Below are 108,331 nucleotides of genomic sequence, written 5' to 3' on the forward strand. Positions count from 1 at the left end.
GCCAGTACCCATCTTCTTCCCAGAATGCTTCTGCCCGCTTCATCTTGTTCCCTGCCCATCAGGCTTTCCCATCCAGATCTCCTTTATCCCACTCCTGACTCTGCTCACCATCTGACACCACCTCCTGACCAAGATCCTGAGGTGGGAGGGAGGGGAGTCCTCTGCTTTCCTCGTTCCGCGTGAGAAACAGCCGTGGCTCCGCAGTTCTCCACACGCTCTATCTTGTGTCTCCCCCCCCCCCCATGCCTTGGAGTGTGCTGTTTCCTCTGCTAGGGAATCCCTTTCTCCTCTCTTTACCGGGCTATTTCAAGAATCAGCTCAGACACAATGGAAGCCTTCCTTGATCTCTCACAGACCCTCTCCTTGGCGGTTTGCTGTTCCTCTGAGCTCTTTTCGTGTCCTGTTGACCTCTAACATGGCCCTTACCATAGGACATTTAAATTGCTGGGAGATGTGTTTGTTCCCTTAACCTGACCATGAGCTCTTCAAGGACAAGGCAGGGTCCAAGGTCAAGGGCCATGTCTCGGTCATCTTTGGATCCACTGCGTGCACAGCAGAGCCAGCCACACAGTGGACACTCAGTGTATACCACTTATTGAACTGCACTGAACACGAATGAAAAGAACACTGGTGGATTAATCAGCTCAGGCTGCCATAACAAAACACTACAGACTGAGTGGCTCAAACAACAGACATTTATTTTCTGGAGGCTGGAAGTCCAATATTAAGGTACCAACAAGGTTGGTTTCTATTGAGGCCTCTCTCGTTGGCTTGCAGATGGCCACCTTCTGGCTGTGTCCTCACATGGCCTTTTCTTCTGTGCTTGTGTGGAGAGAGAGATTTGGAATCTCATCCTCCTCTTATAAAAAGATGCCAGTCCTGGGTGCCTCGGTGGCTCAGTCGGTTGAGCATATGACTTCGACTCAGGTCACGATCTCACGGTTCGTCGGTTTGAGCCCCACATCAGGCTCTGTGCTGACCGCTCAGAGCCTGGATCCTGTTTCAGATTCTGTGTCTTCCTCTCTCTGTCCCTCCCCTGCTTGCGCTCTGTCTCTCTCCCTCTTTCAAAAATAAATAAGCATTTAGAAAAAAAAAGATGCTAGTCCTACTGGATTAGGGTCCTACCTTTATGGCCTCATTTAACCTTAATTAGCTTCTTAAAGGTTCTATCTACAAATATAGTCACATGGGGGGGGTGAGGGCTTCAACCTATGAATTTTGGGGACACACAGTTTAGTGCATAACAACTGGTGAACTTGAATTTAGAAGATAAGAGCTCAAGTACTAACTTTACCTGAACCCAGGTGAGAGCTTTTAGGCATTAAGTCCGTTATGTTCTAGGAACTTCAACTGCTATATCTGTGACCTGTGACCAATTTTACAGGGTTGTTGAGAGGCTGAAATGAGGCCATGGCTGGAAGACATTTTATGAACCATAAGTTCCTACACAATAATAATGACTTGCAGTTTACAATGTGATTCAAAATTCACCAATATCATTCAGCCTATGCTCAAGGAATCATTGTTACAGGCACACCTAAAAAGGAAGTTTGTTTACAATCCATACCCACTTCTTACAGAAGGGATTCAAGACAGTTTCTGAGGAAAACTCTCTCGCATGAAAGGGCATTTACCTATCACTTCTCACAGAGGCTGCAGAAAAGTCCCAAGAAGCTGTTGATGAAATGAATGACCACCAGGAGAATCTGGAGGAGGCTGACGCACAGAAGGGTGGAGAAGAAGGACACGTGCCAGATGACGGCTTTAGAAGGCTCCAGGCAGACAGAGTTCCAGAGTGAACGGTCATACAAATAATTCCTATCCCCAAAAATAAGGAGACCAGGGTTTGAGGAAAAAGAAATAAAAGCCAAATAAGCAGCCTCGATAGAAACCTGGTGCCTCCCCCAGCCAAGGTCAAAGGACTAGACTTTTGAGGGTAACTATTGTTGCTGCATCTGCAAAATTCTGAGCATCTTCCCAGAGAAAGGAGATGCTAGAATGTGTGACCAAAAGGAGTTTGTGTGTCTTTCTTGTCATCTTTCTCTGCCTCTGTGAAAAGACTCCATCCATTTACCTGTTATGCAAGTCTTTGAATGGGTAACCATATTTCCAAGCTTGCATCTGATTGAAGGATGAGGCATCGAACATGCATAAAGGGCCATCTTTCAGGGCTACACCAGAAGTGATAAAGCAAATCAAGGCTCCTAGAAAAGCCAGGCTACTGGACAGCAGAGCAGTGAGCATCTGTAGAGGGAGAGAAGAAGCCATAAGGTGAGACGGGGTCGTGACCAAGTGGTGGGGTGATGGGGACAAGTCTAACTTCTCTGGTGCTCAGGCTTCCCCCCATCATATCACATGGGGATAATTCTGCCCCTGGCACCTCCTTTAAAGGATAACCAAGGCAAAGGTGACTGATGTGGGGTCAGTGGCAGAGCCAGGAAGTGTGGGGGGTAGGGAGGGAGAGAAAGCACTGAGAAGGGGGAAGCAGTAGCACATGGACCTGGGTCTCCCTGACCCAGCAGGCTCTGCAGAGCTTCTCAGCAGGTTGGCATTAAAAGCTTTTATACTCAGACTGAAGCCATTCAGCCTCTGGGTTGAAGGGTTTGATTGTCATTTTGCATATGCCCACTTCTGACTCTTCTAAAGGAAAGCTGTGTTCTCAAAGGTTCCATACTCCCATCCCTGATTCCTCACTTTCTCAAATCAAGCAAGAAAGGAAGCAGGGGAGGAAAGAGGGAAGGAGGGGAGGAAAGAAAGGAGGGAGGGAAACAGAGACAGAGAGAAATGACAGTCAACTCTGAAGTGACTCCAGTGCTGTCACTGCACTTTTCTAGTCTTTGTACCACTCACTTCCCTCCTAAAAGATAACAATGAGTTGGCAGGATTCTAGCTTGCTTTTTTTTTCCCCCAATGTTTTTTTGTTTTTTTTTTTTTTGGGACAGAGAGAGACAGAGCATGAATGGGGGAGGGGCAGAGAGAGAGGGAGACACAGAATCGGAAACAGGCTCCAGGCTCCGAGCCATCAGCCCAGAGCCTGACGCGGGGCTCGAACTCACGGACCGCGAGATCGTGACCCGGCTGAAGTCGGACGCTTAACCGACTGCGCCACCCAGGCGCCCCTCTAGCTTGCTTTTAAATTGGCTTCTTTCTCGGGATACTAGGTCATTTTCTCCCTTGCAAAGAGTACATATTTTAAATTTTTAAATAAAAAAAATATATATGTATGCATATATATGTATATACATACATACATGTATATATACACATATATACATACATATGTATATACATATATGTACATACATATATGCAGATATATAGCTTTTATACAGAATCACAGAGTCATTTTATGTCAAGCCAGTTTGGAGCTTGGGAGGGGCCAGGGAAAGGCGCATGGTCAGTTTTGACTCTAAGTTAAAGATTCGAGGTGAACTAGTCTGATGGAAGCCTAGGACAGTGGTTCTCAAAATGTGATCCCTGTCCTGGCAGCATCACATCACCTGAAAACTTGTTAGAAATGCACAATTTCCCACTTCACCCCACTCTGAATCAGAAAATCTGGGGGTGAGGCCCAACAATCTTTTTTTTTTTAATTTTTTTAATGTTTATTTATTTTTAAGACAGAGACAGAGCATGAATGGGGGAGAGTAAGAGAGAAGGAGACACAGAATCTGAAACAGGCTCCGGGCTCTGAGCTATGAGCACGGAGCCCAACATGAGGCTCGAACTCACAAACCGTGAGATCATGACCTGAGCTGAAGTCGGGCGCTTAACCAACTGAGGCACCCAGATGCCCCCCTGGTTTTGGTTTTAACAAACCCTTCAGGGATTCTGATGCAGGCTTAAGTCTGAGAACTACCCACTCGCCTAGGGGAAAACCAGGAGAGACTGAGAACAGATTGTGAATGAAATGCGTGGGTGTTGATATTTAATTCTTTAGCATATAATTCTGAATCAGAGGAATTCCCAGTACATGGGCCGCAGATAGCACAGCAGGCTGTAGAGTTACTGTAAGGAGGCCACAAGTTCATGTGTCTGAGACTGAATCAGCAATATATCTTATACTATGTATGTACTGAGATTTTTCCGAAATGCCACTGTAATTAATAAGTGCAGATTTATTCTGGGCCTCAGTTTCATTATCTGTAAAATGGAGGGGTTAGACTAGAATCTAGTCATTAGATGATTTCTGGAAATTTTTCCAACTCTAAGAAAAGTTACACAAAATAGCCAGGAAATTTTCTATCAAAGACACATGATTGCAGTGCACTTAAATCGTGTCCATATTGTTCAATAGGCTAAAAATAATAGTAACAGTTCCTGCATGTTTATAGACATTTCTGGCTCATTAAACACCTACTCTGTTGACTTGATCCTGTTCACTCCCATTTTACAGAGGAGCACCTGAGTCTCAGAAAGGTTAAGGAAGTTGCCCGATAGCTTAGGATTATTAAGGGATACAGTAAGCACCTGACTTCAAGCCCCAAGACTGACATTGCCTCTTTACCACTCTGCCTGTAGAGCGACAGAATGTAGGGGTATTCTAGGTGTTAGAAGAGTAGAATCTGGTGCTTACACTTTGACAGGGCCCACTTTCACTGAAGCAGCCATATCTCCAGCCCATCAAGGAGATGAGGGTAGCTGCAATGAGTACCTGGGAGAGGAGAGAAGAAAGGTAGAAAGAGATTGGGTAATTGACATTTCTAGCTGCCACCTGTGGCTGTTGAAATAGATTGGCTGGGCACCTCACATGGACTTGATTATCCTATGTTTCCCAGAGGGTTTGGCTTTGACTATCAGGACCCAGTTGGGTGACTAGCCTGATCTGCCTCTCTGGCCGGCAACGTTTACCCCTGGCCTGCTAGTCCCGAGCCAAAGTTCAGCCACAAGACCTGACAAGTCTTCCTAGAGTCTCCTGTTCCTCGGAACTGATATACAACTGAGACCAGCTTGCTAGGTCAAGCATTCTTTTTTTTTTTCTTTAAGATTTTATTTTTGAGTAAATCACCCAACATGGGTCTCGAACTCACCCTGAGATCAAGATGGCACATGCTCTACCCGTTGAGACAGCCAGGCGCCCCCAAGATCAAGCATTCTTGCAAGGAACCAAAACATGACTACCCTACTACCTCCCTGTTCCACCCCGAGGCGTGTCTGGCAAAGTCACAGCTGGGGAACTCAGAACACTTACCATGAGGCCTCCTCCCCAGAGCCCAGAGCCCAGCATGGCTTGCTTGCCAATGAGGCCTCTCAACAGGTAGCTCACATCCCAGTTGGGAAAGAGGAGCACTGTGTTGGCTCCAGCAGCAAACAGGGCAGTGGTCCCGAGGCTCAGCCCCAGGATGCGGGAGCAGGTCCGTGAGCATGCCATCACACCAGGAGAGGACAGCATCCTGGAACCAATGGACGGAGGGTCATGGTGGCTCTGCTGCTGGGAGCATCAGGAAGGAGAACACTCATAGCAAGGGTGGGGTGGGGGAGACAGACTACAGATACTATGACCTCCCGGGGTACAGATCAAGAAGAGCCAAGAAACCTGCTTTGAAACGCTGCCTTTTATAAATATGCCCCAATGGGTAGGATTTAATTGCTCCATTTTCTGCCAACCCCCACTCACATGCACACACTCCTCATCCCCTCATGTTTTGCTGTACCTCTGTTATAGCTAGTGATTATTTCTATTTGATACAGAAAAAAATGTTTAAAGGTGTCACCCTCTCTCTTTAAAAAATGCCATTTTAAAGATGTCTACTCTTACCACTTCCATTCATTATTGTGCAGGAAGTGCTATCCAGTGCAATAAGAAAATAAAAAGAAGCAAAAGCCATACGGATAGGAAAGAAAGAAGTAAGGTAACATGATTATCTATGTAGAAAATCCAAAAGAATCGGGGAGCCTGGGTGGCTCAGTCAGTTGGGCGTCCGACTTCGGCTTGGGTCATGATCTCATCGTCTGTGGGTTCGAGCCCTGCATCTCCGCATCAGGCTCTGTGCGGACAGCTCGGAGCCTGGAGCCTGCTTCGGATTCTGTGTCTCCTCTCTCTCTCTCTGCCCCTCCCCCGTTCAAGCTGTGTCTCTGTCTCTCTCAAAAATAAATAAATATTTAAAAAAAGAAAAAAAAATAAAATCCAAAAGAATCTATCAAAAATTTACTAGAACTAGTAAGTGAGTTTAGCAAGTCACAGGATAAGAACTTAATACACAGGGGTGCCTGGGTCCCTCAGTCTGTTAAGCATCTGACTTTGGCTCAGGTCATGATCTCATGGTTTGTGAGTTCGAGCCCCCATCAGGGTCTCTGCTGTCAGCAAAGAGCCTGCTATGGAACCTCTGTCCCACTCTCTTCTGCCCCTCTCCCACTTGCACGGGCTGTCTCAAAAATAAACATTAAAAATTTTTTTTTAATTGAAAAAATTAATATACAAAGATTTTGTTGTATTTCTATACACAAGCAATGACAAATTGAAAAAATTTAAACAATATCATTTAAATAGCATAAAATAGGGGCACCTGGGGGCTCAGTCAGTTAAGCATCCAACTCGTGATTTTGGCTCAAGTCATGATCTCACGGTTTGTGAGTTCAAGCTCCACATCAGGCTCCATGCTGATAGTGCAGAGCCTGCTTGGGATTCTCTCTCCCCCTCTCTCTCTCTGCCCCTCCCTCCCTCCCTCTCTCTGTCTCCTGTCTCTCTCTCAAAAATAAATAAATAACTTTAAAAGATTAAAAATAAATAATGGCATAAAATAGAAAATACTTATGGATAAATTCAACAAAATATGTGCAAGATCTGTGCACTAAAAAGAACAAAAGATTCCTGAGAAAAATTAAAGACCTAAATAAATGGAGAGATATACAACATCCATGGGTCAAAAGACTCTCATTAACATGTCAATTATCTCTAAATTGATGTTTAGTAGAGGCATTTGGGTGGCTCAATCTGTTAAGCATTCGACTTCAGCTCATAATCTCCCAGTTCTTGGGGCTCTGTGCTGACAGCTCAGAGCCCGGAGCCTGCCTTGGATTCTGTGTCTCCCTCTCTCTCTGCTCCTCCCCTGCTCTCTCTCTCTCTCTCTGTCTTTCAAAAATAATGGATTTTTTAAATAAACATTAAAAATTTAAAAAAAAATTGATGTGTAGATTCAATGCAATCTCAGCCAAAATTCTAGCAACATTTTGTTGCAGAAATTAACGAACTGAATCTCAATTTAGATGGAAATGCCAAGGTCCTAGATTAGCCAAAATAATTTTGAAAAAGAACAAAGTTGGAGGACTTACACCATGTGATTTCAAGACATTATAAAGTTACAGTAAAGGTACAGAAAGTAAAGTGCTGGTGCATAAAGACATACAGACCACTAGAACAGACTAGAGAATTCAGAAATAGACATACACAGATATGAGCAAATGATTTTTTTTAATTTTTTTTTTCAATGTTTATTTATTTTTGGGACAGAGAGAGACAGAGCATGAACGGAGGAGGGGCAGAGAAAGGGAGACACAGAATCCGAAACAGGCTCCAGGCTCTGAGCTGTCAGCACAGAGCCCGACGTGGGGCTCAAACTCACGGACCGTGAGATCATGACCTGAGCCGAAGTCAGACGCTTAACCGACTGAGCCACCCAGACGCCCCGAGCAAATGATTTTTGAAAAAGATATTATTTCAGTGGGAAAAGGATAGTCTCGAACAGTGCCATGACAATCTATGTGCAAAACAATATATATATAATATTATATCATATATATATATGATATATATATACCATGACTATTACTGTAAACCATATTTAATAATTAGTTAGAAATGAACCATAGGCTTAAACTTACTAAAATTTTAGAAGAAAACAAAGGAGAAAACATTGGGACTTGAGTTAGAAAAAGACTTATTAGATAAAACACAAAAAGTACAACCCATAAAAATGAGAAGTTAAACTACTTCAAAATTAATTTGTTCTACAAAAGACACCATGAAGAAAATAAAGAAGCAAACCACGGACTGGCAGAAAATATTCACAACATAAATTTTGTAAATGTGTATGTGAATACGAGTGCATACACATCTGATAACACACTGTAACTAGATTATATGAAGAACTCTTACATCTCTATAATAATGAGACAGGTTGATTTAGAAAATGGCAAAAGGATTTAAACAGATATTTCATTCCATCTCACAGAAGAAGATATATGGATGATAGCTAAGAGCAAGAAAAGATGCTGAACATCATTAACATAAGGAAACACAAATTAAAACTAAAATAAGATCCTACTGCAGACCCAGCAGAATTGTTTCCATTAAAAGGTTGGACTACACCAAGTATTGGGGGGGGATGTAAAGCAACCAGAACATTCATATGTAGCTGGTGAGAATGCAAATAGTACAAACCACTTTGTATTTTTTTTTTTTTGGGGGGGGACAGAGAGAGAGCATGAACGGGGGAGGGGCAGAGAGAGAGGGATTTTTTTTTTTTTTTTTTGGGACAGAGAGAGACAGAGCATGAACGGGGGAGGGGCAGAGAGAGAGAGGGAGGGAGACACAGAATCGGAAACAGGCTCCAGGCCATCAGCCCAGAGCCTGACGCGGGGCTCGAACTCACGGACCGCGAGATCGTGACCTGGCTGAAGTCGGACGCTTAACCGACTGCGCCACCCAGGCGCCCCTTATTTTGTTTGTTTTTAAGCCTACTTATTTATATGAGAGAGAGAGACAGAAAGAGAGAGAGAAAACACACAAGTGGGGGAGGGGCAGAGATAGAGGGAGACAGAATACCAAACAGGTTCCGCACTGTCAGCATAGAGCCCGATAGGGCTCAAACTCAGAACCAAGAGATCATGACCTGAGCCAAAATCAAGAGTCAGTCACTTAACTGACTCAGCCACCCAGCGCCTCCCCCCCCGCCCCTGCCCCCCCCCCCGCCCCCCGCGCCAGACCACTTTGTAAATTAGCTTGGCAGTTTCTTATAAAGTTAAACATTGAACTTACCAAATGATCAAGTAATTCCACTTCTACATGTTTATCGAAGAGAAATGAAAGTACATGTCCACACAAAGATTAGGACTTGAATGTCCATAGCAGCTTTATTCATAACAACTACAAGTTAGAAAAATGGGAACAACTTAAGTGTCCACCAACAGATGAATGGATAAATAAAATGTGGCGTGTGCATACAATGGAATATTATACAGCCATGAAAAGGAAAGAAGTTCTGAAGCATGCTACAACATGGATGAAACTTGAAAACATTATGCTAAATGAAATAAGCCAGACACTGAAGGATAAATATTGTATTATTTCACTTACGTGAAATATCCAGAGTAGGCAAATTCAGAGAGACAGAAGTAGATTAGCGGCTACCAGAGACTGAGGGTGGAGGAATGCGGAGTTATTGTTTAATGGTTACAGAGTTTCTGTTTGGGGTGATGAAATAATTCTAGAAATAGATAGAGGTAATGGTTACCCAATATTTTGAATGCAATAGATGCCACTGCATTGTGCACTTTAAAGTGTTTAAAGTAATAAATGTTGTGATATATACATGTTACCATAATAAAAAAATTAACTGAAATTGAGAAATAACTCAAATGTTCATCAATAGGTGAATAAATAAATTGTGGTATATCCCTGCAACTGAGTACCTCTACCAGGCAATAAAATACGAGGTTATTGTTTTTTTAATTATGTAACAATGAACTTGAAAAATTACATGTCTCAACTAGATAAGGTGAAAAATGCCACCTCGGCACCTTTACTTATAGCCGTTTCTCCTTTTTACATTTTCACTGATACATGCGCTTCTTGTTGTTTTTCTAAATGTGAATTAGAATAAGGCTGGTGAGATTTGGTAGACTCCTGTCAATGCGGATCTGAAAAATATCAGTGCTTTGACATTCCGAAGAAGTTGCCTGTGCTGCTTTGCAATTTAGCTGAGTCCATCTCACCGTGAGGCTCTTGGCACTCCCCTCCTAACACATTACTTTGCACATAATCAGAAAATATGTGTGAATCAGGGACCCGCTTCTCTCTTTTACACACATACATACACATACATACATAATAAAATATCTCAGAGTTAAAAACATTAAACACAATGTATATACTTATAAGTTCTATGGAAAAACTAAGCAACATCCGTATAAATACAACCAGCTTACAAAACAGGTCGCTACCACTAATATTGAAGCCCTATGTGTGCCTATCGATCCTACCCTTTTTCTAGATTCCTTCCTAGGAAAGACTATCCTACATTTTTTATCATACCTTTTATTTATTTTTTTTTAATTTTTGTTTTCAACGTTTATTTATTTTTGGGACAGAGAGAGAGAGACAGAGCATGAATGGGCGAGGGGCAGAGAGAGAGGGAGACACAGAATCTGAAACAGGCGCCAGGCTCTGAGCCATCAGCCCAGAGCCCGACGCGGGGCTCGAACTCACGGACCGCGAGATCGTGACCTGGCTGAAGTCGGACGCTTAACCGACTGCGCCACCCAGGCGCCCCTTATCATACCTTTAAAAAAAAAAAATTTTTTTTTTAAGTTTATTTTGAAAGAGAGAGAGCACGCACGCAGGGTAGGGGCAGAGAGAGAGGGGAGAGAGAATCCCAAGCATCTGCACTGTCAGCACAGAGCCCAGTGTAGGGCTTGAACTCACAAACCATGGGATCGTGACCTGAGCCAAATCCAAGAGTCAGGCACTTAACCAGCTGAACGACCCAGGCACCCCTATCATACCTTTTCAAAAACAGCTTTGTGAAGGGCCTGGGTCACTCAGTCAGCTAAGCATTTGGACTTTGGCTCAGGTCATGATCTCACGGTTCGTGGGTTCAAGCCCGGCTCTGCACTGACAGCCTGGAGCCTGCTTTGGATTCTGTGTCTCCCTCTCTCTCCGCCCCTCTCCCACTTGTACTCTGTCTCTCTCTCAAAAATAAACATTAAAAGAACAAAGCAGTTTTACAACTTACAAAGTCAGTTCTTAAAAACAAAAACTTGATTGGCCCAGCATTTTGTATTTGTCCGGCTGCAGCTCATGGTAAAGAGATTGGTGCCAGACACAGCGCTGAGCAGGCCTTTGCGTTGGGGGTTATGCTCCTGTGCCCTTCCCATCATTCCCCAACCCCTGCAGCCCCTAGGGACCTTTGCTTCCCCTAATCTCAGAGCCCAAGCTTGCCTCTTGCAACTCTTCCCAAGGGAGAACTTCCAGCTGCAGGGGCTAGTGTTTAGGGTGGAGAGTTGTCTCATTGTGTGCCCTTGCCCCAGGGTATTTGCTCCTGAAGCCATTTTTCTCACAGTGAATAAAAGAACTTGCCCCTGGATGAAAGTAAGTTCAGGCCTCCAGGGAGAGGGAGTTGGAGGTAGGGTATGGGGGAACAGTGACCCTTAACCCAGGGATGGGAGGAAGCTGGAGGGAAGTGGGGACCAGGGATCAGGAGGGATGCTGTGGTTTCTTCCCCCTGCCCTCTCCCAGGGGGCCCACTGCAGGAGGCCTCTTTTCCTGAAGTACTTGCTGCAGCCTCGGGCCTTTAGGGCGATGAGCTGGCCCTGCTGTCGGGAGACAGGGCACCTGTAGGAAAACAGTTCTCCCCACAGTCTGCCCACCAACCTTCAGGATGTAAGTGCGTGTCTGCGCAGCCTCCCTCCCAGACTGTTCGGTCATTGAGTGCAGGGCTCTCAGTGTGTCCGTGTCGGCTCGAATTAACCCCTCGGGGTGTTAGCAAGTAACTTCAACCCGCACCCCCTCCCAGAGGACTGACATCTTGTCAAGGGCCCAAGTAAGGACCAGTGTGTGGTTGGACTTTCAAGCATGCGCTGTAGACCACGGGCCGGGAGGAGCTTTTGTTCAGGAATTCGTTGGGCCACCTTTGAATCCACCTGTGACTAAGGCCTGTCTAGACTTAGATAACCACCCCCCTCCCGCCCGGACGATCCCTTCTGTGGAAATATTTCTATCAGGAAAGAGGTTTATAAAGGAAACTAAAAAAAATATAAACACGCAGAGGGAAAATTAAGAAGTTGAGCACGGCCTTTGGGATGAGTGGAATTCAGAGAATCCTGGCCGTCCACTAATCTTCTAAAAAAGCATTTGCTGGGCTGCCTCAACTAATTCAGATTAGTTTCAATTTCACTCCTTCTCCCTGACTCTGTTCCCCAAGAAATCACAACATTCTGAGAAACATTTCCACAACTCTGAGCCAGAAATTAGCAAAGAGTTTGGCCAATTTGATCTCTGAAGAGAGAAGCAGGTTCATAAGGTGAAAGCTTAAAACCAGGCTTTCGGGCAGGCCCTGTTTTATTTTTATTTTTTTATTTTTTTAACGTTTATTTATTTTTGAGACAGAGAGAGACAGAGCATGAACGGGGGAGGGTCAGAGAGAGGGAGACACAGAATCTGAAACGGGCTCCAGGCTCTGAGCTGTCAGCACAGAGCCCGACGCGGGGCTCGAACTCACGGACCGCGAGATCATGACCTGAGCCGAAGTCGGCTGCTTAACCGACTGAGCCACCCGGGCGCCCCAGGCAGGCCCTGTTTTAACCTGTGATCCTGGCCGGGTAAACAAATCACTGGCCAGATGTCTAGGCAACAATAGAAGTGATCCGCTAAGTCATATGAAGGAAAAGACTGCATATTCTCTGTGTGTCTATCTACCTCACTCATCACCCCGACAGCCTTTCATTCCTTCAGCAGTCAATATTTATTAAGTGTAAATGACTGCTTTCTGGCAGTCACGATGCTAGGAGCTGGAGATACCACGGCGAATCAGAGACGGTCTCTTCTCTTGAGAAGCTTAAAGCCGAATGGGGACAATGACAGGGCAATAAACAGGTGCTGAGCAGAGGTGTCCAACCAAAGGTGTAATGGAAGCACACCAGGGACCGCCTAATCTTGTCCTGCAGAAGTGAGGTAACACCTTCTGGAGGAAGTGCTGACCAAGCTAAGAGTTCACAGACAACGAGGCATTAGGCAGGCAAAGTTGGCAAGGAAAAGTATTCTAAGCATGTGGAAAAGCCCAAAGTTGACAAACCGAGGCAAAGAGAAGTGACGTGAATTGCCTGAAGCCACACAGCTGCTCTGTGGCAGAGCCAGGTCTCATTCGAGTTGGAAGTTTGTGCCCTTAACTGTTAGGCCATACTGTTCCCTGGCTATCTCCTCACTGAGCCCTTTCATCTCTGCTTACCTGCGTCCAGTGGCAAGAATCAGGATGGGAGACAAAGAAGCTGGAGAAGGGCTCTGTCTTCAACGTAGGCCTGTGCTCCCACAGCCCCGGCTGGGACTGTGACTCCTGCAGGGCAGGCCAGAGGCTCCCGTGTCAGGACCCTCCAAGAGGGCAGGGTGGCTCTGTATATATGGGGAGGTCACCCAGGCAAGCGAGCCTGTGAGTGTGCATGCGCCCCCACACCACCGCCCACAGGCCTCCATTGAAGGAATTTTCTCTTCTTGGTGAGCCCTCTCCTGATGACCCACCCTCTGCTCACTCTCATGTGACCTTAAGGAAGGAACCAGGAGCCATGGCCTCGTGAGCTAAAGTGTCTCAATGAGTCAGACAAGAACCCGTGAGAAATACCTTATCCTCCCGTCTTTCTCAAGCAGCAATACTTTTTCACATACTAGCAGCCCGTATCTTTCACTCATTGCAGAATTGGGGCTCTTTGGAAAACCAGCACTGGACAGAGCAGCCACCATGTTTTCCTTATCACCCTCCTTACTTTGCTGACTGGATTTGTTGCATGGTTCCTTTACTAGCCTCCTAACGTTCTTGTTCAAGCCCCAGGCCACCATCATCTTGTAGCAGTCACACGAGAGTGCTGAGCATTTTGTGGTGCTCTCTGCATGGGAGATCTCTCACCCCTTTCTGACACTCTCCTATTCAAGATTCAGTTCAATCATCCCCAGGGAAGTCTTCCCCGATTTCTTCACTCAGAGTTAGGCACTTCTTTCTCTATGTTCTCACTGTACTTTCTTATTTTTTAAACTGAGGTGTTCTATACACACAATAAAATATGCCACACTTTTATTTTTTTAAAGATCTTTTTAAAATAATCTCTACACCCAATCTGGGGGCTCAGACTTACACCCCCAAGATCAAGAGTCACATGTTCCACCAACTGAGCCGGCCAGGCACTCCCACAAATCTTAATTATAAAACTTAATGAATTTGTATATGTGTACCCAGGGTAACTGGGTCATTACAAATCAAGATACGGGACATCGCCAGAATCTCCAGAAGATTCTAGTATGTCCCCTCTCTTCATTATCCCTATCCCCAGTGTATTTATTTTGGCTTTTATCACCAATTAGCTTTTGGCTATCTTTGAATTTCATATAAATGGAATCATATAGTGTGCACTTTTTTGTGTCCGGTTTTCTTCACACAATGTTGTATATATAAGATTCATCTTTCATATGATTCATTCTTTTTTATTATTCCATTATATGGAATTATATTACAATTTATTCTACTTGTTGATGGACATTTAAATTATTTCCAATTTTTACCTATTATAGATAATGCCACTATAAATATTCTTATACATGTCTTTTGGAAAACCTATGCACTAATTTTTCTAGGGAATATACCTAGGCGGGGGATTGCTGGGTCATAGGGTAGGTGGATATTTAATTCTAGTAAATGATATTGTTAGTAGCCCAAAGTGGTCCTGCCAGTTTGCACCTCCCAGCAACAGTGTGTGAGTTCCAGTTACTTCCCATTCTCACCAACATTTTTAATTTTAGGCATTCCAGTGGTTTAGTAGTTTCTCATTGTGGTTTCAATTTGAATTTTCTTGATGAGTAAGCACTTTTTGTACACTTACCCGGCCATTTGGAATTCCTTTTTTGAGAAGTGCCTGCTCAAGTCATTTGCTCAGTTTTTATTGGTTCTTTCTTACTGATTTGTGGGAGTTCTTTATAACTCCAGACATGACACCTTGGTCAGATGTATGTATTATGAATGTTTCCTCTCGTCTGTGCTTTGCTTTTCTGCTGCTGCTGATACCTTTTGATGAAGAGAAGTTCTTGATTTTGATTAAGTCCCATTTATCAATCTTTTCCTTTACGGTCACTGCTTTTTGTTGCCCACTTCCAACGGCATTTGATTTACCTGTGCTGTTTTTATGCCTCTTCTCCCACAACTGTGAGATCCCTGAGGGCAGAGGCTGTATCTTACTCTGTTCTGTATACCCAGAACCTACCATAGAGCCTAGAACTTGGTAGGAGTTCAGGAATCACTTGGTTAATGAATTAATTCATCCACCAGACCAAGTAACACGCATAGTCTCTGTGCACAGATTTTACTTCTAATGATGCAAACAAATAATCCTGAGAAAACCGTTGATGCATGTATATGAGAAGGGATAATTGTAACAGACTATTACGTTTTTTAAAAACTACATACGAGGGGCGCCTGGGTGGCGCAGTCGGTTAAGCGTCCGGCTTCAGCCAGGTCACGATCTCGCGGTCCGGGAGTTCGAGCCCCGCGTCAGGCTCTGGGCTGATGGCTCGGAGCCTGGAGCCTGTTTCCGATTCTGTGTCTCCCTCTCTCTCTGCCCCTCCCCCGTTCATGCTCTGTCTCTCTCTGTCCCAAAAATAAATAAAAAAACGTTGAAGAAAAAAAAATTTTTTTAAAAACTACATACGAGCTGCTTTCTATGTATGCAGGTGTACATGTGCCTGAAGACAAGCTGGTAAATAACCATTGGAAAGTTCATTAAATAGAACCAGTTTTCATTTTCACTGCAAAAGGGAACCATTTAGAACCTAAATGAATTCTTGTGTCTTTCCAGAGAACTGAATTTTGATAAAAGATACTAGGCTGGGTATTCACAAAGCTTTATAGTAAGAAGAGACATTTATTCACCTTATACAACACATGTACAAACTATCTCATTAGATCTTTACAACAGACTTACAGCAAATAAAATACACGTTAGGTTAGCTTTATTATGCAGATGAAGAGATTCTAGAGCAGAGGAATTTGACTTGCTCAGAGTTAACAGTGAATGAGATTGGGGAAATGATCCTGTTATCTGACTGTATGCTCTACACAATTCCACACCCTTCATGCTTGAGTTTTTTGTTGTGTTTTTTTTTTTTTTTTGCCCCCAACCCAGATTCCAACCATTTTAAAGTATTTCTTCTTAGAGGCGGTACTGTGGTGCTTGGGCACCTAAGGGACCTGGGTCTCAATTCCTGTCACAAATACCTATTAGCTATGTGAACTTGAGTGGTTTACAGAGCCCCAGTAATAATCTGGGCCTCAGTTTTTCATTTATGAAACGATGCCTACCTTGTAAGTTTATTTTGAACATTAAATAAAATGTGAGATGCCTAGAATTAGTCCCCTCCCGCTGTTCTTGGATCTCAGCTTAGCGAAAGGATTTTATATGCATTATCTGTTAGAAACCTGTTACTTGGGCCATTAGAGGGATCTGATGGCTAACTGCCAGATCTCGCTCAGATTTTTAGAAGGGGTCTCTGTTCCCAACTCAATGGCTTATCTAACAGCTGACACTCTCATATGGGTATCATTCAAATGGTGCTTGTGGAGCAAAGGGAAGTGATGGAATTTGGCTTTAACCCCTGAAAGAAAGTACCAGACTTCTTTGGGGCTTATGATAGCAGCTGTAGGTTTTTGTTCCTTAGGGTAAATGTGTCACACTTCAATGATTAGTCTTACCAATAAGATACTTCTTTTAGAAACGGCATACTTGCAACAGTTTTACTTGGTAAGGCCAGCTTTAGTTCAATTCTTCACGTCCCTGTAGGAAGCCTCTATGGTAACGGAGGCCTGGACACGGCCACAAAAGAACTCCAGCATTACCTTTTTACCGATGTGTTAATAATCTTAGAATTTGGCTCCACTGGAGACACACCTACTAGTTACCACTTTGGTGGTGACATTTCTAGGGAGAAGCAGATGGGAGTCTAGGAAAGGCACACATTAAGAACGGGGCTTGGGTGGGAAAATAATTTGCCTAATGCCATAAACCAAGACTGAAAGGCTTAGGAGAACAGGAGAGACAGATGTTCCATTCTAAGGGCTACTGGGGGGTCTGGAGGTGGGGTCTGAGCAAGGAATAGAGGAAGCCGAGAGCATGGAATTCACTGGCAGAGGGAAGGGAAAAAGATGATGACCATCAGGCCAGTCTTCCCCAAATAAAAGTGACAGACTGTCAGCTTCCTTGTGGGTGGGCTCCGACCTCAACTGACAGCTGACTAAACAGGAGAGCACATTCCCTTAATTGGAGGGAGAAAAAAAGGAAGATAGATGTTGAAAGGATTGCCATTCATACCAGTCCACTGAAGAGGAAGTATTGTTTTTCTTTTTATTTCATTAGTATACAAATATTACAAACGTCAACGCACTCCAATTAGGCTTCCGTTTCCAACACCACACTGAGATTGTTCTTGGTCTCCTCAATGACTTTTTGCATCTAATAAACACTTCCCTGTCCTTTTTACTTGAGCCTGAGACAGAATTAGACCTAGTTGGCCTCTAGAGCCTTTTTGAAATTCTTGCTCTTCACTCCTTTGACACCTCACTCTGGTGTTTCTCTTCTCTCACTGGCTGCATCCCCTCAACTCTTTCTGTTGGGTGATCTCCAGACCCGGATTCTGGACCCTCTGCTTCAACTTTGTCCCTAGGTGACCTCACTCTTTCTCATGGGACTAATAAGCTCTGTAATGCTGATGGTTTTTCAGATCTCTAATTCCAGTCCAGCTCTCCTCCAAGCTTCGCGCTCACATGTCCAACTTCCTGTACTACACCTACCCTTGGAAGTATCACAGTGAACAGGTCCAAAATGATCTCTCCCTCGACCTAACCTGCCTGATCACATCTTCCTGCCTCAGTGACGACACCGCTACCTACTCCCTGCCGGAAACTCATGATTGATTTCGCTTTCCTTCGTTCCTCCACATCTAATCCGACAGGAAGTCTTTCCATTTCTACTTTCATGATGCATCTCTAATCTATACACTACTTCCCAGTTCCACTCTCACTCTTTGGTCCAGGCGACCTCTGTTTTGCTGTTTGATCACTGCGACAGTCTCTGTTCTTGCTCTCTTCCAACTCACTGTCCACATGATAAGGTCTTCTCATTACACCTGGAACATGATCTGGGCTCCTTACCAGGGCCTACTAAGGCCTTATATGACCTGGCTCCTGCGCGTTTTAGGCCACTCCCTTTGCTCACTACACACCAGACCCATTTGCCTTCTCTCGATACCTCAAGTACATCCTGTCCCCCAGCTCTTCAAGTTGTTGTTCTGCTTGGAGGTCCCGCTCCTACTCTTGGCATGGCCACTTTCGCCGCATCCTTTGGGTCCTAGCCTAAATGTTAACTCCCCAACATCTTATTTAAAGCAGAATTCTCTATCTGCTTTTCTAGTTTTTTCACAGTATTTGAATCAAACCTTTGTCTTTAAATTTGTGTATTGTCTGTATTCATTGAAAATACGTTCCTTGAGGACAGGGCTGTGCTTGTTGTGCTCATCCCCATATTTCTATTATTTGGCACATAGTGAGGTCAGTTAAGAATAAGTATCCTGTGGCTGGAGGAATGGGAGAGACCCCCTCTCAGTCCAATTTAGTATTTAGGTCCAACCCTTGGCTGACCCATGTGGCCAGGGAGACCTAGTCTTGGAAGAAGATGGCAAGTCCCATCAGGACAGGTTGCTGAAGTGTGGGGATGAGGAATAGTTCCTTAAGAGCAAGAGGCAGGGGCGCCTGGGTGGCTCAGTTGGTTAAGCGACTCACTTCAGCTCAGGTCATGATCTTGCAGTTGGTGAGTTCGAGCCCCGCGTCAGGCTGTGTGCTGCCAGCTCAGAGCCCGGAGCCTACTTCAGATTCTGTGTCTCCCTCTCTCTCTGCCCCTCCCCTGCTCACGCTCTATGTCTGTCTGTCAATAATAAATGTTAAAGAAAAAAAAAAAAGCAAGAGGCATAGCACAAACTGGTTTCTGGGGTTACCATGAGCTAGGCAGTGACCTCAATTTCTATGATACAATACAATCGTATCTCCTGGCTTTTCTCCCATTAATTTAGTAATTCTGTTTTTCCTTTACTTGTTTAAACTGAGTCCTTAATCACTATTCCTGCTCTGAAAGATTACATGCTTGAATTGCCCAAATATCGAGTTATAGGATCCCACTTTCCTAAAAGGCTAGCTCACCCAAAGATTTCATGACAATTTCACTAACATTTATACAGCACTTACCATAAAGTTTCGACATACTATTAAAAGAGAAGCTGGCAAACATTATCCTTGACAATGCGACTACGAACTAACCTCTGTCAATAAATACTTCAGGATCCTAAACATGAGAATATGAGGGCAAGCTTTTGAATCCTGAATGATATTAATTAAATCTAGAGAGAGTCGTCTCTCACAAAAACAGTAACAAAAAACTAATACTGAAAAGTTTTTGATTTTATTTCCAAGATCAAATATTACAACAGGACATTTACATGTATTTATAAAAAAATGCAGCAGTTGAATTTATAGATCAGAGGTTTCCTTGAGTTTGGTCCCTCTCTCAGCACAGTGAGCTGATGTCTTCAAAAGACTGATCGTCCCACTCCCCTCCCGCCCCCACCCCAAATGTCCCACCCCACCCGCCCCGTTCAAGTTGCAGTACCAATATAAAGCAACTGGGTACAACACAGCAATATTCACAATTTGGTACAGCCAAAACCAGAGGATCACCAACTGAAAGACCCCCATTTTGGAAATTATTTACCTATAGACTATGTGTATCTATAGATACATCACACCCAGTTATCTAAGATTTCCCTGGTTTTAGAGCAAGTGGAAGTTCCATGGAGTCTTAGCCAGCAGTCACAGCTCTGCTTTATCTAATGGCATGTTTTTTTTCCTCCTCCAAGTTTAGATTTGCTATCGCCTCCATGTGTCTTCAAATTTAAGGCTTTCCCTAGCACCTTAATTATCACTTGCTAGATGTACAGGAGGGTCTCTAATGTGTCGTGAACAAAACAATTTAGTGGATGATCCAGTTGCCCCCTTGCTCACTGGTCCCGAACCCTTCTTCCCACTTTTGAGAAGAGCTGCAGAAACAAATATCTCCTAGCACCATGGGATTAAAAACCCAGAACACAGAGAACTCTATGTGCCTTTTAAGGAGCACTTGCCAGAAACGCTACAATAGGAGCACTGTCTCTGTCCGTTATCTTCTTGGATTCAATAACAAAGTTACACTACAGATTAAATTTAGAGCCTGTCCTGCATTAAAAATGCAAATCTCACTAAGACCACCACTTTGTCCAGAATAAGGATTCCCAGGGAATCTCTAAATACTCTTAGGAACTGCTTGAGAAACACTTTAAAGCAAACACCCCAAGCTGACCTCACTCAAGTCCCCAACCCACCCCCATCCCTATTCCCCAAACAAATTTCAGTCCTTGATTAACCTCTCTGAATAAGATGGGAAGTGAGGTTTGGGAAATGATGTGAAAAATGTTTAAAAAACACAATTAGTGAAGACATGCCAGAATTGGGACATCCCAGATGATTCAAAACGCATTATTCAAACCGAACTCATACAAAGCATGCACAGAGCCTACAAACACTCCTGAGAGTATTCATGGAACAATCAATACCTACTCGAAAAAGGACTTTTCTTAAAGGGTTAAAAAAAAAAAAAAAGAAAGAAAGAAAGAAAGAAAGAAAAGAAAGAAGACACCAGATGCTTAGAAGTTGTTAACAATCAAAAGGAAAACCATTCTAGAAAAGATTTTTAAGGGAGTGAAAAAACTGTATATAAAAGATTCATGCCAAAGCTTGGATGAAAGCCCCTCAAAGTCTAAGTATCATGTTAGCATCAACTGGTACTCATTTGTCTATATCTAAGACTAGAGGATTATATCATAGCTTTACCGTCTGTTTCCCAGCAAGAGTTTTAAACAGGCTTTCCAAAATTGAAGGGATAAACGTAAAAAGTAACAAGGCCCAAGGCCCAAGTCCCAAAATGGGTAAGATAAACAGCCCCTACTACAAGCTGGCTACACTCCTTAACTAAAAAGTGGAGGTCACATACTACTTTCATTCTAATTAGCAGGTAAAAGGGGATCTTCTGGTGGCAATGGTAACTTCATGTGAGGTTTAATTTACAGGGCAATAAATCATCAAAAAGTTATTAAGAACATATGATTAGGGTAAAAAACCTATTTATATTTTGAATCACATAATTTATTGATATTTTCCATTATTAAGAACACAGAAGCTCCAAGAAAAACATACTATAAAACCATTTTGTTGAAAACATTCAGATACCCAGTTGAGCATCAGCATTCCAAAGTTATTAACTTGAAATAGAACCTGGTAACATGTACTCTTCTAAAGCTAGCAAGCTTGACAAAAGGGGAAAAAAAAGCAGAATGGCAGCGAACAGTTCCAGATCAAGAATCTATCCCTTATTAGTTAAGATGCTCATACTGAGTCTATGAAAAAAGCAAATAAAAGATTTTAAGAAGGGGAGAATTCAATTCCAGGTCAGAATTTATCCAATGATTTGAAATGTCTCCCATTTTATTTATTTACATCTAATAAATGAATGATTCGTGGTAGCCCAGTTAGATTAATAACTTTTTTTGATGCAGATAAAATTTTTCACGTTCAGTCCAGCATAGTTTGACTATTCTTCCTATTTGAAGACTCAAGTGACCCTGTAAAAGAGAAAATCTCAGGGCATTTCGGTCCATATATAGGAAATACCAGACAACAAAAACTTGCTATTTGTTGCCACAGAATTAAGTATAAGAAGGCAACTTCTCGTATTAAGACATTAATGTGGGATTGTTTAGGCAACACACTACCATTGGTATTTGTATCTCTAATCCAAGTAAATCTGGTCATCTCTTGAAAATACTTTTCAGAAATGCTAAATTGTTTTACTGAAGTAGTTCATATTGGATTGCCCACCTCTGCTTTGAGATCATATGGTAAATAAAGGCTTGAACCAAAAATTAACATGTTTATGAGAATGACGGAGATTCTAAGCAGTACAGAACATTCTGTAGGACAAAGAAGGGAGGAAGGGTATCATGGAGCTAGCCGTTCTATATACGGAATAAGAGAATTCTCAGGTGCAGAGAGAAAATGAGCTATAAAACCATTTGCTTCAAATTCTTCCCTTACATATTAATTTATGAAAAATTAAAAATGTTATACATTCAAACTTAGAAATGGAACTTCTTAAACATAGCTAATTTCATTAAAAGTCATGACTAATTTTCAGAAAATGGAATCCAAAAAATTGAGAATAGAGAATGGAAAAGTAAAAGAGAAGGTAGGATAAAAAGACTTTCTAATTCACGGCCTCATAGTCACATCCAATAATTTAGTCACAAGTTCACTTCATGGGAAAACGATCAAAATCATCATAATCTCTATAAAAAAATATTCTTGATTCTAAACTGTCTCTCTAGCAGAACTGAGACACGGTTGAGTCAAAGACCAAAATAACCAGCACTGAAATACCAAATGTCTACATAACAAGAGAAATCAAGATAGTGCCTTGGTATTCTCTGTTGGTTATTTTCTGTACTAAACATTCTTGCCACTAATCTAAACTGTGCACAATGCAATACTAAGTGTCAAGGCAAGACAATAATTGATATGCTATGCAAGGCAAATCAATGAAGTTGAATATTCATAGGACACAGCTGTCTTCAAGTAGCCTTTTCATCAAGGCTTGTATTACTGGGAAACTGCCATGTTCATCAGTAGGGTTGGTTCTTCCTATCTCATTTAATTTTACACAAGCCATCACTTACTCGGCAACCTGCATCCCATGATTTACTATTGAGTAGTTAAGTGAAAGAGGGCCAGACTGACAGAGAGAGAGAGAGAGAGAGAGAGAGAGAGAGAGAGAGAGAGAGAGAGAAAATATGAACAACATAACAGAGATGCACTCTTGTGGGATAAGAAATATTTTTAAAAGTTGGTCTAATTAGATCTTGAAAAAGTTGTTTCTGCTAAAACCAAGTGTAAATTTTACAACTTAGTCAAATCAATTTCCTAACAATTGCTCATCCAGTAAAGTGCTTTAAGCACACAGGTAAAATAAAATTTAATTCTGGTGTCAGTGAAATATTTGGTTCTCATTAATTACATTTTAGTCCTACTTAACACTGATTCAAAACACAGCATGAAGTTTTTAAAATTGATGAATTGTGTTTAAAAGATCATTACTAGGTCTAGAACTATGATACTCTCCTTTTTGGAGATTTTGGTCACACAGTGAGGTGAGATGAAGTTACTGGGAAATCTGGACACAGAAAAAAGCGAAAGAACTGATTAACAAGTAAACTTTTAATTAGCCTAGGGATAATATGTAATAAAGAGGAGAAACTAGAAGCATAAAAGTTTAGAGTGGAAAGGACTTCAGAGATAATCTCATTCGGTGGTCTACAATCTGTGGGTTCCTAGAGTTTTTGCAAAGGGTCTGCAATTTCATATGCACATTTTCTCCAGCTATGGTCTTAATGTTATTAACATGTAAACCCCACAATTCCCCACCCCTGCCAAACTTGAATAAGTCCTTTAACGTGAAAAAACAGAACTACTGATCCAGTCCAATTCTCTATTAGTATAGCAGAGCTGTTACCCGAGTGCACTCATGCCTACATACAGTGCCCCTCTATATATTTCATTCGTACTTGGGTACAGAAATTAAATCTTTCCTTCACTTTCCAGCTGCTAGTGGCTCCCTCTGGTATTTTCCTAAGTGTCCAAGTGAGATCCTTGCTAGCTAAAATCTTTAGTCCTAGGATCAATAATCCTTTCCTACTTGGGTGCTGGATATACACTACCAATAAATGTGCCCTAAGTCTAGCAGTTACAAAAGGTGGAGCTAAAGAATACAGGTGAGTCAAAAACTCTGAGCTACAGAGTTTGCCACTTTTCAGTTTTAGTTTTCTGTGGCCTTTCCTAACGAAAGCCTACACAAGTCTTTCCCTTTTCTAAAGTTTTATTGTAATTATAGTTCAGCCCCAGAAAGGTAAACATTTGCACCTTCTTCAATTATCTCATGTGTAGTGTGTTTTTCCAACTGGATAAAACAGGAAGAAACTAGGTATTAGACTTCAAGCCATTTCCAACTTTGATTAAGGACTCAATAAATATTTGTTGACTTCTAGAGTCAAGGAAGTAGAATTTTATCGAAGATTTAAAAATATACACATAGCTCAATTTAGGTATGGATGGGACAAAGAAAACTGTATTTTTCCAAAAAATGGTTTAAAAAAGATAAAATTATTTTTTAGCCTTTCCATCTATTCTTGGCAAATAATGCCACATATTTTTCTTTCACATTTTTATCAGTGCATCGTTTTTAAAAAGGAATAATCAGTCCCTCAAAACAGTGGTGTAAATAAGAATTTACAGGCATAGTGCAAATCCCACAAGCTTTAAAAGGAAACAAACCAAACGATAATTTACAGAGCCAAACACAGGAAGAGAACCTTTTGGGTAAATTGATTCCCCTGTTGTGGGCGACTACAGCAAGGGAGTAAAAAAAGCATGGACTCTGGATGCCTATTTTGATTCTGCCAATTACTAGCTGCGACATCCTGAGCGGGTTCTATGAACTTCACTTTCTTCCTGCCTACAAAATGGGGAAAGTGTGTATTTTGTAGAATTCTTAAGAAGATTAAAGGAGAAAATGCACATAAAGTACCTAGCACATGCTAGTTACTCAGAATTAGTTCTGCATTCTTCCCTCTGTTCTTTCTTTGGCTGTTCTTTCTCTTCTCTGGTTCCTTTCTAAATCAAATTCAAAAGATGTTTCCTGTCACTTTCTTCCCCACTAATTTTCATTCCATCTCCCCATCTTTGTTTCTTGTCCCTCTCAAAGTCTATCTTGTCCTTTTCCTCCCCATCTTTTCTTTTGAGCTGTTTCCAATACCTATAAGGAATGACTATTTTTAACTAATCTTACTAGCCTCATTTAATCTATTCAGTAAAATCTTTCCTCCAAAGAGCAAAGGAATTTGCAGAGCAAAGAAGACAAACTGGAGGAAGCATACTCCTTTAGTGAATTGAGTTCATGAGCGAAGCAGTACTCCTTTTTATACTTACTCTTCCCATGTATAATCCATAATCCCTCCCCCATGGGCTTCTATATCAAGCCCAGGATAATTACACTTCTGCCTCAAAATAAAATAAAATCCTCTACATCTTGTACTCTAAAAACACCAACTGTATCTAAGTTGGATCAGTATCTCATGCCCTAAGTCTTTGATATGCTTACTTAAATCACTTTATATTTACTCGGTCATCTCACAGTTATCCAAGTTGAAAAAGTCACTTTGGTTTCTCACAAATGGATATGCCACGGCTGACCTCATCAAAAAGAACTACATCCTATCATTAATGAGCATGTCTCGGATTCTTGAGATACGTTTTATAGAGAAGTTAGTAGGTAAAAGAATGAAACAGAGTCCCACAGGGAAAATTCTTGACTTCACATTTTTGACAGATTTGGACTTTAGCTGTGACTTTGCTGAGAGTGGAGATGGGTGCCAACACAGCACCAAAGCTGGGCATACCCTCAGTTCTTACCCTGTGCCTCCCTGAATTTTTAATTTCTGACTTTGTCTACTACCAACAATTTTTAAACCTTCTACTGCACCTTTGCTAGTATATAGCTCTATTCCTCAGATAGCAAGTATATTATCCAAGTTCAGAGATACAATTGAGGAATTAACATGAAAACCATGTTTCCTCAATAAATGAGAAGCTGCTAGTTAGCCTCGAGAGCCTATGAGAAAAACACCGAAATGGTATTACTCAGTCACCAATCTAAAGAGAGAACTTTGACTCAAGGTATAAATGAAATTGTAATTATATAAATATATTTATAAATATTTATACAATTATATACTTATACATAAGCACTTACACAGACTTAGAAAAAAATGTAAGAACATTAATTCAAAAGGACTCACTGAAGAATAAACAGAATTTTCCATGATTTCCTTGAGGAGATACATACTCATTCTTTAGGAAGGGTCCCTCAAAATCCAACCATTAGAAACCATATTCTCTAATTGTGTACTAGCAACACAATAAGCATCTTTTTTTTAATCCCCACGTTGCCGAAAGAGTGATCTTAAAGTAGATGGAAACCTAAAGGTCTCTGAGCAATAGCAATTTATGTTCCTCAAGTAGAAGAATCAATCAATCCAAATCCCCAACTGACAAAATAGGTCCATTCTATAGAACAAGTTAAAGTTCTGATTTTGCCACCAGAATCACTACTACCCCTTCAGAGGACTCTATTTAAAGCTCAAAGTAAGAATTGAGCATATGGTGAAGGTGATAAGTCAGACAGTATTACATAGATTCAAGATGGCCTCTTCTAAATAATACTGAAAAAAGCTTTCACCAGCTAAGTCTGAATGTGGCTTTTGTCGGCAGAAGAACTCCACATCTGAAGATTACCGGTAACCTTCTCCACCTCCCTTACTAAATGTGGTCTTATAAACTGAATTTAAAGGTCTTTGCCTTAGAGAGGCTTTCAGTTTTGATACCTTTTGCAAGAAAACGGTAGAGGAATTAAGCTCATTCAGTCATCAGAACCTTTTAGGAATTCTTCCAACCAGGGGTAAAAAATGAATCATTCTTTCTAACCGTAGGAACATGGTTAGCAACTCTCAGCTGCATCTTTTTCTTCCCCCCCACCCCCCCGGGACATACATAAGTATGCCTTAAAGCACATAGGACAATCAATTACCATAGTGGTTACAACCACAAGCCACTGTACTGCATGATTAATTGAACACTTGCTCTCCTACAGATCACTTGTGGACCCAAACAATGGAAGGGCCAAAGGAACTAATATGCTGTACTGGCAAAAACAGCAAGCATCTTCCTATCCGAGTCACCAAAATCGCCTCACTAAACGTCCGTTCCAGGACTAGCAGGATCAATACAATTTATAAAGTAATAATGAAGAAAGCTGTTTCAGGCTAGGATACTGAAAGCCACTCCATGCTACTCACCCTATATTTAACACTCAATCTGCCAATAACACATATCATGGAAAATAATTTTAGGTGGGAACATGGGAATCCTTTGAAAAAAATTTTAAATATAATGAACAATAATTATAAGGGATGCTTTTTCCATGTAAACAAAAGCCTGAATATTTTGTTATGTGATATTTCTTACATGAACAAAGTGTTATAGAATTTCTTTTCTCTACCAAAAATGGGGCTTACAAAAAAAAGGAGGTTGTTCTTATTCTGAATCTAGCCATTCTTTTACCAAAGGAGCCTGAGGAGTAACATTATCACTTGATCCCAAAAAAGTGCTGTGCAAAAGACCACTTATTGGAACATACATTTCCTGCAGCCAGTACTAGGAGGTCTAATTCTTTCACTTCCATTTGGTCACCAGATTAAGTAAGAAAGAAAGAATAGTAGGAAAAAGAAGAAAACAGAAGAGGAGTGAAAAAGGGGGTTGGGGGAAGAGACTGAATATAGGAGAGAGCAAGAAATAAAACAGAAGGCAGGTGACTTGCTTGCCCGACTTTGGCTCTATGGTCCTATGAGCCAAAATGCATACTTAGTGACATGGTATCTCACAGGAAAAGGGATAAAAGGGGTAAGCTGAGAGAGGTCAGGCCATGATGTTAATTTCTTTCCTGTACAAAGACAGTCTCTTGAGGACAAAGGCCTGCCTCTTGTAATGTAATGTCATAGTCCAGATGAGAGAGTTTCCTTCGAGGGAAGTTGGTGAGAAGTTCAAAACGTTCATTTGGATATCCTTTAGACTGGACATGCTTCACCAAAGCCTATGAAAAACAAGAGAAAAGACAAAGCTGTTAGATGGAAATAAAAAGAAAGAATATATTAAGGTATTAAATATCCTATGTTCATTTTTATCATGTCAGATGAGATATCTGAAGTTTAAGTTATTCTTTCACATAGCCAAAGCTTACCCTTGTGGAAGGGCCAATATAACTCTTTCGATGGGGAGATAATAAACCTGTATCCAATAATTTAGGACCATTAACTGATACTGAAATACACAGGATTATGTTTGTTTCTCCAATAAACCCAATTTCTATTTGTAAAATTATTGTCCTCTTTTTAAAGATTTTATCAATTTCTTTTCTTTTCATCAGAGAAGATATGTCCTTCAGTCTACCTACAATCTTGCCTCCAGTACACTGAATCCCTTCTTGCCTTCTTAGAAACTGTGCCACTACAGAATATTCCTTTGTAAGTATCTTCAACATCTCCCTCTCTACAGATGCTTCCCATCAGGCTTCCGCATGTTCAGTCTTTCCTTCAATCATTTTTTCCCCTCTGGTTATTGCCCATTCTCCCACTAGCTTCAAAACCAAACCTCTCAAAACAGTGATCTATACTTGCTCTGTTCATTGTCTCATCTCCCATTCCCTTCCAAATGCTAGACCAGGGAGATAGCTCTGGGTATCAGCACCAGTGGCCACAGCCTACTTGTACTCATAGTCTTGAAGAATCAGATTAACTATCTCCTGCCACAGCAAGCAGCTAGGTATGGACACTTGATCTAAGGGGGATTCACTCATACACTAGGCTAAGCCAGTCAGACCCATTCTCTTTTCCAGGGGTTAGAAAACACAGAGGAAAGGCCCATTAGCTGTGGACTTCAGAGGAAAAGGCCCTCAAGCATCACTATGATGAACCATGTACAAGCTGAGAGGTAAATAAAAACCACCAGTATAGAGAGAAGAATGGTGTGAAGCAGAAAATCACAAGAGGGAAACAAAACAAGCCCCATGAGAGAGACATAGGAAAACAATCTTGGTTCTTAACCAACCCCTTTGCAGTTTCAGCTACTAGGAAACCCAAGAGCCCCACTATAATGTTCAAAATAACCACCCCTTTGCTAGGTAATAACTTCAGCTGGGTTTCTATCCCATGCAGCCACGAACAGAAAATCCTTGACTGGACAGACCCTATGTAACTTGCCTAAGATAATTCAAGAAGGTAACAAAATACTTAGAATTAAGATTCACTACAGTAAGTTTTCAGTTAGGGGCCAAACTAAATACCATCTATTTCAAAGGCTCATAAAGCCAATTATGCCAATTAATTAGTTTCTCTGCTTCAAGTAAACACTTCCAATTAGATATACTTACCAGCAGTTTAGCTTGCTCTGGAAGAGTGATCTGTTCCCTTTTTCCATCTGGATACCGCAACATCAACTGTGCTTTTGGTCCTAAAGAAAGGGTTTAAAAAAAAAAGATACAACAGCTTAAGACAGAAGACTAATGTAAACAAATATATAAACCCCTCCAGTAACATTCAAGTTTTAAGTAAAGCAGGTCTAGAATGTAACTCACCATTTACATCTATGCCCTCCACTATTCCATCTGATTTTTCAGGTGACATCTCTAGTATTTCTGAATCCACGGCTGGCAATCCTTGGTGGTTTGTGGCTGTTCCAGGCTCAGTTCTGGCTGGGGGCTCAGTCAGTGGCCTTCTATTCTCCTCTTTTCTATGCCCCAAATCTTTATGGGGAGATTTTCTGGATTTGGCAAGATTCTCTATCTCCTCTTCTTCATCAGAGCCACAAACGGATATGAACTCCTCACTGCCAGAAAAAAGTTCAGATTCAGATTCTTCATCTGAGCGGCTATCCTGTTTTGTCTGTGTTGAATCAAAGTGTGTCTCTTGCAAGGAGGCTCTGATGGCAGCTTCTAGCTGGCTGTCTTCACTTGCATCTATAAGGCTCTCCTGCAAGTTGCAGTCATAAAACATGGGTGGAAAGAAAAAGAAAACAGTTAAACCCAAAAACAGATAAAGTCAAACAGGACATGAGAAATATAACAGCTTGCCAATATTATTTCCTGCTGAATGTTTCTCTTTACTAAATTTTAAGCTATTTAAGTGCAACAACTTTGTCTTACACAGCCAAGATGGAATGTATATTTTAAAAACAAAAATAAAACTGTGCTACGACCTGCCACAACGGTGCTGCAAGCACAAGTTTTCTTTACACCAAAATTAATAAAATCAAGAAAACGGTTTATTCCTGGCCCAGAAAAATACAAGAATTAAGGTTTTAAATATAAAGCCAAACACTAGTTTTTAAAATAGTCAATACAGAAAAGGATGTCTACCTTGCTCCTTATTATATTCTTCAACTAGTACTGCTCTGACACAGAGAGGATAACAACAACTCGGTAATCATCATTTTGCAAAAAATCTAACAGATCTGTAACATTCAAACCAAAATAAAACAGCATATAATAAATAAGGAAAAACAACAATTATATTTTCCCAAGCTTAATTACAATGAAGGTTTTCATTGTGATCATGAGAAAAGCAAATTCCAACAGTTTTCCACTAAGTAAAGTTCTGTCACAAGTATCACTAAACTGATTAAGTTACAAAATATGGGTTTTTTGAATGGAACTTATTTAGATCCTAACTCAAATCATTAAAAAAAATTTTATAAGTTAACAAAATTTTGTAAATTTTGTAAGCTGAACAGTAGACATCTCCTGATATTCAAGAATTGCTGTTAATTAAGGACGTGTTACTGGCATTGTGATTGTGTTTCAAAAAAATAAAGAGCCTTTATTTTTTTTGTGGTTTTTTCTTTCTTTTTTTGTTTTTTAAGAGTCTTTATCTTTTAAAGATACATGCCAAAGCATTAATGAATAAAAAATGAATTCTTAGATTTATTTCAAAATAATGTGAATAGGATGGAATATAAATGAAACAAGACTGGCCACATGCAATAATTACTGAAATTAGTTAATGGATACATACAGGCTCAATAAACTCCTACTTATGAATATGCTTAAAATTTTCCACAATAAAAAGGCAAAAAATATATGGGTCAATAACAAAAAACTAAAGGAACCTCATTTTGGCTTTTGTATAACAAAAAAAATTAAATCATATAGCAAAAAAAAAAAAATAAGGAAAAAATGTTGAATAAACTTAAGGCTAAGCTACCACCAAAAAAAGGGTAAGTATGTGACCTGCAATGGCTTTGAAGTGGATTGCAGGTTCATAATAATGACGGTGCACAGCATGCCGTTTGATTTTAAAGACTGTCTAACATGGCAGACACTACAGACTTCCTATCCAATATCCATTCTCCTTTCTTTCTTTACTTACAGAATCCTAATCATGTCTAAAAAAGAAAGCACACCCAGCTAAAAAATTCCATTTATCAATTTCCCTTTCAGCTAGAAAAAAATTGTGATATGGAGCTAGAGAAGAACTTACAGAGAAATTACAGAACTCAACACACATAATAGAAAAGTCTGAAATTAATGACTAAGTTTTCATCTTAAATTAAAAAAGTACCCACACAGAAAATGAAATTAAATCCAAACAGCAGAGAAGGAAAGAGAAAGAACAAAAATCAACAACCTAGAAAAAAGAAAAATTATTAAAACCAAAAGCTGGTTGTTTAAAATCAGTAAAACTGATAAGCCTCTAATCAGATTGTCAGGAAAAAGAAACCACAAATCACCAGTAACAGGGGATTAATAACAATCACTATAGATGCTACAGGCATTAAAGAGAATAACAAGGAAATATAATGGACAGCTTTATGTCAATATATTCAACACCTCAGATAAAACGGACAAAGCCCTGGAAAGACAAAACCTACTAAAAAGCTCATTAAAGAAGTAGTAGATACTTGAGTAGTCCTATATCTATTAATAAGTTGAATCTGTAGTTTAAAACTTCCCACAAAGACTCCAGACCCAGGTGGCTTTATTGGTGAATGTCATCAAACAATAAGGAAGAAATAAAATCAATTTTACACAAATTCTTCCTGAAAACAGAAGCAGGAAAAAACACTTCCCAATTCATCAAAAGGCCAGCATTAACCTAATACCAAAACCAAAAGAAGGCATTACAAGGAAGACAAAACAAATGACAAAGAAACTATAAACCAATATTCCTCGTGAACATATAGACCCAAGAATTCTTGACAGAATTTTAGCAAATCAACTGTATCCATAAGAAACATATAGCTAACATCAAAGTTAATGGTAAAAGAGTGAATACTTTCACCCCTACACCAGAAGCAAGTTAAGGATGTCTAATCTCACTACTTCTATCTATCTTTGTATTGGAGGTCCTAGTTAAGAAAAAGAAAAGGCATAGAGACTGGAAAGGAGGAAGTAAAATAAGTCTATTTGTTGACGACATGACCATCTCTCTATATATATATATAAAAAATTCTAGGGGCGCCTGGGTGGCTCAGTCAGTTGAGTGTCCGACTTCGGCTCAGGTCATGATCTCGCAGTTCACGTCGGGCTCTGTGCTGACAGCTCAGAGCCTGGAGCCTGCTTCAGATTCTGTGTCCTCCTCTCTCTCCGCCCCACCCCTGCTTGTGCTCTGTCTGTCTCTGTCTTTCAAAAACGAATAAACATTAAAAAAAAATTCTAAGGGATCTACAAAAAAGCTACTAGAACTAGTAAGTAAATTTAGGAAGGCTGCAGCCTACAAGGTCAATATACAAAAACTGTAAAATATTGTTCAGAGAAATTTAAGACTTAAATAAATGGAGAGATACATGTTCATGGACCTGAATACTCAATATTGTCAAGATGTCAATTCTCTCCAAAATGATCCATAAAGCAATGCAAATCCAATCAAAATCCCAGCAGCTTCCCTTGCTAAAAGGCAACCAATAGAATGGGAGAAGATATTGCAAATGACATACTGGATAAAGGGTATTCAAAGTCTATAAAGAACTTAACAAACTCAACACCCAAAAAAACAAATAATCTAGTGAAGAAATGGGCAGAGGACATGAAATAGACACTCTTCCAAAGAAGACATCTGGATGGCTAACAGACACATGAGAAGATGCTCAACATCACTCATCATCAGGGAAATATAAATCAAAATCACAATGAGATACAACCTTATACCTGTCAGAGTGGCTAAAATTAACAACTCAGGGAACAACAGAAATTGGTGAGGATGCGGAGAAAGGGGAACACTTTTACACTGTTGGTGGGAATGCAAACTGGTGCAGCCCACTCTGGAATAGTATGGAGGGTCCTCAAAAAGTTTAAAAAAAGAAAGTGACAAACTGATTCTAAAACTTATGTGGGAACACGAAGGATCTGAAATAACCAAACAACTATAAAGAAGAATAAAGTTGGAGAACTTACACCATGCAATTTCGAAATTTACCAAGCTACTATCACTAAGACAGAGAAAAGTGGTGTAGAGAAAGACATAACATAATCACTGGAAGGAAGAGTCCATAAACCCACACATATATATGACCATTTTTTGACAAAGGTGCAAAGGGCAATTCAATGGAGAAAGGATAATATTTTCAACAAATGGTGCTGGAACAAGTGTACAGCCATATGCAGACAGACAAAAAGCCCCAACTCAACCCTATCCTGACACCATATACAAAAATTCATTCAAAATGGATCACTGACTTAAGAGCTAAAAATAAAAAAAACATGGGATAAAATCTTGGGTTAGGCTAAGATTTCTTAGATAAGAGACAAAAAGCACAAAGTATAAACACTGATAAACTGGATTTCATGAAAAATTTAAAATTTGCTCTTCAAGGGGCGCCTGGGTGGCTCAGTCGGTTAAGCATCTGACTTCGGCTCTGGTTATGATGTCGCAGTTCATGGATTTGAGACCCACACTGGGCTCTGTGCTGACAGCTCAGAGCCTGGAGTCTGCTTCAGGTTCTGGGTCTCCCTCTCTCTCTGCCCCTCCCCCACTCATGCTCTGTCTCTCTCCCTCAAAAATAAATAAAAACATTAAAAATTTTTTTTTAAAAGCTGTAACTTTTTTTATACCTGGCTGGCTCAGTTGGTAGAGCATGCGACTCTTGATCTCAGGGCTGAGAGTTTGAGCCCCACATTTGGTATAGAGATTAAAAATAAAATCTTTTTTTTTTTTTAAATAGCTATAACTTTTCAAAAATAAAATAAAGGCTAACTTATTACAAACATAAAAGCAAATAGATATGCCCACATGACATGCATGGCTTTGACTGCAGATAATAACACTCTGTACCATGTATGTTGATTTTAAAGAATGGCACTATATCAGACACTACTAGTTTCCTATCTCATATCCAGTCTTCTTTGCTTTCTTAACAGGACCTTAATTGTATTTGTGCAAGAAAATATGTCCAGCTAAAATGAGCAGAACTCTTATCTGTATCTGTTTACTTTTGTACAGAGGCACTACCCTCATCTTCCTTGTCCATGCTTGGATATAATGCCTGGGAGCAGAGCATCTATATTGTGATTGTACGAACAAGCCAACAGTAAGGATGGGGGGATGGGAGGGAGGAAGAGGAGAAATCTGGTTTCTTGACATCCACAGAAGTCACATTCTAGACTGCCTGCCTTGACTTCTTGTTGAACAAAGTAGATGTCTTCTTTATGTCATTATCTGTTGGTGTTTCTCTTGCACACAGTTGATCAATATTTGTAACATTCATCGAATTGTATCAGAAGTGGGGTCTGAGGTACTGGTCACCCAAATCATCCCTATGTATTTGTCCAATGTTATGGTCCCATTCTTTCCCACTAAACGTCTTACTTTTCATAAGAGACCTGGTGAAGTTGTTAACTTAATTTATGTTGTTGTAATTCAGCAACTCACAAGCTCAGGCTCTGGTTTTTGAAAATATCAGCCTTAGGTATGACTGCAAAAGATAAGAAACTCTCTCAGGGCAATTATAAAGACTCTTTGGGGTTTTTTTTTGCCTTAAAAAAGAATTCTACCTAAGCAAAACTTCTCAGAATAATGAAAAAAACAAACAAAAAAGTTGAAACAATGTTTTAGTTTTGTACTACTGTATCTACCTCAATAAAAATTCTCTAGGTGGGGGGGAGGGGGGGGAAGAAGAATTCTATACCACCCCTTGGCAAGCATGCATACCATTCTGTGCCTGTGTGCTTTATTCTAGGTGATAAACTTAAGGAACAGTTTCATAACTGCATTATATGGACTGCTAAAGTCATATCCTCTAAAACTAATTTTATTCTCACTGCCATCAAACCCAAATAGCTCCTACCACCAAATGAGAGTCCCATTATCTCTGAAGGTCTCTTACTCACCATCAATTCTGACTTCAATTATCAAACAGGTCTGCCTCATAATAGCGTATTATAGAAATTAAGTACAGAAATAATCTCTGGGTGGGCCAGGGAGCCAGACCCCAAAGCTATATAACCAGTACTAATGTCTAGCTACACTATGAAAGCTGTCCAGGAAAAATACCATTTCTACTGCTGCTTAGACTTGGATACCAAAAGGCCTGACATGCTACCGCTGAAGAAGTGGATAGCTTGCCGTTATCAGTTCTCCTACCTACCGGTACACATTCACACTGTTTATTTCTAAATCCAGGTCTCTGGTCACATGCCCTTACCCTAACTGCAAAGGAGACTAGAAATATGAATCTTATAATCTCACTGAGAAGATAGGACACTTATGTGGGAAATTATCAAAATATAAGGAGGGTGTCTAAGATGTGCAGCCACAAACTTTAACTTTTACATTATTACCTTTACTCAAACATTTTACACAAGATATTTATATGCAATTACACTTAATTGCCCATCACCACTTCTCAGTCATACTTACTGAACGGGCACATTTTTTGGGGGGACTGCTAGAAAGTCCATCCAGTTGCCCATGTTCACCCAGAAATCCTGTCACTTGGTCCAAGAAAGAAGATACATCTAACTGGTGCCACTCTACTAGCTTCTGACCTAAAAATTAAAAACCAGGGTATATAATAAAATCAATACTCTTTCTGAATATTCTCATTAAATATTTCTTTTGGTTTATGCATAATTAAATTACTGGGAACACACTCCACCCCTCACCAGCCTAAGTTACATAGTATGTTCATAAACTAGAGGATACATTAATTATAATCAACCTAAGCGATTCCTGGCCATCATGACAGAGCAGCTACTTTACCTGCTGATATCATTAACTGCCATTTAGGAAGAGGTTCAGACAAAGCAGTATCCGTATGAAACTCAAATTAATAATAAAACTAACTCTACCCTCTGCTTCTCTGATGGGATTACAACAGCCACTGAACAATCTTAATATTTTAATGATAGAAAACCAAAGGAGATTCCTTATAAAATAACAAGAAAGAAAAAGTTATTCTTTCAAAGGACAAAACTATACAAAAATATAAAAATACTACCATCTCCCAAAGTTACCAGAAACAGACTCCTAAGTATATACTTCATAGATATTTAAATATTTCTCACGGACATGAACAAAAACCCTTCATCTAAAGTATTACAAATAATTCTCAGGATGCGTGGGTGGCTCAGTCGGTTAAGCATTGACTCCTGATTTTGGCTCAGGCCACGATCTCACAGTCCAGGGATAGAGCCCTGTGTAGAGCTCTGCACTACAGTGCAGAGCCCACTTGGGATTCTCTCTCTCTCTGCCCCTCCCCTGCTCATGCTCTCTCTCTCTCTCTCTCACTCTCAAAATAAATAAATAAACATAAAAAAAACAAATAATTCTGAAACTGGATCCAAGTCAAATATTAAAGGTCAATTATTTAGATACGTGAAAGAGAAATAAGTTAAAGGCTGTAAGCTGACATAAATCTTACCTGTCCGTGGATCCAAGATAGAAACATAGGGGAAATCCCCTAGCTTATAAAACTGTATGTATCTCTGACCTTCTTCACTGTCGTGATAAACCTGTTAAGTCATTGATATTAAAAAAAAGTGTCAACTATATCTTTGTTAAATATACCAACAGCAATTAATTATCCAAATACACCTTTGGTATATGTTAGATTTTCACTCCTGTCTTAGATAATTAAAGCCATCTGATGTGAACTCCCTCAACTTCCTGCCTTCAATGCCTCTGGAAACTTGTATAAACATATCACTCTGTTCTTTCTCTCTTCCCAGTTCAGAAGAGGTATTGCCCTTCCTGTTGTTATCTGTCCATCTATGTCATTCCTGACTTTCAACCATATACATCTTAATAAATCACAATGTACTATATATTATATGGTTCAAGTGCCTGGCATAATGCTAGGCAAAGAGATAATCAACAGGTGCTGAATAAACGGTTACCATTCAGAAAAATCATGTTGAATTTAGGGGCCTATAACACACGAGAACAGGCAAATCAATAGCATATCTTGCAGGGAAAAGAATTAAGTTCATTCAGAAGTTTTTATTTTCAATTTATTTTCCATAAAATAAAAAACCAGAGCAAGATCATCTAACCTTAGCTTGGATCATTTATATAAAAAGAAACTAGAACCAGTAAGACCCTAAGTGATAAATGTAAGGACACACAGATGGGAGTATCAAACTCAAGCTAAAATCTAGGCCTTAGTCAAATGTTTTTCCATTACTTCAAGAACTTCTATATCAGTACTGTCAATTATAGTAGCCACTAGAACATGTGGTATTGAAGCACTTGAAATGTGCTAGTCAGATACTGGTTAAACATAAAATACACACCAGATCTTAAAGACTTAACACCAAAAAACAAACAAACAACACCACTTCATATTTTAATATTAGTTTTATATGAGAGAATGTGACTTTATAAAAATATATTAAAATTAATTCCACTTATTTCTTTTGACCTTTTTAAATGTGGCTACTGGAAAAATTACTTATGTAGCTCACATTATATTTCTGTTGAACAGTACAGTTGTACATTCTATTGAAATATATCAACTCTTCTGAGATATAAATACTACATGGCTTACATGGGTTGGTTCTTTTTCCTCCTTCCCTTAGGAATTCTTCATTGCTGACCTTATTTTCACTTGTCCTTACTACTTCAGCCATTATGGGTAGTTTTACTTTTTCATATATCACAATTTAACTGTGAATTTTTTTCCCATTTTATAACCTACTGCCTCCTCCCCAACATCTCATACTACAATAGTAAAATACTACAAAAATTTTGATTAATTCTCCTCACCTGCCAGAAAATGAAATGTTCCCGGATAATATTCTTCACAGCTTCATTGCTCCACACATCACGGTTGAGGCACTGGCATGCAAAGTCTTGTACATTTTGAATGTTTATCATTAGCCACTTATTTTGCATCTGGCCGCACTCTTTGGCCTGTAGAGTAAAGTTATATAACATTTGTCAGAAACACTTTCTATTTGGTAACTGATATGTTTCCGAATTCAGAAGCTGTCCTCATATAAATACAAAATTTTTTCTCAAATATGACATCTAGAGTTTTCAGTATCTATACATTAATTTGAGTATATGTATGTAATTACAAGGTTCATTTTCAAGCATTTTTCAAATTTAAATGAACTGCTTTTCATTTATACACTGTTATTATTCTAATGGCTAGATTTTTTTGTACATTAAACATCTTTACCTAAAAAAGATTCCACAAACTAGGTCAAAAAATCATGTAATCCTATCATATCGTCTCTTCCAATCCCTATCCACAAATATCTCTCCTTTTAAACAAATGTAAGCAGTATGTGTCTATTGCTATTTTATAGAACTACCCTAGACATTTCAGTAAAAGCTGTTGAGGGTTTCTTCTCTTGGGGTTATTATTCCTAAGAATGGGTTTCAAAAATGAGATCACAGGATCACAGACTATTTCAGAATGATCTCCAAGACTCCCCAATGTATAATACAAATATCAATTATGAGTATGTACTTTTTGCCTCACAGTTCCTCATTATCACAAAGACCTAAGAAATGTTGATGAACAGGAAAAGAATGGCACAAAAGCAAATGAGCAAATGCTACCTCAAACCTCTGCACAGGAAGTGAAATGAAAGCCATAGTTTTGAATAATTTTGTCCTGGAACAATATTCTTTTCCTAATCAATTTGACATGGGAAAATCTTAAGAATCAATTAACTCAGATTAATAACAATTGAAAAACATAACATTTTGAAAGTATCATAAAATGCAAAACTAAGAATATCTTCTGTTTTAAGGTTTATGCAATCTTGAAAATACTATTATCCTATTGTTTTGTATGAATCCCCCAGAGAAAATCATTTTCTAATATTCACTACTGATTCCACAAGTGAAAACCCAAGTTCTAAAAAGAATTATCCATGTATTTGAGTCAGGAAGCTGTATTCAAAGGCTTAAAGTATTTAAATATAATAACTCCTTGCTCCTAGGATGTAGTAGTGCCCCACTTACTTCCTTACCTATAGCATGCATACAGATTTCATAAATGAGTAGTAAGTAATTATACTGTTTTAATGGAAGAAAAACTATTTGAGAATAAAGAAAAAATTAACACACAAGGTAAATTTACATCTGCCTTGACTACAGCACTTGACAAGGAAAAAAATGTGTAACATCAAAAATAATAAAAGTCCAGGGGAGCCTGGGTGGCTCAGTCGGTTAAGCATCCGATCTCAGGTCAGGTCATCACAGCATGGTTCATGGGTTTGAGCCCACGTCAGGCTCTCTGCTGTCAGTGCAGAGCCTGCTTTGGATCCTCTGCCTCCCTCTCTCTGTCTCTGTCCCTCCCCAGCTCGTGTGCTCTCTCTCAAAAATAAATTTTAAAAAGCTCAGAGTTTAAAAATGATGCATTCATTTGATTTCTATTTTTTAAAAATTCATTCATTCACATTCATGCTTTCATTAGTTCAGATTCATTCATTCACCAAGTATTTGAGTATCTACTATGTTTCAGGTACAGTTATGGATGGTGGGTTATAGTAGTTACCAAAACACAAAAACCCCTGCCTTCTTGAAGCTTACATGGGGCAAAACCTTATACCAGCAAAAACATCTGAAGATCTATTAAGAAACTACTGCTAGAAGGAAGGAACCACAGAAGATACAAATTTCATGCAAAGCAACATCTGGACTAACTATAAGAGAGTCTTAACACAATCTCACTTAGTATACAAATTATATGAGTCAAGGGCTAGAGGTGTAAGTGGACCATGGGACAATGATGAATCTTCCCTCTTGGAATCTATTAGGCTGTTCTGAGTCAATATTTAAAAGCCATTACAGGGAGACGCAAGGGTAAATATGGCTACACCAAATAGGTATGTGATGGGATTTATCATGACAAGGGGGAAACAGTAAAGACTAACCTCTCTCTCAGTCCCAGACAGATCAGGAAAGTATGAAAAACAAGGATATAGAGGAAATATATATATATATAACACTAAGAAGGAATATACACAGTACTTTTTTATGGAAATGTTAATTATTTTTATTCACATTTACAGCAAGTACTTTTGAAATTACTCTTAGTAATTAGGACTAGGTGCATGTGTAACTGAATGGCAACTTTAACAAATATGCATTAAGGAATATGAGGGAAATTGTTCTGACTCTTTCTGTACGATGTACTCCAGATTATGCCATTCAATCATTTGACACAGGTTTAATGAGGGCCAACCATGTACCAGAAACTCTCCCAGGCACTGTGGAACAGTAAATAAAACAAAGTCCCTGTGTTCATGGAACTTATGGGCTAGTGGAGAAATAAGAAAACCTAAGAAATGTTCTGTTGCCCAGGTCAGATCATTCATCCTAAGTGCTATGCTCACTCAGTTCCAGCTACACGGGTTTTCTTGGCTATATCAGAAATAGGCCTAGATATTTCCAATATCAGTACCTTTGCACTTAAACTATTTTGTCTGCTCTTCCCTTGGACATTCCTATGATTCATAGTCCTTCACTCTATTCAGACTTCTACCAAATCTCATCCTTTCATAATCTTCCCTGATCTTACTATCTACAATAGTTCTGTTCTATCACAATTATACACATATGTGAAACTTATGAAATCAACCTTGCTTTTAATTTCCATTAACAACACTTGTACCTTTAAAAAAAAAAAAGTTTATTTATTTGGGGAGAGAGAGAGACAGAGACAGAGAGAGAGAGAGAGAGAGAGAGAGAGAGAGAGAATGAGAATCCCGAGCAGGCTCCGCATGCATGGTCAGAGCAGAGCCCAATGCAGGGCTTGATCCCATGAACTGTCAGATCAGGGCCTGAGCCAAAATCAGGAGTTAAGACACTTAATCAATTGAGCCACCCAGGCACTGACAGTGCAGAGCCTGCTCGGGATTCTCTCTCCCTGCCCCTCTCTTGCTTGTATGCACACATGCATGCGTGCTCCCTCAAAAATAAACATTAAAAAAAAAAAATAGCCCTTTCTCCTTCCCTTATTCTATTTTTCTTTCTCCCAGCAACTATTATAACCTGAAATTTTTCTTCCTCTCTCCCTCCCTTTCTGCCTCTCTCTCTATATATATACATACATACCAAACATACATATAAAATATATATACACTAAATATGTTATATATTATGTTTTTTATTTGCTTATAGTCTGTTTCTCCCCCTAGATTATAAACTCTTTGATGGCAAGAACTCTGTAGAGCTTGTTTATCACTATCTCCCTATGGCAGAAACTGCGTATAGGTACCAAATACCCATTTTCCCCTTCTCCCTCTTAGTAACAGAGGCTCCAATTTTTGCTAAGCATCTGGATTTCCTAGTGTCTCTTATAGCTATGTGTGGCTATGTTGCTGAGTTCTGCTTAATGGGATGTGAACAGAAGTGATATGTACAACTTTTAGGTTGTGCCTTTCAAGGGAAAAAGTGCGCCCCTTCCCCCCCTTCATGCTGGCTGGAAAGCAAACAAGGTGGTGAGCCATCTTGAATCATATGAACAGAAGCAAGCAAGACCTAGGAAACAACAGTGAAATACAGAAAAAAACTCCACTCCTAGTAACTTTATATAGCAGAACCACTAACAATCTGGACTTCTATCTTGTTTTAAGCTGTTTTTTTTCTTCCTGGTCTCTCTCATATGCCGTCAAATCTTTATCCCAACAAATATAATCCCCATTACCTAGAACAAGACCTTCTAATAGAAGGCTTTGATAAATAGTTACTGAGTAAACAAGTGAATTAATCAGTTTCTCATTTGGTTAGCATGAACCAGAACACCTGAACATACTCTACCTCTAGTTACACTAAGAAAGTCCAGTTTCTAAACCTGTAAAACTGTAGCTCAAATCTACATCTAAAATGGTGCCCAAACCTATGGCTTTTGCCTGAGCAGCAAGAGTGTCCCTCTAATTTTTAACATTCACCTCCTTAATCTTCAGTGACTTAATTTTGTATATTACCTCCCTAATTTTTATAAAACTAATGGATTTACCACTTAGCCATAATTAAATGCCTACCTTTTGTGGGAGTGTTTATGTCATTTAAAGACTTGTAAACAATAAAGCTTAATATTATCAGTAAATAAAAGATAGACTGCTGCAAATAATATAGGTCATGAAATACAAAGAAAAACAGGTCATATAATAACTTAAAGTGAATCAAACTTCAGAGGACAAGATCAAACAAGATTCACATTTTCCCTCAACGAACAAGCATCAAAGTAACTGCTTTTATCAGCCCAAAGGGATCAAACGAAATCAAACTCAGAGTTATTTCATTCAGCCCTGAGCAACTCAGAAGCTGCTAAAAATGGGAAACATGGCAAAACAAACTCAAGTCCTTTTTGCCTTTTATATTGCTGCTATTCTCTCAATGGCTGAATTATCACCAGAACAGTAGAGAGGATACACAGCTACCATATTAAGATCACAAGGCAAAGAAAGAAAACATCTTTGAGCTGACTAATGAACACCAAAAACTCCCTCAATCAACTCTAGTCTTCTTTACATGACAAAAAGAAATGCTTGTTTAGTCAAATCACCATCATTTGGATTTTCTGTTACTTGCAGCCAAACACTCTGAGATTTTACAATTCAGAAAATTAAAACTGAAGAATGGGCTTACAGTTAAATTTTTAATCCTGAGTATTTCATTTAGGCCACTATATGAATATGTCAAAGTACAAAATCTTTTTAAAAAATCAAGCATAACTAACTTCCAAATATGTAGCTACAAACTTCATTTTTGTGATTATTGTTTGACCCGCTTTATCCTAACAGATAAGACTTACCTAAAATTTAAGTGATTTACATCTATGGAAATGCTATTCTGATTCAAAAGAGCATTAACATGCTAGTCAACACACAAAAGCAGCTGTTTGAACACTTCAAGAGAAGGATATTTAAAATCCTAACTAAACTCATTTGTTTAACAAATACTATGTTTCTATAAAATACCATAAACTGGGTCTCAATGATTACCAAAATAAAAAGAAACACGTTACCCCTGCCCTCATTAAGCTTATAATTTAGCAGACAATCAAATAAACCTGCTCTGGAAAGTTTTTCTTTGGCGTTAGCCAAATTAAAACCAAGAACTGAGGGAGAATATATTCTGCAACTACACAGAGACTCTTTTAAAATACAGTAAGATTCCCATAGAAATATGGGCAAAAGACCTCAAATTCACAAATGGCCAATAAACACAGGCACACTAGTCTCAGTACTAATCAAAGATACACACAAACTAAAACACATTAAGATTTTTTTCAAAAGCTACCAAAATGGCAAAGATTCTAAATGGCAAGGGTAATAAAAGGATTTTTATCAAATCATCTCATTTACTGCTGGCATAAATATAACTCATGTAAACTTTTAGGTATCTCACACTTGTGTCATACTTATTAAGATGCCGATTCTCTATATGCTGGAAACTTTTTTGTTCTTAGAAAGAAAAAAATGGCATTGAAAATGCAAAAGGATTCATACCTAAGGCTTAAAATTTCCAACAACTTACTGTTTCAAAGCTGCCTTTATGCATCAAATCAATGGGTGGCCGGAAAAGATCTGCAAGGGTAGTCAGTTTCTTATCTATTGCTCCTCCATTTCTTAATTCCTGTTCTTGCCGAACTGCAGCACAGGAGGATAAGGAAATTTCAGTTAGCCAGAAAATAAAAGCCGTGCATCTAGAAATGTAAAAAACATGCATCAACTGCAAGGATTACTGAACAACATGCCTGACCCCAAATGCAAATGCAAATATCTAATGCTGATTCTAAAAACAAACAAACCCCAAAACAAAGCAAGGTGGGGAGGGAGTCTTAAGACTTAGCTGGTGCCCTCAATCCAAATGTAAGGAAGGATAAAAGCTGAAAATTATAGTAGAGTCACACAATGAAAATATTTCCTTTTCATATTCCAAACCAACTTTAGCAGAGGAGAAAACTCCATCTCCATTTATCCAGTTCAATGATCCTAATGTATCTGCCATTTCTAGCTACATTCCCAATCTTCAAAGATTCTGACAGTAAGAGAACACCACCACCTGTTGTCACCTTCTCCTCGAAGTGCACAGGCTTCCCTGAATGACCAGAGTTAGTCTGGGTTCCCTTTCAACTCTTTCCAAAGTTACAAGGCCTATTTGTGCTTCAGTGAGCTCATTACAAATCAACTACAAAATCAAGCATGGTCTAATAGTTTTTCACATATTTTCTAAACAACTTTCCTTTTAAGATTCCATTGCTAAATCAGTACTAAATCCTCTAAAAGAGTAAGGCCAAGAATCTCATTCTGACTTAACTCCACAGAAAGATATAAACCTATTCCAAAAAAATTATAGCCAAAATGTTAATAGTGGCTGCTTTGGGTGGTGTGGCTTTTTCCTGTTCTGTTTTTCAATACACTACAATAATCCATTTTCATTATGGTCATTCCTTTAAACTGACAGCTATCGGGATTTTTTTTTTTTTGGCCAATTATTCAATTATTGTTTTAAGTTGAAATATAGTTGACACATAATATTCTTTTACTTTAAGGTGTGTAACACAGTGATTCAACAAGTATATACATTACAAAATGCTTACCACTGTAAGTGTAGTTACCTTTGTCACCATACAAATTATTACAGTATTAACTGACTATATTCTCAATGTTGTAGTTTTCATCACCATGACTTTTCTTTTTCTGAGAGAGAGTGAACAAGCGAGAGAGCACACTCACATGCATGAATGCAAGCAGTGGGTTGGGGAGGAAGGGAGAAGATGGAGATCGAGAATCTTAAGTAGGCTCCACGCCCAGCATAGCCTGACATAAGGCTTGATCTTACGACCCTGGGATCATGGCCTGAGCCGAAATCAAGAGTCAGACACTTAATGGACTAATCCACCCAGGCGCCCCTGTATCTCTTAATCCTCTTCATTTATTTCACCTATCCTCTCACTCCCCTTTGGCAACTACCAATTTATTCTCTGCATGCAGGAGTCTCTTTTTGCTTGTTTGTTCATGTTTTTTTTTTAGATTCCACACCTAAGTGAAATCATATGGTATTTGTCTTTCTTTGACTTATTTCACTTAGCATAATATCCTCAAGGTCCATACATGTTGCTATGAATGGCAAGGTTTCTTTTTTTTTTTAATGTTCATTTATTTTTGAAGGAGAGAGAGAGGAGCATGAGTGGGGGAGGGGCAGAGAGAGAGGGAGACACAGAATCTGAAGCAGGCTCCAGGCTCCGAGCTGTCAGCACAGAGCCCACCACAGGGCTGCAACTCACAAACCGTGAGATCATGATCTGAGTCGAAGTTGGATGCCCAACTGAGCCACCCAGGTGCTCCAGTTTCATTCTTTTTTGTGCCTAATATTCCATTGTGTAATACCGTATCTTCTCTACCCATTCATCTATTGATGGGCACTTAGGTTGCTTCCATATCTTGGCTACTGAAAATAATGTTGCAATAAACACAAGGGTGCATATTTCTTGTTTTCTTAGGATAAATACCAAGAATTGTAATTACTGAGTCATATGGTATTGCTATTTTTAATTTTTTGAGAACCTCCATATTGTTTTCCATATGCTGCACCAATCTACAATCCGATCAACAGTGCACAAGGGTTCCCTATTCTCCACATCTTTGCCAACCCTTCTTATTTCTTGCCTATTTGGTACTATCCATTATGACTGATGTGAGGTGAGATATCAAGACCTTGGGGGAAACCACCTTTTTCTTTTATTATAGTCAACATTTAAGTGCTCGTTCAAAAGCTGATTAACTTTGTAAATTACCAGATTTCTTACATTTCTCCATCACTCTTATTATTCTATCATCAGTTAGGTTAGCATTTGGAACAATTCAGCTCAAGGGGAAGTTAGTAACAATCACAGACTGAACTCACAATTTCCTTTTAAAATAAGGTATTTCAGGGGCGCCTGGGTGGCTCAGTCAGTTGGGCGTCCGACTCCCGATTTTGTCTCAGGTCATGTTCTCACAGTTTGTGAGTTCAAGCCCCATGTTGGGCTCTGTGCTGCCAGCACAGAGCCTGCTTGGAATTCTGTCTCTTGCTTTCTCTGCCCCTCCCCTACTTGCTATCTCTCTCTCAAAATAAATAAAAAATAAACATAATAAATACATATATAATAAATAAAACTGAAATGAAATAATAAAATAAAATAAAATAAAATAAAATAAAATAAAATAAAATAAAATAAAATAAAATAAAATAAAATAAGGTGATTCCTGGGATATGTGGGTGGCTTAGTCAGTTGAGCATCCAACTCTTGACTTCAGCTCAGGTCAGGATCTCACAGTCATGAAATTGAGCCCCAAGTCAGGCTCTGTGCTCAATGCAAAACATGCTTGGGATGCTCTCCTTCTCTGCCCCTCCCATGCTCTCTCTCTCTAAAATAGTAATAATAAAAAAATAAATAAAAATAAATAAAATAAAATAGTAATAGTAAGATAAAGTAAAAATATTTTTTAAAAATTTAAGGTGATTCGTGGGGTGCCTGGGTGGCTCAGTCAGTTAAGTGTCCAGCTCTTGATTTCAGCTCAGGTCATGATCCAGGGTCATGAGATCAAGGCCCATGTTGGGCTTTGTGCTAAGCATGGAGGCTGCTTAAGATATTCTCTCTCCCCCTCTCCCTCCCTCCCTCTCTCTCTCTCTCTGCCCCCCCCCACCCCCTCCCCAATTCACACACACTCTCTCTAAAATAATTTTAAAAATAAATAATAAGGTGACTCCTTAGATTAATCTTTTTCCTAAAAAAAACAAAAAAACAAAAAACCTATATAAAACAAACCAAACCAGGATCTTGACTTGTAGCAGAGTGTATGGGTGCTTTTCCAACTTGTGGTTTTCTATGTGGGAGAGTGAGGGGAGAGGACAGAAGAGAGAAGAAGGAGGAAGAGAGAGATAATAAACTGGCCCAAGATACCTACTAGTTTCAGTTTGAAAATCTCGGAAACCATCAAATATTGAACGTGCAGGCCGTCGTCTTTTAGGAGCTTTAGGGGAAAAAAATAGAATTGATACAGAAATTTAAACCTTAATTTTGAAACAACTCTAAAAACTTCCTTATCTGCACATCTTGCTTTAAAACACTCATAGATTTATAAAGGTGTCCTCTTCAAAAACTAAAATATTTTAAAACCTTTAAGTCATTCATATACAAAAACTCAACCATCTTCAGCCCAACCATTTTGTTTTACAAATAAGAAAATTAAGGCCCAGTTAAGAGACTTAACCAAACTTATGTAAAAGACAGGAAGAAAGATTTTGAGGAGGACTCCCCCTGGTGATGAAGCTATATACGTGCTGCAAATATCTAATTTAGGTTAGCCTAAGGAATCGGACTACCCTTTAGTTGACACTTAAGTACCTAACTTCTAATCCCTAATATTATATATTCTTAGTGAGTGGATTCACAGAATTATAAACACCAAAAACATTTTTAATTTTGGAAAAAGTTTTTTTCCAGTTACACAATGGTTTAATGAGAGGAAAGTGAACAGAACCAAGGTCTTCTGATACTCAGTCTAGTGTCTATTACCCAATCCTTAAGTATTTTATAGATGAAGTTTAGAAAGCAGTAATAAAAATGTTATCTTCCTATATGCATACGTTCAAATCATTTGCCAGATCATGTATGTGCATTACAATAAACCAGATCATTTATATAAAGTAAACAAGGACACTTAACAATTCTTAAAATATGGGTAACAATTATTAAATTGGCTTATGGCATGCTTGGCCAGCATGTAAACAGAACAATGCTTTGCGTTAATAAATGATAAATTGAGCAGTAAGGTTAGATACAAAGTATAAAAGTCCTCCACCCATGTCAAAGCATCTTCCCCAAAAGTCTGTGTATGTCACTATATAATTCTTTCTAAGAGCAATGGAATAAAAAAGCAAAATGCAGAACCATATATTTTAAAAACTCATTTTTGTTTAAAGTATTATTTGTCTGTATATAATTTATGTACTTTTGTGTATTTATGTTAAAGAATCACAAATTATTTCTAGGAAAAGAGATGTGATTAAGAAAAGGAGAAAGAAACTTCCATGTTTTAGTTCTGTATTGGATTTTATTTATATTGAATTTGTTTTAACCGAAAATTTTAAAATTTAAATACTGCAGTATTTTCTCCTCCCTTCAAGCAGCAAGGAATGTTACTCTTTTCAATCCTGGAACTATTTTTAATCAAGAGTTCCTATTTCAAATGTATGTTTCTGGCAAGAATAATATGGCCTGTCAAATAATGCCTTCTCAAAACTCATTATCAGATACTTTTTAACCATAAATTAAGAAAGTAAGGGTATCAAAGGATAAGGCATAGAATGGCTGCCTAAAAAGAGCATATTATGATTGGGGAGGTAGCATATAAAAGATAGTTTTCTTCTACTTTTAAAACTGCCAAAGGCAGGCCACCCAATATTCTACACTATTTCACACACACATACCCACTCTCTTCCCATTTTAGCCCTTTTCTATTAGGCACCTGATGTCTCCTACTTCCTCTTTTGCTAGCCTTGAACCCAACCCCTTTGATTTCTTGTGCTCATTATCTGCTCCTATTTGTTTCCTCCTCATTTATGCTAAGTCTAACCTAGAATCTATCCCCAGAAAAAAAAATAAAAGGGGCGCCTGGGTGGCTCAGTCAGTTAAGTGTCAAATTCTTGGTTTCGGCTCAAGTCATGATCTCAATGTTACGAGATTGAGCCCTGCATTGGGCTCTGCACTGAACGTGGTGCCTAGTTACGATTCTCTCTCTCCTCCCCCTCCTGCCCTCTCCTCTGGTCACCCTCTCTCTCTCTAAAAAACAAAAACAAAACCCAAAAACCAAAGAACCTCTCCTCAGTCCACACACGACACACATCTAGTACTAGGATCATTATTATAGGCATACCTCAGAGATAATGTAAGTTTGGTTTCAGACTACCACAATAAAGCAAATATCACATTAAAACGAGTCAAATGAATTTTTGAGTTTCCCAGTATATACAAAATTTATGTTTACACTAAAGTGGACCATAGAATAATACAGAATTGAACTGCAAGGCTCTTCTTATATGCGGATATTTTTCAACAAATAAAGTTTTTCTCTTATGATTTTTTAATAACATTTTTTCTCCAGCTTACTTTTTTGTTAAGAATACAGTATATGATATATATAACATACAAAATATGTGTTAATCAACTGTTTATGTTATTGGTAAGGCTTCTGGTCAACCGCAGGCTATTAGTGAAGTTTTGGGGAGAATCAACAGTTATATGCATATTTTCAACTGCTTGGGAGTCTGCTCCCTTAACCCTCGAGCTGTTCAAGGAACAACTGTATATTGTAGTCCATTACGTGTGCAATAGCACTATGTCTTTAAAAATGTACACATTAATTTAAAACATTTTTCTTGTTGGGGCACCTGGGTGACTCAGTCAGTTGGGTGTTCAACTCTTGATTTCAGCTCAGGTCACGGTCCCAGGGCCATAGGATCTAGCCCTACATTGGGCTCTGTGCTAGGCATGGAGACTGCTTAGGATTCTCTCTCTTTCCCTCTGCCCCTCTACCCCAATGGCACCCTCTCTAAAATAAAATTTTAAAAAATGTATTGCTAAAAACTGTTAACCATTGTTGGAGCTTACAGCAAGTTGTAATTTTTTTTTGCTAGTGAAGGGTCTTGAATCTATGTTGATGGCTGTGAGTGATTACAGTGGTTGCTGAAGTTGGGGTGGCTGTGGCAACTTCTTAAGATAATAAAGTCTGCTGCATAAATTGACTCTTATTTTCACAAATGATTTCTCTGCAGCATACAATTTTGTTTGACAACATTTGAGATGAACTTCTTTCAAAATTGGGACTCAATCAAGGGCGCCTGGCTGGCTCAGTCAGTATAGTGTGCAACTCTTGATCCTGATTGAGGTTGTGCGTTTCAACTCCACATTGGGTGCAGAGATTCTTTAAATAAATAAATAAATTTTTAAGAACTGGAGTCAATCCTCTCAAACCCTGCTACTGCTTTATCAACTAAGTTTATGTAATATCCTAAATCCTTTGTTATCATCAACAATCTTCACAGCATCTTCACCAGGAGTAGCTTCCATCTCAAGAAACCATTTCCTTTGCTTATCCCTAAGAAGCAACTCCTCATCCATTCAAGTTTTATCAAGAGATTGCAGCAATTCAGTTACATCTTCAGGCTCTACTTCTAATTCTAGTTCTCTTGCTATTTCTACCGCATCCGCAGTTACTTCCTCCACTCAAGTCTTGAAGTCCCAAAGTCATCCACGAGGGGTTGGAATTACTGCTTCCAAATTCTTGTTAATGTTATTGTGACCACTTTCTATGAATCATGAATGTTCTTAATGGCATCTAGAATGGTAAATCCTTCCTACGAGGTTTTCAATTTACATTGCCCAGATCTATCAGAAGAATCACTGTCTATGGCCTTATGGGATTCATTTTTTTAATAGTAAGACTTGAAAGTAAAAATCACTCCTTAATCCATGGGCCGCAGAATGGATGTGTGCTAGCAAGCAAGAAGACAACATTAATCTTGTTGGACATTACCATCAGAGCTCTTAGATGACCAGGTGTGTTGTCACTGAGCAGTCATATTTTGAAAAGAATCTTTTCTTCTGAGCAGGTCTCAACAGTGCGGTTAAATATTTGGTAAACCACGTTGCAAACAGATGTGCTGTCATCTAGGCTTTGTTGTTCCATTTACAGAGCTCAGGCAGAGCAGATTTAGCATAATGCTTAAGGGCCTTAGGATTTTCAGAATGGTAAAGGAGCACTGGTTTCAACAAGTCACCAGCTACAATAGCCCCAAACAACAGAGCCAGACTCTCCTTTGAAGATCTGAAGCACTGACTTCTCCTCTCTAGCTATGGAAGCCCTAGATAGCATCTTCTTCCAACAGAAGGCTGTTTTGTCAACACTGAAAACCTGTTGCTTAGTGTAGCCACCTTCACTAATTATCCAAACTAGATCTTCTGGATAACTTGCTATAGCTTCAACATCAGCACTTGCTGTTTCCCTTTGCATTTTTATGTTATGGAGATGGCTTTTTCCCTTAAACGTCATGAACCAACCTCCGCTAGCTTCATATTTTTCTTCTGTAGCTTCTTCACCTCTCGGCCTTCATAGAACTGTAGAGTTAGGGCTTGCTCTGGATTCCACTTTGGCTTAAGGGAATGTTGTAGCTCATCTGATCTTTGATCCTGACACTAAAACTTTCTCCATATCAGCAATAAGTTATTTCCCTTTTGTATAATTTGTGTGTTCAATGGAGTAGCACTTCTCATTTCTTTCAAAATTTTTTCCATTGCAGGGTGCCTGGATGGCTCACTTGGTTAAGATTCTGACTCTTGATTTCAGCTCAGGTCATGATCTGTTTGTAAGTTTGAGCCCTGCATCTGGCTCTGAATTGACAGCATGGAGCCTCTTGGGATTCTCTCTCTCCCTCTCTCTCTGCCCCCTGCCCCACCACCCCCCACACACGCTCTCTCTCAAAAGAAATAAACAAACTTAAAAAAAATTTTTTTCCTTTCCATTCGCAACTAGGCTAACTGGAACAGGAGGCCTAGCTTTCAGCCTATCTCAGCTTTCAATATGCCTTCCTCACACAGCTTAATCATTTCTGACTTCTGATTTAAAATAAGAGATATATGACTTTTCCTTTCACTTGAACACTTAGAGGACATTGTAGGGTTATTAGTTGGCCTAATTCCAATATTGCTGTGTTTCAGGGAATAGAAAGGCCCAAGGGAATGGCTGGTTGGTGAATCATTGTATCAACCAAGTCCACCAACTCATAAGGGTATGGTTTGTGGTGCCCCAAAACAATTACAATAGTACAAAGATCACCATGACAAATATAACAATGAAAATGTTTGAAATATTGCAAGAATTACCAATATATAACACAGACACACGAAGTGAGCAAATGCTATTGGTAAAATGGCACTGATAGACTTGTTCAACACAGGGTTACCACAAACCATTCATTTATTTAAAAAAAAAAAAAAAAAAGACAGTATCTGCAAAGCACAATAAAAAAGGCATGCCCATACTCCCACTTGCCTCTTCCATATGTGGTTTCCTGACTCTTCCAAACCATCTGCTATACAGCAAACATCAGTCCTTTGTATTCTCACTCTACTGCCCACATACCAGGAGTGCTGGTCACTGAGGTCAAAGAGGCTAAGCTATAAAAAGCTAATAAAAGATTCAAGAAGAGCTTCATAGAATAGGGGAGTGGGACAGGTAGAGAATAAATATTTAGTAAGAAGAGTGGCACTGCACACATTTCACAAATCCTTATTAATAACTGACTTAAGCGAAGATATCTGGATTTTCAGATCCACTTCTGCATTCTATCTGTTGTTATTTTCAAAGTTCAAATAAATGAAAAAAATTAAAATTCAACCTAACACAGATACATAGTTGTAAGGGGAGGAGTATTTTAATAGTGTTTTAAGATCATTGTGAATATTCTCCTTTGATACTCAACTAGTGGTAGCTTCTTAAAGGTTAGTTGCAGCATGGAATCTAAAATCTTATCAATGAACTTTTCATTATCTGTTCCAATAAAATCCACTGGTCTATGTGGTAAGCAGTCTCTAGGATGGCCCCCAATTTTCCCAATCTTTGATATTCATAACCTGTGTGTGAATATCTTGAATATGGGCAGGATGAAATAGAATGTGAAAGAGGTGACGTGATGGGAGGTCACTTCTAAGATTAGATTACAAAAAGATGGTGGCTTCTATAATGGGCTGCCTTTTATTGCTCTCTCATTTGCTCTGTGGTAAGGAACTGATGTCTCCAGCCAACCAACAGCCACATGAGTAAGCTTAGGAGATCCTCCTCTATTCAAGCTTTGAGATGATTATAGCTCTGGCTGACACCTTGATTACACCCTGTGAGAAAGTCTAACCAAAGACACCCAGCTAAGTCACTTTTGGATTCCTGGACCATAGAAACTGTGAGATAACAAATGTTTGTTGTTTCAGGAAGCTAAATTTTGGAGCAATTTGTTATACATCAATAGATAACTTTTATGCAATCCATCTTACTGTCTGAATAGATCTTTTACCCATGCACAATTTTGTAATATGGTATACTGGTCATTTGAATATATTCGTCACAGCTCTTTCTGCCCATGGGTCCTGTCCCTGTGCTTTATTAAAACCATCCTTTTTGCACCAAAAAAAGAAAAAGAAAAAGAAAAAGAAAATATTTGTTTACTGAGTTATGCAAACATTCCAAACACCAAACATTTCATTATACAATAATAATTTAAAAATCACCATCTGTTAAGGCCACCACTAATCTTATCAGAAAGCTTTTAAGTATTGGGAAGCTATCAAGCTCATAATTATGGATATCAACTTGCTAAAATCCTAATTTCTGCCTGAAAGCTCTTTTTTTTCAAATAACTGGTAACAAATAATGTCAGTTGTTTGTCTTAAAGCAGTAATAGGCTTTTATTCACATTCAAGAAAATGTCTGCCAAATGTCGAAGTCTAAATCACCATAGTTTGTCAGGAATTTTTCAAGTAAAAATAATGTTCCATCACAGAAGCAGCTAGTTTAGCTCACAACTCAAACAACTGTACAAGTGCTTTTCCTTAAAGTAATCACAGTACTTTTCAGTATGCAGAAGTGCTTTATGCATACCCTATTTCATAAAACAGAATGGTTTAAAAAATGTATACTCAGGGGTCAAGATTTAATGAAATTAATTTATACTGCTTCATCAAGCAGTACTGCTTTATTATTATTAAATAAAATAGGAGTTCTTTTTAATTTTTATTGTGAGCGTATAGCAGTGAAGACTTTACAGTTTGGTGCCACTGTCCTGTTTCAATTAAGATACAGCAGTTTGATTCATCATTACTTTTGAACCATCAGTCCAAATGTCAATAATGTAAAAAAGGCAAATAACTTATGAAAATAATTTTGACCTCACATACACCCAGACCACACTTGAAATCAATACCGTCATAAGAAGAAAACAGTACTCCAAAGACCTTTATCAAGTTAATAAGGTCTAATATGAAAGTTAGGACTAACTTCCTAACTATATAGTCATTCTCATCCCCCTGTTTGCTGTGTATCAAACCTGAGGGAAAAGAAGGAAATGGTTCCAAATGGGAACTCTCTGGCCTCTCTACAATGGTAAAACAGCACAGAAATTTATTTCCTGTAGTCTACCCCACTCAGAAATCCTGCCTTATTCCTGGCAATAAAGAAACGATAAAGCTTCCAAGGGCATCACCCCCTCAATTCCAAAATCCATTCATAACATTTATATGAAAAAAATCATGAACAATATTTTATTACTTCTGGTATATTAACAGCACAATGACTGGCTGAATCAAAGTCCAGAAAGCCCATATTATACTTCAATATTCAGTTCTTACAGTTTTCTTCCTCCCATCTTTATTTCTGAATCTAGACAGTACATTCTGTTATTTCTTACTACAGTAAAGTCCAAAGCTGCCAAGTCAAAGATTGCTTTAAAAAAAACTCCAACTAAGGTGTTTTTTCAAATCAAAACATATGGTTTATATCATTTTGTTCATCCTTTTCTTATTTATTTCTTCTCCTTTATTCTAGTTTACCTACAAAACTTTATATAGGTCTATTTCTCTGCATCACTGTTCTCAATATGTACAATATACATTTCTATGACTTTGCCTGCCCAGATTATAACTTTGTTTCCTACTTTTTAATATACCTATTAATGCCTAAAATATTTGGCATGCAAAAGGTAAGTCTTTATTAATCTAAAACTATAAATTTTCTTTAATTCTAATTAAATGTACCATTTTCTATAGTCTCTTTATGCACCCAGATTGATATCACAATTTTTTGCATGGATAAGGTATTACTTTCTCCTTTCAAAACAGGAAAAGCGCTTCTGGAAATTAAGAAAGAGTAAAGATGGATATGGCAGTCAAGTAAGTGCCCCCCAAAACAAAAAATACTCGGAGTCTTTAAATGATAGATTTGTTCCATTACAAGGTAGTAGTTCTTTTTGCTAATTTTCCTATTTTTGGCCTTCCACAACAAATATCAACTTTTTAATCTGGTTCTCTCCTTGGAGACAACTATGCAATTTTCCTGGAGGGAGTACAGAATTATAAGATAAGAATTGACTCTACACTCGAAGTAATCATCTCTGAGTAAGCCTTCATATCTTTTGATAGCTTTATTAAAACTCTAAAGATAACAACAGAGTCCAACAAAACTAAGGAAAAAAAGGTGAACTTACCACCAAACAAAGGTTCTGGTTCCACCAATATTTCCTGTTTTTGAGGAATTGGGGCACGAACTTCTTCTCTATTAAAAGAAGTAGGAAAATATCAAAAGGAAAACTGTTTTCTGCTACATGTTCTCTCTATAACTATTGTGAATACATTCAAATTAACAAGTAACATGAACATCAAACTTAGTGACTTTTAGGAACCATGGTGTTAAATGACTGCTAGATGGTTTCCATACACAGGTCAACTAGAATAAAGTACCTGGCATAGATGGCTCAAATGATTTCTAAAAAAAGAGAACAAGGGTGTCCGGGTGGCTCAGTCAGTTAAGTGTCTGACTCTTGATTTTGGCTCAGGTCACGATCTCACGATTTGTGAGTTAGAGCCCCGCATCGGGCTCTGTGCTGTCAGCGCAGGGCCTACTCCGGATTCTCTCTCTCCCTCTCTCTCTGCCCCCTCTCTCGGTCATGCGCCCTCTCTCTCTCCCTCCCCCCCCTCAAAAATAAATAATAAACTTAAAAAATAAATGTAAAAATAAAAAAGAAGAGAACAGAAAAAAAAATTTTCCCCTTTCCTCCCAAGGTCTTTACCCTAGATTCTTTTCACACACAAAAAAAGGGAGTTTACCAAAAACAAAACAGAAAATCAGACAAAAAAATTAATGGAGGGGCACCTGGGTGGCTGAGCTGATTAAGCATACAACTCTTGATTTCAGCTCAGGTAATGATCTCATGGTTCATGACACCAAGCCCACACTGGGCTCTGCACTGACAGTATAGAGCCTGCTTGGGATTCTTTCTCCCCTCCTCTCTCTGCCCTTCCCCTGCCCAATTGAACACACATGCTCTCAAAATAAATAAACATTTTTTTTAAACTAATGGAAAAATATAGGCATAATAAAAGCAGTATTACATTACTACTGCATCAAACAATACATCACACAGATATATTAAAATAAGCTATATAAACAAGCAGTGAATTTTATGCTAGCTATAAAGATGGTTAACATAGGTATTACCTTGGATTATTTATTAAGTAGACTCCAATACATAGAGCACAGAAAAATTATTAATCTTTTAAAGGCCTATAAACTCTTCAACGTTTATCTCCAAAGAGTTTACTAATGACCTATCTCTTCCAGTAAAAACTACTCATTTAGAAATACTGTAAAAATGGTGTATACTCCTTTAAATATATTTAACTATTTTATAGTTTAAACTCAAATTTTTTTAATTTTTTTTAATGTTTATTTATTCTTGACAGAGAGAGAGAGAGAGAGAGAGAGAGAGAGACAGAGAGAGACAGAGAGCCAGCATGAATGGGTGAAGGGCAGAGAGAGAGGGAGACACAGAATCTGAAACAGGCTCCAGGCTCTGAGCTGTCAGCACAGAGCCCAACGTGGGGCTCGAACTCACAGTGAGATCGTGACCTGAGCCGAAGTCAGATGCTTAACTGACTGAGCCACCCAGGCGCCCCTAAACTCAAATATTAATGTCTACTTATTATTTTCACAGCAAGGAAAAGTGAATTCCCAATTTATTATTGTCCTGTTTACGATGTTAATTTAAGTTAGGCCTATGTTTTTCATTCAGGTGTTTCTAATAGAAGTAACTGAGCTTAAGGCCCTACTTTTGATATCAAAGAACTGGAACTCTAAAACATACTTTATGAAATAAACTATGAATACTCATTTGTCAACAAAAACATCCAACAACAACAAAAAGAACAACTGGCTGGACAAATACAATAAGCCAAATGATGGATAAAGGGCAATTCAAAATTATGTTACGTGTATCAGTCACTGCTCACACAAAAAATTTAAATCATCTGAAGTAATAGACAATGCATCTATAAGAGGAAGAGGAAGCTCTATTAACCCTCTTTCATCAAAGAGAATTAATCTATTATCTTAAGAAAATTAAGAATTTAGAAGACCTCTTTTACCTAAATAAATCTTTCCATGATTGCTATCATTTTACAGCATAAATAAAATTATCTCAATCTAAGAGAGAAAACAATTAATTACTCAGAAAACAAACCTTAAATCTGATGAAATACATCAATTAGGGGATGGATTAAGTAGTAGTCCCTATACAAGAAAACTTGGTTACTACATGTTTGAGGGTATCTGTTCCAAGATTGTTAGCTACCTAACAAAATGAAAGAATGGAACAGAAAAAGGTAAACTGTAAAGAGTGAAAATTATAGTTTAGGAATTAGAAGCCATTATCAAGTGTTAATCAATTATCAATACAAATAATCTAAGTCAAATTATAATGTAATTCAGTAGGAAAAGACATTCATCTATCAAAACTAGTTTTATTTTTATTTTTAATTAATAAATTAATTTTTTTTTAGGTAGGCTCCATGCCCACTGTGGGGCTTGAACTCATGGCCTTGAGATCAAGAGCTGCATGCTCTATTGACTGAGCCAGCCAAGTGCCCCATATCAAAACTATTTTTAAACACATTTAAGAAAACATGTTTTGTATAATGAGAAGTTATATTTCCCCAAATGAGCTGTGAATACCTGTTACTCAAGTTTCTGAAAACTAATCATGTTTTCATATTGATTTCCATGAAAATTTGAGCTATGCTGGGGAGAATGGGATATCAACATCTGAAATACATGGCCAACACTGCTAGGAAAAAACTTTATTAAGTGTTAATAATGATCCCTAAAGTTCACTCTTCATGTGGAAACAATTATTACTCTAGAATCTGGAGCTAGAGGCAACTCTGTCTTGAATGTTATTTAGATTTTTAAATCTATCTCTAATTTAAAAATAATATCCATCCATGTCTTTAGTCTATTCCCTTGGGAATTCCCTCTAGGAATCCCTAGAGGATTCCTCTTGTCTAGTATCTCGTGTCGTAAACACCAAGAGTTATAAAGAAATCTAAGTATTAAAGTCTTAAGGATCTGCATAATTTTGTTTCAAAAATCAATGGTTTTCCTTGAGTAGCATTCATCCCTAGTATCTTCCAAAGACTTGGAATTTTGCCTATAAGGTATTCATTTCAAATGCTCATTGGTATCAAATGTAAAGGGCAAAAAACATCCAAATCTGTTCACCATTAATTCTCAGTCTCTACAGACTACAGTTCCATATGTTAAAGGTGCTTCTAATTTGGGGCGCCTGGGTGGCTCAGTCGGTTAAGCGTCTGACTTCGACTCAGGTCACGATCTCGCAGTCCATGAGTTCGAGCCCCGCGTCACGCTCTGGGCTGATGGCTCGGAGCCTGGAGCCTGCTTCCGATTCTGTGTCTCCCTCTCTCTCTGCCCCTCCCCCGTTCATGCTCTGTCTCTGTCTCAAAAATAAACGTTAAAAAAAAAAAAAAGGTGCTTCTAATGATTAACTACATGTAACTATCTTTAAGGTATAAAGGATTGTAATTATTTTTCAAAAAATTTTCATGGCAATGCAAAACTCTCCTGGAACGATGTAAGTAAATGTAGAATTGGGAAATCTGAGCTGTAGTGGGCTTTAGTTCCATCCATATCTGCGAAGTAATTACTGTGTAGCTTAGGAAATTGGCTATGCCTCTGCTTTCTCATCTGTAAAATGTGGATAGTAATGTCATCCTATAGGCTTCTTTTGAAGATTATGGGGGTGCCTGGGTGGCTCAGCTGGTTGAGCGTCCAACTTCGGCTCAGGTCATCATCCCCCGGTCTGTGGGTTTGGGCCCGCATCGGGCTCTGTACTGAGAGCTCAGATCCTGGAGCCTGCTTCAGATTCTGTGTCTGCCTCTCTCTCTGCCCCTCCCCCACTCTTGCTCTGTCTCTCTCTGTCTCTCAAAGTTGAATAAATGTTAAAAAATAAATAAATAAATAAATAATGACATCCTATAGGGTTATTTTGAACATTAAATAATAGACATGACTGTGCTCTAGAGAATTTAAGGTATATAAGTATAAAAATTTCCACATGACACTTTTTCAGATGCTTTCAACTTTTAATTTTTTCAAAACCACAGAATTAACCTAACTGATAAAAATGCAACTGCGCAATTTAGGCAAGGGGTAGCTCCTAACAATAAATAATAAATTCATACTCTGTGTGAGGTCTGACTGTGGAGACACTTGCTGAACTGGTACTGGGCTCTTCAGCAATTCCTCCACCATCCAAAAACATAGTAACTGCCATCTCCAGATTATTGTTGCAGGCTTCGAGCATATGTTTCCCTACACTTTCACTTGCACCTGAAATAGCAAAAAGAGAGGGAAAAAGTTAAAAAAAGACACCTTCTTATTATATTCAGTTCATGTTAGAATACAGAATTCCCAAGCAAACTAACAGTACTTTTTCCCTTTTAGAATGAATGACTTAAAAAAAAACAAATAAACAAACAAAAAACCCCACCTTGTTTACTTTTACAATGTTGGCTGATTAGTAAATATACAAAGCTAGAAAAGAAACTAACAGCATTAAAATAGTGGTCTTCCTTTACAATAAAACCACACTAAATAAAGCATGTCTTTAAATGGACCAACTACATATTTATTAATAAACTGAAAAAAAAAAAGAAAAATGAAAGACTACATTCTAGAAAATGAGAAACATTTTGTCAGAATGCATTTCAGGCAGTTAGCATTTCTGTTTCCATTAAAAAGAAAGCATTTTTTTAGTAACAACGGAGAGAAGTGAGATGGGACATTTTTGTCAATAATATAACCAAGTCAAAATCTGGTAAGAAATGTCAATCTTCATCATTTAAAACTGGCCCTATCACACATTTATTTATTGGTAAAAGTAAAGCCAGCATAGTCTCTTAGATGCGATATAAACTGGTAAAGCCCTTTACAAAAATTTTTACACAATTTTACAACATGTATCAAAAAGTACTCCTTCCTTCTGACCCAGTAATTTGGGCTTTCTAGTAAAAAAAATACCTATTCTTTTATTTATTCCACATCAAATACTACATGTATAAACACGTCCATATACATGTCTAGTATTGTTTCAGTATTGAAAACTTGGAAACATAAATATACAATAGTACTAGAGTCTAAATTGTAGAATTTATTGCTGGAACATTTCGTGACCATTAAAAAGCATCTCAGGGGGTAACTAGGTTTCTCAGTTGGTTAAGCGTCTGACTCTTGATTTCGGCTCAGGTCCTTATCTCACAGTTCATGAGATCAAGCCCTGCATTGTGCTGTGGGCTGACAGCATGTTGCCTGCTTAGGATTCTCCCTCTCTGTCTCTGCACCTCCTCTGTTCTCTCTCTCTCTCAAATTAAATAAACATTAAAAAAAAGAAAAGGCATCTCACGTTTTCCATCTGGGATGACTTTCCTTCTACCAGAATCATGTCCCTTATAATTTCCTTCTGGGGGGTGTGTATGTGTGTGTTGGGTCTGAAAACATCTTTATTATGCTGTCATTCCTAAAAGACAGTTCTATTTGGATATTCTATTTTCAGGCTGATAGCTATTTTCTCTCAGTAAAGACAGCATTCCAATGTCCTCCGGCTTCTGTTGTTGCTGCTGGGAAATCAGTTGCTAGACCAGAGAAAATCATTTTTATGGCAATCTGTTGTTCCTCTCTAGTTGCTTTTAAGATTTTTTTCTGTCTTTGGTTTTCTGCAGTTTCATTCTGGTCTGTCATGGCTGATTTTGTTTTTCTCCTTGGGATTCACTGCACTTCTACCATGTAAGGAATGTTATCTTTGATCAATTCTGAAAAATTCTCAGCTATTTCTATTTAACAATTACCATACTCCTTCAGTCACACTTATTTCTTTCTGAAACTCCAATAAGATACATGTTAGAACTCTTCACTCTATGGTGTGCGAGTCTGGTTGTTGTTTTTTTTTTTTTTTTAATTTCAGTTACTTTTTTATGATTAGAGTTCTGTTTTTGTTTTTTTCCTAATATGCCTTACCATGTTTCAGAGACCCTTCATATTCACATTTCAATCTTTTTATTTCTTCAAACATATTGATCAAACTTATTGGAATTACTAAGAAAAAACAAACTTTCTGCAGTCTACAGAGGTCATCATCTCATTTCGGCTGGTTCTTGTTTGTTTCTGGTGGTTCTTGTCTTGTGCCATGGTTTTTGTGCATTCTGTGGTTTTTTTCCCTGTGATCTCTTGTGCCTTGGATTTTTAAAGTAGTAGTTGAAGATAAATTCCTCCTAAGAGGATGTGATTTGATACTGAGTTTTTTTGTTTTGTTTTGTTTTTTTATTGTCAAGTTAGTTAACATACAGTGTAGTCTTGGCTTCAGAAGTAGAGTCCCATGATTCATCACTTACATACACACCCAATGCTCATCCCAACAAGTGCGCTCAATGCCCATCACCCATTTTCCCCACCCCCATCAACCCTCAGTTTGTTCTCTATATTTAAGAGCCTCTTAAGGTTTGCTTCCCTCTCTGTATCTTATTTTTCCTTCCCTTCCTCTATAGTCATCTGTTAAGTTTCTCAAATTCCACATGTGAGTGAAATCATGTAACTTTCTCCGACTGACTTATTTCACTTAGTGTAATACTCTCCAGTTTCATCCACGTTGCTACAAATGGCAAGATTTCATTCTTTTTCATTGCTGAGTAATATTCCATGGTGTGTGTGTGTGTGTGTGTGTGTGTGTGTGTGTGTGTGTGTGTGTATCACATCTTCTTTATCCATTCATCAGTTGATGGACATCTGGGCTCTTTCCATACTTTGGCTATTGTTGATAGTGCTGCTATAAACATTGGGGTGTATTGCCCCTTTAACTACATTCTTTTTATTTTTTGTTAATGTTTATTATTTTTGAGAGCGAGACAGCATGAGCGGGGAGGGCCAGAGAGAGAGGGAGATACAGAAACAGAAGCAGGCTTCAGGTTCTGAGCTGTCAGCACAGAGCCTGACATGGGGCTTGAACCCACAAATGGTGAGATCATGACCTGAGCTGAAATCAGATGTTTGACTGAGCCACCCGGGTGCCCCTAAACATATTCTTAAGTTGGGTAAGACCACATGGAAAATGTGACCCTATAAAAGACCCTTATTATAAATTCTCAGTGACAATATCTCCTGCCACTCTCCAACTGCCAAGGTTGAAACAAAGTCTCAGCTTCATTAAGGGGAAGGGTCTCCTTTCAGACTCCTTTCCTTAGGAAGGTCACAGGCTTTGTTTCCCATTTCCTGTGGCCTATGAGGCTATCAAGAGAAGTTTAAAGCCATTCAATTTGGGCAGATTCCACTAGGGTGAAGGCTTGCTTTAAATCTAGCTAACATCTGCATTCCCAATTTCATTTCATTTGTAGCCTCAGAGTATTCCTCATTTTCTCACCAACCCAATGACGTATTTTGAAAAAAAATTTTAAATACTCATTTAGGATTTTTCCTAGCAAGAGGGTTATTCATGTTATCTCTCTAGTTTACCCCTACTGCCCGGCAATAGAAGTACTGACTCTACTTAGTATCTTTCATTTGTTTTCTCTTCTCCACTCTTCTTTCTAAGGCTTTAAATCAAGCCCATAACATTTGTTACCTGGATTACTACAATAGACTCCTAATTGATCATCATCTTATCTTCTACCTTGCTGCTGAGGTTATGCTCCAAAATACAAGTCTGATTCTTATTCTTCCTCTCCCCCTCCCTCATCCCCCACCTCCCCTCTTTCTCTCACACACACACCCATTTAAAACTCTTTAATGGCTCTCTGACACCACAGTATACAGTATAAATTCCAAAGCCCTCATGATCTGGAAAGTCCATTCTGATCAAACCTCAGCTCATCTCTCTGGTTTTGCCTCTCCTCTTTCCTATCCTACACAATTCAGTACAGTCATACTGAATTACATGCTTGGAATGTCCTTATCTTCCTCATCTCACCTTCATCTAGTTCATCCATGTTCAAGAATTACCCTAAATGCTACTTTGCCAATTTGTGTGCTAAGCATTCTTTACACTACCTCCCCACTCCCATCTCTATGACACTCTTCTATTATGTATGTACATGAATATACTACTAAGCCTCAGAGTATTCCTTTACTGGTTTACTTTCTGGCTCCTCAGAAAGAGTAGAAGCTTCTTCCACACAGGGACTGGCTTCTCTCTTGGTATCCCCAGCACTTAGCATTGTGTTTGCTTCCATAAGATCAATGTCTAATAAACTGACTTAGAACTATCTCACAGTACTTCAGCTCACCAGTTAATACACCAGAGAAAGGTCAGGCTTCAGCCAAAACAATGCTTCCATATCCTCTGAATTTTATACTGTGTGCATATGTTTATGCTTTAACTTTCATTTATAAAGCAATATGGTTACACTGTGCAAATCACAAAGAGCAAATGGGTACTTAAGATATGTGTTAAGATTAAATTTCCGGTGAGAGAATTACATACAAATTTTAAAAGTGCTCAAACTCAAACAATGTAAGGTGAAAATCACACGTTCCAAAAATCTGCCAGATGATACAGCAGATATAACTTTGTCAGATAGCTGACAAAGACACATACCTAGGATGCCAGTGAAAAATTATTTCATGAAGGGTTCATGGGTGGCTCAATAGGTAGAGCATGTGACTCTTGAACTCAGGGTCATGAGTTCAAGCCCCAGGATGGGGGTTGAGTTTACTTAAAAAAAAAAAAAAAAGTAATAGTAAGACATGAAAAAAAAATTTCATGAAATACAAGTGAAAAAAACATGAATACATAATATTAGGATTTAATGTTAAATCAGTAAAAAAAAATTACAAAAAACATCTGATCATTTCACTTAGATCCCAAAAATTTACATATTTATGTCAGCAACAAATCTCTCTTGAAATTAGACAAATAGAGGATAGCCTTTCATTTGGGGTTTGCCACATATCTGGGTATATGTATATGGTCATTTTAGTTACACAGAGGCAGGGAGGCTTTTTCCTTTAAAAAGGCTTCATATATTATTCAAACTTAAGAAACTTCCAACCCTTCTCTCTCCTTCAGCTGCAAACATCCCATCAGTCAACCGAAAACCCCTACAGGTTCCATATAATTGATACCACTCCTAACCATCCTGTTCACTCTATGTCCATTGCTATAATCTTAGTTCAAGCCTTCACCTCTTACATGAACTAGTACATCTCTCTGCTCTTTGTCATGCTCCCTCTGATACACCTTCTACACTGCAAAATAATGTAAATTTGATTGTCTTCCTCTGTATCAACAGTTCTGCACTGCTGACTGGAAGTTTTCATCTCTCTCAAGCTGCCATTAAGATCTGGTCCTCGTTGGGATGCCTGGGTGGCTCAGTCGGTTAAGTGTCCGACTCCTGGTTTTGGCTCAGGTCATGATCTCATGGTTCATGATTTTCAGCCCTGCATCAGGCTCTGCACTGACAATGTGGAGCCTGCTTGGGATTCTCTGTCTCCCTCTCTCTCTGCCTCTCCCCTGCTCATGCTCTCTCAAAATAAATAAACTAAAAAAAAAAAAAAAAAAAAAAAAAAGATTTGGCACTTATTTATTACTGCTTTCAAATGATACCCCTCCACTCTCTCTCACCCTATACTATTCCCTCCAGCCACACAGGTGGTATATCCTATCTAGCAGAGCCCTTGGTGGTAATTTTCTTTGCATAATATGGATAGTGATATCATCAAATGAGTCCCTTCATTTTTCTTAGAAACACACCAAATAATGACCTTTCTGATAAGTTTTGGACCCTCCCACCCCTCCTCACCCTGAAGTAGATACAAATAGACACTTTTCCATTCAGTCTCAATCTCTATCCTTGTCTCTGCTAGCTTTCCTACCTTGCAAACTTTAAAAACTCACTGAACTTGCCCAGTTCTCACTTTCTCATACCAGTTATCTCTCCCTAAGTTCCCAATCAAGCTGAACTAAAAATTCTCCAGTTCTAGTATGTACAAATTTACCTTCTCACCAATTAATAAGAACACTTTTAAAAAATGAAATTTCAAAACACAAACAAATGCAACTTTTTGAGGGGAAGGAGGAGTTCAAATATCCCAATAGCCAACCTTACATTAGCTAATCTCAGGGCAAACCCAGCACAAATCTGATGAACAATTTCAAGACTCATGTGCTTCCATATTTCTCATAAAACCTAAGGCTTTGTTTTAGTGCCTTCCTTATATTTTTCCATTATGTCCAGTTACAGTGTGTTGTATTAGTTATACTTCTTATATGCTAGCCTATAAGTTCAGTGTCTATTGTACTCCATTTTAATTTACTTACCTACGCAGCAACTTCTAAAAGTTAAAAGGTTCCTACAAGTAGACTCCTCTGGCTGCTTATTCTAGCAAAGAGATGCATGAACTGTTACATTATCTACTAATCTTTTCCTTTTCAGAGAACGAAATGGCTGAGTTCATATCATTTTTGGCTCTTGTCTTTCTAGGTGCTCACAACAAACTAAAGCACCATAAAAAGCACAAAGAACTTGTTGGTGGGGGAGTGAAACTCCCTCTACCATAATCCAACCGATGCTCGCTGCTTTCACCCCCTCTGAAATGTGTTCATAAGGAAATTCAACTTAAAAATGACCACTGCATACAAATAGTTGCCATCCTCTCCACCACCCTCCAGCTATCGCAACTTCAACACCAATGACATGGGAATCCTTTGGAGAATTTGTGGGCTCTGAAGTAAAATAAAAGATGCTGTTAAAATTGGGAACTTGTAAAGCCAATCCTCAAGTAAGCTAGCCTGTCAACAATATGGTCTGCCTATCCTAAAAGTCTTTTCATAGGTGCCTAAATTTTTCTTTTACTTTATTATGCTGCCTAAAATGCAACCACCTAAGTAAGAGATTACAAACATGCTTTTTAAAATGATAAACACCTACTGAACAATTAAGGATGTATCGATTATTTTACAATGTGAATTAATTCAATCATATTGCTTCTCCCTAAAACTCACTAAGAGATGAAGGTTAAGACACCTTCAGGAAGCTGGGTCAAGAAAAAAGAGATATAAGTAGCTTTAGCATCCCAGGTACCTTTTGGAGGAGAGCTAAGAAAGGTCTACATGAAGTGCCACATAGGGATGGGAATAAGATACTCGGTACCTGGAGACAGAGACACCAAACAGCTGTAATAAAGTTACCAAAATTTTTCCTCTGGCCAGTCCTAGAGAATAACATTTTTTTTTTTAAGTTTATTTGCTTATCGAGAGAGAGAGAGAGAGAGAGAGAGAGAGAGAGAGAGAGAGAGAGAGAGAAAACACGCACATACACATACCCAAACAGGGGAAGGGCAGAGAGAGAGAGAATCCTAAGCAGGCTCTGTGCTGCCAGCATGAAGCCCGATAAAGGGCTTGATCCCACAAATCACGAGATCGTGACCTGAGCCAAAATCAAGAGTTGGCCACCCAACCAACCGAGCCACCCAGGCACCCTGAGAATAACATTTTTCATATTCCCTTTAGTTCTCAGGCTAGGGAGTATAATATAGATATTAAGAGCCTAGATACTACTCAGATAAACCTGAATTTGACTTCTAGTTCTTTCATTCACTAGTTATATGACTTTGATCTAGTTACTAATTTCTCTAGCTCTCAGTTTCCTCAGTTATAAAATGAAGATATTATCAACTTCATGAAATACTTGTGTAGATTAAGAAAATTCACAGAAGGGCACCTGGGTGGTTCAGTCGGTTGAGTATGTGATTTTACCTCAGGTCACGATCTCACGGTTCATGAGTTCGAGCCCCAGGTGGGCTTGCTGCTGTCAGCCTGTCAGTGCAAAGCCTGGTTCACATCCTCTGTCCCCCTCTCTCTTTGCCCCTCCTCCGCTTCTGCTCTCTTTCTCTCTCAAAAAATAAATAAAAACATTAAAAAAAAAAAAGAAAATTCACATTAAAGAACTTGGCACAGTTCTTTATTGGCAAACAGGCAGGCAGAGTACGAAATCTCACAGTTTTCTTTCCTTCATTCATCTGATGTATGAACATGTACTTCACTCATGTTAAACACTCATTTTTTTTAAAGCAGGAGTAAAATAAGAACTATCACTCTAGAAAAAGTGAATGTTATAAAGAATGAAACAATACCAAAAGAGATCTGCTTTAAAGAAATTTATAACATGGGGCGCCTGGATGGCTCAGTTGGTTAAGCGCCTGACTTTGGCTCAGGTCATGATCTCACGGCCCGTGGGTTCGAGCCTCACATTGGGCTCTATGCTGACAGCTTGGGAGCCTGGAGTCTGCAGCCTGCTTCGGAGTCTGTGTCTCCCTCTCTCTCTGCCCCTCCCCCGCCCCCACGCTCTGTCTCTCAAAAGTAAATAAAAACATTAAAAAAAAAAAAAGAAATTTATAACTATGCAGCATTCCAGTATGACTGAGAAGCATCAGGAGCTGATATAGAAACAACAGAAAACTTAATAAAAGTATAGGTAAGTATTCCAAAATCTCCTAGGTCTGTAGGTTTATTGAACTTTATGAAAAGGGCTTCTAAAGGGAATTCTTTAAAGTCATTCTTAAAGGGAGTGACTTTAAGACACAAAAATAAAGCCCTAATAAAGGAAATATAACTGTGATATTTTAGGGGCAGATGGTATCAACACTTGAGGCCTAGAATTGCCATCCTATTTATAATCCTTACTTAACCATTTGATGCCAGAATCTAAGCTGTAGGCAGCATATCCCAGAGATGGCCCTATCATATCTCTGCTGACAATCTGACAGGACAACCTGCATCACTGGAGCTTGTCAGGATAGTGACCTGTAAGAGTGTTTCAAAAAAAAAAAAAAAGAGGGGCCTCTACCCATGAATATTTATTTTTTAAAGGAAGTACATGCTAAATCCTGGCAAGACTGAAGAAGGTAGTATTAGAGAGGGACCAAAGAAACAAAGTACACCATTCACTTTCTGAAATAAAGCCAAATTATCTGAGTCATCTTGCTCCTATAATCATTCTTGGTGTATCACTTGTATCATTTAGTGTATCATTTTAGAAACAGAGGACAACAGAGACATAATTAAAGGTTCCAGTGGTTCTTTATGTTGGGAAGTAGTAGAAGTATTTAGTAATGTGAGAGACCATTTTTGGTGTTTCATGACTGGAGGCTGGGGGTGCACTACTGGCATTTAGTGGAAAGAAGCCAAGGATGTTATAGCATATTGAAAAATGCCTCCCCTTCCCCAAAGACTGCTCACACCTTCATTTCAGACTTACACCTCCAGAACTGTAAGAGAATAAATGTGTGTTAAGCCATGCAGTTTGTGGTAATTTGTTATAGCAGCCACTGGAAACGAATACAAATGCCAAATCTTCTGCAACAGATGGAACAATCCTATACAATAAAAAATTGTCCCAGCCAAAATGCCAGTAACACTCCCACTGAATTAAACAGAAGAATATGAAGAAGTGAAGGTTAACTGAGAAGGCAGAGGAAAAGTATGGAGGACTAAATGATACATAGGGGAAAGAAACAGTAGTCAACAAGTTTAATCAAGTTGCAAGTTTTACCCATATATTCAGAGATAATAACTATTTTTGATGGGTCAGCTATAAAAAATGTGAAGCTTATTACATTCAGAATAAAAACATACCTTTTTTAAAGAGAAGGGGAACTAATAACGCAAGTTTGCAGATTTTTTTTTTTTAAGTTTATTGAGAGAGAGAGAGAGAGAGAGAGAGAGAGAATATGAATCCCAAGCAGGCTCTGTGCTGTCAGCGCAGAGCCCAACACAGGGTTCAACTTCACAAACCATGAGATCATGACCTGAGCCAAAATCAAAGAGTCAGACATTTAACTGACTGAGCCACCCAGGCACCCCACAAGTTTGCAGATTTAAATTATCTGTGTAATTGTTTAAATAGGCTTATTTTGAAGTCTCAGTATTATAGGTAGCAACAGGATAGCTTAATCTAACCTTGCATCTTAGTGTGTTTGGGTTGCTGTAACAAAAATACCATTGACTGGGTGGCTTAAACAACATTTATGTCTCACAGTTCTGGAGGCTGGGAAGTCCAAGATGAAGGTCCCAGAAGATTTGGTGTGGGGTACAGGCCCGCTTCCTGGTTCAAAGACAGCTACCTTGGGGTACCCAGCTGAGTTGGTAGAGCATGCAACTCTTGATCTGAGGGTTGTGAGTTTGAGCCCCATGCTGGGTGTAAAGATAACTTTAAAAAATAAAAGAAACTGGGGGCACTCGAGTGGCTTAGTTGGTTAAGCATCTGACTCCTGATTTCAGCTTGGGTCATGATCTCAGTTTGTGGAATTGAGCCCTGTGTCGGGCTCTGTGCTGATGGCACAGAGCCTGCTTGGGATCTCTCTCTCCCCCTCTCTTTGCCCCTCCCTGACTCACACACTCGCTTGCTCTTGTTCTCTCTCTCTCTCAAAATAAATAAACTTTAAAATACATAAATTTTTAGAAAACATATATAAAAAAACAAAAACAAAAACTGTTGTCTCCCTACTATGTCCTCACAGTAGGGGCAAGAAGGCTTCCTGAGGTCTCTCTTTTTTTAAATGTTTATTTATTTTGAGAGAAAGAGACAGATCATAAGCGAGGGAGGGACAGAGAGAGAGGGAGACAGAGACTCTGAAGCAGGCTCCAGACTCTGAGCTGTCAGCACAGAGCCCGATGCAGAGGTTCAAACCCACGAACCATGAGATCGTGACCTGAGCCGAAGTCAGACACTTAACCAACTGAGCCACCCAGGCACCCCTCCTGGGGTATCTTTTTTAAGGATACTAGTCCTCCTCATGAGAGCTCCATCCTCATGACCTAATCACTTTCCAAAGGCCCCGCCCTCCTGATACCATCACACTGGGGGTTTAGGATATCAACATATGAAATGTTGGGGGGCGGAGGGAACACAAAAATTCATCAATGGCAGGAGCCCCACTCTACTGTTTCTCACTACATACACTTTTTTTATTATACCCCTATCTTTTCTTCCTTCTATCTATTTTAAGCTTACTAATGGCACCAAAGTACATTGTTTAACCCATCCTATGGTACACAATTTACCAGTCCCCATTTCTTTGCTGTGGCCTCTTAGTTCACACTCTCTCCATTACTGTTATGATATGGGAAATAGCCCTAACGCAGTCCACATCTCCACTACAGCTGGAAGAGTCAAGAGATTCTTCACACTATAGTAGTCCCTTATGCCTTTTTTCTACATTACTTTCCAGTGCCAAAAAAATGACAGTCTCTCCACTACTATCAAGGAGCCAAAGTATAGCAGTCACAGAGACAGAGACAGATAAAAAGAAAGAAAAGAAAGAATCCCTCTATAGAGCCCTTCTTACCCCAGAAGGATAGAGAAGAGAAATGACAGAGACACAAAGAGACTCCTTTTTGGTCCTACAGTCCCCCAGAAATAATAACAAAATAAGCTAGACTGTCCACCTAGGAAACAGGAGTCGGTGATAGTTGCAAGAAATACGGTGTCTCATCAGTATCCCATCCTGAAGTTTTTAAGCATTCAGGAATAGAAAGCATTACAAAAACCTTTATACCCAGAAAACTAAATTTACTAAGTATAAGACGAATGAAATGATTAGGTTCGGGGACAGATAAACAAAGATAATTTTTGTTGGATCAACAAAAAGGAAACTAGAGTGAGGTAGTAGTAGTGATATGGTGAAAAATGCATGGGCCTAGGAGTAAAGACACCAGAATTCTAGTCCTTGTTCTGCCATTATCTAAGACCAGTGCTACTCAAAGTGTGGGCTTCACACCAGCTATCTCTAGTCCGTGACAAGATTAAAACAGAAATTCCAGTGCAAGCATTTAGAAATTTTTATGACAATTTGATAGAGTAATTTTATGTCTGTGGAATTAAAAGTTCAGGCTTGAAAAATTTATGGATGGCAAATTATCATATGAAAAAATGCCCAGTATCATTAGTCACTAGGGAAATTCAAATTAAAACCACAATACTATACTATTATACACCTATTAAAATGACTACAAAAAATTAAAACTACCAAATGGGTAACTGAACTCTCATATATTACTGATGGGAATGCAGAATTGTAATCATGACCTTGGAAAACTGGCAATTTCTTAAAGTTATACACCTATCACATAATCCAATAATCCCACTCTAGGTATTTATCCAAGAGAAACAAAAACTTACATTCACACATTGTACACTAATGTTTTTAGCAGCTTTATTTATAATCTCCCAAACTGGAAACAACACAATTACCCATTTACTTAATGAATGGATAAACAAATTGTAGTACATTCATTCAATGGTATACTATTCACCAAAAAAAAAGGGGCAGGAACTACGCATACCACAATGATATGAATGAATTTCAAATGCTAAGTGAAAAGAAGCCAGACTCAAAAGGCTACATACTGTGATTCCATTTATATTACATTCTAGAAAAGAAAAACAACAGACAAAAAGATTAGGCTACAGGTGGGGGGAAGGGTTGACTACAAAGGGGCAGGAGAAATTTTCTGAGGATGACAGAATTGTTTTGCATCTTCACTGTGGTTACAGAAATGTACACACTTATCAAAACTTATAACCACACACTAAAAAGGGCAAATTGTACTGCATGCAAATTGTACCTTAATTTTGAAAAGAATTTGGGCTTATATTTTGTATGTGTTTTTATTTTTATTTCATTTTCGAAGTCATTAATTTTTATTGTATTTTATAAAAGTGCTGGTACACAAAGATTGGAAATTTTTTTAAAAAGGTCCTTTCACCAAGTAAGTTTGAGGAGCACTGACCTAGACATATAACCCCAAGTCACTTTATTTTCATTTGATAAAATCAAAAATGCGTCAAGATGGTTTTTAATGTATCTTCCAGCCCTGACCCCCACCCCCAAAAAACAACAAAAACAAAAACTATGAATGTTAAATGATTTCTGGTTTCCTCAAATGCCTACATAATACGAGTTACTTCCATACTCCTAATGTTGGAAGCACCATCACATTCTCCTGGTTTTCCTCCTATACCTTTGGTTTCGTTGGAGTCTTCTCTGTACTTTTTCCTTTGCAGTGCGTCAGAGTAAATGTTCCTTCAACTTTGGGTCCTGGAGCCTACGGTTTCCTCACAGTACACTCTCCCCTGCAAGAAGCTATCTACTTTTAATAGCTTCAACCGCCATCACTATGACTCCTCAGATGTCTCTTCTCTTTCCAGACCAATACTCATTTGCTTATTGAACAGCTCTACTTGGAAGTCTATCTAAAACCGAACTAATCATCTTCTCCCCAAACCTCTCCTACTATCCTGTAACATTCACAAATAGCACCTTTATATACCTAGATGTCTGAAACAGAATCCTAAGCTTCATTCTGACTCCTGTGACTTTTTCCCATCTTTCTTCCCTTATCTTCCACTTCTCTGCCACAACCTTATTTCAAGACACCAGCATCTTCCTTGGATTAATGCAACAGTCTTCTACTCATCTCTATGCCTACCCCTTCTCCACTATAGGCAAGTAGCTCTTTCTAAAAAAAAAAACAAAATCTGGTTATGTCACTCCTCCAATTAAATTTTTCATTGACTCCCCCTACACTTGGGATACAGTCAGATTTCTTAACATGGGTTACAGGCCTTTCCTAATCTGGCACCTGCCCTCTTACCTCTTCAGCTCAATTTACTGCATCTCCCACTAGCTATGCCCTATTCATTTGGAATTATCAATTCCCTAAACCTATTGTCTCTCCTTTCTTGTCTCTGTATATGTATATATCTGTCCCCCTCTCTCTCTGCCCTTCCTCCTTCAGGCCTTTGTACATGTTCCTCCTGCCAGAAACATCTCTCCTCTAGGTTTAGCTAAAAACTTATTTCTTCTAGGAAGCCTTTCTTTACCTCCATGTTTTGTGCTCCCATAATAGCTCCCTACCATTCTCCAACTGTATTGTAACACCTATTTGTGTCTGTATTCTCATTAACTTTTATGCTTTTTGAGCATAGACACCTTGTCTTGCTCACAGTAGTATCCCCCAGATCTGAACCATGCCTGGCACACAGCAGTCTATCATATTAAGTTTATTAGTAAGATTCCATTCACAACTCAAAAAAAATTTTTTTTTCTAATGTTTTATTTATGTTTGAGAGACAGAGAAACAGAGTGTGAGCAGTGGAGGGGCAGGGGGAGAGGGACACAGAATCCAAAGCAAGCTCCAGGCACTGAGCTGTCAGCATGGAGCCTGACACGGGGCTCAAACTCCCGAACTGTGAGACCATGACCTGAGCCGAAGTCTGACGCTCAACCGACTGAGCCACCCAGGTGCCCAAAGACACTACTACTTCTTTTTTTTTTTTTTTTAATGTTTATTCATTTTTGAGAGAGAGAGAGAAAATGTGAGTGGGGGAGGCAAAGAGAGAGAGGGAGACGCATAATCCAAAGCAGGCTCCAGGCTCTGAGCTGTCAGCACAGAGCCTTACATGGGACTTGAACTCACAAACCACAAGATCATAACCTGAGCCAAAGTCAGACACTTAACCAACTGAGCCACCCAGGTGCCCCCACAACTCAAAATGTATTGCCTCTCTAACTTCTGCTCAAACATAATCACCTTCTGAAATAGTTTTTAAAATTCCAAGAGTTGTCTCTTGATATCTAGAACACTTACAACCACCATTCCTGACAGAGAAACACATTTTAATGTTAACCAAAGAGAAATAAATTGTAGAAAAGAGTATGTAAAAGAAATTAACCACAAAGCCAAATACTACACACATCAGTTTTCTACTTTCTGTAACTAATATGCGTTCATTCAACAATTTTAGAGAGAGATTAAACTAAGGTCTCTTCTATAACTGAGATTCTATAGTTTCATTAAATGGAGCACAAGGGTGGCTCAGCCGGTTGAGCATCCAACTCTTGATTTCAGCTCAGGCCATGATCTCAGAGTTGTGAGACAGAGCCCCCCACACCTCCCCCCACCCCATGCCCCCGTCAGTCTCTGTGCTGAGCATGGAGCCTGCTTAAGATTCTCTCTCTCTCTCTCTCTCTCTCTGCTCTTCTCCCCCACTTGCACGCTCTCTCTCTCTCTAAAATAAAAAAGTATATAAATTTAATTTAAAGTATGTGAATGCCTACTATGCACAAAACTTTACAGAATTCTATCCTAACAACCTTTTGTACTCTCTCAGCCTCCACTTTCTACTCCCTCACAGTTTGTCCTTACCTTCTATTGCCTGTTTATTTCTTCACCAATTCTATAGCATCTATGTATCTTTCATCTAATGAAATTATTCTGATTACATCTGTGCATTTTGTCTATGTGTGCCTGAATGTTAGCCTAAGCTGGTGTTAATGGGATACTGCCATGGTTCAAAACATTTTTTTTAATATTTATTTATTTATTTATTTATTTATTTATTTATTTATTTAAATTTTAGTCCTTTTTAAAAAAAGTTTTAATTTATTCATTTAAGTAATTTCTATACCCAACATGGGGCTCAAACTCATGATCCTGCGATCAAGAGTCACACACACTTATGACTAAGCCAGCCAGGCGCCCCGGTTCAAAACATTTTTAAAAGTTGTTCTTTTGGAGGGCGGGGGCCATGTTGGGTATAGAAATTACTTAAATAATTTTTTTATTGTTCTTTTAGATTTACCTTCAGATCTAGCAGCACATTCCTTCTTCATGTTTTGAGGACTAATGTGACTTTTGAAAGCAGTCAGCAGTCATTCAAACCCAAGTATGATGAATACCAAGAGAGATCAAACTGAATAATACTGCAAAATGTAGTAGACTATAAAGTAACAGGACTGGTTTTCTATGCAGCTTCAAATGATTCCAACATCATCAATGGTAAAGGTATATAGTTTCTCAATGCTGATTATTTTCAAAGACTATCACTTCCCTTGGCTACTTGGTTATCAGAGTTTGATCACAGAAAAAATGTTTATGATGTAATATTAATTGAAAATCTTACAATTCTAAATTATGTATACTATGATCTACAATATAAAAATAAGAAAAAGTAAAAATAAAAGTATGCAAACAAGATTTGGAAGATAATATGTAAATAAATAATGCTGCTGTGAGAGATTAGCTTAAACTTCTTTCAAAATCATTTCATGTTGTGATTTTTTGTGTGTGTGTGATTTTGAATTTTTTTTAGTGTTTATTTTTGAGAGAGAGAGACAGAGCATGAGTGGGGGAGGGGCAGAGAGAGAGAGAGAGAGAGAGAGAGGAAGATGCAGAATCTGAAGCAGGTTCCAGACTCCATGCTGTCAGCACAGAGCCCAACGTGGGGCTCGACCTGAGCTGAAGTCGGACACTTAACCAACTAAGCCACCCAGGCACCCTGTGTGTATGATTTTTTTAAATAATTTTTTGTTTTAAAAATCAGAGTCAGGGTGCCTGGCAGGCTCAGTTGGTAAAGCATGTGACCCTTAATCTCAGGGTCACGAGTTCAAGCCCCAAGTTGGGTATGGAGCCTATTTAAAAATAAATACAAATTTTAAAAATAAAACAAAATACTAAAAACAGAACAAACTGAGGGCTGATGGGGGGTGGGAGGGAGGGGAGGGTGGGTGATGGGTATTGAAGAGGGCTTCTTTTGGGATGAGCACTGGGTGTTGTATGGAAACCAATTTGACAATAAATTTCATATATTTAAAAAATAAAATAAAATAAAATAAAATAAAATAAAATAAAATAAAATAAAAACCAGAGTCATTACACCCGACGCTAATATAACGTGTGTCAACTAAACTCAGAGAAAAAAAAATTCAGACCCATTATTTCATACCCATATATCATATACATTTGTTCTTCTTAGTAAGAAATAAGACTTAAAATTCTTTCAGTTTTCTATTTCTAAATGCCACAGGAAAGGTAAGGCTCACATTTTTGAAAATATATTGCTTTAACCAGAATGTTGAGCGTCCAGATAAGTAAAATCTTTCTGAAATCAGAGCATAAGCTCTTAAGGTCAGATTAATTCATTCAGCAATGAAAAAATATCAAATACCCTTTTGTCATAAATACTACAATTTAAAATATATGTGAACAGAACCCCAAACTATCTTTTTAAAATATATCGAAAAGGCGGCGCCTGGTTGGCTCAGTCAATAGAGCTTGATCTGAGGGTCATGAGTTTGAGCCCCACATTAAGGGCAGAGCTCACTAAAATAAAATAAAATAAAATAAAATAAAATAAAATAAAGTAAAGTAAAGTAAAATAGAAATGTGAAAAAGACTAAAGGGGTCAATCATGTGTTTCTAACAGTTAATTACTCTCTTGTAAAAAAAAAAAAAAACCCAAAATTATTAATAGAGATTCATAATACATCAAGGACAATCTAAGATATTTTCCCTTCTGCAGACTTCCAGATACACTGTTTACTAAGGATCTCCAACATAATTCAGGAATAGAAAGGCCTGTGACCAAGAAATAAGCCATGTGGGCTAGCAAACAGAAACAGATTTAAAGCAAATAAGTGAGCCATTTTATCTCATCACACTTTGGGTTTTGTCCCAAAAAGTTCCATTAGAAGTAATAACATGAGGTTCTGAGTTCCTGAAGGGGTGGTTGTTACTATAAAAACAGTCTGAGTTCCTGAAGTGATGGTAATTAGCATAAAAAACTGAAATTAAATAGGTGGCATCTTAAATCAACTCCATAAAAATCTAAAGATTAATAATAATTACTTCCATATCTGACTCACTACGAAGATTTTTCTATGAAAACATAATGCTGCAACATTAACTTATATACACAATAATTTTCTCATTTTCCCAATAACTGTGATCTGCTTAGACATTGGGAAGTGTATTACATCTTTAACAGTCCAATCACAAAAGTTTTAAAACATTAAGAAAAGATGATCATTCCATTCCTCATCCCAATTTTATTACAAATCTTACTTTACCGATTTTGATGTAAACGTTTCATGCCCACCAGCTAGATAATGTATGAAACATCTAGTTGTCATTGCAGAGCAAAAGATAAAACTAGCTTTAAACTGTAAAACGGCAACTTGCATACAATCCGTCTGGTTAGAACAATGTAAAATTTTACTTAACCAGATCTCATACGTCAAACTCTAGGTGCATTAACAGTAGAAACATTGTCTGCACCTAACAAATAACCAGATAAAGTATAGATCTGCTCAGGGAGGGAACTAACATTCTAACCTCCTTCCAAAATGACAAACTAGAACGGCAAAATTACACTCAGGCACATGGAGTACTCTTCTCTCAAATCACTCCACAGAGAACTTCATCATTTGCTCCGCCCTCTAATAACTCATGCAAAAAAAGTTCAGCACCATCAGAGGGAAACAAGGCATAGAGAATTCATAGAATGGCTTAGGGCCTTTCCTCCAGGCGGTAAGAGGATCTGTGTGTGCCCTTCGCAGGGGTCCAAAGAAAAAGAATAACTGGGGGCTTGGGGAATACTGACACCCAGAAACTGACTTTCTCTCCAAGAAGTTTCTGCCGCCATCCCTATTTTATCAGCAGGAGGATCCGGCGCCATCGTCCCAGTCTTTATGATTTTATTATGGGGAGGTGGGAAACGCCACCCAGGATTCCTCCAGGCCTTCCCTCTTAAGGTTGGAGGGGGGGGGGGGGCTCCCCCTCATTCTTTTTCTTTAAACCTCTGTCTTGAAGGTACTCCTCAGCACCCCTCTTTACAGCGGCCTATCCCCCAGGATCGGTAAAGGCGCTGTCGAAGCCACCATCCTCGCCGTTAAGGCGGGAGGGCCCGAGCACGCCAGGGCCACGGCGATGGCTCTGAGGGGCCCAGAAAGGGGAAGGGCAGGCCAGGGACTAAGGGAGAATGACCTGACTAAGGAAGAATGGAAAAAGGAGGTGAGAAGATGCACTGCACCCCAGGGCTGCACAGAGAAGAGATGATGAAGAAGGAGGAGGGCGGTGGCCCGGGTGCGGCCCCCCACCTCTCCCGCCCCCAGGTCCCCGGACCGGCGGGGGCGGATGGGATCGGCCCATTCCCCGGGTCTTAGCTGACAAGGGGGGGTGGTAGGGGGGTGGGGGTGTCTCCCTCCACACTGCGAAGAGACCGAGAACAAGGCATGGGGTACGCGGGGGGGCTGTCTCCCGCCTGAACCCGGAGACCCGACGCCGTCGTCGCCTCTTCCTCAGAAGGGAGGACGGGAGCTATGGGTAAAGCCCGAGGGAGAAATGCATGAAGGTAAGGGGAAGCCCAGGGCGGAACGGCGGTCCGCTCCAGACCCCACTCTCCACCTTCCGGTAACCGCGTCTCTTACCGGTGATGGCGGTGAACTGCTGAATTAACCCCTTCAGCGCCGAGGACGCCGCGGAGCCCCCGTGGGCAGCCATCTTACCGCCGCCGCCGCTGCCGCCGAACAACAACACAGACACACACGGACCTCCCTCCCCCACCTCGCCGCGCGGTTTGCGCAGGCTCATTGACCGCCCCCAAACTCCGCCCCTCCCGCCCCGCCCCCTCCGCGGCGGTCAGCGCAGGCGCACTTCCAAGCCCGTCCGGGAGCGCTCTCTGCTCTCCGGGTTGGCTGCCCGGTTGCTGCCTGCTGGCTGCATCCTTCCTTGCAACCTCTGGTGCCTTCCTCTCCAAGCTCTAAGGCCGGTGTCACAGATGCGATATCTGTTCCTGGTTTCCGAAATAAGCTGAGGGCTCGGCAGGTAGTAGGCTCTTCGCGTTTCAGTTTCACAAGGTTTATTGACAGACCCAACTGCCGTTGACAGTTTTTCCTTCTTTTTTTTTGCAGCTCTACAGCCCTCTGCTAGGTTTCCTGCAGCTCCTGTCAAAATACAAATCCTACCTCATCGCATTGAAGCGACTTTCGCACCTGCTCGCCAACCTTTAAACTAATTGTTTGGCTAACCTGGTGCGACGATCTATCCAACAGAAGTAAAATCCCAGAACCCTTCTGTGCCAATAAAGCACTGGACGCAACAGTCTGACATATAGTAGATTTAAATAAATGATTGTCCAGTCCACTTTCCTTCAATACATTCGTCAATCCATGCCTCCCCTCAAGATTTCACTTAGTTTCCTGGCCTATAAAACGAAGAGGTGTCATTTATGTAAAAAGAAAACGTGTATATGTATATACACTATATGTGTATATGTATAGAAAGGGCACTGGAAAGTTGTACACAAAACGTTACTGGTTACCCCTAGAGAAGGGAGCAATGGGGGGGATGGCAAAAAGAGACTTTGAGGGCTTTTTATCCTTTGTTTTCAAACAAAGATAATATTAGTATATTTTTAAAACAATTATAGGGATGCACGCAAATCTGATTATCCTTCCCTTTATTTATGAGAATAAAATTAAGGAAACTTACTTTTAGGTTCTAACCTCCCACCCACATACTTTGCAGCTACATAGGAAAATGGCCCTGTAAAAGATGAGTCGTCTGGAGAATTGACCCACCCTGAGTCTAAATGTGCTATTGGGGTGAATTAAGAAATAACCACGTCTAGGGCGCCTGGGTTGGCTCGGTCGCTAAGTGTCTAACTCTTGATCTTGGCTCAGGTCATGCTCTCACCCTCATGAGAGTGAGCCCCATGTTGGGCTCAGCGCTGAGTATGGGGCCTACTTAGGATTCTCTCTCTACCCCTCTCCCACTCGTTCTCTCTCTCACAAATAAACATTTAGAAAAGGTTTTTTTTTTAAAGGTTTTTTTAAATGTTTATTTGTGAGAGAGAGACAGAAAACACGGGTGAGGGACAGAAAGAGAGAGGGAGACACAGAATCTGAAGCAGGCTCCAGGCTCTGAGCTGTCAGCACAGAGCCTGATGCAGGGCTCGAACCTACCATTGGTGAGATCATGACCTGAGCTTAAGTAAGATGCTTAACCAACTGAGCCACCCAGGTGTCCCAAAATAAATAAACATTAAAAAAAGAAATAAGCAAGTCAAATCAAGATAACTATAGAGTTATAGCTGCAGGAAATATGACTGATATGATTGAAGCTATGACTGCTATGATATCAGGAAACAGGCTCCTGAAGTGCCTGGGTGGCTCAGTCAGTTAAACATCTGACTCTTGATTTTGTCTCCGGTCATTATCATCCGGTTCATGAGATCGAGCCCTGAATCAGGCTCTGTGTTGACAGTGGAGAGGCTACCAAGATCTGTAGATTTATTTCCAAGGTCTTAGAATTCAGTGATGTGATTTTTAGGTTAATCTTGAGAAAGTGGTAAAGATTATGCTATCCACAATTCTAGAAAATATTTTGTAGAGATTAAAAAAATAAAAGATAATGAGGCAGGAAGTTAATAATACAACTTTGAAAAGCCTTTTTCAGGGTACGTGGGTGGCTCAGTCAGTTAAGTGATTAAGCATCTGAATCTTGATTTTGGCTCAGGTCACCATCTCACAGTCGTTGTGTAACTGAGCCCCAAGCTGGGCTCTGCACTGAGCATGAAGTCTGGTTGGGATGCTGTCTCTCCCTCTCACACTGACCCTCCTGCACTTGCACTCTCTTTCTCAAAACAAATACACTATATTTAAAAAGCCATTTTGAACTAACATATGAAAGATCTTTAGAATCATAAGAAAATATCTTGAAATACATCCCTCAAATCATGAAAATATGTTTTAAAAAAATGGGCTATCCTCAGAAAATAAACTGCAAAAATATTATATATTGAATAATGAAGAACTAAAATTTTAGATAACAAAGTAAATATCCCAAAGCTAAACATCAATTACTATTTGAATTATTTCACCAAATTACACTAGGATTTGTTTTTAATTTTAGGTCTGGGTTTAAGACTTCCTGTCCCTTGGGGCGCCTGGGTGGCGCAGTCGGTTAAGCATCCGACTTCAGCCAGGTCACGATCTCGCGCTCCGTGAGTTCGAGCCCCGCATCAGGCTCTGGGCTGATGGCTCCGAGCCTGGAGCCTGTTTCCGATTCTGTGTCTCCCTCTCTCTCTGCCCCTCCCCCGTTCATGCTCTGTCTCTCTCTGTCCCAAAAATAAAAATTAAAAAAAAAAACGTTGAAAAAAAAAAAAAGACTTCCTGTCCCAAAACAATCTGTAACATGTTACTGTAATTTAATGAAACTGGACAGAGTAAATGAGCTAGAAGTTACAGTCAAAATAATCTGATTCAACACTTGTCTTTTATCATGACCCTCCTGAGATTCAGAGTTTGAGTTGTTCAAGGTTATAAAATGGTAGGGTGGATCCTAGAATCCAAATCTCTTGAATCCTAGACAAATGTACTATACTTTGACTTTAAATGGCAATATTTCTTTTGTTAATTATAGGGGCATCTGGGTGGCTTAGTCAGTTCAGCATCCAACTTCAGCTCAGGTCATGATCTCACAGTTCATGGGTTGGAGCCCTGCATTGGGCTCTGTGCTGACAGCTCAGAGCCTGGATCCTACTTTGGATTCTGTCTCCCTCTCTCTCTGCCCCCTGCCCCCCCCCTCCCGCCACCGCATGCTTTCTCTCTCTCTCTTAGTAAACATTACAAAAAAATATATTTTTAAACCAGATAATTATATTAGATAGCTTTTAAAAATTCAACTGTTGACACAAGGCATAGCTAAAACATAAGGATAAATGTTGAAGGGAAATGTAGAAAAGACATTCAGAAGTAGTATTAAGGAAATGAAAGCCAGAGTAGATTTTAAAGCAAAATGTATCATTAGAGATAAAGAGGATCACTACATAATGACAAAAAGAACAACCAGAAAGATAAAATAATTCTAAACCTGTATGCACCTAATGACATGATCTCAAGGGCGTACAAATAAAGTTAATGTTTAAAGAAGAAATTTGACAAATATGCAATTATACAACCCCTTTCTCTCAGGCAAAAATAGTAAAGATACAGAAAATACTTTTTCTAGTCAAGCATATGTGGCACAAAATAAAAATTGACCACAAAGTCTCAACAAATGTCAAAGAACCATTATAATATAGAACATGCTCTTTAAATACATATCAATTAAAAAATAATAAATAAATAAATAAATAAATATCAGTTAAATTAGAAATTAGTTTTAAAAAGAGCACCTGGCCAGCTCAGTCAGTAGAGCATGTGGCTCCTGATCTCAGGGTTGTGAGTTCGAGCCCCACATTGGGTGTAGAGATTACTTAAATAAATAAACTTGAAAAATTAGTTTTGAAAGAATAACTTAAGCTCATATACTTGGAAAGTTAAAAAGAAACTTCTAAATAATTTGTGAACCAAAGACAAAATAAAAATGGTGTATCATCCAGAGTACCAACAGATAACAGATTAAAGGAACAAATTATGAAGGTGTGGGTGGGATATGCTGGAATCAAGGCACAGTGGAGGATCTGCAACTTGCAACAGCAGGATAGTCACAACCTCTGGGTCCAAAGGGATGAGAGAGGACTTCCTGGAATCCCAAAGGACAGAGAATCATATTTGTAAAGTAGGTCACCTTTTATGAAGCAGTGACCTGTCAAGGGTTGCAACCAGCTTGAGGCAATCTCATGGAAGAGACCAAGGGAATAAATACCCTGACCTTGCTCTCCTCCTTTCTCATCTCCTGCCAGGAATCCTGACTGGCAGAACCCAACAAGAAAACAAGAGGGCACAGCAGCCCACTGATGTCTATGCAGACAGTCTGTGTGCCAGAGAGCAGGGTAGAGAAAGGAGGAAGTGGGTCTGGAGGGGCAAGAGGAAGTCAGTCGGTAGGCACAAATAGAAAGTGGAAAATATTTAAAATGGAATGATCTTGGAAATATATATCAAAATTTGCGGGATGCATTTTTCACAGTACCTTAAGGAAAAAAATGTAACCTTAAATGTTTACATTAGAGAAGATTAGAAAATGAGTAACTCAACATCCCTAAACCTAGGGAAATTTGAAGGGGGAAATGTAGGGGAGCTCAGTGGGTTAAGCGTCCGACTCCAGCTCAAGTTACGGTTTGTGAGTTCCAGCTCTGCATCGGGCTCTGTGCTGACAGCTTAGAGCCTGGAGCCTGCCTCGGTTTCTGTGTCTCCCTCTCTCTGTCCCTCCCCCACTCATGCTCTATCAAAAATGAGTAAACATTAAAAAAAAATTTTGGAGCCTGGGTGGCTCAGTTGGTTAAGCATCCGAATTTGGCTCAAGTCATGATCTCATGGTTCATGGGTTCGAGCCCTGCATCGGGCTCTGTGCTGACAGCTTAGAGCCTGGAGTCTGCTTCCAATTCCGTCTTCCTCTCACTCTGCCTGTCCCCCATTTGCACTGTCTCTCTCTCTCTCTCTTGAAAATAAATAAAACATTATAAAAAAACAAATATAAAAAAATAAAATTAAAATTAAAAAATTTAAATAAAAGAATATTATGAGCAATTTTATGCCAATGAATTAGGAATAGATAGATGGCAGTTTCCTGGAAAGATATGATTTACCAAAACTGATTCAACTATGAGTAGACTTATGACAATTAATGAAATTGAATCCACCATACCAATAAACAATCAGGCCCAGATGATTTTACAGGTGATTTCTGTCAAAAGAATTAAGAAACAGATAATCCCATATGTAATTATTATGCATATATAATATGCAAATTATTCCAGAAAGAGAAACAAATGGGACACACAGCTCCTTCTCTGAAGCTAAGAGAACCTTAATATCAAAACCAAACAAAACAGCAAATGAAAGCTCAGCCTCACTTAAGGTTACAAAAATTAAAATATTAAAACCAAAATTTAGGAAGCCAGTTATACATGCACATGTACATGCATATATGTATACATTTTTAAAAATATAATTTATTGTCAAATTGGCTAACCTACAGTGTGTAAAGTGTGCTCTTGGCTTTGGGGGTAGATTCCCGTGGTTCATCGCTTACATACAACACCCAGTGCTCATCCCAACACGTGCCCTCCTCAATGCTCATCACCCATTTTCCCCTCTCCCCCATTCCCCCTATTTTTTAATTGGATTTATCTCAGGAATGCAAGCATAATTTTACCGTAAAAAGCTCTTTCAATGTAATTCATGATGGTAGAACAAATAAGGGAAACTATTTGATCCATTTGATCAGATACAGAAAAATCAATGATATAAAACAATATCGCTTCGCAAAACAATAGCAAAAAATACGTAATAATTTAGGTAGAGAAAGAAGCTTCTTCAACCTAATGAAGTGTATTTACCAAAAGCACAGAGTAAACAGCACTATACTTAATAATAAAATATTTATTTGAAGTATGCACTCTATCACTATTTTTATTCAACCAGTATGCTGGAAATTCTAGCCTTAGCAGTAAGATAAGAAAGAATATGTAAAAGAATTTTAAAAGAAATTAAAGAGTATTATTATAAACTATATGATTGCATAGAAAATCCAAGAAAACAGGGGCGCCTGGGTGGCGCAGTTGGTTAAGCGTCGGACTTCAGCCAGGTCACGATCTTGCGCTCCGTGAGTTCGAGCCCCGCATCAGGTTCTGGGCTGATGGCTCAGAGCCTGGAGCCTGTTTCCGATTCTGTGTCTCCCTCTCTCTCTGCCCCTCCCCCGTTCATGCTCTGTCTCTCTCTGTCCCAAAAATAAATAAACAATGAAAAAAAATTAAATAAAAAAAAAATAAGAAAATCCAAGAAAACCAACAATCTTTAGGACCAACAAAAGAGTTCAGGTATATTTCTGGATATGAAACCAATATACACATTTTAAAACTATATTCCTAAACATGAGCAGCGAACAGTTTGAAGCTGCAATTTTAAAAAACCCACTCATGGGGTGCCTGGGTGGCTCAGTCAGTTAGGTGTCTGACTTCAGCTTAGGTCATGATCTCATGGTTCGTGAATTCGAGCCCCACATCAGGCTCTCTGCTGTCAGCACAGAGCCCCCTTGGGATCCTGGTCTCCCTCTCTCTCTGCCCCTTCTGTGTTAGCTCTCTCTCTCTCTGAAAAATAAATAAACATCAAAAATAAATAAAAATAAAATAAAAAAACCCATTCATAATAGCAACAAAAAATGTTTACATGAGGTATATACCTAAGCATAGATTTAACAAAAATGCAAACTTTTATGAAGAAAATGATAAAAGTTTATTGATAGGCATTAAATAAATTCTATACTCATGTCTGGGAAGACTCAGCATTATAAAGTTGTCAATTTTGTATATATTAATCAATAAATTCAATGTAATTCCAATTAAAATCCCACAGAGTTTCTCAAGTATTTTAATAAGGTTATTTTAAAATTCAAGAACAGGGGCACCTGGGTAAACATCCAACTTTGGCTCAGGTCATGATCTTGCGGTTCACGAGTTCGAGCTCTGTGTTCGGCTCTGTGCTGACAGCTCAGAGCCCGGAGCCTGCTTCAGATTCTGTGTCTTTCTCTCTCTATCCCTCCCATGCTCCTGCTCTGTCTGTCTGTCTCTCTCTCTCAAAGGTAAACAAAAACATTAAAAAATGTTTTTTTATTTCAAGAATAAAGGATTAACAATAGGACACTTTTGAAGTAGAACAAGAAGGAAGTTTTACTCTACTAGATACCAAGAATTATTACAAATGTATAGTAACTAAGTCTGTGAGGGATTGGTGGAAAAGACAAATAGAGTACAAACAGAGAGTTCAGAGGTAGATGCAAACATATATGAACACTGTACAGAAGTGACTACAAATCAGTGAAGGAAAAGATGGACTAAAGGATGGCCATCAGTGGCCGTGGGACGAAATAAAATTGGTTCCCAGCTCCATGTAAGATACAAAACTAAACTATAGATTGATTAAATATTTAATTAAGAAGAGCAAAACTTGACACTTTCAGAAGAGAATACAGGGGCCTATCCTAATGATTTTAAAAGTAGGACTGCTTTGCACCCGTTAAGGAAGGGATGCCACGCACTTTGTACACCAGGGGGCGCCATTCACGTGAAACACAAGGTGATTGGAGGAAAGCCTTCAAGCGGATCATAAAAGTCCTGATCCAGGAAGGGAAAGATTTCTTAAAGAAGATATAAAAATCACAAACCATAAAGGGAAAAAGTCATACATTTGACAATATTAAAATTATAAATGTCCGTAACATCAGGGGTAAGACTGGAATTTAGACCCAAACAGAAATGAACTGACAGAAATGCTAAGCAGTGGTGTGCACAGCAATTATAAAAAGAAAATCCAAAGAATGAAAATATTTCAGTTTTTTTTTTCAGCGTCTTTCAGGTGAGCCCAGTATTACTGCCATGAACAAGGTATATTATTGTGACCCAGGCATTAAGTCATTTAGGATAGTATGTATTATATCAGGAAACCCTAACTCAGCCTACTAAATAATAAGGAAACTTAGGGCGGGGTCTATATCCCAGGACCACAGGGCTTCAGCTCTGCTTCTGTTTTGACTTCCCTTCATCTGTCTGAGCTTTGCCCTATGCTGGTAGCAAGATAGAAACAGCAGTTCCAAAGGGCGCCTGGGTGGCGCAGTCGGTTAAGCGTCCGACTTCAGCCAGGTCACGATCTCGCGCTCCGTGAGTTTGAGCCCCGCGTCGGGCTCTGGGCTGATGGCTCAGAGCCTGGAGCCTGTTTCCGATTCTGTGTCTCCCTCTCTCTCTGCCCCTCCCCCGTTCATGCTCTGTCTCTCTCTGTCCCAAAAATAAATAAACAATGAAAAAAAAAATTAAAAAAAAAAAAAGAAAGAAAGAAACAGCAGTTCCAAGCATCACATTCAGATACATACAATGACATCCAGGGGAATAACTACTTGCCTTATGTCTCTTAACAGGTCTTTTTTTTTTTTTTTTTTTTTTTTTTTTTTTTGAGAATTGTTTTCTAGAAGTCCCTTGGGAGACTTCCCTTCAAAATTTATCAGTCTGAATTGAGTCAGAATTTTGTTCCGAAAGCCATCCCTGCCAAGGGATGTGAGATAAACATAACTGGTTTAGTAAAGCATATGGTGTTGTGGAGGAAGGTGGATGCCTCCTTAAAGTCTGATGCTTTTACGGAGAGAGAAGGAGGGGAATAGAATCTGCTCCATTCATAAAGCTTCACCCTGAGCACGATGAAATATTCCTCCACTTCCCTTTTTTCTGATTCTACCTTTACCTAGAACCTTTTTTTTTTTTTTTAAGTTGATTCATTTATTTTGAGAGAGAAAGAGAGATCAGGGGAAGGGGCAGAGAGAGAGAGCGAGAAGGAGAGACAATCCCACGCAGGTTTTGCACTGTCAGCACAGAACCTGAGGTGGGGCTCAAACCCACAAACTGTGAGATCATGACCTGAGCTGAAACCGACTCGGATGTTCAACTGACTGAGCCACCCAGGCGCCCCTCACAGCTATTTTTAAATCCATGTCTGATAATTCCAGTATGTATTCATTCTGTCTATTGTTTACACTGTTTTTTATACGTAGTGCCTAGGTTTCTGTGGGTGTGCTTAGTTTTTTATTGTTTTTACATGACGTGATTAGTTTTTGCAAAAGTATTTATGGCAATTCTTCGAGGTCTTAGGTGGAGGCACATTTCTCTAGAGGGGATTTACCTTTGTTCCTGCCAACCATTTAGGGGCACTACCATACTGGGACCAATCTAAACTAGATACAATTTTGATGCTTTCTGAACCATACAAGTGATATGAATTTGGACTACAAATTGACATGTGGGAGCTGGTCTGGGGCTACATGTTGTCACAGACAACCCCCACTCTCCATGACCCATCCCCAAGGCAAGTTTCCATACAGCCCCACGGTGACAGGAGGTAGAAGGGTTATTTACTTCTGGTTCTCTCTCTTACCGGAGGGGTCTTAGTGTTACAGGGAATGTTTCATATTGTACTCTTTTTATGGGCTGAATTGTGTCCACCTTCCTGCTAAATTCCTATGTTGAAGTTCTGACCCTTAGTACCTCAGAAAGTGACTGCATTTGGAGATAGGGCCTTTAAGGGGGTGATTAAATTAATTGAGGCTGTTAGCATGGGTCATAATCCAATCTGACGGCTTTTCTATATGAAGAGGAAACGTGGAAACAAAAGGAAAGACCAGGGGTGACTATGCACAGAGGAAGGGCCATGTGAAGGCACAGGGAAAAGGCAACCATTTGCAAGCCAAGGAGAGAGGCCTCACAATTAAACCAAACCTGCCAACAGCTTGACCTTTGATTTCCAGGCTCCAGGGACTGTGAGGCAATAAATAAATGGTTTAAGCCACCAAGTCCGGGGTATTTTGTCATGGTAGTCCTGGCAAACTAATAGAACTCCCCACTTTGCATGGCTCTGGCCTTTGACTTCTTTATTCTACACCCCAAGTCACTGTGAAAATCATAGTTCAAATGCTCCAGATTTGGTATATGCCCTCAAAGAAAGGAGATTTCAGTGTTCCTTTTCCTTTCTGAGATTCTACACTCTCTTTGACTTTGGCCCAACGATTCCTTATTATCTTTTGTCAGTTCTTCAGTGGTTTTAAGAAGTTGTGTTTTAAAACAGAATCCAGCATTTTTAGTTGGTTTCTCTAACACAGCGTATCCAAATACCTCTCTACTCGGATCAGCTCTGCTGGAGCTACAGCTCCATCATGGTGAGGAGTTAATGTAGTTAATGTAAAGACACCCACAGTCCCAATACTGGAAGACTTCAAGAAGGGAAGAGGAAGGGAGGTGGAGGGGAAAGGGAGGAAGGGATAGAGGGAGGCAGGTGTAGAAAGAAGGAGGGTAGAGAGTAGGAAAGAGGGAGAAGGAGAGGGAGAGAGAGAGAGCGCGAGGAGAGAAAGAAAAAAGAAGAGTCAAGAAATAGCACATCAGACATAAGATATAAATAAAAGAGAAAAGTGAAGGACAACCTCAAATCTTCAAGCAGAGGAGAAGAAAGAATGATGGTTTCCATCAAGAAAGTTGGAAGAAAAATGAATCTTCAGAGAAAATGACCACGAGTACTGTTTAGAGTGATAGTAAGACATCAAAGGATAAAACAGGAATAACAGGGGTGCCTGGGTGGCTCAGTCGGTTGAGCGTCTGACTTCAGCTCAGGTCACGATCTCGAGGTCTGCGAGTTTGAGCCCCGAGTCGGGCTCTGGGCTGATGGCTCGGAGCCTGGAGCCTGCTTCCGATTCTGTGTCTCCCTCTCTCTCTGCCCCTCCCCCGTTCATGCTATGTCTCTCTCTGTCTCAAAAATAAATAAATGTTAAAAAATAAAATAAAAAAAAAAACAGGAATAACATCTTCAGTCAAATGAGAGCTACCATATAGTAAGTATAAATCTTAGCTCACTAACTCACGTAACAAAAAATGTAATTTTATTTTTCCATAACTCCATTTACTTTTTATTATTTCCAGACCAGGGGGTCTTCAGGTATTCCAGAGGTAGAGTAACCTGGTTACTAATCATCAGTTAATCTCCTAGATCTATACTCCATGCTGTGCGGGTTTTCTTGTTTTTGTTTTTGTTTGCCACCCTGAGGCCTAGGTTTTAAGATTCAGAAGCCAAGGATGGACTCAATTTCTTTTTCCTGCTTTCTACCATGCCACTGGCATTAATTAGGAATGGTTTTGGCTGTCCGTAACAGAAAGCTTGAATACCATTGGCTTGAGTAATAGAGTGCTGTTTTCCTTACATAACAAGATATCCAGAAACAGGCAGGCTGGTACTGATTCAGTAGAGACAGGGCTGATAACATTGGGCCTTTTTCTCATACTTGGGAGATAGCTTTTGTAGCTCCAGACATCACACCTATGTGTGGGCAGGAGGAAAAGGAAAGGCAAAGCAAAACTTGCCCAGGAGCCTCCAGCAGATTCTTGTATTTTTCTCATTGGCCATGATTGTGTTATAAGGCATAATCACTAAAAAAAAAAAAAAAAAAAGAAGACTTCTTATCCAAAAGTCCCTGACCTTCATGATGAGGGGACTTGGGTGTTTATCCCAAATTAAATTCCACAACATAGAAACTCCCTCGTACAAAGCAGCTCAGGGCTGTGTTCGTGATACTACCTGTGGTGATTTTTTAAAATATCTAAAAACTCTTTGACATACCTCCCTTCAGAAAATGGCAACTAATTACTCTCCTCTTTAGTGTGGGCCAGATTAATTAATTAATTAATTTATTTATTTATTTATTTAGTGTGGGCCAGATTTAATGACTTGTTTCTAATGACGGCAGTGGCACTACAAGATTTCCAAGCCAAGGTCATAAAAGGTACTGCGGCCTCTACCTGGCTCCCTCTTGGATCACTTGCTTGGGGAAAACCAGCCGCCACATCATGAGAACACTCAAACAGCTCTGTGGAGAGACTCGTGTGGCCAAGAACTGAGGCCTCCTGCCAGCAGCCAGCACCGATGTGCCAGCCTCGGTCAAGTCTTCGGATGATCGCAGCCTCAGATCTTGACTATAACTATAGCATTGAGCCCTAGACAGAACCACCCAGCTAAGTCACTCCAGAATTTCTGACCCACAGAAACTAGGTGGGACGATAAATGCTTATTGTCATTTTAAGTCACTAAGTTTCAGAGTAATTTGTTATTGGTTGCTAGTGTTTCAGCTATGCCATCTGCCATCTTCCTTCTCACGCTACGTAGGCCAACATCAGGGCCTAAGCTATCTACCTAAGAGCAAAAATGGGCACTAACCAAATTAAGTATCTTGGAGACTCCCGGATTATTTTCTAGCTTCTGAGACAGTGTCTTCCCCAAGGCATGATTTAGCTTCTGCATTCATAGCTGAGTTCTGCTTGTGAATTGTCCATTTTAACAATTCCTAAAATGTTAGTAGTAGAAGTAGAGGGAAAGAGAGAGAGGTGTTTGCACTTCCCTAAACTCTTAACAGCAATCTTTTTTTTTTTAATATTTTTTAATGTTTATTTATTCTTGAGAGAGAGAGAGCGACAGAGCATGAACAGGGGAGGGGCAGAGAGAGAGGGAGACACGGAATCCAACACAGGCTCCAGGCTCTGAGCTGTCAGCACAGAGCCTGATGCGGAGCCCAAACCCACGAATGGTGAGATCATGACCTGAGCTGAAGTCAGACACCCAACCGACTGAGCCACCCAGGTGCCCCTTAGAAGCAATCTTAAGGTTCTAAATAATTCCTCATAATTCCACTCCTGGGTGCTGGGAGCTAGACAGTGCTGTAGAGACTAGCCTCATCCTCCAAAACTCAGGCCACCATTTTTACAGCAGATTAAAAGGTGTGCCAGTTTTGAAAGGTTTCTTTTGGGGTGGGGTCTTCTCTCCTTTGGCAGCTGGGGTAGATGCCATTGAAATTACTCTTACTTTCTTAACAAAAGGTTCCATATTTTAGAAATTTACCCTGAGACAAGGGTTGCATAGTGACTGTATTAGATTCCTAGAGCTGCTGCAACAAAATACCACAAGCTGGGTAGCTTTAAACACAGAAGTTTATTCTCTCACAGTTCTGGAGAATGAGTAGTCCAAAATTAAAGTGTCAGCAGGATTATACTTTCTTAAAGTTTCCAGGGAAGAATGTATGCCATGTCTTGCTCTTAGCTTCTAGTGTTTACTGCCAGTCGTTGGCATTTCTTGGCTTACAGCTATATAACTCCAATCTCTACCTCTGTCATTACATGGCATTCCTGATGGGTGTCTCTGTGTATTCACATGGCCATCTTCTTATAAAGACATCAATCATATTAGACTAGGGGCCCATCATAATCCAATCTGACCTCATATTAACTAATTACATCTGCGACGACCCAATTTCCACATATGGTCACATTCTCAGGTACTAGGGGGTTAAAACTTGAACATATCCTTTTGTAAGGGAGATTCAGTGCAATCGATAATAATGACCTTACTCATTTATGATTTAGGAAATTTAATCATGAGCCCAAACTCTAACGGGTGCCTTCACCCTCCTTTATCAATCATCTTACGTACATCTAGGGAATCTAATCATTCTGTAGGACTCTTCATGCTTGCTCTTTATTCATTTTATTTTACTTTATTTTATTTTATTTATTTTATTTTATTTTATTTTATTTTATTGATTTATTTTGAGAGACAGCGAACAGGGGAGGGGCAGAGAGGAGAGAGAGAATCCCAAGAGGACCATGCTGTCAGTGCAGAGCCCAGTGCAGGGTTTGAACCTACAAACCTCATAACTTGAGGTGAAATCAAGAGTCAGACACTTAATCCACTGAAACACCCAGGCGCCACATTTCATGTTCGTTCTTATCACTCTCCACTGGTATTTCTGAATCAGCAAAGATTGCTGAAGGGGCACATTAGCTCTACACAACACATTTCCAACCAGATCACAGACTTTGTCTCAAAATGACTTGGCTCTAATCCTGATCTAGGGTTAGTATTCAGTCTTCAAGCAGATATAGGCTACCCCAGAATTCTGACACCCTGGATGAGCCCCACAAATAGCCAATACTTATCATGAACAAGAGGTAGTTGTGCTATAGTTTTGCTCTTCTATAATTCAATTTAATTCCTATTGTGAGCCCCTGTCATTTGGGGCGGCAAAATTTATTTTCACTTAAGTTGTTAAGTTGGTTTCCTCACGCTCTACCTAAATTGTGCCTAAGTCTTGCATTAAGCCCCCTGGGGGATGTATATGGTCCTTGCTTGTCATCTCTCTACACCAGCATCTCTGAGATATTGGCACAGCCTTGCTTAGTGTTCCCTCAGGCACCATGGGGTTCTCCCTTGTTCCCACTTGCAGGATTTCTTTGGGCCCAAAGACCATCTGGGCTACATGTCTGCGTCACTTTTGAAAATACAGGAAATGTTTTACTGCTCCCATCCCACAAAGGGGGCAAAGGAAGCTCTAAGGTTGCCTTTTATGTTTCCATGTTGTTTTGAAACATGTTTCTAAGACATGTAGGGGTCTGGGGTATCTCTCTTCCTAGGAACACATATTATACCTGCACTTGTAATACTTCTCCCTCTCTACCAGCCCAGAGATTCTTTAATCTGAGAACAGTGAATCCTGTCTTACACATGTAGGGGAAGAAAGAAATTTTTCCCTCTATCCTCTTAGTTCATATACTTGGGCCATGTAAAGTAAACTAAGATGGCTACCTGGGTGGCTCAGTCAGTTGAGTGTCCAACTCTTGATTTCAGCGCAGGTCATGATCTCATGGTTCCTGAGTTTGAGACCTGTAAGATTCTCTCTCTGTCTCTCTCTCTGCCCTTCCCCCCTCAAAATAAATAAACATTTAGAAAAAAAATAAAATAAACTGACAAAAGACAGATTAATGAGACAAAAAAAGAGCTTATTTACACGGGTAACACACATACATGCTAGAGAATTCAGTGATGAGTAACAACTCATAGGAGGGGTTAGAATTTAGGGCTTCTATACCATCTTTTTTTTTTTTTTTCAACGTTTATTTATTTATTTTTTGGGGGGACAGAGAGAGACAGAGCATGAACAGGGGAGGGGCAGAGAGAGAGGGAGACACAGAATCGGAAACAGGCTCCAGGCTCCGAGCCATCAGCCCAGAGCCTGATGCGGGGCTCGAACTCACGGAGTGCGAGATCGTGACCTGGCTGAAGTCGGATGCTTAACCGACTGCGCCACCCAGGCGCCCCTCAAAAAATTTTTTAATGTTTATTTGTTATTTTTGAGAGACAGAGACAGAGTGTGAACAGGGGAGGGACAGAGAGAGAGAGAGAGACACAGAATCCAAAGCAGGCTCCAGGCTCTGAGCTGTCAGCCCGGAGCCCGACACAGGGCTCGAACCCACAAACTGTGAGAACATGACCTAAGCCGAAGTCAGACGCTTAACCGACTGAGCCACCCAGCCGCCCCTATACCATCTTAATAGGTAAAGAAGACTGGGAAGAAAAGCACCTACAGGAAGATAAATGACTTTTTAGAAAGATAAAAAATGTTTGGGTTTTCAGGAGATAAGAAAGTTGTAATAATGCTTGTCTATACACTTACGAGTGGTCTTTCTGTCTTTTTCAGAGCCATAAAATTTCCCTGGAGAAGGAATTTGGGGTAAACTTTATTCTTGTTCTCTCTTCTGGGAGTAGATCTTCCCTGAAGAGGTATTTATGGCAGCCTTATTTCCTAGACGTTGTTGCTTTTAGTCACATAAGGGCTTTCTTATGTGAAGGCTATTTTTCTGCATCTGTTGAATCTCAAATGTTCTTCAGCTTAAAATAATCTTTATACTAAGTGGTATATTTTAGGGTGGCATATTCTGATCTCTCTCGCTCAGCATTAGGTATTCTTACAAACCTATTGTTCCTGTGTTGAGTTCTCTGTGGCGGCTAGGTTTTAAGACTCAAAAGCATACAACTAACTTCTTTTTTCCTGTTTTTCTTCCTACGCAAACTTTCCCAGAAGAAATAAATGTCAAATAGCCTCAATGACTAAATGTGACCAAAAAAATGCAAGGACAGAGTAAAATATTCGTTAATATTTTAAAACCTGATCCTGCCATATAAAATCAATGCTCAGAAATTGTTTGCGTTTCTATACACCAACGACGAAGCAGCGGAAAGAAAAATCAAGGAATCGATCCTATTTACAATTGCACCAAAACCAATAAAATACCTAGGAATAAACCTACCAAAGAGGTGAAAAATCTATACACTGAAAACTAGGAAGCTTATGAAAGAAATTGAAGACACAAAAATATGGAAAAATATTCCACGCTCCTGGATTGGAAGAACAAATATTGTTAAAATGTCGATACTACCCAAAGCAATCTGCATATTCAGTGAAATCCCCATCAGAATAACACCGGCATTCTTCACAGAGCTAGAACAAACAATTCTAAAATTTGTATGGAACCAGAAAAGGCCCTGAATAGTCAAAGCAATCCTGAAAAAGAAAACCAAAGCTGGAGGCATCACAATTCCAGACTTCAAGCTGTATTACAAAGCTGTAATCACCAGACAAAATGGTATTGGCACAAAAATAGGCACATAGATTAGTGGAACAGAAAAGAGAATCCAGAAATGGACCCACAAATGTATGGCCAACCAATCTTCGAAAGAGCAGCAAAGAATATTCGATGGAAAAAAGACAGTCTCTTCAGCAAATGGGGTTGGGAAACTGGACAGCAACCTGCAGGGAAATGAACCTGGACCACTTTCTTACACCATACACGAAAATAAATTCACAGTGGATTAAAGACCTAAATGTAAGACAGAAAGCCATCAAATCCTAGAGGAGAAAACAGGCAACAACCTTTTTGACCTCTGCCACAGCAACTTCTTACTTGACATGTTTCTAGAGGCAAGGGAAACAAAAGCAAAAATGAACTACTGGGACCTCATCAATATAAAAAGCTTCTGCACAGTGAAGGAAACAATCAGCAAAACTAAAAAACAACTGACAGAATGGGAGAAGATATTTGCAAGTGACATATCAGATAAAGGGTTAGTATCCAAAATCTATAAAGAACTTATCAAACTCAACACCCAAACAACAAATAATCCAGTGAAGAAATGGGCATGAATAGACACTTCTTTTCCAAAGAAGACATCCAGATGGCCAAAAGACACATGAAAAGATGCTCAACATCACTCATCATCAGGGAAATATAAATCAAAACCACAATAAGATACCACCTCACACCAGTAGGAATGGCTAAAATGAACAATTCAGGCAATGACAGATGTTGGTGAGGATGCGGAGAAAGAGGAACCTGTTTGCACTACCGGTGGGAGTGCAAACTGGTGCAGCCACTCAGGAAAACAGTATGGAGGTTCCTCAAAAAATTGAAAATAGAACTACCCATGACCCAGCAATTACACTACTAGGTATTTATTCAAAGGATACAAAAATGCTGACTCGAAGAGGTATGTGCATCCCAATGTGCACTATTGACGTGCACACTATTGACAATATATACATGCAGCACTATTGACAATAGCCAAAGTATGGAAAGAGCCCAAACGTCCACTGATGGATGAATGGATGAAGAAGATGTGGTGTATATACACAATGGAATATTACTCAGCCATCAAAAAGAATGAAATCTTACCATTTGCAACAATGTGGATGGGACTAGAGTGTATTGTGCTAAGTGAAGTAAGTCAGTCAGAGAAACACATATATATTGCTTCACTCATATGTGGAATTTAAGAAACAAAAGAGAGGAACATAGGAGAAGGGAAACAAAAATAAGATAAAAACAGAGAGGGAGACAAATCATAAGAGGCTCTTAAATACAGAGAACACACTGAGGGTTGCTGGTGGGGTGTTGGGTGGGAGATGGGCTAAAGGGGCGATGGGCATTAGGAGGACACTTGTTGGGATGAGCAGTGGGTGTTGTAAGTGACGAATCACTAAATTCTATTCCTGAAACCACTCTTACACTCTACGTTAACTAACTTGGCTCAAAAAAAAAACTTATCCTGCCTACGTATGCCATATCTTTGCACCTTTTCAGCAATTCTGTGAGGAAGAGTTTGTTGTCTGTTTTTTTACAGTTGTGGAAACACTCAGAGAGATTAGGACTTCACAGCCAGAAGGCAAATTTGAATCCACATCTATCTGATTCCAGAACCCTAACCTTGTCATCTCACCATACGCTACGGATAGGCATTCGGAAGTGTAACCTAGAGGCTCCGGGCCTTATCAGACTGTGGGTTCAAACGAGGCCACCTTAGCACTTACTCAAAATTTTGCTGCCAGGTCACCCTTCACACAGGATCTCAGCCTGCTCAAAGTGTGTCCCAGGAAGATTCTTCTCAAAGATGTTCAAGACTATGTTTACTTTGCTAAGTACTGCTGCTATCTTGTCTCTTCTCCTTGGCAAGGGGAACTGAGAAACTTGATGCTCATACTGCCTGCTGTGCCGTGAATAATGAGGTCCTTTTTCTCTGACCCAGCAATCTCAGGGCTTCTGCCAGCATCGGTGAAGCCGTAATGGGCTAACTTCTTAGCTTGTAAGTAGGGTAAAATCAAATCGCCGACCAGACACGTGGCACGGGCCATGTGACCAGGACTATGTGGCAGCAGTCACACAGCAGCTCAGAGCCAAGGCAGAAATGGTTGCTGTAGCAGTGGCTGGAATAAGAGGCAGGTAAAACCCAGGGAATCCGAAGAGATGATGACGTGTCCCCTACTATGGCGCTCTCTCCCCAGATCTTGTAAGCCACCCTCCCTGCTCAGTCTCAGCTGAGAACGTGAAAACTGGAGCCATCGGGCAAGAACTCCATTGACCTGTAGCCACTACACCCACACATGTACATGCGACTACACTCATCCTGTCCTCTCTCATGACAGAAAAGCCGTCTCTCCTCTTGCCCAAGACTTATCCTTTCTTTTGCCTACCTGTGTAGAGGAAAATGTTCCCTCTCGACTGGACCTTCTCTACTGACACTAAAATGTGTCCAGGTGTGCTCCCCCCGCCCCCATACCTACACCCTAATCACTCCTACCTCCTTTCAAAGCAGACTTCCCTACATCACTGTCTACGCGACCATCTCCATTTTTTTCCCCTCCTACTCAATCAGAAACTGCTCTGTCCAGATTTCTTCTCACACTCCACACAATCCGCTTTTACTAGGGCCCCTAATACATTAGTATTTTTTACGTTTATTTATTTTTGGGACAGAGAGAGACAGAGCATGAACGGGGGAGGGGCAGAGAGAGAGGGAGACACAGAATCGGAAACAGGCTCCAGGCTCTGAGCCATCAACCCAGAGCCTGACGCGGGGCTCGAACTCACGGACCGCGAGATCGTGACCTGGCTGAAGTCGGACGCTTAACCGACTGCGCCACCCAGGCGCCCCGAAGTTGCTCATTCTTCTTATAGATGTTTATCAGTCTTTAGGTTCACCGAATTTTTGGTGGAATTTGGCATTTGCTTACTCCTCCTTCTCAGAAGTCTCACTCTTGGCCTCCAAAACACGATCGCTGTGGTTTCCCTGCTGTCTTTCTGGTCCTCCTTCTCCTCTGCAGTGTGTTCTTCTCTGGCAGCCTTTTACTGTCCTCGGGACTGCTCAGGGCTATCCCCGTTTTCCTTTGCAGGACAGGAAGTCTTCCTCAGCTTTAACACCAGCAATAAATGTGACTTACATATCTCAGGTGTTATGTATTCTAATACATTAAGTCCTTATATTTATTTTATATAATTTATAATTTAACAAGGCAGCACATTTTGCTTAAGAGAAATGGGCTTTAGAATCTGATCTGGATACAAATTTTGACTTTTTCCACTTACTGTCAGAATCCCTTTGGGAAGAGTTAACTGCCCGGGTCTCAGGTTCTTCCTGGGGCGAACCATCCCCTTATAAGGTGTCTGGAACAGCACACAATCCCTTCCCTTTTTCCTTCTAAATTAGATCCTCGCTTATTTCCGTTCTGAGTAGAATAGAATCAGAGAGTCCAGTCTCTGAAGTCAAGTAGTCCTACGTTCAAATCCTTACTCTGCCTCATTCTTTCTATCTGATCTTGGGCAAATTACTTAATCTCTTTAAGTTTCAGTTTCCTTCATCTGTACAATAGGCATAATGATAGTATCTACCTCATAGAATTGTTGAAATTATTAAATGAAATGTCAAGCACATAGCACCACACCCTAGCCCATAGTTAGTTTTCAATAAATGTTAACTCTTGGAAATATTATAATCTCATACACTTAGGCAGTCATATTTCAGTTTTGATTACTTGAAACTCTAGAATCATCCCCAAACAAGATGTAGTTTAGAGGTGATTAATGAAACTGGATATCTTGAAAAAGTTGGCACACCTTTTACCAAGGGTAACACCAGAATAAGTTAGGCTCCTGAGTGTGACCCAGCAGTATCTTAATCCAAAACTCAGACAATTGATGCCTGTAACTGGGACTTTTTTTTACATATAATGATAAACTAATCTTTAAAATTAATTAATTAATCAAGTTGGTTTTTTTTTTTTTTTTTTTTTTTTTTTTTTTTTTTTTTGAGAGAGAGAGAGAGAAAGAGAGGCAGAGAAATAGAGTCTCAAGCCCGACGTGGGGCTTGATTCAATGACCCTGAGCTGAAATCAAGAGTCGGATGCTTAACCGACTGAGCCATCCGGGCACCGCTGTTTTATTTATGTAAGTAAGCTCTATGCCCATTGCAGGGCTCGAACCCATAACCCCAGGATCAAGAGTCAAATGCTCTACCAACTAAGCCAGCCAGCCACTCCAGTAAGTTAACTTTTTTAGAGGGTGGAGGAAGTGAATAGCTTCTGAATGTAACATCTTTGTACCCCAAAGCGTGTGCTATTAGCAGTGGTGTCCTTGGCTAATGTCCTTGACTAATGTCCAAGTTATAATAAAGACCGACACATACAAAAGATCACATGATGTCTTTCTTCCTTGATGCCGCTCCTGTGCCCCTCCTAGAGCCCCATTACCACAGGAAAACTTTCTAGACGTTTACAAGAACCTGGGGAGGCACAAATGGGAAGCTGTTTTGAAAAGCAGAGAAAATTCTGGAAAAAGTGACTTGAGAGTGAGAATGGATGGTGGTATCATCCCAGGCAATGTCTCTCTTCAACAGCATTTTCAGAAATGCTCTGACTTTTAATTTGTCTTCAAATTCCTTGTCATTGAAATGAATGAAAAATATTTTGGACACAATAGGTAGTCACATAATAGTACCTGTGAATATGTTTCCTTTCCTCTTCACTACTGTTTTAAAATAGCTAAAATGAGGGAAGGTAGAGAGAGAGTAGACGATAGTCTCCAAATTCAAAGTAAGACTGTCATTTACTAAGATCTGTATACAGGAAGGAGAAATAGAGAAGCACACATATAGGTAAGGTTCAACTGTCTTATCACCTTAACACTATAAGCTTTAAACAAATGTGCCTTTATTCAGAACAAATATGTGGAACTACTATAATAACTTGAGGAAGCCATGAAGATTTTTTTCCTCCCTGTTAACTATTTTCCTATGTGGTTCAGGGATCTCTTGAGATACAGGGGAGCATGTAGGCAGGGGTCCCTTGTGATATGGGAACTATCCAAAGGATCATTGTGCGGTCCACAGAAACCAACATGCTTGGGTTAACAGATTTCACGGACTAATTAAAACAAATTTTTTTAAATGTTTATTTTTGAGAGCGAGAGAGACAGAGCATGAGCAGGGGAGGGGCAGAGAGAGGGTGACACAGAATCCAAAGCAAGCTCCATGCTGTGAGCTGTTAGCACAGAGCCTGACCCGGGGCTCCAACTCACGAACTGTGAGATCATGACCTGAGCCAAAGTCAGATGTTTAACTGACTGAGCCACCGAGGTGCCCTCATGGACTAATTTTTTTTTTTAATTGAGATATAATTTACATGGGATAAAATGCATACATTTTTTTTTTAATTTTTTTTTCAACGTTTTTTATTTATTTTTGGGACAGAGAGAGACAGAGCATGAACAGGGGAGGGGCAGAGAGAGGGAGACACAGCATCGGAAACAGGCTCCAGGCTCCGAGCCATCAGCCCAGAGCCTGACGCGGGGCTCGAACTCTCGGACCGCGAGATCGTGACCTGGCTGAAGTCGGACGCTTAACCGACTGCGCCACCCAGGCGCCCCAAAATGCATACATTTTTAAGTGTCTTGTTCGATGAGTTTTTAAGAGATGGAACATCTCCATGATTTTCAGTAACTGGTATGCTTCCTAGTCTAGCTAACAGTACCACTTAGGGGCCTGGCAAGAGATAGATGGCTCAGTTGAAACAAGATAATTTGAGAAGAGGGATTATTTATAAAGGCGTGGGCATGGTGTGGAGAAAGCACAAGATGGTTCCCTGTAGCAATGCCAGAGAGCTGTTACCACTCCTAGATCAGAAGGGTGGAGAGGAGGAAGCAGTTACCAGACCCACGAAAGACAGGCTGTGTGGTTGGTACTTCCTTCCAGGAGCTATGACTCAGTTGAGAGGCACTGCCGGCCAGACTGGGGTGATCCTGCAGAGGGGTGAGGGTGAGAAGTGCTCCAATCATACTCTCCCCTCTCTCTGGTTTCCTGCTAAATATAATTCAACTAGAAGTCAGAGGGTAAGCAAGGCTCCTTACTGGTTATCTTCTTGGGGCATTCCTAGGACAAGAGTGAAAAGTGGCATCTGGAGGGGCGATCAGACACTATGTGTTATACTGATAAATGAGTTTAAGGAAGAAGTAGCAAGACCTCTTATGGGAAGGTTTGGGAGGGGCAGGGGTGGTGAATGGGGAGGAAAGTCCATTTCAAACTCAGCAGTTTCTCAGGCCCTATGACCTATATCGGTTAACTATTGATGCATAACAATGTAACCATGGTGTCTTGAAACAACAGCACATATATTACATAGTGGGAACTCTGGGCACCGCTTAGCTACATTTTCTGTTTAAGGTCTTAGAAGGCTGCTGTTGGAAGTGTTGGCCAGGGCTGGGTTCTCATTTGGAGGCTCCACTGGAGGCAGGATCTACTTCCCTGATGGTGTGGTTGTGGACAGCTGTAGCACAGAGAACTTTGATTTTTGCTGGCTGTCATTTGGAGGCTATCCTCAGCTCCTAGAGGCCACTCACACTTCCTTGCTACATGAGTCTCCCCAGTAGGGTTCCAAACACTCTTCGCGAGAACAACCAACCAGGAAAGCCAAAAATGTGCGGTGGATCTCGAGAGTGCAATTGGGCAAGAAGGGGGAGGTGCCAAGGGGTCCACATCTCAGAAAAACATCAGCAAACATTCATCTTGAGAAGGCAAGCTTCCCTGTGTGCAGAACTTCTGTGTGCAGATCTGGGAACAAACAGGGCCAGGCATAGGCATTGCATGGGGAGGCCGGGGAGGCAGGTGGAGAGGCAAGATGCAAAAATGTGAACTAGTGATGGTGAATTTGAGTGGGAATCTTTAGAAAGCAGAGACAGTCTCCCTCAGTAGCAGCCACTGTGATTGAAAGAGAGGGAGTGGTTAGAGGTGAGAGACCACCAGAAACAGAATGGGATCCTAAGTTGATATGGGAAAAGAAGAAGAATAGGCAGGATACTTGCTCTATCATAAAATTTCAGTTAACTAAAACAGTGTGCTATCAACACATCAATGGATAGCATGGCAATGAAACACAATAGGAAATCCGGACATAGACCCTAAAGCGTTCAGCATATGGTAAGTAGGCATCTCAGATTAATGACAATAATGGGCTTTTTTAAAAAAATGGTGATGGTCAGGGGGGCAGGGGAGAGGCAGCTGGCTGGCTCAGTTGGAAGAGCATGTGACTCTTGATCTCAGGTTTCTAAGTTCTAGTTCTAAACACTTAAACAGGGGCGCCTGGGTGGCTCAGTCGTTTGAGTGTCCAACTCTTGATTTTGGCTCAGGTCATGATCTCAGGGTTTGTGGGTTTGAGCCCCTCTTTGGGTTCTGTGCTGACAGTGCAGAGCCTGCTTGGGATCCTCTCTCTCCCTCTCTCTCTGCCTCTCCCCTGCTCTCTCTCAAAATAAATAAATAATCTTAATAAATAAATACATAAACTTCAAAAATGGTGATGGGAAACCTGGATTAACAACGGGGGAAAAAAAGTTGGACCATACTTACTCCCCTACACCAGGTTAAATATCAAATGAGTCAAACATTGAAATGTAAAACATACACGCATATTTAGGAGGGGGGAGGAACGTTAACACCTTTATACCTGTGGAGAAAATCCTTTTAACAAAAACTTCAAAATCTGTGGGGTTTTTTAATGATTGAAAAATTAATAAAGATAAAAAATTTAAGCATGGCCAAAAAAAAAAAAAAAGCCAATTTGTCTAGGATAAATTGGTGTCAAAATATAAGATCAACATTAAATAACTAAGACCCCAAATCTGAGTTTATTACTTATGAAAGGGGCAGCTATGCAGGTAGGTGGTCAGTGATCAGCATTTCACAAAGCAAACTGCCAATCTCATATGGGGAAGTGTGATAGTATTGACTGTGTTGGAAAGTGTTTACTGGCATTAGACCACCAATGATCAGCTGACTTTCAAAGCATGAGGCTGTCACTGATTGGTTGGTTCTCAGAGGTGTGTTCAATGAACCAAGTTGTCATTGATTGATTAGACAGGCTTATAACCTGTTCTGGTAAGGTTCTTTGTTACCATGGCTATAGAACAATCAATCTTTTTTCTCAGAGTGCGGGGACTTTTTTATTCCCATTGGGATTTTTTTTTGTAATTTATTACAAAGAAAGGGTCAGTCTTCCCAATACATAAAAAGCCCCTAGAAACGGAGAAGAAAGTCCAACAACTCAATAGAAAAATAAGAACGCAAACAAAAATAAACACTGTTCTTAGAACATTAATAAAAAAAAAAAAAAAAACACCTCAACCTTATTCAAAAAAGTATTTTCTATAGTAATTGCTCTTAAGACCCTGGAGAAAAACACAAACTACATTCCATAAAATTAAGGTGAAATGTCAAAATAACTCTTTGACATTTTGAAGACAATTTAATGCAAAAGCCACCAAACTTAGAATAAATGTTTCAGAAAAATACAAGATAGATACATCAAAGATTTTTTTTTAAGCCAAAGAAAAGAGGTATAGTTTGGTTCGGTTCTCATTTTTTTGGTTTCTTTTACTATTATGCAACATTAAAATTGCTACTTTTCTCCCTCCCTCCAAAGACTTGTGTAATTAGGCCTCTTATCTATTTTTTGTTTTGTGACCTGCTCTTATCAGCACACCTCCAAAATTCTCTGCTTTAAAAAATAAACCAATTAAATTAATGTCATTTTAGTTTATACAAATAAAGCTTTAAATAAAAGTTTGCTAAGCATTTGCCAGTAGAAGGAATCAAGTAGATTTTTTTTTGTTTACAAGATGCTTTTTTTTCTAAATAGTAAATCATTCTTGAAATCCTGAGAGTTTTGAACACTGTTTTCAATTCAATAAATTTAAAATATAGTTGTATAAACTAAAGCACTTCTAGTTCTTTGGAAGTGGAAAAATTCTGTCACACGTTAGAACCAAAATTGATCTAGTATTGTCTTAGTGTCTCTTGCTAAAATTATATAATTCCTCTGTCAACTTACTTTTTTTGCAATCTAGGTTTACCCCGGAGAGTTACTTCATCATGATCTACTTCAGTTACTCAAATGCCCTCCTTATAAATTTTATCCGGGTGTTCTAACTCTATTATCTCTGAGATGTACCCAGAAATACACTCCTAGAAGCTCTGGGAATTTAGTGATGATGCCTGAGGCCTCAATTTTCTATATAAGAAATGTCAGAGAGGGGTTCTTGGCATCCGGATAGGTGAGGAACTGGAAAGCTTGTAGGGAGTCAGGACAATGGTGGCTTTAGGTGAGGTTAGTCTGTGTGGAGTGGCACACACAAAATTTTGAATTATCAACTCTGATCAACATGGGGACATTCAGATATCATCAGGGTGATAGAAACTGAATAATTGGGAGGGCTTTCCTCAGGTACTTGGGAAGGTTGTCCATAGTTGTCTTCCATAGATCCTTAACGAAGTTTTACTTCTGCACATTTGCATGTAAGCATCATTTTCCCACACAGTTTACTCCATCTTGTCAAGAACTTTCCACAATTTTGCCTTAGAAAATTCAAAATATCAAGGCTGGCTCAGTCGGTTAAGCATCTGAATTTGGCTCAGGTCAGGATCTCATGGTTCCTGGGTTTGAGCCAGGCATCAGGCTCTGGGCTGACAGCTCAGAGCCTGGAGCTTGCTTCAGATTCTGTGTCTCCCTTTCTCTCTGCCCCTTACCCCACTCATGCTCTCTCTCTCTCTCTCTCAAAAATAAACATTAAAAGAATAATAATAAATAGGGGCACCCGGGTGGCTCAGTTCGTGAAGCCTCCAACTTCTGCTCGGGTCATGATTTCACGGCTCATGAGTTCAAGCCCCATATCAGGCTCTGTGCTGACAGCTCAGAGCCTGGAACCTGCTTCAGATTCTGTGTCTCCCTCTCTCTCTGCCCCTCCCCTGCTTGCATTCTGTCTCTCTCAAAAATAATAAACATTTTTTTAAATAAAAAAATAATAAGTAAACATTAAAAAAGTTTAAAAATTTCAAGACATCCTGGACCCAGAATCTATTGAAGGAAATCATCTCTGGTGTGGTTCCCCTCCCCCACCTTCTCTTTCAGCTCCTAAGCCTGCCATTCCAAACTCAGCTGTGATGTAAAAGACACTTTCCCAGACTCTCCCACACTCCTCCATCAGCAAGCTCCCTGCTTAGTTCTATTAATAAGTGACAAAAGGGAAAAAGGGGGGGTCTTGCTTTTTGCTGTTACCCCAGCAGCGGCAGTTGACTCCAGCTACCAAATTCCTTTAACTTTTCTAGAACTAGATTCACTGGACCCTTTCACAGCACTAGTAATATCTGAGAGGGGTCTTTCTCAGAGCTCTAAACACCAACTGCGTACCATCGGCCCTCCTCCAACTCTTAAGCGCCTCATTCTAGTAACTGAAATCCTTTCTTTTTGTTTCCCAGCTTTGAGGGCGGTAGCCACTTCCTGCGGTTATCATCTCTGAATTATCTCAGTGTTCTCTTTTGCGCGAGCACCTGTCTAAACAATTCCCTATACTGTATACCCTCTGTTGAAGTATTGGTTGTGGGTTTTGTTTTCTTAACTGGATCCTGATCAATACACTAAATATATCTAGTACAAACTGAATAGGGAGTGGGGTGGGTTCTCATCCTCAAGAAAAGTCCATGGTAAGTCAGTCTAAGATGGAGCGGAAGGATACAAAAAATGGACACTCAGTGTATGACCTCCAACCGAAAGCCTTCTGAACTGAACTAGTTCCAGGGGACAAGAGCCTAACAGCGGAGAGCCTGGAGCTACAAAAGACATGTTGAAGAGAAATGTAAAGTCAGTAAAATGTAGTCCCCTCAGTTGAACTCAAGGTTCAAGTTGCCTCAAGTCCTGCCAACATCAAGGTAACATTTGGAAAAAACAAATCAAACCCAAAATTCAAAGTCGTAATTGTTTATTAAGACGTCTATGCAAGGAATAAGAAATGGGTAAACATACAGTAGTGGCTCAACTCCCATCTTTTTAATCTCAAAATGGTTAGTGTTTCTCACACCTTTATGCACACCAACTATGAATTAGTATCGGCATCTGCGGAAGCCACTTAGGATTTCTGGGAATTCGTTTCCTCTGGGGCCAAGGTCTCTTGTGACCTGGGAGCTGTCACACACGCCTGGCAGAGGAGAGGTGAGTGGAGTCTTCCTCAGTAGACAGAAGATGATTGCAATTTATTGGATGCCACGTTTGGAGATTGATGGGAGCACAAAGTCACTGCATGAAGTGAGACCCTTCCAGGAAATGGGCAGAGAACAGCCAGGGGGGGGAGGGACCATCACTTATTCTGGTTCTTTTTCGAGTCAAGGCCTGTGCTAGTTGCTTACCACTTGATAGCAACTAGGTTAGTTACATTATGATTCCCATATAGAAATTAAGAAAGTGAGATAATGAAAGGCAAGTAGTTCACCTAAGTCATACAGGTAGTGACCAAATTAAGAAGGGAATTCTTTTCTTCTTTCCTGCCCTATATACGTCCTTGTTTTTGCAGTCCAAAACATGCCCAAATTACTAGCCCCAGAGTTAAATTCCTTAAGGATTAAATATTTGTGAACTAAGGAATCTAAAAGCTAAATTAAAACCATTCTTAGCCCACAGGCCCTAAAAAACAAAGAGTATGCAGATTTGGCCCCTGAGATGTACTTTACCAGACTCCTGCGCCAGGGCTTCCAATTGAACTCCTGGTGTGTTTAACAGGCTTCTTTCCCCTGGTAGGTCATGAATGCTTTTCTTTGGTCTCATCAGCAGTGTGAGCCTGATGACAATTCTCTCTACTTTTCAGCCATTTTCAGCCTTTTAGCCTCTGCCCCAAGCAGTTTCAAAATTCTGCAATTACACCTTGATGGGAAAACTGGCATTGTGTTTGAGGACTTTCAAGTCTCCACTATCTTCATTCCAGCTTCATCAGAAAGCCAAGAGCTCTGTTAGTTTCTGTTCACCAGCACCAGCCCTGATTCTTGTCCTGCATTCAAAACAGGCACCCGCGACCAGCAAAACCCTTTTTGGTTGCAAACATCAGTTCACTTTTCTGAAGTCTCCCTTCTCTAGAATCTTAGCCCCCAATTTAGTCCTCATTGTTTCAGTAGCTGTCTGCTTTTCAAAAAGTAGGCAATTTTACACTTTTAACTTTTTTTCATGTTTATTTTGAGAGAGCTCATGCACAAGTGAACAGGGGAGGGGCAGAGAGAGAGGGAGCTCTAGAGAGAATCCCAAGCAGGCACCATGCTGTCAGTGCAAAGCAAGCCTGACTCGGGGCTTGATCTCACACTGAGATCGTGACCTGAGCCCAAGTCGAGAGTCAGACGCTTAACTGATGCTTAAACAACCGAGCCACCCAGTTACCCCTTTACATTTTTACCTGGCTTTTCTCATTGCTCTCAGCAGGATTATAGGTCTGCTGCAATGTTACCTGGAAAGCAGAAGTCTTGCTTTTTTATTTTTTAATGTTTTTATTTATTTTTGAGACAGAGAGAGACAGAGCATGAGCAGGGGAGAGGCAAAGAGAGAGGGAGACACAGAATCTGAAGCAGGCTCCAGGCTCTGAGCTGTCAGCACAGAGCCCGACACGGGGCTCGAACTCACAGACCGCAAGATCATGACCTGAGCTGTCGGACGCTTAATGGACTGAGCCATGCAGGTGCCCCAAGTCTTGCTTTTCAAATGATTTTAAAATAGTACCTTAAAGCTAAATACGTTCAAATTCATTCACAATGCTGTATTTTTTCCACACTGAAAAAATCTTCCGCAATTACGATTTTTAAAATTTAAAGGCAAAAAAGACCATTTAGAGTGGTACAGGCTGAGATGAATAAACTTCCTTTATCTTGCAATGTTTTTTAAGTTTACTTATTTTTTTAGTAATCTCTATATCCAACGTAAGGCTCAAACTGACAACCCCGAGATCAAGAGTCACATGCTCTTCCAAATGTGCCTGCCAGATGCCCCCATCTTGCAATATTTTAATAACATTAAAATTCTGACTAGATGATATATTCAACATGACTGATCAAAAAAAGTTATTCTTCCCCCCCTCCCGCCTTTCCCCCAGCCACCCAGTTTCTCTTCCTGCTGGCAACATTTACTGCGTCTCTTTCTAGACATTGTATGCAAATATATGTATATATCTTTTCACATCAGTAAAGTGATTCTGTTGTTGCTGTTGATTGC

The 108,331-nt window shown here is 39.6% G+C and overlaps 2 protein-coding genes across 3 annotated transcripts; both read right to left on the minus strand.

Moving 5' to 3' along the window:
- Positions 1-681: 681 nt before the first annotated feature.
- Positions 682-13,658, minus strand: TM4SF19 (transmembrane 4 L six family member 19). The gene is made up of 5 exons (XM_003991740.5): positions 13,164-13,658; positions 5,192-5,393; positions 4,577-4,654; positions 2,075-2,244; positions 682-1,818 (listed from the first exon to the last, which is right to left on the minus strand). Exons 2-5 carry the CDS (start codon positions 5,390-5,392, stop codon positions 1,638-1,640), a joined length of 630 nt encoding a protein of 209 aa, XP_003991789.2. The 5' UTR covers position 5,393; positions 13,164-13,658; the 3' UTR covers positions 682-1,637.
- A 7,494-nt stretch (positions 13,659-21,152) lies between these two features.
- Positions 21,153-78,724, minus strand: UBXN7 (UBX domain protein 7). Of its 2 annotated transcripts, XM_003991742.6 has the most exons (11): positions 78,577-78,724; positions 59,505-59,652; positions 55,457-55,524; positions 47,113-47,178; positions 43,697-43,809; positions 37,961-38,107; positions 36,618-36,708; positions 35,615-35,742; positions 29,341-29,734; positions 29,137-29,216; positions 21,153-27,801 (listed from the first exon to the last, which is right to left on the minus strand). In XM_003991742.6, exons 1-11 carry the CDS (start codon positions 78,647-78,649, stop codon positions 27,640-27,642), a joined length of 1,470 nt encoding a protein of 489 aa, XP_003991791.3. In that variant the 5' UTR covers positions 78,650-78,724; the 3' UTR covers positions 21,153-27,639. The 2 variants fall into 2 exon arrangements, with proteins under 2 accessions (XP_003991791.3, XP_044893024.1); XM_045037089.1 differs by lacking the exons at positions 55,457-55,524; positions 59,505-59,652; positions 78,577-78,724 and adding an exon at positions 52,258-55,418.
- Positions 78,725-108,331: the final 29,607 nt, after the last annotated feature.

This window comes from Felis catus, chromosome C2, assembly GCF_018350175.1.
Source record: "Felis catus isolate Fca126 chromosome C2, F.catus_Fca126_mat1.0, whole genome shotgun sequence".
Classification (NCBI taxonomy): Eukaryota; Metazoa; Chordata; class Mammalia; order Carnivora; family Felidae; genus Felis; species Felis catus.

What these genes read in the sequence shown, in the direction of transcription:
- TM4SF19 (XM_003991740.5), bottom strand. Translation starts at nt 5,392, where the DNA reads ATGCTGTCCTCTCCTGGTGTGATGGCATGCTCACGGACCTGCTCCCGC. An exon ending in AAAGTGGGCCCTGTCAAAGT is followed by an intron (nt 2,245 to 4,576) that starts GTAAGCACCAGA and finishes CTCCCTCTACAG; the next exon opens with ATGCTCACTGCTCTGCTGTC. An exon ending in TTCAAAGACTTGCATAACAG is followed by an intron (nt 1,819 to 2,074) that starts GTAAATGGATGG and finishes TTTTGGGGATAG; the next exon opens with GAATTATTTGTATGACCGTT.
- UBXN7 (XM_003991742.6), bottom strand. Translation starts at nt 78,649, where the DNA reads ATGGCTGCCCACGGGGGCTCCGCGGCGTCCTCGGCGCTGAAGGGGTTA. An exon ending in ACCAGAACCTTTGTTTGGTG is followed by an intron (nt 47,179 to 55,456) that starts GTAAGTTCACCT and finishes TTTCCCCTAAAG; the next exon opens with CTCCTAAAAGACGACGGCCT. An exon ending in TATCTTGGATCCACGGACAG is followed by an intron (nt 35,743 to 36,617) that starts GTAAGATTTATG and finishes TTTAATTTTTAG; the next exon opens with GTCAGAAGCTAGTAGAGTGG.